General features: G+C 41.6%; 15 protein-coding genes and 1 pseudogene across 20 annotated transcripts; 9 read left to right on the forward strand and 7 right to left on the reverse strand.

The window, feature by feature from the left end:
• The first annotated feature begins 3,571 nt into the window (after positions 1-3,571).
• LOC107303429 lies at positions 3,572-4,647 on the forward strand (annotated as a pseudogene).
• A 1,964-nt stretch (positions 4,648-6,611) lies between these two features.
• On the forward strand, positions 6,612-8,431 carry LOC102701133 (gallate 1-beta-glucosyltransferase-like). Its single transcript, XM_040526630.1, has 2 exons — positions 6,612-6,622; positions 6,696-8,431. Exons 1-2 carry the CDS (start codon positions 6,612-6,614, stop codon positions 8,260-8,262), a joined length of 1,578 nt encoding a protein of 525 aa, XP_040382564.1. The 3' UTR covers positions 8,263-8,431.
• A 3,586-nt stretch (positions 8,432-12,017) lies between these two features.
• On the forward strand, positions 12,018-17,680 carry LOC102701409 (EEF1A lysine methyltransferase 2). Its single transcript, XM_006646154.3, has 7 exons — positions 12,018-12,534; positions 13,668-13,796; positions 14,408-14,599; positions 15,099-15,195; positions 16,014-16,117; positions 16,577-16,628; positions 17,170-17,680. The coding sequence occupies exons 1-7, from the start codon at positions 12,224-12,226 to the stop codon at positions 17,380-17,382; spliced, it is 1,098 nt and encodes a 365-aa protein (XP_006646217.2). The 5' UTR covers positions 12,018-12,223; the 3' UTR covers positions 17,383-17,680.
• Positions 17,681-17,962: 282 nt separating this feature from the next.
• LOC102701686 (pre-mRNA-splicing factor SYF1-like) lies at positions 17,963-20,291 on the forward strand. Its single transcript, XM_040526682.1, has 2 exons — positions 17,963-18,310; positions 18,399-20,291. Exons 1-2 carry the CDS (start codon positions 17,963-17,965, stop codon positions 20,289-20,291), a joined length of 2,241 nt encoding a protein of 746 aa, XP_040382616.1.
• A 1,342-nt stretch (positions 20,292-21,633) lies between these two features.
• On the reverse strand, positions 21,634-24,186 carry LOC102701967. Of its 2 annotated transcripts, none has more exons than XM_015840710.1 (7): positions 23,932-24,186; positions 23,150-23,221; positions 22,763-22,830; positions 22,537-22,684; positions 22,365-22,445; positions 22,168-22,260; positions 21,634-22,076 (listed from the first exon to the last, which is right to left on the reverse strand). In XM_015840710.1, the coding sequence occupies exons 1-7, from the start codon at positions 24,184-24,186 to the stop codon at positions 21,987-21,989; spliced, it is 807 nt and encodes a 268-aa protein (XP_015696196.1). In that variant the 3' UTR covers positions 21,634-21,986. The 2 variants fall into 2 exon arrangements, with proteins under 2 accessions (XP_015696196.1, XP_006646219.1); XM_006646156.2 differs by having other exon boundaries at positions 22,537-22,687.
• A 4,247-nt stretch (positions 24,187-28,433) lies between these two features.
• LOC102720091 (guanine nucleotide-binding protein subunit beta-like protein A) lies at positions 28,434-30,934 on the forward strand. The gene is made up of 2 exons (XM_006644498.3): positions 28,434-29,415; positions 30,586-30,934. The coding sequence occupies exons 1-2, from the start codon at positions 28,525-28,527 to the stop codon at positions 30,697-30,699; spliced, it is 1,005 nt and encodes a 334-aa protein (XP_006644561.2). The 5' UTR covers positions 28,434-28,524; the 3' UTR covers positions 30,700-30,934.
• Positions 30,935-36,882: 5,948 nt separating this feature from the next.
• On the forward strand, positions 36,883-42,606 carry LOC102719812. 2 transcript variants are annotated; one of them, XR_001551832.2, is made up of 5 exons: positions 36,883-37,602; positions 38,927-40,480; positions 40,708-40,733; positions 41,228-42,021; positions 42,105-42,606. XR_001551832.2 is itself a non-coding variant. In XM_006644497.3 (4 exons), exons 2-4 carry the CDS (start codon positions 38,956-38,958, stop codon positions 41,957-41,959), a joined length of 2,283 nt encoding a protein of 760 aa, XP_006644560.1. In that variant the 5' UTR covers positions 36,884-37,602; positions 38,927-38,955; the 3' UTR covers positions 41,960-42,606. The 2 variants fall into 2 exon arrangements, 1 of the variants encoding a protein (XP_006644560.1); XM_006644497.3 differs by having other exon boundaries at positions 36,884-37,602; positions 41,228-42,606.
• Positions 42,607-43,854: 1,248 nt separating this feature from the next.
• On the reverse strand, positions 43,855-45,169 carry LOC102719531 (acidic endochitinase-like). Its single transcript, XM_006644496.3, has one exon. The coding sequence runs from the start codon at positions 45,085-45,087 to the stop codon at positions 44,179-44,181; it is 909 nt and encodes a 302-aa protein (XP_006644559.1). The 5' UTR covers positions 45,088-45,169; the 3' UTR covers positions 43,855-44,178.
• A 3,776-nt stretch (positions 45,170-48,945) lies between these two features.
• LOC102719247 (methionyl-tRNA formyltransferase) lies at positions 48,946-52,827 on the forward strand. 3 transcript variants are annotated; one of them, XM_006644495.3, is made up of 10 exons: positions 48,946-49,070; positions 49,177-49,374; positions 49,458-49,560; positions 50,021-50,091; positions 50,181-50,285; positions 50,733-50,766; positions 51,002-51,102; positions 51,789-51,848; positions 51,905-52,102; positions 52,186-52,827. In XM_006644495.3, exons 1-10 carry the CDS (start codon positions 48,957-48,959, stop codon positions 52,276-52,278), a joined length of 1,077 nt encoding a protein of 358 aa, XP_006644558.2. In that variant the 5' UTR covers positions 48,946-48,956; the 3' UTR covers positions 52,279-52,827. The 3 variants fall into 3 exon arrangements, with proteins under 3 accessions (XP_006644558.2, XP_040381705.1, XP_040381707.1); XM_040525771.1 differs by having other exon boundaries at positions 48,953-49,070; positions 51,905-52,058; XM_040525773.1 differs by having other exon boundaries at positions 48,953-49,070; positions 51,992-52,102.
• A 4,374-nt stretch (positions 52,828-57,201) lies between these two features.
• LOC102718966 (arginine/serine-rich coiled-coil protein 2) lies at positions 57,202-61,101 on the reverse strand. 2 transcript variants are annotated; one of them, XM_015837507.2, is made up of 6 exons: positions 60,345-61,101; positions 60,201-60,252; positions 59,375-59,473; positions 57,983-58,047; positions 57,701-57,871; positions 57,202-57,620 (listed from the first exon to the last, which is right to left on the reverse strand). In XM_015837507.2, the coding sequence occupies exons 1-6, from the start codon at positions 61,086-61,088 to the stop codon at positions 57,516-57,518; spliced, it is 1,236 nt and encodes a 411-aa protein (XP_015692993.1). In that variant the 5' UTR covers positions 61,089-61,101; the 3' UTR covers positions 57,202-57,515. The 2 variants fall into 2 exon arrangements, with proteins under 2 accessions (XP_015692993.1, XP_006644557.3); XM_006644494.3 differs by having other exon boundaries at positions 57,202-57,627; positions 60,345-61,075.
• Positions 61,102-61,735: 634 nt separating this feature from the next.
• LOC102718689 (IST1-like protein) lies at positions 61,736-64,966 on the reverse strand. The gene is made up of 6 exons (XM_006644493.3): positions 64,837-64,966; positions 63,996-64,128; positions 63,807-63,910; positions 63,508-63,679; positions 63,240-63,380; positions 61,736-62,329 (listed from the first exon to the last, which is right to left on the reverse strand). The coding sequence occupies exons 1-6, from the start codon at positions 64,884-64,886 to the stop codon at positions 61,976-61,978; spliced, it is 954 nt and encodes a 317-aa protein (XP_006644556.1). The 5' UTR covers positions 64,887-64,966; the 3' UTR covers positions 61,736-61,975.
• Positions 64,967-66,829: 1,863 nt separating this feature from the next.
• On the reverse strand, positions 66,830-70,791 carry LOC102718404 (caffeoylshikimate esterase). The gene is made up of 8 exons (XM_006644492.3): positions 70,465-70,791; positions 69,906-69,935; positions 69,444-69,573; positions 69,203-69,349; positions 68,978-69,108; positions 67,899-68,036; positions 67,527-67,625; positions 66,830-67,393 (listed from the first exon to the last, which is right to left on the reverse strand). The coding sequence occupies exons 1-8, from the start codon at positions 70,711-70,713 to the stop codon at positions 67,184-67,186; spliced, it is 1,134 nt and encodes a 377-aa protein (XP_006644555.2). The 5' UTR covers positions 70,714-70,791; the 3' UTR covers positions 66,830-67,183.
• A 15,291-nt stretch (positions 70,792-86,082) lies between these two features.
• LOC107303714 (adenylate isopentenyltransferase-like) lies at positions 86,083-87,458 on the forward strand. Its single transcript, XM_040528650.1, has one exon. The coding sequence runs from the start codon at positions 86,157-86,159 to the stop codon at positions 87,282-87,284; it is 1,128 nt and encodes a 375-aa protein (XP_040384584.1). The 5' UTR covers positions 86,083-86,156; the 3' UTR covers positions 87,285-87,458.
• Positions 87,459-104,638: 17,180 nt separating this feature from the next.
• Positions 104,639-105,993, reverse strand: LOC102702242 (scavenger receptor class F member 2-like). The gene is made up of 3 exons (XM_040530022.1): positions 105,273-105,993; positions 105,113-105,172; positions 104,639-105,032 (listed from the first exon to the last, which is right to left on the reverse strand). The coding sequence occupies exons 1-3, from the start codon at positions 105,819-105,821 to the stop codon at positions 105,027-105,029; spliced, it is 615 nt and encodes a 204-aa protein (XP_040385956.1). The 5' UTR covers positions 105,822-105,993; the 3' UTR covers positions 104,639-105,026.
• A 3,730-nt stretch (positions 105,994-109,723) lies between these two features.
• On the reverse strand, positions 109,724-111,780 carry LOC107303377 (heat shock cognate 70 kDa protein-like). The gene is made up of 2 exons (XM_015840592.1): positions 111,555-111,780; positions 109,724-111,471 (listed from the first exon to the last, which is right to left on the reverse strand). The coding sequence occupies exons 1-2, from the start codon at positions 111,778-111,780 to the stop codon at positions 109,895-109,897; spliced, it is 1,803 nt and encodes a 600-aa protein (XP_015696078.1). The 3' UTR covers positions 109,724-109,894.
• A 2,480-nt stretch (positions 111,781-114,260) lies between these two features.
• Positions 114,261-115,705, forward strand: LOC121056016 (ubiquitin carboxyl-terminal hydrolase 51-like). Its single transcript, XM_040529667.1, has 2 exons — positions 114,261-115,144; positions 115,358-115,705. The coding sequence occupies exons 1-2, from the start codon at positions 114,482-114,484 to the stop codon at positions 115,421-115,423; spliced, it is 729 nt and encodes a 242-aa protein (XP_040385601.1). The 5' UTR covers positions 114,261-114,481; the 3' UTR covers positions 115,424-115,705.
• The last annotated feature ends 17,249 nt before the right edge of the window (positions 115,706-132,954 follow it).

A 132,954-nucleotide genomic window follows, 5' to 3' on the forward strand; every position in this document is an offset into this window, starting at 1 on the left:
GAAAATATTTTCTCCGGAGGTTTAGTAATAAAATTATTTATTAAAAAAGTTTAAAAAATAAAAAATTTTCCATTGACCACGATGAGGTGGAAACGACTCGTGAAGTAGTATCACACACGCTTGCCGTGCTCTAAGACATACTATGAACCACTGAATTGTCTCGTCAGATCAAGTAGATCAGAATACAAATGATGATATATGATCAATTCGCATCGTCTTTTTTTCTCTCCTGAACAACCAAACCAATTGCTGCGTTCGAGAAACCGAAGAAGCTGGTGGGTGATCCTTTCAGGAAAAAGTGGACAACAGTGTTATTGGTCGTGCTCCGGTCTACCATATATTTCCAACCAGTTATCTGAAAAGGCGTTTTCATAAGTTGTAGATGTCAAGTGCGAAAACAAGAAGAAGAAATGTCTCGCTCCATTTTATTTATGTGATGCCCATACGTTGCTTCCAAGCTTTATCAAACAGCGACAGCAGAGGCACGTACGACATCTACGCAGCAGCTAATGAAATTATTGGCTACGAGTATCACTCACAGCAGTGTCACTTCTCCACTCATTATATTTTTTTAGTGAATAGATCAATCAACCAACCGTGCAACCAAAGTGGGTTAATTACGCTGTTGTTTTCGAAACCATATTTCTTCCCCCCAAGTCTTCAGAAGAAAGCAAAGCTGCAGACAACATGAGAGACGAGAAGAAAGAAAGGGAAAAAAAAAAAGAAAGAAAGAAAGGTGACAGAGATTAATTGATGAAATGCAGCGGCTAGTAGCTAGCAAACAAGATTAAGGGCTTGTTTGGGGAGTTTTAGATTCTGAGAAGCAGCTACTTGTTAGCCAGCTTCTGAGAATCTAGAAAAGCTCCTAAACCCAGCTTCTCCAGCTTCTGGATTCTTAATTCATTTTCCAGAATCTGTAACTACAGATTCTCAAAAGCTATGGACCGTTTAGAACAGTCTATGGCAGAAGCAGCTTTTGGGAGAAGCTGCAGCTACGAAAAGTTCCTCCAAACATGCCCTAAAGCTAATGTAAAGATGATTTGGAATAATGCCACGACGCAACCCGCACACTACGTAGTGCTGTGCTAGCTAAGCCTAGCTTGACGGTGCTGATCCGGACCAGCGAAGCCACAACGCCCTCCCTCCACTATCTTATGCAACTGCAAGAGAGAGAGAGAGACCGTGATATCAAATCATGGCCTGCGAATGATTGCTTGGGGTTCGCTTGCATGCAGAGCAAGTTGCAGTTGCAGAGGAGGATGAGGGGTTTTATTTCTGGAAGTCAGCGAGCCATCTGCTGCTGATTAGCTTGTGGAGATCTCATTGCATGTAGCACCTAGCAGTAATGAGAAATAAAAACGGTTTATTAATATGGGTGGATGTACTCCCTTTGTATTCTAACAGTGATGGATGCCGCTATTTACTTATGAGCAAACATTTGACATTCGTATTTTCAAAAAACTTATTTAATTATTATTATTTGTTATATTGAATTTGTTACTAGATGTATTTTAAGTATAACTTATGCTAATCGCACAACTTTTTAAATAAGCGATTAAACGTGTGCTTAAAGTCAAGAACATTATCTATTAAAATTCGAATCTGAGTATGTCACTTCTCCATCAACCATTCTATTTGATTTGCTGTGAAACCTAAAAGCCAACAACATATTTATAAATAAAAAATAATTTATGAGTAAAATAATTTGTATTGTCTTAGTTGAGTCCGATCTTCTAGATCTGGTATGAGCATATATACAGTTAATTGTTATTGTTTCATATTAGTAATGGATGTAGTGTTCCAGTTTATATTGAATTCCATATTTAGGCACCTATCGGCTGTCGATTTTACGTGCAATAAGTGTTAGATCAGTCCAATCGGCTGGTTAATCTTAAAATTGTCTTGGTTGAGTCCGATTTTTTAAGATTAATTGGTTGGTTAGCCTGGTTGGCATTTATCCTGCTTCTGATTCAGCCGATTGAGCATATTTGCACTTATCATCGTGAAATTCCTGTAAAGTCAATCATCTAGCTTATCGGCTAGGGTCCTGGGACGATATCGGCTATTCGGTCGATAGCGATTTCCGGATTAACTGTTTTCCATGTTATATCTTGTCAGTTACAGGATCAAACTGACTGACACGCCTAGCGATTCTAAGAATTAGGTCCTGCACTAGAGTGGTCTAAGATTTACTTCCAGGTCTACGTGTGTGGCCGTTGTTATTTTCAGCGTCAACACCGGGACTTTTTTACAATGACTCCAATTTGATTGTGTTGCCATGAGTTGGCTCTTGAGTAAGCCTCCCATGGGTGGACCCGATCCAAGTGTGTTGTGACAAGTTGACTCTCTCGCGGGCCTCTCGACCACCCCTAGCTAGTTGTATTTTCACCTAGACTTGGGCTATGCGTGTTTGAGTGGACCGTGACATGATGGGCCCATGTCTCGCCTCTCGATAAGGTTCGAGGGCATGATGATAACACAATCATTTCTAATTTAAATTTCTCCGTGTATTTTCTCATATCAATAAACCATAACCATCACTTATTTCATTTGACCTCTTTTAATCCGTGATAAATATTATGAAAGTCTTTATATTTTAGAATGGAGTACACAAAACCAATATGCGACCGATTTTTTTTTGAAAGAGAATTTTGTCATAATTGTGACGGCAAATAAACAATTGTCAAGTTAGTTATACTCATCTAACTTTGTAAACTGACAAAAGTGTACTTCCTTCATCCCCAAAGGTTTTACTTTTAGACTCTCTCATATATACCAATACAAAACTAAAAAAAAAACTAAAACACCCTCTACCTTCTCAAACTTCAATCCTGTTATTCCATACCTTTTCAAACCTCAAGACGTTTGTCTCATATTTTTACCCAGCTCTAATACATCAATTGCTCAAAAAATAAAGTCTTTATGGGACAAACAAGACTGATAAAAAAAATAATGTTTGTACGAGACGGGGGCGTTAGCAACCAAACATCTCTATAATTATGTCCATCCACGTGTGTTGTATCCTGGGCTATAAACATGGATGGGCCAGGATTGTGGCCCCGTCCCATTCAAGTGAGGTCTGACCCCGATCAGAAATAGTGGCGATTCTCTCCCGAGGCGAGAAAGGACAGGGCCAATGGGCCACATGAAATACCTGGCCCTGACACCTAACCACGCGCACCATGCCGGCAGTGGCCCGTAGCCATTCCGGCCTCGTTTAGTTTCCAAATTTTTTTTTAAAAAAACATTATATCGAATTTTTGATACCTAAATAAAGCATTAAATATAGATGAATAAAAAAAACTAATTACATAGTTATAGAAGAAATATTAAGACGAATCTTTTGAGCCTAATTAGTCCATGATTAGTCATAAGTGCTACAGTAACCAACATGTGCTAATGATGGATTAATTAGGCTCAAAAGATTCGTCTCGCGGTTTCTAGGCTAGCCGTGAAATTCGTTTTTTCATTCGTGTCCGAAAACCTTTTTCGACATCCGATCAAATGACGTGACACTTCTTTTAAAAATTTTCTGAATCTAAACACCACCTCAGTTCAAGAAATCCCAGTGATGGGCCACGAGACGCCGGCGTCGCGCTCGCCGCCACACGTCCTCCTCGTCTCCGCCCCGCTGCAGGGCCACGTCAACCCACTCCCCTGCCTCGGCCGGCGCCTCGCGTCCAGGGGCGGCCTCCTCGTCACCTTCACCACCGCGCCGACGACGGCGCGCTCCGCTTCGAGCCCCTGCGCGGGGGCCGCCTGTGGGCGCCCGACGACCCTCGTCCCCGATGACATGCAGCGCCACCTCCAGGACGCTGGGCCGGCGGCGCTCGAGGGGCCCATCCTCCGCCAGGCAGACGCCGGGCGGCCGGTGTCGTTCGTCGTGGTGAACGCCTTCGCGCCGTGGGCGGCCGGCGTCGCCAGGGACATGGGCGTCCCGCGCGCCATGCTGTGGACGCAGTCCTGGCGCCGTCTTGTCGCTGTACTACCACCACCTGTACTCGCTCGTGGCGTTTCCCCCGGCCGGAGCGCAGCCGGATATGCCGGTCACCGTCCCTGGTCTCCCGGTGCTTACCGTCAGCGAGCTCCCTGCCTTGGTGTACGCACCTGACGAGTACGTATGGCGTCAACCGCTTGTTGAAGACCTTCCCGTTCTCCATGAGACGCTGCCCTGGGTTCTCGTCAACACCTTCGACGAGCTCGAGCACGAAGCCATCGAGGCGCTCCGCGCTCATCTGCCGACGGTGGTGCCAGTCGGGCCCCTCCTCGAGACCGGCAGCGGCGCGGCCGAAGATGATGGCTGCATGGAGTGGCTGGACGCACAGCCGCCGCGATCGGTGGTGTTCGTCGCGTTCGGGAGCCTCGTCGTCATCGACCGCGACGAGTCGGCGGAGGTGGCGCGGGGCCTCGCGAGCACTGGCCGGCCGTTCCTGTGGGTGGTGCGGGACGACAACCGCGGGCTTCTCCCCGACGACTTCCTCGCCTTCCCCGCGAGCGGCGGCAACAACGGCGCCAAGGTGGCAGCGTGGTGCGAGCAGCGGCGCGTGCTCGCGCACCCCGCCATCGACCACGGAGGCGCTCGCGGCGGGCGTGCCGGTCATCGCCTACCCGGCGTGGTCCGACCAGATCACCAACGCCACTAAATGATATATATTTTATAAAATGTTTCTTAAAAAAAATCATCATCTCCTCTTATAAATTAGTTTTTAATTTTCTTAATTAATTTTTTCGTTATCTCTATCTTCATTTTTAAAAAGACACTTCCGAGAGAGCACCATTATGTCCATTTACGTGAGACGGTTACGTACTACGGGCACTCCTGATGTAGACATGTATACGAGCGATTGCGCCATTGTACCTAGAGCACGTGGTTTGAGTTGTTTACTTGGAGAAAAAATGAAATGATATATTTATAAATAAAAAAAGAATTTATAAATAAAGTATTTATATAATCATTTTAATTATTTAAAAAGACTTCAAAATTAGCACTTAATTTAAAGTTAAAAATTTAAATTTTATGTTATAACGTATAAGCCTAAATCAAAACGGAAAGATTGGCTTCACTGCACCGACGCTTGATAGCTTCCCATGGCCTTATTACTGGTACCGGCCTTTCTATGAAAGACAAGTGCACTGAAGGTTGCACTTCATACGAAATCTCCAGTGCTAATTGTTTGGTTTTTATAGACAACACGCCAAAAAAACATATTTATAAATAAAAATAATTTATGAATTTTGATATACATATTCTTAGCGATAAAAAAACAATGTTGAAAAATAAACTATGATAAAACTCTCAAAATTTATTCCAAATTTAAGGTTAAAAATTCAAATTTTAGTTTATAAGCATAAGCATAAGCAAAAAGACAAGACCGGTAGTAACAACGTGAAAATCTTTCAAAACTCTTTTATGTCACGTAAATAGTTACAAAAATTAAAAGAATTACTAGATTAATATATGATATATTACTACAAACATGCAATATCTAATTTGACTTCTATAAATAAATAAATAAAGCTATAAATATGTGTATATTAAGAAGAACTTAATTTGAACTTATAGATATCGAATTTGAACATATATGTTTGTTGAGTGATATGTCACACATTTATTTATCTTATTTTCTAAAAGAAAATCATAACTATTTAGTCCCTCATAAACGATATATTTATAAACAAAAAATAAAACATGAATAAACCTTTTATATATATGTTGTTAACGATTTAAAGCAAAGATTAAAAATAAAATACGATGAAAACCTAAAATCAACTCTAAATTTAAGCTTCAAAATTTAAATTTTAGTTTATAAGTATAAAAATGAGTGAAAAGACATGGTGTTAATTTATATATAAACAAGGAGACGTGGATTAGAATAGTCTTCCTAACAACTCTGTTTAATTTTGGCTGGTTAGCCAAACATAAAATGAGAAATATGATTAGTATATTGAGTATTGAGTATTGATTATTAAAAATTTATAAATAAATTTATTTGATTATTAAAGTAATTTATGTAAAAAAATCGCAAGAAACATGTGAATTAGTTGTTTGAAAACAGAAGAAACTACTCCATGTCCTTCCGTCAGGACGGGACAAATAAAAAACCAGTTGCACGTATTTTTCTCCCTTCTCCATATTTCTTCCTCGTGTTGACCGGTAGCTGCATGCGCTTTTCTATATCTCTCTAGCGTGACCAACAGCTACCTGCGTTGCAAAACGGTGTCGTCGCATTGCGCCCCTACAGCACCACCCATCCTGCCACTGCCTGCGGCCTACCACCGCCCTGTTACCGCCGACGCGGCCTCCTATCGACATTGCATCGCATCGGCGTCAGACATCCTCTCTGTGATTTCTTGCGTTCTTTTCTCTTCGTACCGGCAACTCGGTTAAAGAATCATATGGTACCGCCCGGTACTACTTGATATCATGTGATATATGTATCTTTTTAAGCTTTGTTTGTCACGTGACGCTATGATACCCAGACGATAATATCGTGTAACCAATTAAGCTGAACGAGGCCTCAATGACCAGACTGGTTGGCCGTCGCGCTCTCGTGCTCCACACGCCGAAACGGTGGTTGTTTCCGAGGATTTCGTACAAGAAAGGCATCGTGATGTCTCCACCGTGAATCCGTAATACTGTACGCTGATATGGGCAGTTCCAGGCCGCAGGGGCAGCGACGCTGAGCTGGAGTAAGAGTTTGTTGGTTTTTGTTCTCATCTAGGAGTAAAGCGGCCTCCTTTATCCGAAACGTTGGAGTTGTTCATAGCCACACTAGCGCTCGTTCAGTTCCACTGCAGTGCGGTTGCGCCGCCACGGCCAGCGGAATGAGCCCGGAATCAGCAGCCGCGGCGGCGGCCACGGCCGTGGCGCAGCCGCAAGTTCTACTCGTCTCCAGCCCTTTCCAGAGCCACGTCAACCCCCTCCTGCGCCTCGGCCGCCGCCTCGCCGCCAAGGGCCTTCGCGTCACCTTCACTACGGCGCTCCGCGACGGCATCCGTTTGTCGTTGGACGATGGCGACGGCGTCGGCGTCGGGGGTGGGGTGCTCCGTGTCGAGCGCCTCCGCGGTGGTGGGATGTGGGAGCCCGACGATCCACGGCTCCGCGTCCCTGGGGACACGGCGCGCCACGTCGAGGCCACCGGGCCAGCGGCGCTTAAGGAGCTCATCCGCCGGGAGGCCGAGGCCGGGCGGCCGGTCGCGTGCGTCGTGGCCAACGCCTTCGTCTCCTGGGCGATCCGCGTCGCCGGCGACATGGGGCTCCCGTGCGCCATACTGTGGATACAGTCGTGCGCCGTGCTGTCCGTGTACTACCACTACGTCTACTCTCTCGCGGCCTTCCCGTCCGGCGACGAGGCGGACTCTTCCTGTGCCGTGGTCATCCCCGGGCTCCCGGAGCTGGCCATGGACGAGCTACGGCCACTCCTGATTTACGCTTCTGGCCAGGATATGTGGCGCCAGATGCTCGTCGGGGATCTCGGCAGCATGACAGAGAAGGCGCCATGGGTTTTCGTGAACACGTTCGACGAGCTCGAGCACGAGGCCATCGCGGGGCTCTGCAAGCATATACCGCTTGTACTGGTCGGTCCACTCATCGATCCAGACGATGGCAATGTCGAGGGCTCATCCACGGCCGACGTCGACGTCGACGACGGTTGCACCGCTTGGCTGGATGCTCAGCCGCGGAGGTCAGTGGTGTTCGTGGCTTTCGGGAGCCTCGTGGACATCGGCCACGACGAGGTGGTCGAGATAGCGGAGGGGCTGGCCAGCACCGGCCGCCCGTTCCTGTGGGTGCTGCGCGACGGCAACCGCGCGCTCCTCCCCGAGGACGCCCTCGACGGCGTCCTGCAGGCTGCCGCCTGCGGCGACCGGGGCAAGGTGGTGCCGTGGTGCGCGCAGGGGCGCGTGCTCGCGCACGGCGCGGTGGGCTGCTTCGTGACGCACTGCGGGTGGAACTCCGCCGCCGAGGCGCTCGCTGCGGGCGTGCCGATGGTCGCCTCACCGAGGTGGTCCGACCAGCGCATCAACACGCGGTTCGTCGTGGACGTCTACCGGGTGGGCGTCCGCGCCCCGACGCCGCTGACGAGGGAGGCGCTCCGCGTGTTCATCGAGGAGGTCACGTCGGGCCCGGAGGCGGAGGCGATGGCGGCGCGCGCGGCGACCCTGGGGGATAAGGCGCGCGCCGCCGTGGCTCATGGCGGCTCGTCGGACCGCGGAGTCCAGGCGTTCGTTGACCGGATAGCGTCCGGCGGAGCCGAGCCGTGACTTGCTCGGATCACGTCGCCTTGCGCGGTTCGGGCGCGTAGCAGCGGGGCGGCGCTGCATAATTTTACTTCAGCCTGGTCAACTCGCAAGTTCAATGGGTCACTTGATTCCCTCTTAAATAAGCGTGTAATGAAACTATATAAAAAAACGAATTCTTCGTTTTCCGTATCCAACATTTAACCATCCGTCTTATTTAAAATTTTTTTAGAAAATTAGAAAAAAATTAGTCATACATAAAATACTATTTATAATTTATCATCTAATAAAAGTAAAAATATCAATCACAAAAAATTTTTGAATAAAACAAATAATCAAAAATTAAAGGTAAAAAATGAAAATTGGTTTATTTTAGAACGGACCGACTAGGTTGCAGACATTGCATGTGCAGTGAACGCTGCTGCTACCTGCACCGTCCTCTCTACTGCTTGATGTCCAGCCTTGCAGGAAATCAGAGGTTTGTGGCCATGTGAGTGATACGTTGTGATCACCTCATTAATTTTGGCCTTTTATTTTAATCCGGCACCTCATTAATTTATCGTGACCAAATAAGTAAAGTACTATTGCAGTAATCACCTTTTCTTGCTAATCGTGCATGCATGCATATTGTGAAAATAATAGTAACATCAAGCACATCAACGGCAATTTAGCAAAATAATAATAATAATAATCATAGTGGAAGACAGGAAGCTCCCATTCTCCAAAGGATTCAAACTTAACACAAAATTTATTAAAAAATGCTTTTTTTATTTGAAGCCAAATAGATATGAATGAATTTGGATATTAGATTCTATTGAATCAAAAATAAAATAAAATTAGCAATTTGAAAATTATTTGTCCATATATGTATCCTAATTACTCTCTTCGGTCAAAAATATTTGTTATTTAGGACAATATTTGGTAAAAACTAATAAACTTATAACCAACAATTTTATGTTAAATGAAATTTATAGAACTTAATATGTTTATGATATTATGATAGTATTTTTCAAGAAGAATCTATGTATATTATTTGTTTTGTATTTAAACTAAGCATTTAAGAAATAATTGCTAGTCGGAATGTTAGAAGTTTGACCAAATCTGGTCGTAAACGATAAATATTTTTGATTGGAAGGAGTATTATGAACATAATTTATAAATTGAAAGTACAAATATACTGAGAGTATTGCATATTTGTAATTTTAATTTTGCATATTTTTGCACCATATTTCCGGTCCTCTTCCTCGTCGTTATCACCACATCACCTCTCCATGTCATCCTTTTGTGTCCCTTTTTATTGCGAAGATGACATATTTACGTATAGTCCAATACCACATCATCACTTTCATCATCAAGATTGCAAGGATGGTTCTTTCCTAGTCTTATCCTAATCTCGACCGCATATTTATGCCATGTTTAGTTGGGAAAAAAATTTGGGTTTGGTTGTAACGTCGGATATACAGACACACATTTGAAGTATTAAACTTAGCCTAATAACAAAACAAATTACATATTATACCAGAAAACTACGAGATGAATTTATTAAGCATAGTTAATCCATCATTAGCAAAAAATTACTGTAACACCACATTATCAAATCATGGCACAATTAGGCTTGAAAAATTTGTCTTGCAATTTACACATAATCTGTGTAATTGTTTTTTCTACATTTAATACTTAATGCATATGTCCTTTCTACATTTAATACTTAATACATATGTCCGAATATTCGAGGTGACACCATAACAAATTTTGTTTTGGGAACTAAACAAGCCTTAGGTAGTGCCAAAGAATTTGATACCGATTTATGCACCACTATCTTGTCACAGCGAAAACATTGTAACTTGTTTAAGATTCGTGTGTATCGGTGTATATGATTTTATTAAATATTACCTTCGTTTCCCGTTATAAGAAGGTTTGGTTTTCACTAAATTCACATGAATCATAATGGTTGGACATATGTATAAAATATATACATTGGTTCTAGATGAATCTAGGGAAACTAAAATATCTTATAACTTGAAATGTAAAGGGTGTGTGAAGAAATGTTGTGTTTACTATTGTATCGTTGTTGTGACATAACTTTATGTTGTTTTTCTTTCAAAGGAGATTCACAACGTTGGTACAATAAGTTCAATGAGCAATGGAAAGCTAATCTGTGATAAACATGATATGAAAGGCGAATAGGTAAGAATGAGATGATAGCTGGCTAGTGCTGATGAATTGTTACGGGGATTATCACGAGAAGAAAGAGTGAGAAAAACATAGAGAGGATGTAAATGCATTATAGTCCTAGTACTATTTCAACTATATACTGAGCACAAAAATTGCTCCAAAGGTTTTTAATATATGACAGTTTTGGATTCATGCCAAAGCATTGTGTACCAACTATTTAGTAGATAGTATAGTAAATACCCTACCTGTTCCAAAATATAAATTTTTTGTGCGTCTCTCGAAATGAATTTGGATACATGGATGCTCATATTCATTTTGAGAAATACACATAAATGCTTATATTTTGGAACTAAAGTAGTATAATGGTTTGGTTTTAAGCCAAAGAAATGTTTATGCATGTTGCATTAGACATAAATATGTGTTCATTTGTTGATGAAAGCTGATAAATGAAAAATTATTTGATTTTATAAGAGCCATTTAATAGTAGAACGGATAAAATTAATCACTACAAGTTTCTGCAGCCAAAATGATAAGCGGAACCCTATCTGTTTGAGCTATGGCATTGTCAATTTCATTAGTAATAGACGTCAACATCTATAAAATTAGTAAATTACTGGAAAACGCTATTAGTCATCCATACTCGTTACCACTGGCTCCACCACTAAAGTAAGGACTAAGGAGTATCATGTTTTCCTTTCCATGATTATTGTACCTCCCGTGCATATATATTTTACCTCTATTGCATTGTAATACATGCACCCCTTTCTTTTCGCTTTTATTTATCTTATAAGCTAAAATTTAAATTTTTAATTTTAAATTAAGAGTTAATTTAGAGATTTTTTAATCAAAATTTATTTTTCAGTCTTGGATTTAGATCGCCAATAATACGTATATAAATATTTTATTGACAAATTATTTTTCATTTATAAATATGTTGTTCGTCCAATGATTGCTAGGCAGTTTTTAGAGTTGTGTTCGAGTTAGTTGACATACATTTTATATCATAAGACTTTCTGGATTTATCTAGATCACATCTATATATCAATATATATTTTGTATATATGTCTAGATTTATTAGCATCTAAATAAATCAAAGAAAACGCCATAAAGTCTTTAATAACTCTGTAAAGTAGAATACATGTGCGTTGTTTTCGCTAAAACTATATAAATTTTTAGAACCGAGTACAAAAGAAATAAGAATAACATATTCGTCCACTTTGACTTGTTCGTGTCACGCTCCTTGGTCGACCAACAATATAATACTTTTGTCCATCTTTTGCTGCTCTAAAGAATCATCGACTGTGTTACTGCGAGATGGCAAGTTGGCAACACGTGTTTGTCCATCTTCTATCTCTAGTTTAAAAACAGACTGACCCGATGAATCCAAATCTAAGCAAAATTACACATTACCAAAAAAATGAAAAAGGGGCGAGGTTACACGTGCCACGGACGGCCGATCCAGACTTTACTGCTGAATGCTGATGCACCGATGGCACGGTGCCGAGATGGAGATTGCACGTCACGAACCCTTTTCTCCTGGATGCAGCAACACCACCACCGAGCGATCAGGTGCGCACGAGCACAGCCCGTTCGAAGGAACCCCATCCCCATCTCCGTTCGTCGCAGTCAGCCATTCCGACGAACGCGGAATTACCATCCCACCACCGCAAACCTGACCCAAATTCGAAACGCGTCCCCGTCCGGCCGGTCCAAAAGCCCCCTCCCTTCGCAATCGCCGCCGTGTCTCTGTCCAGTCCAGCCCTCCCCTAGGCGCCGCGATCTCCCCCTTCCCCTTCCCCGATCCCCCCGCATGGCCGGGATAAGGCTCACGCCGGAGGAGCCCGAGCTGCCGCAGGGCACCCCGCCCCGCCCCCAGCTGCCGCCCGCCTTCGCCGGCGCTGGCGGCGGCACCGCGGCCACCGCCCTGGCTGGCGCTGGCAGCGGCAGCGGCGGCCTCGAGATGGCGTCGGACGACGAGCGGTCGGTGGCGGCGGACTCGTGGTCCGTGCGGAGCGAGTACGGGAGCACGCTCGACGACGACCAGCGGTACGCCGACGCCGCAGAGGTGCTCGCGGCGGCCGCGGCCACCGCCAACTTCCCCTCCGGTGCCTCCGATTGCTGGTATTTTTGGCTCCTACCAACTCGCTTGGAATTTGTCTGTCTCGTATGCGAACTGTGACACTCGCGGCTCTGGAATGTGGATCTGGTGAATTTTGCTGGAAACAATAATGCTTCATCTCATGACGCCTATGCTTTTGTAGCTACCGTACAGTATTATGGGCTTATGGTCTTATAGACTTATATGCTCATGTGGTTGCTGTCCGTACCTTATTCTTTGTGCACTTTCTGATTACGTCTAGCTTGGTGATTATGTTGAATCAATATGTGGAAAGAGGAAATGCGAAAGATGTCTCTACCAGCTTCGTGATTACGCCACTTAGCATCGGAAGTCAGATGCACGTCCAACTTGGCTGTTGTTAATCATCCGTGAGATTAGGACTGTTTGCTGCTTTATTGTGGAAAGGCAAAGGTAGCGTAAATAATCCATTTTGCTGAAAATGTGATAAATTACACACGATGATTTTTGTAAAAGACCCTTTCTGCTTAGTTAGTGATACTTGAGTATCATGTGGTCCCATCACCTTTAAAATAAATTGAATATGTGCTTGATTGCCTTGCCAATAGCAGTGGATTTTGTTTATCTACGCTGCTAGATTGGTTAGGTTATGGTAGGTGTCCTCTAACCAATGGCAGGAAATACATTAGGTATATAACTGCCCAGACTGCCTGTCCACTACAGCACTAGAAAGCCAGTAAACCAAAAGGGAGTTCCTTCTAAAAGACAAAGTCCATTCTGATGTCAGGGTGAAGGATGATACCTGGAGGCTGAGATCGTATGATTGTATCATTCCACCTGAGTGTTTGAAGGTGGCCTATCTACACACTCTTTAATGTATAACATGTATCCATCTCCTGGAATGATGTAGTGAGCTTATGTCATGCTCCAGACTGTATAATCGGAATCTATACATTATATTGTAGTTTGTAGACAATTGGTGCATGCTACTGTTTGAGGACGGATGAACTAGATCTTTTTCAGTAGGTTGCATATGAGCATAAATGGCGAGAGGGGGAACATGTCTGTTGCCTGCTTATTCCTTTGCTTTGGATTTCTTCTGATTAGTTTGTATACTTGGTCAATTACTATTAACATTTTTCTTTTAATACTCTAAAATATTGTTGTGCTGGCACAGTTCTGACAAGGATGAGCAAGATCCTAGTGAGATTGAAGGCTCACTACTGGGGCTCCAAAGTTACTGGGATGCATCTTATTCAGAAGATCTTGCAAATTTTCAAGAACATGGGCATGCTGGAGAAATATGGTGACCACATCCCATAATTTTTTATAGCAAATTATTTGGTCATTCAGATTAAGTAAATCGAAAATTGAACTGGTGCTATACCAATTGATGCTGCAAAGCCCAAGGCATTGACACTAATTAGTTATACTTTTACCTGTTGACAGTTGATATTTCTTAAACTTGAAAATGCAAGTATGACACGTAGAGTCTTTTTACAGTAGATACCTCGCAAGGAAATATAAAGAAACTTGGCAGTGTAGGAGGCTATCATTCTTTTGTTGGTGTCTTCACTACCTGCTGAAAATTCCATCCAGTACTTTCCTTTATTATGTATTTGATGTTTAGGTCTTTTGATTTTTTTTCTCAATAGTACATATGGACAGGTATATGCATTAGGAAAGGACATATTAATCATAAGCTGTTCATAACTTGTTGTCAGAGCTTTAATGCTTCAAACTCAGAATGTGGATATCAGAAGATCACATTAGCTTGTTATTTACTTAATTTAACTCTCAAGTGGCAGTTTTTATTTATAGGGAATTACTATGACTCATTGGTATTTCTTTAATTTTTTTTGAATGTTTCAAGAAATTTCCCTGTGGGATTGTAAGCAAAAACTTCTCTGTTTCCAGGTTTGGTGCAGATGTAATGGATACTGTAGCTGTTTGGACAAAAAAACTCTGTGCAGACATTATTCAAGGTGGGACTCCACCTGGTAATGACACCATCAATTGTGAAGTCGATGAGAAGCAATTCTCCAACTACCCTGTGCTGGATGTTGGAACTGGGAATGGCCTTCTTTTGCAAGCTCTTGCCAAGCAGGGGTATGAACTAATTGGTCTTCTTAAAGATATTTAATTACCCTCCCCTGCAATAACATAATGTTCTGTACATTGCACACATTTTTTTGGACTTGTCTTTTGAATGTTAACTCCCCCTGTGTTTTGTTTTGTTTGTGAGCTGGGATGTTTTTACACAGTTCAAGGTTTAACAGTGAGGTCATGCCTTATTAATTATCGCAAAAAAATAACATATGCTCTTTTGGAGGATAATATAATATATCAGATAATAACACATAAGTTTTCTTTCTGACTTTCTTAGAACCAACCAGACTCTTTTCAAACCTTTGTCTTTGTGCTATCCTGTAAAATCTTGTTAGGCATGTGCTTACTGCTTATGTTATCATATTTTATCCTAGCTAAAATTTTCTGACAGACTTTAAACTATATGTTTGATTAGTTAGTATATCCAAAATGATAAAATGACAGTTCTTGACTGCATTATTAATTCCAAGTAGAGTAAATTGAATTTCTTGTTTTTCAGGTTTTCAAATTTAACAGGGACTGATTACAGTGAAGGAGCCATTGAACTTGCAAAACACCTTGCTTCACGTGATGGATTTACTTCTATAAATTTTTTGGTTAGTGTACTATATTCAAATTGAAGTTCCTTCTTCCTTAAGTGGTACAAATGCTTTATATGTGAATAGAACGTGTCCATGTACATTTTGCTACGAATTTTATGCAAAGTTCTGAACAGTGTTGACTTACTATTGTCAGATGCACTGCAGCTCAGTGAGCGATGGTCTATGCCCACAATAGCTACTCTTTACTAGTTTTAACTTTAAAACATATTTTTGGATCACTGTAAAAAAATAACTAAAGGTTGATGATAAACACTTTATTTGTTTGTCCAAAGCAGTTTTCCCTTTTTTTTCATGTCTCTTTAAGTAAAAGTAGGGAATATCTTTACATTAACTACATACTATATATATACATAATCAGAACATGTATGAAACCTAGCGGTTGTGATGATTGTTAAAACAACAAATTACGTGACTCCTTTGAATGGTAACAGGAAATATCAACCAAAAGTTTGGTTCCTCAGTATGAACTAAGAAACCATGTTCAACCCAAAAGTACCATTGCATAGTGACAATTGGCATGTGCGTCAAAACTTTACCTTGTTATGAATTTTCTTGTTTTGATTAATTTAGAAGTGTTCATCATATTTCCCCAACTAACCAAGTACAAATGAATACTAATTCTTCAGGATGGCTACAATATCCCATTATTTTTTGTTTATCTTTGATATTGTTTTATTATACCTCACATATTGGGTTTGATGGTTTCTAACCATCGCAGCATATATGGGAAACTTACCGATGCCTTCTGCTTTGAGTATTTACATCTGTGGTGCTTTCATGACTGTGATCACTTATATTCACGTCTGTAATAGGTTGATGACATTATTGAGACAAAGTTAGATAGAAAATTCAAAATCGTTACAGACAAAGGGACACTGGATGCCATTGGATTGCACCCTGATGGCCGTGTAAAGAGGTACAGCGACATGACCTTCTTGGTCAATGTTTGCTTATTTGATTTCTTTTGCATTCCCAAATTATTTCAAGTTTCGAAGACAGAATTGATGGTGCATGTAGCTGAGTAGGTTTTGATAACTATGGTGAAGATATGACCATCAAGATATACTATCCAAGCATAGCATGCTAGCATTGGAATAATTTGGAGCATCAGTTGTCCTGACTCACTGGTAGCTTGTCTTGTCATCCTGCAACATTTGAACAGCTTCAGCATCTAGGTTGTATCAATCTGATTATCAACAAGATTTGTAGGTTCGGGTCTACAAACACTTGATTGTACAGACTAACAGTAGATAGATGAATGCTTCCATGCACATTGTGGAGACATGATTTGAGATTAGTTTTATCGTAAAATTACAAAGTTCAATAGTCAGTATCCACTTTGTGTTTGACCTCTTTCTCATTATCAATTTTCCAGAGTAATGTATTGGGAATCTGTGTCAAACTTGGTTGAACCTGGTGGCATCGTGGTGAGTACTTTATCGGTTTATCCTGCATACTCTATGAAATTCTAGCTTATACCCCTGTTCTCCCTACTTGCAGCGTTAGCTATTTTGCAGTCCTAGGAGGGACTAAGAGATACCAATACTCCTTTTGTTAACCTGCTGCTAATATCTAGCGTAAATTTCACAAACCACACTGATTATAGTAAGTTGCACAAAACCACGTCACATAACCCAATATAGCTATAATTTGTATGTGATGTGTGAGAGTTTATAAATCTAATATAAATGTAAATAATTGATTAATAGTGTGGTTTTATATAACTTTAGGACTATAATGCCTGCGGTACATGCCACGTACCAAAAAACCTGTGGTTTTGTGAAACTTGATCCATAATACATGTGGTTTAGTGAAATTTACTCTATTATCTATTCCATTTGGTATCTCATGTTTTTAACTATCACATTACTTGTACTTACCTACGATTGACGTTTCTATCTAGAGTAAATTTCACAGAACTTTTTTTTGGTGTGTGCGTGTGTAACATTCTGTTGGATATCTCCTCAGGTTATAACATCATGCAATCACACAAAGGATGAGCTTGTGCAAGAAGTAGAGGATTTCAGTAAAAGAAAATCTGGAAAGGAGCATTTGGATGAAGGTGCAGGCAATGTTCCCCAGATCTTCCGGTACATCGATCATGTCCGGACATATCCTACTATTATGTTTGGAGGGGTTGAGGGCTCCCAAGTGTGCACCGTAGCCTTCCAACGGTTGTGAGAACTAAGAACCACTCATTCTTGGCCTGGCAATTATGTTGTCACCCGAAGAACATCATCTCTGAGATTATCATCACTCTACTTCCTAGTTAAGCCCCTTTTCTACGGTGTAGCTCAATGTATCCTCGGCTATATAACTTATATATACTAGATTGGAGCACGGACAGTTCCTTTTCAGTTGCCAGGATAGAGTACTAGGACTCCTAAACAAATTTTGTGTACTGCAAGTGCAAACGAATCAGACGTGCTGCATACCTGCGCTATTAATTCGACATGGGCCTTTTCACCGTATTTTTCGTTTGGACATTATACCTTTCCAGGGTAACAAGGAACAGGGGTGCTCGCACGAGAGGAGGGTTTCATGCAATTCCGAGTCGGAATCCCATTCGCGATCTGGATCGCAGGTCTCGCCGACGCATGATGACGGTACCGAATCGGTTTGCGTACTGCCGTTTCCTGCCACTATAAAAGCATGGGCAGTCGAAATGTTCACCACCACGACTCCACGAGCCTCCGAATTCGCGACCCTGCAGAGAGTGAGCGGGAAACGCGCAACACTCGGGCGGTGCGGGTCGTTATTCATGGCCGCCGCCGTCGCGATGCCGGCGGCGCTGGCCCTGCCTTCGGAGGCCGACCTGCCGTACGAGGAGGCCGTCCTGCGCGACCCGCTCAGCCTCCGCCCGTGGCGGAGCTACCTCGCGGCCCGCGCCGCGGCGCCCCTCCAGGTGCGCGCCGTCATCTACGAGCGCGCGGTGCGCGCCCTCCCGGGCAGCTACAAGCTCTGGCACGCCTACCTCGTCGAGCGCGCCGCCGCCGCGGCGGCGCGCGCGCACCCGCCGTGCGGCGGCCACCCGGCGCACGAGGCCCTCAACCGCGCCTTCGAGCGCGCGCTCGCCACGCTGCACCGCATGCCGCGGATATGGGGAGATGTACCTCGCCGTGCTCCTCGACCAGCGCCTCGTCACGCGCGCCCGCCGCGCCTTCGACCGCGCGCTGCGCGCGCTGCCCGTCACGCAGCACCACCGCGTATGGCCGCTCTACCTCCGCCTCGCCGCGCTCCCGTCCTGCCCCGCCGACACCGCCATCCGCATCTACCGCCGGTTCCTCCAGTTCGACCCCTCCCGCGCCGGCGAGCTCGTCGAGCTCCTCGTCTCCGCGGGGCGGTGGCAGGAGGCCGCCGACCACATCGTCTCGGTTCTCAACGGCGGAGGCGAGGTGGGTGACAACGACCGTTCTCTCCTGCTCAAGCTATGTGACCTTCTCGCCAAGCACGCCGACGAGGTTGCCGGGCTCAAGGTGGAGGCCGTGCTCCGCGGCGCCATGCGCAAGTTTCCCGACGAGGCCGGCAGGCTGCGGGCGCTGCTCGCCGAGTGCTACGCACGTATAGGGCTTTACGACAAAGCCAGAGACGTCCTCGAGGAAGGCGTGACCACGGCGGCCACCGTAGCCGAGTTCGGGCTGGTGTTCGAGGCGTACGCGCAACTCGAGCAGAGCTTGGTCGCGGCAAAGATGGAGAAGGCGGCGGAAGAGGAAGGCGACAGGCTTGTGGCTGGTTGCTGGTTGGCCGACAGCGACGACGGCGACATGTGCCTTGCGAGACTGGAGCGGCTGCTCGACCGCCGTCCGGAGCTTCTCAACGGCGTCCTCCTACGGCAGAATCCGCACGATGTCGGGCAGTGGCACAGGAGGGTGAAGCTCTTCGACAAGGACCCCGCTCGGCAGGCGGCGACCTACGTCGAGGCCGTCAGGACCGTCGACCCCGCGACGGCGACGGGCAAGCCACACACGCTGTGGGTGGCGTTCGCGAAGATGTACGAGGCGCACGGCCGCCTGGACAGCGCCGACGAGGTGTTCTCGAAGGCCACGCAGGCGAGCCACAAGTCAGCCGACGACCTGGCCGCCGTGTGGTGCGAGTGGGCGGAGATGCAGCTACAGCACAGGCGCTTCGACAAGGCCGTAGCTCTGATGCGACAAGCCACCGCGGAACCCTCGGCCGAGGTGAAGAGGCGAACCGCCGCCGACGAGCCTTCCCAGCTGAAGCTTCACAAGTCCGCGAAGCTGTGGAGCTTCTACGTCGACCTGGAGGAGAGCCTCGGCACGCTGGCGTCGACGCGCGCCGCCTACGAGGGCGCCATGGCGGCGCGCGCCGCGACGCCGCAGATGGTGATCAACTACGCCTCGCTCCTCGAGGAGCACAGTTACTTCGAGGACGCGTTCGCGGCGTACGAGATGGGCGCCAAGCTGTTCGCCTACCCGCACAGCAAGCCAATCTGGGAAGCCTACCTCGAGAGGTTCGTGGCGAGGTACGGAGGGAGCAAGCCGGAGCGCGCGCGGGAGCTCTTCGCCGAGGCCATCCGCCAGGCCCCGCCCCACGAGTGGGCGCGCCTCTTCCTGCGGCACGCCAGGTACGAGGAGGAGTTCGGCTCCGCCGCGCGCGTCATGGCCGTCTACGACGAGGCGGCGCGGTCCGTGCCGGCGGGCGACAGGATGAGCGTCCACGAGGCCTACGCGGCGAGCGCGGTCGAGCTCTGCGGCGTGCCGAAGGTGAGGCAGGTCTACGAGCAGGCGATCGAGTCCGGCGGCCTCCAGCGCCGCGACGCTCTGGCGCTGTGCCTCAGGCTCGCCGTGCTCGAGGAAGGCCTGGGTGAGGTCGGCCGCGCTCGCGCCGTGTTCGTGCACGCGTCGGGCTACGCCGATCCCGACGGCGACGAGGAGTTCTGGACCAAGTGGAGCGGCTTCGAAGTCTGGCACGGCGACGAGCACACCTTCATGGACATGCTCCGGACAAAGCGCACGCAGAAGCTCGCTGGTCCACCAGGAATTCGGGCGCGTGGTGAACAGAAAGATGAGAAGGCTCGTCGTCGTACTGATCGGCTTGACGCACCATACAGCAAGAGGCAGCGAGTGTGATTTGGCAAATTTTTATTTCCTCTTGTCTTTTGAGGAAAAACTTTTGTGCTTCCTCTTCAAATAAAATGCTGTGGAGACTGGAGAACATTTTTCTTTGTTTCCTCTTCAAATAGAATGCTGTGACATGGAGTATAATTGTATAAATGCTGTGGAGTGGAGTAAAACACTTCCAGAGCTGCTCCGCCGCATTCCGGCTATAGCGTTGCCCTGCTACTGCAATTTTCTATTGTGATTATGGGAAAAAAATGATACAGGGAGATAGTGACTTTGACTAAACCTGTCCTTGTTAACTATTATGTTTGTTCTTAAATGTAAGAGATTTTAAAGATGAATCTAAACAAGTGTTTATTCAAATTCATCGTCACAATCTTTTATATTTTAGGATGGAGGGAGCATTTTCAGAAGGTTGAGAACTACTTCGTATTTGGTTTTGGTCTTAGGGATGAAAATGGATTTGAAATAGACAAAAATCATCTCTATTGTTTCTATTTTCATATCTTTTTTCAGAATCGGGAGCCTCAGATATGAAAATGGAACGTAATATTATCGAATACAAACATGAGATGATCGAATATGAATCGAGACAAATGCGATAACAAAAATTTATCACATTATAAAAACCCTCAAACTGATCTTTCATTTTTTCTAAAACAATATATCAAAAATTTTAAATTTTAGCAACTAGCAATATCACTTTATATCATAAGGGTTACAACCAACTTCATAAATTACTTTGTCAATGATTGTCTTCGTCTGAAGTAATATCACAGTTAATAGATTATTATAAATTAAAGTGTGCATATAATAGATTATTATAAAGTTCACATTTCACATTACAAAGTAAAGTGCATATCTTATAAGTCATTACAAAGTAAAATATTTGAGCAATTTTACGGTCCAACAAAAAGTACCTCACGGTACCAAATCGTTTTTGATCGTTGGATCTAACAGCGCACATCCTACTCAACTAAATCCAATGGTGAGAAAAGTATCGGTACCTCGAGATACTTTTTGTTGGACCGCAACAAATCTCAAAATATTTATGTATGTCTTGATTAGTCAAGGATTTAAGGTTAACCTGGTGAAGTGGGCTGGGCTATTTGGGTTATTATTGTGGATTTATGACATATGGGTATGTAGACATTCCGAGAAAATTTATAGAAAGTTTTTAACTTATTCCGATTTTCAATGGATAGTGTTTAATGTACCTGTTTCGGTTTACGAGAAAAAAATTCTAAATCTATTTCCATTTCTGATAATTTATCAAAATATTCCGACCGACGATTTCCGTTTCCGAAAAGAATGCCACTGCCAGAGGTAAGGTAAATCAACTCTCTTCTAATTGTATCGTGTTACTTTGCTTTTTCTGTGCTTCAACTGAAAGAAAAATGCTTGATCTTTGACATTAATGTAAACCTGTGCATTTCACTCCAATTTCCATCTTGTCTTGTAATACACACACCAAGCCCACTTAATCTTCACTTCGCATCTTCATGGTCGGTGAAGTTGAGTGTCTATCTAAATTCATATGTACAAGATACTATCAAATCGCCGTACAACCAATAAATTTTGTAGTTTTTTTTCTCGTATCACATCCATCCTCAATCTCAAGCTTCATTCAACGACTCTAAATGATGGCTGCTACCTCAGATATTTACAGAGCGAGCCTGACTACTACTCTCCTCGAGCAGATCGCTACTGGATGCTGATGACATGCTGTGGAGGTGGCATCGGCTGCACGCCCTCTCCACCTCCAGGTTCTGAAACCGGGGCCTCATGCACAGCCTGCATTCTCACACAAACCCAAATTATGAATGAATAAAACTGAATTATTTGAGGTTTTTACGGTATGTGAGCGAGGGACTGACAAATCAACCTGGTGTTGCCTGTACCGATGGAGCAATGTGGTAACTGATACCAAGATGATGTAGATTGGAATGACGATCCCAGCTGTTCTAATCATCAAAAGCTAGCCAGGTGATTTGTGTCAGCCAGGTAATCAGGTCGCCCATGCATCGTCATATCAGGACTTAGAAAGATGCTAATCAGGTTGTCAGAAAATCAGTGCCTTACAGTGAACAGTGCCATCGAGTAGACCTCAGGATCGCCGAGTACAAGTGAGATCGCATCACGGAGCACCAACAAGACCATCAGCTGAAGGTGCAGTTTTAATTTCCAGAAACCTTAAATGGCACAGCTGAGAGTACTAATGTTGAAATGGAGGGTTCTGCTCTGCAACACTTACAGATATGGCAACTGCACGGCAATAGAAAACGCCTTTTCGGCTGGAATTCTGTGAGTCAAAACTTGATGCACCGGAAGCTTGATCTGAGGTTTGTACAACATGTTCTTCACTATGATCAGCACTGATATTGTCTGATCTTTCTCCAGCTCTCCTACAGCGAGAGAGTGATTATATGTGTTAAGTGGCCCTTTTTCTGATCATATATGTGCAGAGCATCAACTGGTACCTGAAGCTAATTGGGTTCCTTCCGTACCGAAATAGCTTTAAGGGGGTAGTGTAGTTTGGTGTAAATTGCTGTGGTATCAAGAGCAGAAACGTCATTTGAGTGAACAGCATGCAATGTTTTGTCTTCTTCTATTGAATACTAAAACTGGACTCAAAATTCTTAGAGAAATCTGTTTAGTATAAGAACCGAATGTCTACTTCATGCATGAAGCTTTTTTTTCCATCCTTGAGGATACCAAGAGGTACCAAATTTTACATAGAAAATAGTGATATCTCTTGGTACCTCCTTAAGGATGATAAAATTGCTCTTATGCATGATGCATCTGCTTATTTACAAATTTTATTGGGAATGGATGATGAATTGGTGGACAGTTTCAGAAAGGTTCACCTGTAAGCATATCTCGCATATCGTGTCTCCCTTCTCATTGCACCACCTCTGGATGCATGCACGGTGAGCGTACTGCAGCCAGCAAAAAAAAAAATAATTCACAAATCTTGCCTTGGTGGAAAACAGGGAAATCTGTTGGACAAGAAAGGAATAAATAGATTTTGAATGGTAGTAATTTATGTAATGGAAACCGGGTGTTTTATGTTTCAAAAAAGCCTGAATTAGAGTGAATTTGATGTACTACATGTTATCTTTAAGTATCATTAATTGGGAGACTGGAGCTATCATCATGAGGGATAAAACGCAATTTTGGAAACTGAAAGTTTGATAAAACAAAAGAAAACTTGTATGAAATTAAACAGTGTCGTGTGATTGAAATTTGAAAATTTGGCAATGGATAAATCATAGATGGACTCTGAACTCATACCAAAAGGATAAAAATGGAAAAAACTTCTGAACTTGTGGTTCCCGTTTACTGATCAATCCTATCAATCCTACAAGCTCTTCTATAGACAATACTTATTAAAATGACAAGACCTTATGAATCATAATCATGTAACGAGGCATATTGAGTTTTACTCCCATCTTTTCTTTTATACCTCGAGGTACCGGTACCTCGAGATACTAAAATCGTTTCTCACCGTTTACATCTAAGCGATTTGGTACCGCAAGCTACCGGTACCTCGAGGTACAAAAGGAAGGATGTGAATAAAACTCCGGCATATTTCATAGGATAATTAAACCAAGTATCATTTAGCATGGGACGAACAGAAAAACCTTGCCTTCAGGCTGCCCTTGCAGGAGCAAGGGGTCTCCATGTACGACTCGTCACCTTCTTCCTGGCAGATCCTGCATTCAACCATGACACCACTCTTTGGTCTTCCATCTTGAGCATCTTCATGATCAACAGAAACGTCAGGCTGATCATGAACTATCTTCACGGAAGCGACAGCAACAGCAAGAGCCTCGTCCACGGCTGACTGCAGCGTCGACTCCGTAAGCAACCGACCAGCCATCAGCGCGAAGTGATCCGCCATCCCCTCGAACGCGGATCAAAACAATGCTTCGTGCAACATGCAGCTAGCCTCGATCGAACAATGAGTTTACAATCTCTGACAAGATTCAGGACAAAACATTTAGCGCAACACGAACATCACACGAGGAACGGCAGAAAGTTTCTCCTTTTCCAACCATCTTTGTACCAAAAAAATCCCTCTCATCATCAAAAGAGAACCAAAAGAGGAGCCGGTGAAAAAGGCTAAGCTAGTTACGCACCTGGACGAAGGAGGGAGGGAGGAGGAGGATAACGCCGTGCTGCCTGCAGAGCCAGCCTAGGTCGGCAAGATAAAAAGGCGCGAGCTTTTTTTCACGACATGAGGTTGCGATTGAGATATAGCACGCCTATACTGAAAAAAGATCCAGGCTTTCTCCACGGACGAAGGAAGAAGAAGCAAGGATACGATGCAAAGGCGACGGCGCGGGCAAGGGAGCAGGGGAAAGAAAGGGAGCAGGAGAAGAAGCAGCAGCAGCAGCGGCAACAAGGCAAGGAGGCTTGCAAGGCGGGACTAGGATATCCGAAACATCCAGGGTGATATAGAGAGAGAAGCAACTAATCAAGAGAGATAGAGAGAGAGACAGTGGGTTAGGTGGCGATCTGCTACTGGTCCTCCTCGTCTCCTTGCCCATTTTTCTTGGCTTCTCAAACGCCTGATTGGTCTGGCGTGTGCCTCGTGATTCGTGCTGCGTGATCGTTACACCGTGTCCCAGCGATAAGCTGATAACTGACAGTAACTGATTAATGTGGTCAAAATGGAATTTTGATTGGGCTACTGCTACCCAGAGGACCAGAAGAAACCTGGGCGAATGATTGGCTGTTGGTATTGATTGTTGGAAACTGATTCTGGTTTTGCTGCCAAGCCTCTCCTTTCTCATTGGCCTGGAGCTAGCTAGCTACCTTCTTGTACACTAGATCAAAAGTTGTAGTAGTATACATTTTTTTTCTGAATGATTTTTAACTGTATAAACTTATCTGGTTACCTGGTGCAATGATTCATGGAATGACCGGCCATTGCTCCAGTCACTGTCCTTGGCTTCACCCCGTGGCATGATTCGAGCGGGGAAGGTGACAATTGGAGCGGTTAGGGTGGTGGATTTAGGGCTCCGTCGCTGTACTAATCACACGTATCATCTCGAGCCCCTGACCTCTCATCCCTGCACACCCTGATGCTGGAAGCTTGGACGGGAGGAACACCTGGTGGCTGTGGTCTCTCTCGCGGCGCCTGCGCTGAATCTGCTGATGCCGTGTGGTCGAATCCAATCCTATTAATTCATTGATAAAACTTTAATATATATCTTCACTGCTCACGCTTATCAGCGTAGAAGACAACTGAGAAATAGATCCTAAATCAATTTTATGTTTCAAAATTTAAATTTTGGCTGCGATTATTAGGCCGACTATTGTCACGGAGGCGTGGATTATTGCTGTGGATCATCAATTTGATTAGGACATAAATTACATCTTTCTAAAAACTAAAATAAAAAATATGGTCTAAACAATGAAATGGAAGATCTATGGGAAAACGCATTTTTCAGCGTGTACAACAATAGCTTTGTGAAGAAGCTGAAAAGAACAGAGCCATAAACTGATAAACAAACAAAGAGATTCTTAGCTTCGAAGTCCTGAAATTTTGGTTGTGGCTGTTAGCCTGTAAGCCAATAATCACACGATGAAAACCTTCCCCTCGTAGCCTTGATCAGCACACGTGGCCACTCTTGTAATCTCGCGTCCGGTGAAATGATTCCTAAATTCATGGAGCTCCTCGATGGCTCGGCTAAACTTGGCTACCTATAGATTGCTTTCCGTTTCTTCGCATTTTTCAGGCTTTACCTTCCGGTATTTAGGCTGCATTTAGATGGCAAAACAAAATTTTTTCTAATCACATCGAACGTTTGACCTGACCCGATTTCAGAAGTGGTTTCTAGGAACGAATGAAAACACGGCTCACATAGAAACCGCGAGATGAATCTTTTGAGCCTAATTAATCTACTATTAGCGCATGTGGGTTACTATAGCACTTATGAGTAATTATGGACTAATTAGGGTCAAAAGATTCGTCTCACGATTTCTCACATAACTGTACAATTAGTTTTTCGTTTCATCTAATTTTAATGCTCTATTTAGATGTGCAAAGATTCGATGTGATATTTTTGGGAGAAAATTTTTAGGAGCCAGCGGTGATGGAGCCAGTTCAGAGAGAACGTATTTCCCATTTCTTGGCACCGTTTGATCGATCTGGTGTTTGTTGACTGATTGCCAGTAATGGTCCTCGTAAGTTAGTAACATTTTCTTAAGGTTTTGGGGCAAATGGATTTGGTTTATCACTTTCTCTCCTTTATCATTGAGCCTTTTGGAATATTGATCCCGAGGCATAGTGCCAAAGTATCGATAGCATGGTGCGGTTAGCAATAATGAAATTCTTTGGGTTATATAAAAAAAACCTGTGCCTTTCAGTTATCACTAGCCAGAATCCCCCAATACCGGATCCGACCATCCATCGCCTCGAGCCGCCGCAGCGGTGGCTGGCGGCGTGCGACCGTGGTGGCGGCGTCCCAACCGTGGTGCCGTTCTGCTCCGCGTCAGAGGTGGCGACGACGGACGTTCTGCTTCTCCGCGTCAGAGGCGTCGACGGCTGGCGTTCTGCCGAGCGGCGCCGTCCTAGGCGTGGAGGCTGCTAGGCGATGTGCGGCTGTCGTGGCGGCGGTGTGTGTAGCCAAGTGGCACGGCGGCGGCGTTCCGGGCGCGCGGCCGTGGCTAGCCGGTGCGGCGGGCGAGAGTGACCAGGCCTCAACAGCTGGGCAACCGGGGTGCCGCCGTGGTGGCCAAGTAGGGAGCGGCAGCGGGTGGCGTCGGAGCCAGAGTAGCAACGTGCCTGGTGTCGGTGCAGGTCTGGTTGTGCTAAGGGAGTCAGCGGCGGTGGATCGTCTTTCTTGTTACCGGTCAGCACCCTCACCTTTTCTGGAGCTCCTCCCTTTCTCTATGGAAAGTTTTTAGGCTGCATTAAGGCGACAACTTGTTAGCGGTGTAAGCTCATGCTGCTGAAACAATGCAATCCAATCACGGATTCTCCTTTGGTCAGATCTGGTGAGGAGGTTAACGGGTGGTGGAATGGAGAGGTCATGGGCTACCTCTCAGGGATGGTAGTTTGATGAAGCCAACCGACGTCCCAACGTCAGTCGGGTGTGGTGGAAACCATGTGCCGTCAATGTTCAGATGATGGTTTCGGATTGGGAACATACCACGGTGGTAGGGGATTTCAGGCGAAAGCTTAGCCCAATTGTTTGAGCCAATAGTGACTTCGCCTTCGGACGTAGTAATCCTCATGAGGGCACTGTTGAGGTATTTCTCCTCCCTCGGTAAGGAGCTCTGGATGAAAATCTTGTCTAATCTTTAGATGGATAGCGATGACGTCTTTTGGCATTGCAACCCTCTTGATGGCGTCGTTTTAAAGCCTTCGTGTCGTAGTGGTGTCGTTAGCTGTCATCTCTACGGTGTGTGTTTGGACAGTTGACACATGGTTCAGGGCGTATGCTTTGGTACACATCCTTTTTTGATAACTAGCTGTCGATGTAAACTTTTTTATAACTTTTTCTTCATATCTTAATTACTGAATGACAGTCTTCGGTCATTCCAGAAAAAAAAATCATGATATATCCGAACGGAAATATTTGACGTCCCCAATCAACGAAATGGCTTGAGGCTATGCTCTCCATTCCGGAGAAAAGAGTCAAATTCCAAGACTATGTCGGGATTCGTCCCTATAAATTATTATTATTTTGATGAGATGAGTATGTTTTAGCTGTCAAAAGCGACATATAAAATTAACCCGAGGGAGTGTACATAAACTAAACCATTTTTCCTCGCCCATGGTACGGTTGAAGTTCTTAATAACAGTACTATCTTCAAAAGCAGAAGATTCTCTGCATTCTGAATTAAGCAAAGCAAAGAATTTCTTGCAATGTTGCAATTGTTTCTAACCTACAGTAGGTAGGCCCATGGCTCATGGACCTGAATAATTTGACTGGCTTGCTCTGCACATTGTCATTCTGATACATCTTGGTCTCTAGGATGGGCTTGGTAATTCAGCCCATTGGACTGGACGGCCCAAAAATAGCCTGATCCCTGGAATCTAACGGCTAGGATCTTTCCACCACCACACTCCAAAGTCCTTCTAGCCCAACCAAAACCCTAGCGCCCGCGCCGCCGCGGTATAAAAGGGCACGCCTCTCTACTCACCCGGTTCGCTTCGCATCTCTCCCCAGCGCCGCCGCCGCGTCCACCCGAGCCCTAAGCCCTCCCCTACCACCGCCTCACCACCATGGCCGGCGCGCAGGAGTCTCTGGTGTTGGCCGGCGTGATGCACGGCCACAACGACGTAGTGACGGCCATCGCGACGCCCATCGACAACTCGCCGTTCATCGTGTCGTCCTCCCGCGACAAGTCGCTGCTGGTGTGGGACCTCACCAACCCCGTCCCGGTCGTCGGCGAGACCGCCAGCGCCACCGAGTATGGCGTGCCCTTCCGCCGCCTCACCGGCCACTCCCACTTCGTCCAGGACGTCGTCCTCAGCTCCGACGGCCAGTTCGCGCTCTCCGGGTCCTGGGACGGCGAGCTCCGCCTCTGGGACCTCTCCACCGGGGCCACCACCCGCCGCTTCGTCGGCCACGACAAGGACGTCCTCTCCGTGGCGTTCTCCGTCGACAACCGCCAGATCGTGTCCGCCTCCCGCGACCGCACCATTAAGCTGTGGAACACCCTCGGCGAGTGCAAGTACACTATCGGCGGCGACCTCGGCGGCGGGGAAGGCCACAACGGCTGGGTGTCATGCGTCCGCTTCTCCCCCAACACCTTCCAGCCAACCATCGTCTCTGGTTCATGGGACCGCACCGTCAAGGTGTGGAACCTCACGAACTGCAAGCTCCGCTGCAACCTCGAGGGCCACGGCGGCTACGTCAACGCCGTTGCGGTGAGCCCCGACGGCTCCCTGTGCGCATCCGGTGGCAAGGACGGCGTTACCCTGCTCTGGGACTTGGCCGAGGGCAAGAGGCTGTACTCGCTTGACGCGGGTTCCATCATTCATTCGCTCTGCTTCTCGCCCAACCGCTACTGGCTCTGCGCTGCGACCCAGGACTCTATCAAGATCTGGGATCTTGAATCAAAGCACATTGTGCAGGACCTTAAGCCCGAGATCCCCGTCTCCAAGAACCAGGTTTGTTACCCCCACCGTATACTTCTTATTGGTCATCTTTTTATTTATAAAGATATAGAAGTAGCTATTGTTACTTTCAGTCTTCAGCCTTTGATTTTATTTGCGGTAGCTATTGTGATATCGGTTCTAGATGTGGTATAATTTAGTTTGATGTATTTATACATTACTGTCACTTATTCATATGATTACTCATTTACTTGTGCTATAAGGTGATCAGAGATATTTTATTTCCTTGCAAGGTAGATAAACCCTATAAACTATGGATGTGAACTCAATAGTGAGCACTTGTTTCTAGCTGAGCATTATTAGAATTCATACTTGCATGCGTGTACTTTGAAGTTTGTATTTAGTGTGGCTTTACTCTTTGCTCTATATTTTCATTTTCTTTAGTTTAGGCCTAATTTTTACATAGCTTGCTGGCCAGTTTCAAAAACAAGTACAAAGTTCTATCTGTGGTCATTGAGCACTGTTCAATTATTAAAGTCATTGTTAGTAAGTTGATACGAGTACCACTTTAGATGTTTATGTTTAACTAACTGTCATTTGCATATGATTTTTAGGCCCAGTTTGTTTCCACTTAGGATTATTGTAATCTAGATTGTTGAGGCATATTACTATAAGTTGGATTATTATGAGCTGAAGTAGATAATGCATGGTAATATGGATAATAATTAATTTAAAGTACCTAAGGGTAGTGGGTCTTTTGCCAATCAATAATCTGGAAAAGCATCCTTGGAGGAGCTTATCAGATTATGGTAATGCTCTAGATTATAATAAGCTAACAGAATAATCTAATTGTTTGTTTCAGATTATTTTCTATAATCTAGATTACAATAATCCTAAGCTGAAACAAACATGGCCTTAATTATCTATGCACTTTTGGGGCATTTCACTTTGTTTATGGAAGAATTATGTTTAGTTTAAGTGGTTATATTTTATTTATTTTTTCTTGGATCTTTCACCGTTTCTTTTTACCTCCTCTCTGTGCTTGTAGTGGAATGTCTATATTTGTAGTTATTTGAGACATTGAACTGAATTTCATTTTAGAACTGGTTAGTGTAACTTTCTTGTATGTGTTCTTCTGTTTGTAATCATATACATGTGGAGCTACATTCATATTTGCTAGAAAATGCTGTACGTTTTGTTGACATATTTGTTGCTCTCATGCAGATGCTGTACTGCACAAGCTTGAACTGGAGCGCAGATGGAAGCACCCTTTACGCTGGTTATACAGATGGAACCATCCGGATCTACAAGATCTCAGGGTTCAGCTACGCCGGCTAGAGATGGCGAGTCTTGTATTAGTTGTCATGTTCTGGTAAACGACTTGTGGTATCACCGTAGCGTTCTTTTTGGCTGTTTGAAGGCATAATATCTGCCTGAGTACTTCTGCTTGATTTACCCATCTATGTAGTAGCTCCAGTATGAGCTCATGGATACTGTGGAATAGGGATCTGTTTTGCACCATGTTTTGTTTTGACTGCCTTTTCAATATATTGTCTGATGAATCCATGGTGCTGGTGCATTGCTGCTTCACATTTTTCTTTAGTTGCAGCTACACTTTACTTTATCTTTTTCAATCTGCTTTACTGTAGAGTGGACACGTCGGTTGATTGGCAGCTGTTCTCGTCTAATCTCGGCGAGGTGAGGTGGTGTTTAGATGCCAAAAACTTTTGGTAAAAATGTTAGAAGAGGTTTTTGAATACGAATGAAAAAATAAATTTCAGATATTTCAGATTTCAGCTGAGAAATATTTCAGCTGGAAACCGCGAGATGATTTTTTTAGTCTAATTAATTATGTTATTAGTATATGATGGTTACTGTAGTACTTATGACTAAATCATGTTATGATTAGGCTTAAAAAATTTGTCTCATGATTTTTTCTATAACTATGTAATTAGTTTTAATGTTCATGTATATTTAATGCTTTATTTAAATGTTTAAAGATTTGATGGGATCGTTTTTAGAAAAAGTTTTTGGAACTAAACGGACCTCAATAGGTGATGCCCTGGCGCTCACATGCTGTGGGCAGTGGCGCCCTTCGCAGGCTAATCAATTGAGGAGCAGCCGCCCTTCATTCAGACATATGCTCGTCACTGGAACATACTTCATGATTGGCAGTTGTGATGTTCACAGCATCTACGTAGTTCACCAGTAAACCATTCCTTCATAGTTCATACTCGTCTCTTGCCCGGCAGCTTCGTTGGTCTCGTTGCAATGAGACCGAGAGGCGAACTGTAGATCAATCCTTATTCCTTAAGTACAAATTTTAAAAAAATGAAATCGACTAAATTTCCATGAACTTTGAACTTGTTGCTAGGGTAATTGTGTTGAGTTCCAACTTTTGGGTGTCAACGGATCCTGATTCGGTGACATTGAGTTATTGATGTGTGGGATCCACATGAGTCTAGTCACATGTGGATCCAACCCGTTAGTGACTTAATGTCATCGAGAATGTCACGAATATCACCAAATCTGTGTCTGGTGTCAACCCCAACCGGTATTGATGGACAATATCACTAAATCTGCGTCTGGTGTCAACCCCAACCGGTATTGATGTGGAGGAGGATCAGTGCCAAATAAATTATTTTATAAATAAACCCTCAAAAAGAAAATCAAAAAGAAAATCAAAAAGAAAATAAAAAAGTAATAAATTATCTTACAGATAGGTCCTCTGTAACAGTATCTTTGGTGCTAAGAGCCTATTTGTATTGTAAGTTATTTACAAATAGACCCATTATGCCAGTAATCCTGACGCTGATAAAAAAAATCTCTATTTCTAGAATAAGATATCAGAAAGTGATAAAATGTAAAAAATTATGCCATCCTTGACTGCTAGTATAACTCGGATTGCATTGTCCTGTCAAATGGAATTTGCCACTTCTTTCATGCCATCAACTCATTGTTGGGCTAACTTAATGCATGAGTATCATGTGCTATCAATATAGTCACTGCAATTTTACCAATAGCATGTTGTTATCATCGTTGGATTAAAGTAACTACTCCCTTCATACTTTAATGAACAATGTCTTTGACTTTTTGACATATTTTTAATCATTCATCTTATTCAAATATTTTGTGTAAATATATGAAATGTAAGTTATAATGAAAATATATTTCTCTTACTACTTAAAGCGGAACCGTCCATCTCTCTCCCCATCTCACGTTATGCAAAAATCGTCGCTTCAAAAAACCTAAAAAATCAAGTGGGTTCTTTAAGAAAGTCGTTCTTTCCTTCGTGGGCACATGCAATCTATTATTGGTTATATGGACCATTTATTTTCTCTATATGACTGTGCAGTCTATTATCGTACCAATTGTAATGTACGAGTATATTATTAGTAGTAATAAATTCAATCACAACAAATAAATGGAAATTGTGTATGTTTTTTTTAAATAAAATAATAGTCAAACATGTGTTGAAAAGTAAGTGGCATTATCTATTAAAATATGGGAGGGGGTAATTGCTAAGATCTACTCCCTAGCACTATTGCACTACGTCTCTGCGACATTCTGCCTTTGCATTTTGATAGAACAATGGTAATATTATTGTTGCAGTTGTTTATACAATTGCACCTGATCCCAATTGCAATCTAGTGCACCTTCATGCCATTGGCTCCTTGTGTGACTATATGTCTATCTCAACCACAACATGGGTGGCTTGTACTCGAATATTGCGGGTACACTTCTAAAACGGTTAAAGAATTTATTTTCTATTATTTCTCATAATAATATTCTAAATAGTAAGATATATATCAAGATAAGTTATGTTTACATTCATTATTCATAAATTCCTAAAATGTTGATCTATTATCGGTTAAGGTCCTAAAATACTATCGGTCAATAAGCCGATATGATGTTTTAGGCTTAACTTCGTTTCCTTTGTCTGATATCTTGTCAGTCGTATGATCAAACTAACTGGCACATCTATTTTCAGTCAAGACTAATAATTTAGGTCTTGTACTGAAACAGCACAAAGACTTTCAGACCTTCGTATGTGACACGTCAAAATTTAGTTTTAGCGTCAATAGATGTTGACTCAATTAGAGGAGTACGCATATGCTAATTGTCATCATTCCAATGTTTTTTTTTATTTTTTTCCTCATAATTGGATTGATGAAATGCTCCGTACCATGTGGTTGATTCCATCCTAGAGTAGTCGATACGTCGATTAATCGCAAAGAAAGTTGTGGCTTAAAAAAGGTTCAGGGCCTCTTCGATTCGGAGGAATTTGGCGAAAATTTTGTGAGAATTGAATTGTTTCCTCTGAAATTCCTATAAAATTCCTGTGATCCGAAGAAACCCTCAGAGGCTAAATCATCAAGGAGGAATAGTATGTTTGCTTGCTGTCCTAAGGAGGATTTGCCTGGCCTGACACATGCTGGAGAAGAATTGTGGATTGTTTGATTGGTAGTTTGGTACCCTGGAATATTTTTAGTTGTCTGATCTGAGCCATTTGTAACCGTTAAATTCATGCACGAGAGTATGATCAAATGTGCTATACAAATTGCTATATGAGAGTAAAATAGGAGGTGGACCCTGCACGGGATCTGGATGAAAGAAATGTTTGATCTCAATGTACTTTTATTTGGTTTTTGTTTGTTTGGAAACAACGCCATGAGCTTTTCACTGGGATGAAAAGGTTCTCTTCTTTTTCTTGATTAAATTTTTGTCATGTCAAAAAAAATTGATATGACACATAATTAATATCAAATGAAAGGGTAATGACCTTAGGGAACATATTTAGCACGTAGCTTTGAATGACACGTGGAAAAGAAAGTCATGCTAGCGTCGACAAGTGATATAGTTTGAGCAAGTTTAATAGTAGAATCGATTACTAGCTATAAGTTTATATTAGAGCTAACATGTATGCTATAGTAGCTACGAGGTTGACTCAAATATTTCTCTCCAATGTTTTCTCCAATATATATTTAATGTATTTATCTTAGAGCACATGTAGATCTTAGTTTTTGCATGAGAGCCAATACCTTTTCTTTTTTTTATTCTCTCCTCTACGTAAGCTTATAGTTAACTTATAGTCTGCTATTGTACATGCTCATATATAAATACACACATAACTGCATATGATGGAGTTAATATAAGTGGATTAACTATAATATAATAATTAGTAAAGTGTTAAATAGCTATTAATCACACCTTTGTTCGGTCTGTTTTTCCTAGGCGCAGAACTACAACCAAACAAGAAAAGCACATGCATGCCTGGTCGGGTAAGACCATTCCATAATTTCTTACCTCATAGGCATGTTTTATGTAAGATCATATTCATGATTAATATTTTATAATGAATATTGAGTTGTAAATTGATTTATTAATATAAATTAGTTTAGAAATATTTATGATATTCGTATGAGTGTGTGTGATTAATATGAGTCAGGTTGTGATATACATACCATGAAACGGTGTGTTTATCTCGATGTGTGCAAGTGACTTGAGGTCAACGTTGATCAATGACAAGGACCAGAACTAGTTTCAGGGAGGAACCGAGATCTGGACGGTTGAGATACCATGTGGCATGGTTGGGCTAGAGCCAAGATTCTTGAAGGTCAACATCGATCAACGGTGAGACCGGGATTAGTCTCAGAGAGAAGTTGAGGTCCAGACAGCTGAGGATGACGGTGATGATGTTGAATATGAGTTGGCACGTGGTGGAGAAACACCGTGTGGAAATATATTTATAACGTGCTTCACAAGTTGTGTATGTAAGCATCAGAGAAATTGCGAATAAATATGGATGGAAGGCCGAGAAAGAAAAATATGAAAAGTTGAGAAATTTGAAAAGACATAATTTAATTTGGTAAAGTAAATACGGTTCTGGACAAGAAGTCCTACTCCTACTAGAGGAAAGAGTACTACTCTTAGTTGGTGATGGAATTTGTGGTATAAATAGATAGGAGTTGTGTCCCTAGATGCATAACTTGTGTGTAACTTTTGTAAAAAAGAAAATTAGAGTTTTAGAGGAGTGCTTTATATGCACTCTATAAATACAACTTGATGCAATAAAGTTGATCTATATCTAGCGCATCTTTGAATTGTGTCTTTGGTGGCGACGCGACTTCATCAGGTCAGAGTATATTTTTATTTCCGCTAAAAAAATTTAGTTGATTGGTTTTTCCTATCATTCAACTTCATCTAGTAGGCTTGGTTCTTGTGTTTTTATCCCTCAGTTTTTTCTTAGACATATCAGCCAGGACAATAAGGGTATTCACAATGCATTGACTAGAATATTATTCATAAAATCAAATAAATTGTCACGTAGGATAGAAGGTGATGCGACACGTGAGTAAATAAAGAAATAAAAATATATAGTTTTTATACAATACCCAAGACACAATGAGATATGAGTATCATTAACTTTAAGAGCTTTACTCCCAACCTTTCTTTTATACCGCGAGGTACTAGTACCGTGAGGTACTAAAATTGTCACTCGTGCTATCCACTCCACGATCAAGTTGGTACTAAAATCCCGATTATTGGTGATGATAGATCGAACGTTCACGATTCAAGGTACCGGCTTAATCGTGGGGTGGATAGCACGAGTGAGGATATTAGTACCACACGGTACTAGTACCTCGCGATATAAAAGGAATGATGTGAGTAAAACTCTAAATTTAAATATAAATAAGTAGCATTTATTTTTAAAAGAGTCGTATTTAATACTCATACCGTTACATATTATAATGTATATGTTTTCTATATATATGTCTAGATTTATTAGCACATAAATGAATCTAAACAAAACTAGAAAATCTTATAATATGAAATAGAGAATACTATTTTCCTTAGGTCATGAATGATCTAATAATCACGATTATAAAGGGCATGTACAACTACTGTCTTTAAGTTGTCTGTATGTTACGAAATTTAAAAAAAAATCCCGCCTCATCTAAGAGACAACCACCGCGTCTCTTCGTGAAGAGACGACATGGGTATATGCACCAATGTCAAACTGACACCGCTAGCACTGTTGTACGCTGCGTCTCGTCTCTTCGCTAGCACCATTAATTATCGTGATTTATGTTAAATGTTTACAGACAAATAAATAAATAAGATAAATAAATAAATAAGTCATTATACAAGTTGTCTATTTATATTAAATAGATAATAACCGTTACTTGTCTTACGGTCTTCGCTGGGAGCGAAGGCGGCGAGGTACCAATACGGAACCTTGAACAGCGTTGCTGAGAACAGCGAACCTTATCCACATTATCCTAGTCGTGTTTAGCTGTTGCGCCCCAACGCAACTCGCACGATTTTAAAACCTCCGCAACAACACGCAATTTGGCGGGTAGCTGAGTAGATTGAGCCTCCAACGTGGGGATCCTTAAATATCAAGCCCAGCGGGGGCGGAGGCCACCGAAAAGCGCAAAAGTTCCCCGAGATATTTTCATTGACATGTCAACCCGCGAAATAAAATATTAAAAAAAAGCCGAGTAACGCGCGCTAATTACATGGCTGGGACGCCCGCGACGTCACCCCTCGTCGTCCTCCTCCTCCGGTCTCATCCACCCTTTAATGGCGGCTTTTATCCCCCCGCGACCGCGACCGCGACGACGGACGCGGCCGTGTTTGCGCCAGCGCGCCAAGCGTAGCGTTCCTCCACCTGCATGCGGACGGAGCGAGCGAGCGAATGGCTGGGTAGCGACGAGCCGAGGAATCGGAATCGCTCCCCCTCCCCCGACCTAGCGTTGCTCAATTCCGCTCCCGCGGCAGCTTGCGCTTGCGCCCACACGTTTCTCTTGTCTTCTCCGCTCCTCCTTTTTATTCCGCGCGGGGGAGAGGGGGGGAATAGGGGATAGATTCAGCCGCTGGTTGGTGATTGGGACGGCGCCGGTGTGGTCTCGCGGCGCGAAAAAAGGAGTGGGGACTGAGCGCTCCGATCCGCTCTTGGCTGTGGAGCGAGCAGCTGCGCTGGGCGGACAGGGCAGGTGCCGCGGCCGCCGGTTACTTGCTTCGGGGGAGCTTCCTTTTATTTTTCCTCTGCTGCTGTGCGTTTCTCGTTCTGGGACCAGGAGGAGGTGCTAGCGGCGAGCGAAAGGCCTTGCTTGTTTTTTTTTTTTTTTTTTGCCGGAGGAGCGTGCCTCTTTTCGTGGTTGGTGGTTGCATAGCTCGCGGTGGAGACGATCGGATCTGAATTTTGGCGGAGGAAGAAGGGGAGAGATTTCTCAGGTAATTGAAATGTCCTTTGTTGTTGGTCGTGTGCTCATGTGCTGATTAGGTTATCCTACTTTGTGATAAACTGGTGAAGTCGCCTGCTTGGGGTGTGTGTGGGTTATCCATAAGCTTGACGGATCCTCTTAAGATGGCACGGAAAATATCTTCTTTTTGTTGTGACCTCCATGCTTTACGGAGCAAGGAAAGATTTCGGTTTCTCCTGTTGAAGATTTCTGGTTGAGCGTGAAGAAAGTGTTAACCATTTCTGCCATTTTGGCCCCGCGAAAAAAAAAAACATTTCTGTCGGTTTGTTCATGGAGCAATTATGGACATATCACGTCAGAAGGAAGTATCAAGGTGAAGATTAGATACCCTAAAGATAAAATCTGTAGCTAGTTGTACAGTTTACTGTTGACTGTGTGGCGGGCTGGTGGCATAACAAAAGTTAGGCAATAAGTTGGTCATCGCTGCATGCTGCCTCACAAGTAATAGCAAGCGCCTCTTTATCGGATCTCATCTATATTCTTTTGAAGCATGGGGAAAAGTTCTATCATCTTGCTGGTCACACAAGTCTTTGGTGGAAGTAGGCAAGTAGGAATAGTTGATTGTACTATGCATGATTTAGCTACTATACGTAGTTATTTTGGTTATGATTTTTTTTTACTTAAGCTGGTAACAAACCTTTCAGCAGTTTATATATTTTGAGAGTACGTTATTTTTTCTCATATTTTGGTAATAAAATCTTTGACCTTGCATTTTCTGTTTTAGTTAGTGTTAACTTCTATCAACCATTTGTTTAGAACATAGTGTTGTTTGTCATCTTTTTGGAGGGGGATTGGAGTTTAGAGGAGGGAGTTGATGGAGAGATTGGTTATGGACTTATGGGAGTTTCAATGTTTCATTTGTGCCCCCAATCCTTTGTTTGGAACTAAGATGAGAATAATGTGGAGTTCTAGTGGGAATTGGATTTTAAGTGATGATCTCTGGCTCAGATTTACTCTATCATAGTTAAAGGAGTAATTCCTTCCCAATTAGCACCCCTCCCCAAGTATGGTAATGGTGGGAATTTGCCCATGAACTCCCCTCCCAATCCCTCCCAAAACTTTCACATCCATCATCCCAAACAGCAGAATTAACAACCCCTACTCCTGAAACTCCCATTCCCTTTTAACAATTCCCCCCAACCTTTCACGAGCTTATATCTATATCTTCACAGTATGTACTGTTGGAATACTCCTCCACTTCCGATTTACTGATTTCCTGGCGAATAAATATTGATTTTCATTGCACTCCATAAATTAAATTCCATTTATATCTAACTATTCTTTTCCTTTTGCAGAATCTTAAGGTAAATCTTTGAAGCTGATCATGCCAGACTCTTCTGCCAACAGATTTGGCAAGAAAGTAGAGTTAGAAGTTCTTTCGAGCAAAGGCGACATTGGAGAATCATCTTACCACAAGCATTCCCTATGGATGGCACACTGGGCCAGATCAAGCATCAGTGCAGAACCTCAGAATGACCAGAGCTGTACTCAACTCAAGGAAATTGATGATGTTGGCTATTCAAAGGACTGTGGGGCTTTACCTTTTGAGCTGTTGAAAGCTAGAGTAGCTGAAAGGTTGATGGTGGGAGTGAGCCATGGAGGTGCCTCTGCAGGAAATACTCGGGAATTCAGCTCTAATATGTGGGGCGTACAACATGATGTTTGCCAAGAAGTTCAATGCAAGAATGTTGATCAGATGGGTAGCTCCATTGAAAGTTCTGTGATGCAGAAAAATGTGAACTTATATGCTGCTAAGACAGTGGTATCAGAAAGATATTCTCTTCATAAGATTTCAGATATATCGGCGGACTCTTATAAATTTTGTGGCACTGAAAATCTGAGTTCTGAGTGGAGTCATTTTCCTATGTTTGAGATCAACAAGAAAATTGATAGCATTCTTAACCCAAGGCGGTCCGCGTTCGTCACATCATCTGAAAAGATTTTTGTACCACAAAAATCTGTGAAGATAAATTTGTCTACCTCTAATGTGATGGCATTTTCATCAAAGAAATATCAGTTTCACACACGTCAGGTAACTGATGAGAATGGGCAATGCAAATCTGCAAGAGGCATGCTATCTCGTCTTAATGATTATACCAGTCTCAATTCTGACCGTGCAAGGGAAAAGCTGAAAGGCCATTTATCGACTGAAGAATCATGCTCTTGTAGCAAGGATGGAACTGACTCATCATGTTCGTTAGCAGACGAGCATCATGCAAGCCGTTATATCCCAAATTCAAATAAGTCACCTCATTGGTCTTGCAAGATTTCAGCAAGCAAAATTGAAAATCAAACTGTTGAAGGTTCTTCATTAGAACATAAATTAGGAGGTTATGGAGCATACAAAAAACATCAGCAATTAGAGGGAGTTTCATTCCGCGAGCCTTCACTGCATAGAGAGCATGATATCAAACCAGTTAAAACTACTGCCATTACCAACGAGGATGATGTGGACACGAATGGCCATCATGTTGTCTTTGCTAATATGTCACAAGGTGATCAACACTATATGAAAGAACACACACTAGATTCTGCAGTGAATTTGACAGAATCCTGTAAGATACCTGATATAATTGATAGTGGAATGATAAGTAAGAGCAAGGATGAATCACTAGCTCAAGGAAAGCAAGCAGAGAACAGATTGATCGATAACAAAAGAAAGGGTCCCTGCTTATTTGAAATGTTTACACAAACTACTAAATCAAATGCCAAATGTTCAAAAGATCCAACATCTTCATGGAAATCTTGTGGTAGCATGCCCAGTTGTTTACTGGGAGCACAGAAGCAATTTTCAGCTAAAACCGGTTCTTTGTACAGTGAAGCTCACCATGCATCAAAATCTACAGCAGGTGAGACCTACTATTATACAATCTAGTCTTGGTTAAGATTTTTTGAGCTTGCGCTGCTGGCACACCTGGATAGCAAAAGGCCAAAAACTTGCCTTATTTTCTCCAGGTTATTCGTGTCAGAAAGTGCTACTTGTTAATGTCAAGATGCAGTCTGATTCAAATGACAAATATATTACGATGCTTTAATTAAATATTAAGTGATGTGTTTTTTTCTGGTTTCTTTGTAGGATTTGCTTCATCATCAATGCAAAAGGTATTAGCACTCCACATTACATTTCATATCAGATTATTCTATGCAAATAAAATCAAATTCAGCTGATAAAATAACACGCGAGGCATTTCCATGCTCCCGGAATCATCAACACTATTTAAGTTTCTAACATGGAAACATGCAATGACATGCGGGATAACAGACAGATCCTTTTCCCATTTTGTTCTTCTATCTATTTGCAGTGAAAAACATCATGCCATGGGGAAGCATGGAATATTTTTAACATCCATTGAGAAAATTTGTTGTACTTTGCATCTGCCTGCAACATAAATCAACATTCAATGTCTACCTTCAAGAATACAACTCAATCTGCTTAATCACGAGTTGCTTCACTTATTCTGTTGCGAAGTTTAAAACATCACGGATTCATAAGGGTGTTGTCTTTATGCATTCTGCAGTTTTATCAGAAATCTGAGCATGTTGATTTCCGAATCTATTTTTCATATGTCATCAACAGCTAACTATTTTATTCGCAGGACCCTTGTTACCCATCCTCTGCAAAGAATGAACAGTTGGTGACTTCATCAATTAAAGGAGTATCAAGCTGTAGTAAAAGAAATAAAGCAGCCAATGCGAGTGCAGAATACCACGACTCCTATCCAAAAGAAACTTGTGCCAATAATCAAGAATGTAGCATGTCAAAAACATCAAGCATGAACTTAGATTTAGTTCTTTTTCAAATAAGCAGACTGAGAAATCCAATTCCCAATGCTTTGAATGAGTCACCAGTATGTCCAGATCCAAGTGAAAAGTGGCTCAAACGCCTGCAACATGATACCTCAGACTCTCATGCTCCTCGTTCTAAGAAACCAAAGGTTGGAGATGGTCCATTGGAGGGAGGAACAGCTACCTTGTTTAGTCAAGTGTTTGACTGTGATAGCGACAGTACTACCATGATCAGTCATGTGAAAAACAAACTAATGTGTAAAGGATTTATTGATCAACAAAGCCAAGAAGGTTCTCCCATGTCAGCAAAGAGTTTCAATCATTGGATAGGAAGATGGTGCCGAGGAGGTACTCCTGTTTTTCATGGAACTTCAGATCTGGAAAGACAAGAAGCGAAGTCTGACATGCCACCTAATGATCTTGAAGGTCAGTTCCCAAGTATCGCAGCAATGGCAATGATGGGGCGTGTAATGAACAAGCTCCGGCCATGTGAACTTCAGAAGAGGGGTCCCTCTGTAGTCTGGAGAACAGAGGGGCTGTGAACTCTGCATAGTGCCTGTTTTAGTGGCCATCAGCTATCAGCTGAAAACTTCAAATTCTGCAGGTAGGAGATAATTAAGTAAACGCATTGTGTGATTATCGTTTTTCGAAAGGAAAATATGTGTGATTTTTATCTTTTTTTTATAGGATTGTAGATTACTTGTTCAGTGATTCTCCTTTGCCCTGTCCTGACTCCTAAGGAGCACCATATTTTTGTATCCGAGAATTCGATGAACTGGCATCGCACATGAGATGCGACCTTGCTTTTGTTGATTTTTGCAATCTATTATATATATAAAGTAATAGAAAAAGGAGACATCATGTTATCTCTCATGGCCAGACATTTTAAGATTAATCGAAGGGAAGCAAGAGAAAAAAAATCAATCGGAAAAGGAAAATACACGTCAAAGAGCAGGTCTTTTGGAATAAAGAAAAGATCAATCGGAACAGAGCCTGTTGGATAAAGTGCTCGTTCGGAAGCTTACGGTTGTGGGTTCGACTTCTGGGGGAATATGTCTAAATTATTTTAGTAATAGGAAAAGGAGTCTTTTAAGAGTAATCAAGGACAAATAAGAGGAAAAAAAAAAGAAAGATCAATCCTTCGGAAGCTTGTGTTGGGGGTTCAACTCCTGGGGAAACATGTCTAAATTATTTTTTTTGGCAACCCCCCCCCCCAGAAGTCTATCTATAAATACGATTTGGAAACATCTAAATTCCGGTTAAAAATAAGTAAATTTAAGAGAAAGGATCAACATATAAATAGAATTTAGAAGTATCTAAAATTAAATTACAAATTTAGTATTATGCATAAAAGATTTTATGTACCAGTACAATCTAGAATATAGGTAAATAAGGTTCCATGTAAAAATAAATTTAGAAAAAAATAATTTCGAATTACCAATAACAATTAATTATTATCAAGATAAAAGAACATATACAAAACTAGCCACGTAATATGTGCGGGCCACCATGCTTGTTCTTTATGATTGGAACAGAAATTCAGATACAATTGGTATTGCTTGTCGTCAATGTCTTTACATGTAGAAATATTAGAAAAAAAATTCAAAGGCTCTGCCACAATTAGATTGATATTGTCAGTTTTCTTATATAAATATTGATTTTTGATATACTTTAAATATTCATCGGTAATACTAGATATATAAAAAGATTATTACTTATATGTTATATTTAGAGCCCGTTTTTGGTTTCGTCCTGGGCCACCAAAATCTCAGGACCGCCCTGCGCCAGGCTAACGACGGAGGTGGCAGGTCGCCGTCGCTAGCTCGCGAACTGCGTCTGGAGCAGGGTTTTAGCTAGCTGGGGGGGGGGGGGGGGGGGGGTGGCACCGCCCATGCATGTACTTCGCAGAGTTCATGGTCTGGTTGGAACTGGAAGAGGGGAGGAGGTGCAGGCTTCCATTGTTATTTGCTCCGTCGACGACGACGAGCACCATCGCACAAGGGCTCTGATGTGTTAATCTTACCATGTTAGTGCTTACATGAAACTAGGAATAAATGACTAGCTCATTATAAGGCCATATATACTCATCTTTTAGCTTATATTAAACATAAGCGAAAGATGATTAAAAAATTATTTATGGATAAAATTTTCTGTATATATTCTTATTGATCTAAAAACATTTATTAAAAATTTACGGTGAAAAACAGCAAAATGAACTTCAAATTTAAGTTTTAAAATTTAAATTTGAACTTATAAATATAAACATAAGCGAAAAAAGTTTTAACTTTGTGGTGGTGGACTAGTGGTTAAGGGTGCGTTTAGATTCTAAATTTTTTTTGAAACAAATCTCACGTCAGACGTTTGACCAGATGTTGAAAAGATGCGTTTAGATTCCAATTATTGCTCAACAAGAAAAATGGTCCACCTAGTGATCAAATGTTTGAAAATTTTAATTTCACCGATCAACTCTGGTTACTACTGTTGGGTGATAATTTGAAGGCGTGCACTCAAGTCAAAAATGTCCCATTTCCCTATACATTGCGCACGTGTTTAATAGAAAAAAAAATCAATAGCAAAAGTGTAAGAAAAATAGTACTACACGGTGAGTCCGATCATTGAAGTCTTCAAAATATTATTGCTCATCTGTTTGCTGAAAATGTACCACATGGCTTATTTCACAATTCGTAAAGGAGTATGGTTCATAGGTTGAGAGCTCAGTTCAAACGCCTGCGAATATGGTTCGCGCGCGCGTAGCTTCGGTTCAGACGTTCCCCTGCAACTTCTCGCCATAACGAGCGGTCGTGTCTCTCCAGCGATCCCACAGCATGACGCCGCCGTAGTTGGCCGCGCCCTTCACCGTCGGCAGCACCTGCGACAGCAGCGTGTCCGCGTCGATGTAGCCGCCGTTCGTCGCAGCGGTACGCTCCGCCGGCAGCCCCATGAAGACGTCCGCGGGCGCCGGCACGGCGCTCGTCCACCGCGCCCACGCGTCCAGCAGCTTGCTCGTGTCGCCGTCGACGTACTGGCACTGCGCCTCCTTGTTGTTGTAGAACTGCACCCACACGTGGTTGAACACCCCGGTCCTGATCGCCGCGCCGAGGCGCGCGTCCGGGTACGGGCACTGCGGCGCCGCGGTGAGCAGGCACGCGCCGTTGCATCTCGACGCGAGGGCCATCGCCAGCTCGTCGTAGTGGTCGCCGCCGCCCGTCTCTATGTCGAAGTCGATGCCGTCGAGCAGCGCGTCGCCGAAGGGGCGGGACGTCGAGCTGCCGCCGAGGAAGTTGTCCCACAGGTAGCCAGCGACGCCACGCGCGTCGTCGGCCGAGGAGAGGGAGTACTGGCCGGCGGCGCCGCCGAGGGAGAGGAGCACCTTCACGCCGCTCTGCTGGCAGGAGCTGATCTCGGAGCTGAGCGACGTGCAAGTCCCCGTAGCCTGCTCGCAGTGGCCGGCGAGGTTGAGGCCCGGGGCGCGGTTCTCCCCGAAGACGTTGAGGAAGGCGATGTTGACGAACCCGTACCAGCCGGAGGCGCACGTCTCGGTGAGGGTGCCATCCCCGTTGTTTTGGCCCCAGTAGACGGCCACCTGGCCGGCGTTGGAGACGGCGGCGAAGGCGGCCAAGTGGAGCACGGCGAACAAGAACGGAGAAGTGGAGCAGAGCCTTGGAGCCATTCCTAGCTATGTCCTTGCACGTACGTTACGTTTGTGTGTTGATTTGCGATCGATGCCGTGTGTGGAGTGTGGGTGTGGCCGGGCCGTGTGGCGTTTCATAAAGGCAGCAAGAGAGCGTAGGGTAGGGTGTGAACCAGTGAAATTAAGGCCTTGTGTAGTTTCTAATTTTTTTTAAAAAACATCACATCAAATCTTTAAATATCTAAATGAAGCATTAAACATAGATAAATAAAAAAACTAATTACATAGTTACGGAAGAAATCTTAAGACGAATCTTTTGAGTCTAATTAGAAAATGATTAGCCATAAGTGCTACAGTAACCAACATGTGCTAATGACAGATTAATTAGGCTCAAAAAATTCGTCTCGCAATTTTCAACCGGAATCTAAAATTTGTTTTGTTATTAGACTATGTTTAATATATCCGAAAACTTGATGTGATGTTTTAACAAAAAAATTTACAAACTAAACACATGGAAAATGTTTCTGGACGCGGCTAAGGAAATCTGTGACGAAGACTTGACTACACTTGGAAGTTGGGAAACCAAGTCAAGAGTCGTCGATCTGACGTATTAGGAGACTTGCAAGAGTGACTCGCGGTTGCACGTTACTGTCCTTCTTAATTATGATCATAAAAAAGTCTCTAAATTGACGTGAGTGATGTGCGTGCATAAGGGTATACACGTGTATCTGACATGTAAAAAAAGTAAAATAAATGACTGGTATATAAACTTATAAAATACAAATCTGGTTCACACTTTCTGTTACTTTTTGTTTAACCAATTATAAAGGGTATAAAGAAAACGAGTTTCAAATGACCCCGACTATCTATGGGGGCAAGAATTTTGTATTTAACTCCCATCATTCCCAGAGAGGAGGGATAAGAAATGGAGGCGATTGTTTGGATTTTCTAGAGAAAAGAAATAATATATTTATAAATAAAAAATAATTTATGAGTTATATATATATTTAAAGAGAAATACTATAGGACGGGGTCTTGCTTCAACAGGATCCACTGCAGCTGAATTCTGACTCGTTGAATGGACGCGGTCTCGGGCGACGGTTTTTCTGAGAGGAACACGGAGCACTTTGTGCTTGTGCAAGGCGCCGTCCACGGTGCTGGTTCAAGCTCCTCTGCCAGCTCCAGAACTTCGGCACCACATCTCCGCCGTCGACCTCGCTGGCGCGGCCAACCCCGATGACGTCCGCTCGGCGACGGCGGTCAGGAGCGGCTAGCGGCTGTCAACGACAGCGGCGGCAGCGGCGGCGACGGCCACGATGACGATGGTGGTGACGACGACGAGGATTCGTTACTGATGATATGATACTGTTCATGATACCACTAGTACCAGATATGTTATTTTTTAGGTATTATATATGATACATGTTAGGTATCATGTTACTTGAAAGGTATCATGTTACTTGAGCATGTTACATTGAAGTATCATACATGACACATGTGAGGTGCCATATTACCTGGATATGATACCATGACTGATATATTTGAGGTATCATGTTATCTAAAAAGTACCATGTTACCTACATAAAGTAACGCTATACCGTTCCGAACGACATACCGTACAGTAGCATGGCCTTTAAATTTTATCAATCTAAAAGTCGGGCCTAAAAAATAAACTACGATAAAAAACATAAAATCTACTCTAAATTTAAAATTAAAAATTTATCTTATAAGCACAAGAAAAACAAAAATATGAGGTTGATAGTGATTAGGGTGACAACAATCATAAGTGGTAAGAGTGCAACCAAGATATACAGTGCGATATGAAGTGATTGATCACATTAGTCCAATGCGGTTTGATTATCATGGTGAAGACATGCAATGGATCTCACTCCGTGGGAACATTGGAAGTTGATTTGGGGAGTAATATAAAAGATGACATAAATGCAAGATTTCTTGTCACATGGAGGGAAACATCAATATTGGAGCTAGATCATTTGTATTTGGGATCTCGGGTGATACATTATACCAATATGAGGATTTGAATGTACCTAAACGACACCTCGATACAAGCTTAAGAACCACCCGCTTATTTTACTCTAAAAAATAATAGGGACGAATCTCGGGTCATGCTTGAGGGATGAATGAACTAGCACCATGTCTAGTATCCGTCGATATTTTACCTGTATTAGATCAATAACCATTGGTACTAGATCGATATCCATTTGTACCATCTATGATACCTAAGCGCTAATCAGATACCTATAGGATATCAAGCCTGCTTTTGTGGTTAAGCAGGATCTAATCATGATGGATAGGGGTGCTAAAGGAGAAGTAGTAGACTGTGGTGCAAAGAGATTTTCAGCACGTTGGAGTCATGAGTCGTCGATGCTCAACACGAAGGCATCCTGTGGGGTGTTGTGGCTATGCATATGGAGGAGGGATCTAGATAAATGTTGCTATGGTTAGAAGTGTTTGAGTTCCTCATCTTTAGGAGATTTGCATTGGCCGAGGGCGAGAACAATGCGGCAGACTAAATATGGTCACTCCCCTGTCCCTGCCACACAACAGCTTTGTAACTTATGATATCTTTTCGGCCATTATAGTCTCACCACAATACACGCCACAACCTTTGAGTAGAGCCTGGGTTTCTCTGGACATAAGAGTCTTGGCATACATATCTCCTCTTGTGTTGGTGCCTCAACCACAGTTGGCCAAGAAAAGTAAGTGCCGACCAAGCTCCTGCAACACCCCTCGCCTTCACGTCCCTTATTGTTGTGTACACAATCACTCCTTCTCCCTTGGTGCCCCCTATTGGAGTATGTCGACCTTGCCTCGTCACTCCACCTTATCATGGTTTGCTATGCTAACTTTTCTTAGAGTGTGTCGTGGAGCAGATGAGAGGAGGCGCCAACAGCAGGTGCTCATTGATCGGGCCAAGTGGTGGTACGTCGTATGCCTCGCAGGGTAGGAGTTAGACGCATCACATCCTTTGCCTTGGGACATGATGACATTGCCTAACAACTCTCTACACACCCCCAAATCCCTATAACCCGATACTTCGTTCTAAACAAGACATGCTAACCCCATTAGTTGAACTCCCTAAAAAATTCTATATTTTTTATATACCAAATTTCGTTATATTGGACTAAAGTTCACCATTTTGTATGGGGTTGTCGAGAGCTAACTAATGGTTAAGCGATGATGACAAAAAAAAGGGAGCGGAGGCTTATGGGACAACATTTCACATAACTTACTTTCACTTATGATAATTTATAGAACCAATACTTATCAATGATAAAACAAAGAATTTCTCAAATCAAAACTGTATAACCAAATAACTTCTACATTACATTCATAGGATCCACCACTAGACCCACACCCCAAAAGTCTATTAAGGCCATAAAAAGAATCTAGATCGTACATAACTTCGTGGATGAGGAAAGCAACAATAATGTAACGGTGGAGTCGTGGGTATACGATTATAACCCACTAAGGGTTTTAAATCCTTGTATCCATGAATATTATGCACATACCGTGAGATCACTAATCTGTGTTGTTTGTTTTCCTATTTAAATGTTTTAGTCGTGTTTTCATAGGTGCATATGTGCACTATTACTCGTGCATCTACCATGTAATTGGAAAAAAAACATGATAATTTCTAAACCTCAAAAAGCTAATGTTGTTGGATACTTGGATGCACGTTACATTGCTGATCACTTTGGTCTCGTTAACACAACCTACGTATATTTTTCTAAGAAAAAGAAAACACCTCCTCGATAAAAGGAAAAGAGAAAACGCGAAATCTAGGCCGCCGTTTGGTTTCTGAAAGTAATCCCGGCCGTCCGATGGTACCATGAATGAATAGTAAGGCGTCGTCCTCCCCAATCCCAACCCAACCAAGAGGAGAGATGGCGCGCTTCTCCCCGCCGCTGCTGCGCCGGTGCCTCTGCTCCGCCGCCAAATCCGCCTCCGCCGCCGGAGGCACCAATAAGAGGAATATCGTCTTCTTGGGATCCCCCCAGGTACGACCACCACCACCCACAAGCTCTTCACTTCTCGGTTCGCGAACTCCCGTGCTCCCTCCGGTCTGGTGTCTGATCCACAAGAGCTCGGCGGGTCGAGCCCCAGGTGGCCGCGTCGGTCCTGGAAACGTTGCTCGTGGCGTCGGACTCCCCGGACTCCGCATTCCAGGTTGCCGCCGTCGTGACGCAGCCGCCGGCCGCCAAGAACCGGGGGAGGAAGCTGATGCCGTCGGCCGTCGCGCAGCTTGCGCTCGACCGCGGGTTCCCCGGCGACCTCATCTTCACGCCGGAGCGCGCTGGGGAGGTAGTCTCTCTTCTGAGTCTTTCTCTCAGTAACCCTTCACACTGAGGCTACAATAGTGTTGAGTTACACTAGGATTCATGCAGGAGGCGTTTCTGTCAGGCCTGAAGGAATTGAGACCAGAGCTCTGCATCACTGCTGCCTATGGAAACATTCTGCCTCAGAGGTTTCTTGATATTCCGCCATATGGTACGTCTCGTAGCTAAACTTCAGCTTAGCCAATTTCAGCTTGTTCTGGCTCATGCTCAAGCAGAAATAACTCTGTAGGATAACATCTAGTAGGACCAATGTTAACCGGATAGTCTTATGTTTCCAGTATAAATTGTAAAAAGTAAAACTTGATAACTTCTAGGAGAACCAATGGTAACTGGACAGCCTTACAGCCCCATTCTTGATAGAAAAGTAAAAATTGCAGAAGCCAAAACTTGATAGCTTCTAGGAAAACCAATGGTATAAGAACTGGATAGTCTTATCTTTTTATTCTAAATTGCGAAACCCCAAATTTGATAGCTTCAAGTCAGTTCATAAGCAGCCTTACCACAATCTGTATTTAAAGCCCCTATTTTGCCTCAAACCAATCTGGGACATGTTGAATTTCGTATATTGGGTCCTGAACCTTGATTATTTGTTATTTCTACTTAAATACCAGGAACTGTTAACATACACCCGAGTTTGCTGCCTCTATATCGTGGTGCAGCACCTGTGCAGAGGGCATTGCAGGTTTTATGCTCTATGTGTTCGCTGTTACAACTCTGAGCCAGTGAGGCTATGGAACAGGTTTTATGCTCTATTTATCAATTTAACTGCAGGACGGTGTTGAAGAAACAGGTGTTTCCCTTGCATATACTGTCCGTGCATTGGATGCAGGTCCAGTGATTTCTTGTGAAAAATTTTCTGTTGATGAATGTATTAAGGTAGGTGGTTTTTATCGTCTAGCTGTATTGCTGGTTTTATTATCATCCTGAAAGTTAAAAGTTATAGAACAGACGACAGACATTTCTTGAAAAAATATATACAAGGCAATTTTGGGCCTCAAATGTTTTCCTATTCAATCACATGACATAACCATGATTGCATATGGTTGCACTTGAATTTTAAATTTCCAGTTAATGAAGATGCATGATAATGTTGATAATTTTAGTCCATTATAGACTATCACTTTGCATTCATACATCCGGAGTGGGTGTAAAAGTGTTCAGTAATAATGAATATGAACAAATTTTCACTCAGACTACACTGATAGATTGACAATTTCAACACAATATTACTAAAAAAACTAGTTTACTTCAAATTACAAACTGAAGATAATTAAAGTTTCATAAATTGTACTGATCATTCTCAGTAACTTTCTTTGTTTGCAGGCACCAGAGTTGCTTGCTATATTGTTCAACATAGGTAAAGACTACAGACTAATCATGTGTATTTTTCATGGAGTGGAGTTTGTCCTTGTGTAGATCTAGTTTACTTGTCCTAGTGGCAACACTCCTTATCCTTAACTATTATCTGGTATTGTTAGTTGATTATACTTAACAAGGAACAGACGTTATTTAAATTTTTAAATGTCTTTTTCTAAGGATTATTTTGAGTATGTAATGGCAGACTTGGTAATTGGGATTCTTGCATTAAATAGGATCCAAGTTGTTGCTTCGTGAACTACCATCTATTCTTGATGGATCGGCTAAAGAAAAGGCAAAACCACAGGATGATTCCAAAGCAACTCATGCACCGAAGGTACACATGGGATGGAACAGCTCAAATAATGCTGTCTTATTCATTTGGTACAACTTTATTCACATGCAGAATTCATTTGCACTAGTCCCTCCTAGCATTTTCTGGGGAAGAAAAAAGATCACTGATATAGTGCTCAGTCAAGTGAACATGCACCAAAAATAAAAAAAAAAAATCTTGGGCATAGCTACATGATCTTTTGTTTAGCTTTTATTTTATATTTGATGCTCAATTTCAAATTGCTTTAGTTTACAATAAAAATAATTTTATTTTCAAATATTTGTATAAAGAGATAACAGTGGGTTTTGAAGACTATTTTTTTGTTACATTTATTTGTTTTCCCTCTTCTCTTATAGTTTGTATACCATCATTTTTTGAACAATATCATGTGTTTCTAATGTTGATATACAGTGATACACGTTGTAGAACTATACTGTAGTACAGTACTGCAGTTTATATTTCCTTGTATGTTTGGATTTATATGTTTAGGAAATCTAAATCATTTTATTGAACCATCTACTCAGACTTGTCCTGAATTCGGAATGTACAAGTACTCTGCAGCTAGACAGATAGTTTATAGCCCAGCTGTGGCCTCTGTTTTCCTTCTGAATTTTAGGAATCTTGCATATTTGTGATGCTGTACAGTTTAGATGTTCCAATGTATTTATCATTTCAGTTCTGCTTTCCAGCTAAATTCTGACGAGTCATGGTTGTCATTCGACCAAGAAGCTAAAGTGCTCCATAACAAGGTGAGTTTCTTATTTTTAGCATACACATTCATGCTATTGCCAACCAACTCTGGTAGGTACGAGCCTTTGCAGGCTGGCCAGGAACTCGTGCAAAATTGCAGCTCATGAACCAAAATGGGGAACCTGATGTGCTTGAGATTAAGGTTATCAGCACGAAGGTTTGCGCATCCTGTGACAAAACTGGAGATGGAAATGAGGTACTCTTCTCAGGTAGCTCATTGCTGATTCCTTGCAGTGGTTCATCTTGTCTCGAGGTTCGTATTCTAGCTTACAGGCTACGAACATGATTTTTCTTTCCTTGTGGCCTACTCGAATTTTTCTGATGTTGTATGGCTAGGTCATGGAGCTTCAACTCCCTGGAAAGAAAGTAACGACAGCAAGGGACTTCTGGAATGGTTTGCGTGGTCAAAAGCTGTTGAAATCACCATAAATGAGTCACCATAATCTCATCACAGCGTGTACCACTGCATGCACAAGATGATCGTATGTCATGCTCGGATGCTACAAGTTTTTCTAGGCAATGGTGTTATGGATCATGCACGAATTTTCAGGAGAATGCTATCACAGCCAGATTGTGAAGATATGATTTCTTTGCTACACCATACATTTCGGTACCTCCCAGAGCACACAGTTAGCTGTCTACAAAAATTCTGGAAAACACAGTTGTTAGCTACCCAGAGTTGTTAGTCCCATTTTGTTTGAAATATTTTTACCGAATGATGGCTGCACTAGACTGCTTGTGACCACTTCACCATTTGTGAAATATGAGTAATTGACATGCAGTGCTCGCTATTTCAGTTCAGTATTCAGTCTGTAAACTTCAGTCGGAGCAATCACTCTATTGGCTGCCTGTGCCTGTGTGGTAACTTTCCATCTGAACATTTTTATTGGATGTAGTGGCACTAAACTGTTTGTGATCACTTCTTTACTTGAGAATCGACTACCTCGTGTTAGTTCGGAAGCGCAATACTAAATCAAATCATATCCTTTATTGCTCCCGTCTTGAGGACATCATATAATTGCTCTTGTCACGTCTGTATGTGACACGAAGTTTCTTGTTTGCCTTCCGGTGTTAATTGATTAATGCAAGAAAAGATCTTGCTTGGCAATAGCAGACAGAGACGAAATGAATCAAATGATCCATCCACGACTTTCGGTTAGAGGTACACTAAATTATAAATGAATGAAAGTGATCGGATCGGCGAGGAAATGCACTGCGAACGTAACTCTTTTTCTCAGGCTGGTGATGACCTAGTAGAACAGAGGAGTCCTAGGCTCGAGATGACGCATAATTAATCATATCCATGCAGTTCGATAAGCTACGGGGTAAGCAGATTCGACACAAACAAACGGAAGAGAACATACAACAAGGTTCAGTCAGGAACACACCCGCTCGATCCGTTCGTGGCTCCAAATGGCATTGTGTGGTAACCCTTCGTATATTGTAATCTCCAAATCATACAGAGTCGTGAGTCCATGGACTGTGTTATTTGTGTGATTTTGTAACATGATAGTTACGGTTGGTTGTCTGCTTGATCTGATACCAAGGTCGCTGTTGTGTTGCTGTCGCCGCCACGGCATAAATTTCATCGTATTTGCTTGGCTCACTGACGAAAATTGCGGGTAGATCTTGGCTAATTTTGATTACCTTTCATCAATACCAACTTTGTTGGCCACTGCTTGGTCTTCTAGATGCAAACCTTACTGTACGGCCTCGATCGCATGTATATCCTTAAAAAAGATGCCCAAAAGTTATAGTTTGTATTTGATGCTATAGATGACTTTAAATAATGAAGTCAACAACTGTAACGATCCGTTAGCGGCTAATGGGTTACGGAAATTGTTTTCCACCTACCAAAGAATATCTTTACACCTCATTTCATCATAACCCTCCATTATTTCCATTTCCCAACCTCATCATTCATAACACATTACCCAAACATGCCCTAAAATTATGTATCTCATCGTAATATGGAATTTTAACATAGGGATTGTCTATGTGACTATATCTAAAGTCATTTGATTTTTTAATATTTTTTCCAAATACAAGTTATCTTGGTTCATATTACCTACATTTCAAGATGTTTTGATCTTTCATAGATTAATATCGATGCTAATAAATCTAAACACATATATGAAACATATACATTGATCTATGGATAAATCTAGATATGTTAAAATATCTTATATTATAATATGAAACAAAGCGAGAATAACAGATATTCAAGCATACAAATATAGATGGTCGTTTTGGATTTTCGAGGAAGAAAGTGAAACACGAAAAATATACTATGAATAAATTTTTTATATACATGTTCTTAGCGATTTCAATGTAAATGTTGAAAAATAAACTACGATGAAATTAAAACCCCTAATTAACTTTAAATTTAAGGTTCAAAATTTAAATTTTGACTTATAAACATAAGCAGAAATGAAAAGATGAGGTTGACAATCTCAAATAGAAATGTTTAGATATCATCATACTCTACAATTCTAGTATAAAGTTCATCTAACTTAATATGAGTGTATATATAAAACTTATATAGACTGAACTTACCCATGCGGTTTTGTGGAGTGGCACATCAGTGTTAATATATCGTCATTTTTTCTAGAGCTTTTTTATCATTATTAAAAAAATTCTTAAAATACCAGTAAAAATTTAGCATCTCGAGATACAATATACTTCCTCCGTTTTTTTGTTTGATGCTGTTGACTTTTTTATTTACGTTTGATCATTCGTCTTATTAATTTTTTTTTGTCCAAATATACATAATTATAAATCATACTTAAAGTTACTTCAGTAATAAACCAAATCATAATAAAATAGTCAATAATTATATAACTCTTTTGAATAAGACGAAGAGTCAAACGTAGATCGAAAAGTCAACGGCGTCAAACGAAAAAAAACGGAGTACTTAAGATATCAAAATTTTATACAAAATTTTTTTATCACAAGGTGCTTCTCAAGGATGATAATAATTTTCTAAATTATTTTGTAACTATTTATCTGACATGCAAAAACGAGAGGATATCCTAATTCTCAGTTTCTCGGGGGATTAGAACCCACTTTCTCTCTTATGTACGGGGAATTTAACTTTTTGCCACTTTATGCACTATAGGCTGCCACATGTGCATGCCAACATGAAATGGACGTGTAAAATTACCAATCTATCTCTGATTGAAATACTATGTAAGCTCGGTTTAGTGGAGATAAAATAGAAAATAAATTGAAATATAGAAAGTAATTGGTAAGACAACTAATAATATCATCTAATTATTTAATTTTAACACTATCATATTATTATTTAATTTTGACACTATCATATTTTTATTTAATATTATTTAATTTTAACACTATCATATTATCATCTAATTATTTAATTTTAACACTATCATATTATTATTTATCTTACCAATTACTTTCTATATTTTAATTTATTTTTTAATTTTATCTCCACTAAACCAAGCTTATATAGTATTTCAATCAGGGGTAGATTGGTAATTTTGCACGTTCATTCCATGTTGACATGCACATGTGATAGCCTATAGTGCACAAAGTGGCAAAAAAAATAGAAAAGTGACAAAATAATAAGTGCAATTCTAACAAGGGTATTTGGCTAATTGCCAAACCTAAAGGTGGCAAAAAGTTAAATTCTCCCAATGTACCATGCTCTTATAAACAGGCAAGCAGGTTAATTTCCCAGTTCTCAGGTTAGCACAGCGACGCAGTGGGAAGCACACGCCATACGCGCGCTCCAACCCCAATCGATTCGTTAGGTTTGCGAATTGCGAACTTGAACTCTCCATCGATCATCGATCGAAGCTTTCAACCAAATTTACACATGGCTCGCCGACGTGAAGGGCAGCGCCCCGTGGCCCCACCGCCCGCGGGGGCGGGGCTAATGCTGATGATGGTCCCGCGCCGCGGCCGCCGTGAGCGCGCCGCCGAACTCGACGCGTTCCTCATGCTGGCCGGCGCGTCGGCCGTGGTGCGCGCTCCCGCCGGCGGCGATCGGCTCGCGCTCGCGGGCTTCCTCCTCTGGCTTCTCGGCCTCGCGCTGCTCCACTCCCACCGCCGCCAGCTGCGACGACCCCGCCCGGAAGGACGACCGAGAGCCGGCGCGGTCCTGTCCGCCGTGGCGAGCATGAGGCGCTTCTTCCTCCTCTTCTTCGTCCTCTTCGCCGTCCGCGCGCGCAGTGCCGAGCCGCGCTTCTTCTAGCTAGGCGGGAAGATTTTCTACTCGTAAGTCGTATCGTATGTAACATAGCTTACCAATGCAACAACCACTTTCGCTTCTGCGCTTTTAGCTGCTTGGTAACGTACTACACAGCGTCTCGATCAGCGAAAGTGTGTGCGCTTTTTAGCCACTCCACCACCTTGATCCATCATCCATGCACGCGTCTATATATACAGTCAGCTACTTGCAAGTTTTAGTACGTACATGTGTTCTTTGTGTCCTGTTGTTTTGATCATTTGTAAAGAGATATATATTATATAGACGTTTGTATTTTTCTCCAACAGCCAGCTTTCTGCTTGCAATTTTTCTACGGGCTAGTTGATTGGGTCTATAACTTGAGTTTGCTGCATCAAATACAGACCTTAACTAGTTAATTCCATGGAAATGCATGACCTGGAAAGCATGGCAAAATTCATGTGGTATATGGTGTGATATCCTGCGCTTGCCGAAGAGGAAATTAAGATGGTTGAAGGCGGTGGTGTGGTGGCGGCAGATCCGGCAAAACAAAGGCAGACAGACTGTGGCAAGGCAACCGACGGCGTTGCCGCAGGAACGGAGGCTATCAAGCTATATATTTAAAGGAAGACGTGAGGTCCGATGATTTCGCAATCTTTGGCCACCTCGGATAGAATTTCAACGTAGTAATAAATAGTGATAGCATGTGCTAATAGAGATGGCATCAACATAGTAATAAATAATAAATAGATTAAATACAAAGAAAATACTGTAACTTCCAAGTCAACCTAGTCTCCTCTTCTCTCCTGTACCCTATATATTTCTAACTACACTGTTACATGATGTCACATTAACAAAAAAGAAAAAAAAACATCATGAGTTGAAAGAGAGATAAAAAAAAAAGTGAATGGTTTTAAGAGTCGAGAAACCAAACATAAATGGTTTTATAGTTAAAGGGATCAAAACCGAACTTATATAGTTGAGAGACCAAATGTATTTTTTTTCTCAAAATAGTAAGATACAAATATTTTCAACATAATATATATATACACACACATATATGGAAACGCATTATATAAAATGAATTTGATGAATTAATTTGGTGTTAGACGCTACTATGTTTTCTATATATATTTAATTAAATTTGAAGATGTATGACTTAGGATAAACTTGGAGAGAGTATAAAATTGCTGATGACCAACAGGGGCCAAATGGAAAACATATTGACAAATCTATACATTACTTTGAAGAAATAAAACACAGGCAAATTTTACATTAGTTTAGTGCACCTGGTGCTATCCAATCACCAGAACTAAGCTATTGGCGTCATAGAACTACAAAGGGACGGCATGTCACAGATAATATTACATACAAGAAATAGTTCAGCTTCGAAGTATCATTGTCAACTGAGTATTTCAGGCTTCCTTCTTAACGATCTGCACATCATGGACTCATCGTTATACAACTTCGCAAGTCAAAATTCAGGAGAACAGCATATATGGAACATAGATAAAACTTCACGCATTTGGATGCTGCCGTAATTTCTGTGCCCTTTCTCTCCATGACCCTCTTTGCATTGCTAGAACCTAAGAAATTATTTCATGAGTAGATGTGGAACAAGAAATAAACATGCAATACAGGAAAAGGAGGTTAGTTTACTTTATCACTAATGAGGGAACTGCTAGGTTCGGTTTCAACATCTTCAGCTTTCTCGCTCTCGTCATTGGTTTTAAGCTCCACCCCAGTAGTTTCAGTATCAACAATTGAATATGTAGGCACTCCAAATATAGCATTGTCATGTGCATCTCTGACCATATCTTCATGCTTTGACTACAATATGTAAATAACAACATGGGTAAAATAACACTGCTCAGGAAAAAAAAACAGACAATTACAGAATATGACAACAAAATGCAATAGCTCACATAAGTCATGTCATACCTCTACGGCAGATAGTCGGAAGCTCTTTCCTATGTGCTTCACCAGTGAAGCATCATCATTAGCAACTGCAGAGGAATATGGTGAGACAAAGTTTGGGTGGTCAAACAGAAAACACAGATAAATGGCTGATTTTAGGCCTTGCAATCCTGCAAATAATGCAGTAATGCACCCTAGTTTCAATGGTTGCAGAGCTTGACAAAGTGTATCAGCCAAACAGTCAAGTAGGTGTCAGTGTGTGCGTGCAACAATGTTATTTCAAAGTTGGCACATAGTACAGACACCACAAAGAGAATACTTCTGGCTCCCTAGAACTGAACAGTAATTGTGGTGGCATGAATTTTATGACTAGATGCCCTTGGATGGAGATATTCACGAGAACATCAAGTTTTTCTGACTGTGCTTATCTACATGACACTCGCTTATCTTTTCCAAGAACTACATACTGGTGTTCAGTCATTAACAATATTAAGACACTAAACTTTAATATTCACAATAAAAACATAATTCATCTCCGGATGCATCACCAAGGAAAGACAGCAAATTTTGAAAAGAATGCGTAGCATACAGGTTGCCACTCCTTGTATATAGCCATCAGATAATTCCTGGTTTGACAGAAGGTGCCAAGCTTAACCTTAATGATTGACATAAAAATGTATTTATGCATCTCTGGATACATCCTTGGGAGAGAGAACAAATTTTAATAAGAATATGTGTGACATGAAGGTTACGTAAGGCACCAAGCTGCTTATAATTCTATCTACACAGTCCGTACTCCATACAAAGCTGTAACCCTGCTACACAATGTAAGATGCATCCCCCCCCCCCCCCCCCCCCCCCCCCCCCCCCCGCATAGAGCCTATGCTGTCAATCACTCTAGTAATGGCTTAAACAGGTGCAGCAAGTGTTCACTGGACATACGAAATCTGTCTCATACAATCCTCTTACATGCACATTAACGAAACCATGACTATCCTTTCTAATGATCAAACAAGACTATGATGTAATGCAACTAAACATACAGCATATAGTTCATTGTACATTCCAACGATAGTATAAGATGCTAACAAACTTACAAACACATATCAGGTTGTAATTTTTACAATCTGCAACCATCAGACATATTGACTTCCGAGAGTGAATCTTGCAACTCAACAAAAAATGGTATTTTGAAAGGAACTTGCACAAGGATCAATGATGAAAACTCTAATATAGTCGATACAGAAACGATTCTTGGCCTGAATAGCTCATTAAAGTGTTCCACACACCTTAAAGAACTATGATTGAACCTGTATGTTGTTGTGGAGTTGTTGTGGACTTGCAGGAAATTGAGGGAAACACTAGATTGAGAGTTATAATTCAAAGCACAAAAGGAGAAATATAATCAAGACTGACCTTCAACACCATTGTCATCTTCATCAAGTGGAGCATCCTTATTGAATTGAAACCTTTCCCACCCCACAGTGGCATTTCCAAGAGTGGAATCTTTTGAAGCTGTTGAACATTGATAATAAAGGACACAATACATAATGGTGAAAAAGGCACAAAAGAAATGAAGATGGCATGTGTGAGCATTTTACTAGAAGTCATCAAGACAGAACTAGATTTCCCATGAATTCAAGAGTTGGTTTTGAGCATAGAGCTCAACATGGTTAATTGATTATACATATAAACAGAAATACAAAAAACTGATACATTGCACTTCCTACAGCCTAGAGGTATGTATAATCAATTGATCAAGGCAGTGTAACCAAGTGATAAAATCATAAAAATAACTGGTTGAATCACTGCCTGGAGAAAAAAAAACACTAGTTGAATAACTAAACTTGTCTATTATGCAAAACCACGTTACTAAATTTAACTCAGAGCATCTCCAAAAGAATGCTAATATTTTGTTATCTAAACTCGTATTGGGTTCATCTAAAAAAATATTGGGCATAAAAATTACACACTTCTCCAACAGAAATCTAAAAATAAATAACTTGTATTAGGAACCCATATTTTTGTCCCAAATTTAGGATACAATTTTGGTAAATTTAGGCATGAGTAAATATTAGAAATGTATTTGGTAACCTGTTCCAAATACATTTTCTAGTCCAATTCCCAAAATTTAGTTTTAGAGATCAATTTTAGACATCTCTTGGAGATGCTCTGACTTCAATCAGTTAACAAAACGGAATGGAATAGGTATAAAACAACAAAGGAAAACAGTGGGACAAACCTGTCTCTGAAAGCTGAAGCTTCATCTTTGCTTTCACTTTCTCAGCTGGGGTCTGCAAGAAAATCGAAACACCATCACTACGAAAACCAATAATCTAGCATCACAATTGTATAATTGGAGCAGTAAAGGTATGGCGCAACTAACCATTCTATCATAGCCTTCTATGAGCCGTGAGTAATCCACTTTACCTCCCTGCCCGCCACCGCGCCCCTTCGAGCTCTCACGGCGGCCGCCACCATCGTCTCGCCGCCGGTCTCCATGCCGGTCCCGCCGGTCTTCGTAGTACGGGCTTCTTCCGGTTCGGTGAGAAGGCGGCCGTGATCGAGAACGAGACCGGGAACGGCGGCGAGAGGCCCTGCGATCCTCCCTCTCCCTGGACCTGGACCGGCGCCTCCGCTCCCTCGACCTAGACCGGTGCCGCCGCGAGCGAGACGGGGACCTGGACCGGGTCCGATGCCGCCGCGACGGGGACGGGGAGCGAGAGTGACGGCCTGTGCGAGGCGGCTCGGGAGGCGGCGGTTTGGGGGGTTGCGCCGAGGAGGGGGCGGCGCCGGCGCGGACGAAGCCGGAGAGGAAGGAGGAGGTGGTGGTGGTGGGCTTGGAGGGGAAGGAAGCGGTTTGGGGGTCGGAGGAGGAGAAGCCAAGGCCCTGCTTGAAGCGGCGGGCGCCCTCGCCCTTGCGGTTGAGCTCGTCGTAGTACGCCGCCGCCTTCGCTTCCTCCATGGCTTCCCGGCTCGGTGCGCGACGCCGGCGAGTCTGGAGGCTGTGGGCTGGGTCAGGAAGCACGCGATGCACGAGATTGCTAAGGCCCAGCCCAAGATATTTTGCAGCGAGTAGCACAAGCACAGAGCCTGAAGGAACGTGCAGTACATGAGAGAGGATCAACATCTTACCATTTGCATGAAGCTTTTTTACCCTTCTTGATTCAGCACACAAAACACTTCAATGTCTACGACTAGGACACATATGAACACTTCATTTAAATGAATCTGTTTAAACTTGGTTTAGTCATTTAACAGATAAAAAAATCTGAAGAGAATGAAGCTTTGAACCGTTGTTAGGTTCATTTTTTTTGCAGCATTTAATATGGTTCCGAGTTACCCAAGACATTGTGAGTTCGGATATATGTCAAATGTAGATTACATATATCGTCACTTTTTTCAGTTGACAAGGCAATTCATGCAGTGGTACATTCATTGTGTTTTTGTACATGCATGATGCGAACAGAAAGCCACATTTCAGTTGAAATGCAAGGGAGTGGTATACAGTAATACACTTTCTCTTTTGTTTAAATCACAACTCATTTGAATGAAGCAAGTGTTACATTGAGTAACAATCACAACTCATTTGAATGAAGCCTTAGAAAGTGTTTGGATTCAGGGACTTTTTTTATCACTTGTCACATCGAATGTTTGAACGTTAATTAGGAGTATTAAATATAAACTAATAATAAAACTAATTGCATAAATAAATGCTATTTCATTAGACAAATTTTTTAAGCCTAATTAAGCCACGATTAGCAAACGTTTACTGTAGCATCACATTCGCTAATCATGGACTAATTAGGTTTGATAGATTCGTCTCGCGGAATAATCCATAGTATAAGGTTGGTTTTATTAATAGTCTATATTTAATACTTCTAATTAGTGTCCAAACATTCGATATGACAGGAACTTAAAAAAAGTTTGAAGTAACCAAGCACCCCCTAGTCGCCACAATCTCTCAAACGGTCAAATCACGCAGCATGCCTTGATTTGCCTCAACAGAAGGAATCACTAGCTTGTAATTTTGACCTTCACAAGATCCACGGCTGCACGGGCAGCAGCGGAGGCACGGTTGGCTGCAGCAATGGCAGCTCGGGCCTTGTCAAGAACGTCTGACGGTCTTGGGCTTGCGCAGGATATCTCATCAGCAGGGGAGCGATGATGCTCTTGGCTCACCGTATTACTTGTGGTGGCATGCGTTACTGCAGGCCCAGCAGGTGAGCTTGGGGACTGGGGTGCTTGGTATTTTCGAGTGTCCTCGACAGGTGAAATAGACAATGATGGCTTATCCCTGGAAATGGAAGTAACTGGAGAGCTCTCAATTATAGGTAACTGGCCCTGATGGACTGAGGATCCTGAGCCATCCTGTAAACCAGTACAGAACAAATGAAGTGAATTTCCTGTGTTCTTATAATCAAAAAACAGAAATAACCATTTAGTTATTGCACGACAGAGCTAACGGGAAGGTTTGAAATAAGTTGTGTTCCTGGTTGTTCTTGTAGTCTAGCATTAAAACATCACGTTTATAACCGACTATGTAAGATTCAGTATCAACCCGTAGACTTTCGTATAATCATTGGAGATTGGGAGCAAGAGATAAGGATGGAAGTCAAAGCTGAAGCCATGAATGAGGTGGGAGGGGAATAATCTTACAAACAGTACCATGCAGATAGGCATATGAAATGGCGCCCCAAAATTTACAGAAATCACAAACAAAACTAATCAAGCGTGCAGTTGATAGCACTAGATTACTAGCCAAAAATTAGATGGAAAAGAGGGTGCCTCATGTGGATTCGATTAACATGTAAATGCACATTTATGTATTCTCGGTATTTACCAAACCAAGAAACAGACCAACATTAAGATTCAATCAAACTAATCTGAACGAAATAAGTGAGCCAGGTGCCCTAAAACCGTAGAGTTTCCATATGATTCCACAGAGTTGCATATGGGCAGGGCTCTTTCAGACTTTCACTGTGTTAGTACATTTTGCAAACAATAGAATACTCCCTCCGTATTTTAATAGATGTCACCATTGACTTTTTGACACATGTTTGACCATTCGTCTTATTCAAAAAATTACGTAATTATCAATTATTTTGTTGTGATTGGATTTGTTACTATGTATATTTTAATTATAACTTACATTTTTATATATTTGCACAAATATAAGACGAATGATCTAAGCGTATGTCAAAAAGTCAATGGCGTCATCTATTAAAATACGGAGGGAGTACTATCTACTAATAATTAGGAAAAATAGAACAAATGTTACCAGCAGATCTTCATATTTCTTGTTGAGCTCTGCTTCAGTATTAGATGAATCCCATTCAAGGCCATACTCTTGAGCAATAGCTTTCAGGACCTTCAGCTTTGATTCAGCTGATGGAGCCTTTACTGAGAGCTTCTCAATTATCTGCATAAAATATGGTCATTTTTATTCCTCCTTTTTTTTCAAAAAAAAAAAGGCGCAGGAGCTCAACTTGCAAGCACCAACATAAATTGGTTATCTGAAAAGAACAAGTGGTGTTGTTTCTTCTTACTGTACGATTAACACCACTGTCAGGGCGCAATTCCATAGCTGCAGCAACAAATTCCTTGCCATATTTGGTGGTAAACAAAGTACGGAGATGCATTAGCTCAGGCAAGTCTGAACATCTCCCTGATGCAAATATTATACTAGCTATTGCTTCCCGTAGTTCTAAGGGGCATTCCCTGTTCCATGAAAAAGCCAGTAAACAGTTATAAGACTGTATCAAGTGAGAGAAACAAAGAATTATGATGTAGGCATGAATGAGAAACAATCACTTAATGAGAAGACGCTTGATAAAACTGGACATACTTTTGGACCTCAACAATAGGGACTCGTGCCAGAACAAATTCGCAGAAAAGCTCTACAATCTCATATGCAGCCAATATATTCTGCTCTCGAATAATGTGCTCCACCTATGAATAAAAATGATAGATTTGTCAAATGCAGAAAGATGAGAAACAGAAAAACAAGGATTAAATAGCAGCAAGGGTAATTTACCCGAATCCTTGCAATCGATTCCTGGCCTGTCTGAAGGTATTGAACCATCTCTTTGCGCATATTTATTAGCTGCAACTCCCTCCTGTTGCGCAGCAGCTTGATCCTCGAAATGACTAAATTCAAACATGTTTTGCTAAACAAAGCATGAAACCACAGTTAATTGAGGTCACGGTTTCTCTATATATGCATATGCAATGCAATTAAAGATCGAAGCATGAACGACATGAAACACAAACTAGTAATGGCATTTACTAGCAGCTGGATAGGCAACGACTTCCTCACAAACTCTAATATAGTAACTGTAATGAACCCATCGACTTCCTTGATCTATTACGCTAACGCACGATCATTTTTACAGTTTTACACTAGTTGAACTCTGCTGGTTTAATCCAGTTAAGGTGAAACTTACAATCAAATGTCTCGAACGGATTAGGTAACCTTCGTCCAAAAATTCTAGGCTGCCATCCAACCTTCAAAACACTCAAGACTGTGTTGGGATCACCTAAGATGCGCGAATTTACACCACCCATAAAAAGAGCAATAAGCACGACTGCACGAGGCATTCAGCAATCGCAGTTCACCACGGGAAAAAGGTGAAGACGGGTGGGTCTCTCCCTCTCTCTCTCTCTCTCTCTCTCTCTCTCTCGGATCTAGATGGAAGGCTAATGTTTCTCCCCCGCCTCCTTACAAAACTATGTGTCAATACTTTGGAACCTAAATCTAGAACAAGCATGAAAGACGCCGCCGATCACCGACCCAACTTGAGAAAAAAATTGCAGCGGGGGGAGGGGATAGTAGATTGAAATTGGATCCGGGAGGAAGAAGGCGTGGGGAGGCGAACCATTTGGTGCCGAAGGTGGAGCGGTTGAAGAGCGAGTTGAGAGACGACATCGCTACCTACCGGCCTCCGCCGCTGATCCAACCGGCGAGGTCAAAGCGCACAAGGGGGAACCAGGCACCAGTAGGGGAAGAAGGGCTTGCTGTGTGGCTATTTGCAGTTATACCCCTATTCTTCTTTTCTTCTCTAATAGCAACTTTTGTTTTCTTCGTCCCAAAATATAACTACCAAAATTGTATATTAGAATATTTTATATTCTATGTTAAAGCTAGTGATAAAATATGTGTGTATCTTTTATGATATTTAAATAATCATGTTAGTGTATTGCAAAGAAGAAATCTATATTAATTTTTTAATGGATGGTTTAAACATTTTATCCATCAGACAAAATTAACTCGTCGTTATTGTATAAATATTCATTTCCTTATTCAGACATCCATATCTCATATGAATAGAGGATGGTGATCTGACATGTCAAAATTTGGGGACTTAGTGACGGGATAGTACTAAATTCACCATTTAACATAGTCACTTAAAGAGAATGTATAAGCATTCGTTTGAAGGCGAGTGAACAAAAAAAGATGAGGATTATCATCAAAAGGAGGAGGCTAATAGAGAATGATCCATTAACTATTAGCAATTATAAACTTAAAATGGACTAATATGTTCTAAACAACTTTTAGATACATATTTTTGTAAAAAAAACATCGTTTAACCAAACATACTAATAGAAAACGAGTGAAGTTTTCAGCTCAAACCGCAGTGCCGAACAGAGCTACGACACTGTCCTCGTCTCTGTATTTGTGCTTATGTTTATAAGCTAAACTTTAAATTTAAAAAAAGTTAAATTTGAGAGTTTTTATCATAGTTTATTTTTAGCTTTTGCTTTTATATTACTAAGAACATATATATATAAATTTTATCAATAAATTAATTATTAATCGATAATAAGTTGTTTCAGTTATGCTTACCTTTAAGCTAAATTTGTGTTTTGCGGCCTGAAAACCAACTTCGTCAAATTAAAGTAGCTTAATTAGCCATCTATGTTGCGGCTTAATATAATTTCATGAAAATCTTTAAAGTTCCACCGTTCCAAACAAAGCTTAATTAGATGTTCCCACAGATCATAAAATACGGATGCTATGATTAATTAAGATGGGAAGATATCTATGTATGGATGAGATAAGAAGTAAATGGAGAAGTTGCTATATGTTTTTGGAGAATATTTTATTTTTTTGAACATTTCTAATTTTAAATTTTAAAATTAAAATTTCCCAAAACTTATGTCAAAATATAAACCTTTTAGCCACGCCATATAACCTGTAGTGGCAAAATAATTTTGTCACACCATTGAGGGTATGCCAACGTTATTTTGCCAAGCCAAACAACACAGATGCAAATGAAAAGTATTTTGAGAACAAAATTTTTATGTAAGTGTTCTTAGTGATATAAATGTTAATGCTGAAAAATAAACTACAATAAAAAACCTCAAAATCAACTTTAAATTTAAAGTTAAAAATTCAAAATTTTGCTTATAAGCAAAAGTAGAAGCGAAAAGATAAGGATGATTATTTGACAACATTAGCGAGATTGACATGACAGCTAAATTTGACATGACAGCTAAATACTCATATTTTACTATGGAGAAATATAAATTATACATGTGCTATTGTTTGGAATAATTTGTACTTCAAAGATAAAAAATAATATAAGACTATCGTACTTCAAAGATAAAAAATAATATAAGACTATTTTGTAGTATTTTATACATAACGGAGTGATTAGTGAATGGCAGATTTACTAGCACCAGCATTACCCTCATTTAGAATATTATAGAGTAGATACTGTCACACCAACTTCTTATGCATGAACGTGTTTTTGGTCACCTGACATGGCCAAAAAAATCAGATATAAAAATAAAATTTAGGAGAGATTAGTTTTGAAATTAGAAAAACAAAAAGGTTCATAAAAATTCAAAAATTCATATTTTGGGATAGTGTGAGTTCCTTGTAATACTTGGTAAAATGAACCGTAGTAAAAGATATACTAAAAGGACGGTCTACTTTACAACCTCAACCACATCATTTGAGTCCTTGGTTTTCAATCCCAATTTTTAAACTGTTACAGGACACAATTTTCACAATTGGCAAGGACCAAATACATGCTGTTGCTAACAGCATCTCGATACCAGCTATCAACTGGAGAAAATGGCTCAAGACGCTATGTTCCCAAAATTTATGCATGGAATTTTACTCGCCTAAAGAAGAGAGGACTCCAATTTATTATGCAATTTATTCCCCACTTAAGTTCAGACAATAGAGCCAATCACCAAAACAATGTATTCTGGTATTCAACAGTGGGAATCCAGCCATGAAATGATGTCGTTAATAGCAGTTGAAATCCGGTCATCAGGTTCACCCTCTAAGATACAATGATATCCATCTTCGTAGAGCTTGAGAGTCTTGTCTTTTGTGCTAGCCTTCTGGTACAGGAATTCGCTAACATGGGGGTCCGTAACCATGTCTGATGCTCCGTGAAGAATCAGCAACGGGGAACAAATCTGTCAAGTAAAGAGGGTTTCGGATTTGTAGCTATCTTTCAAAATAAGTGGTGGCAATGGTTGCTTCTGGGTCACTGAACAATTTAGAAAAGGGAATTCAAACGCATAAAAGATAGGTATAGGCGGCACTGACCTTCTCTAACTGGGATTCTATGTCCTTTGTAGCCTTCAAAAGTTCAACTGCTGTCCTCAACCTCATTTGTTGGGTATATGAAATGGCGTTGTACTCAGCCTGGAAGGTGAAAAGAGAGGATTTATAGCATTTAAATGTTTCAACCAGCTTTTTTGTACGGATGCTTTTTCCCCCAAAAAAGGTGTTATGATTCTTGCTATTAACTTCAGAAAAATAAGTATTTTGTCAAAAAAGAAGTTCAGCCGTGTATAGTATTTAATCAACTACGAAGAAAAGAGGTGACTATTTTAGTTGCATAATGTGCTACTATTACATTAGATTCAGACGAAGCAAGTAGAACATAATAACATGAAATCAGTCCAAGAAACTTACTACTTTTCTTTTACTTGGATCTCTAAATGCCAAATCTCCAATATCTTTTTGTGGAAATAACTTTGCTTCTGGAAGAAGGCATGACAATATGCTCAATGCCTTCAACACTGGCGCTGGTGGTGTAACATCTTCTGCAATCTTGCCAAATTGAAGTCAGAATCATATAGATATTGTCAATGCAACCAAATATAAATCAACTATACCAATTGGTTTAAATTCTTGTGCCATAGCAGCATAACCCAAGATTGTTGTTATGATAAGATCATCAGATGTTGGTAACTTGTTCATGCATGCAGCGTAGTTGCCAGTATTATTGCACACTGCAGTAAAAAAAATTAAAAATGGGACACCTAGCAGGCAGAGGTTGATATTATCCATATCTAGTAAATTTAATGGTGGTATTGAGTTATTACTGCCAATTCAATAAAACATTTGGTCATAGAGTAATCGATGAGCAATCATTTACAGTCCTTGTATTTCCACTGACTTGAAAGTGAACATTGGAGAATCACAATATACAGCTAACACCCTAAATAAGCAAAATGTTACAATGTTATCTGATTGTTCGTTAATCGCGATCAATTGTCCTGATCAGTCCCTTGACTCTGATTAGGTGAAATCAACTCAGTCAGTTGATCAGAAATCTGATCATCCAATTAGTCATCAGTTAATCAGGATTAATTCTCCGACTAGAGAGGGGATAGGGTTAATATTGATGCTTGTTTTGCTTTACACTTACGCTAAATACTATAAGAAGGTGTTTTGAATGAAAGCATTACAGTAATCTAGATTGTCTTATATGCACAAGGTAAGCATACAAAAAAGAGCAGATATGTAACAGACTAATGACACTAAAAGATTGATAAATCATTATTTCATTAATTTAATATTACAGAAACATAGGACTCAATATGACAAAAACATAGGACCCACTAGGGTCGATTAATTGGTCTGATGGACAGTTAATCGTCTGATCATGACATGGCGATTAGGGTTGATTAGATGATTTGAAAACATTGAAATGTTATAGATAACTAGATTTAGTGAATCTCATCTACATTCTAGAGTTCTAGCCTTACCTTGCACATAGGGGCAACAAGAAGCACCCCATCCCATTCTTTTGGTTGCTTCAGGTGGACTTTCAAAGCAACTGCGCCTCCCATTGATTGCCCCAAGAGAAAGTGTGGGAGCCCACGAACTTCCTTCCTGCCTTAGACATTACAAAGCATTGTATTATGATGTACAGACTAAATGATTGTGAAGCATATTGATTCTTTTGTATACTAGAGATATCTATCAAAAACCTTTTATCCGTGAGTATTGTTCAATGACATGGTCCACCATTCCATCAAAGCTTGCAATGTAGCCATGAAGACCATATGATAAACCAAAACAAGGATAATCCATAGCATATACAGCATATCCAGCTGCTGCAATCCTCTTTGCAATCCCTGATAATTCAAAAATAGTAATATATGCATAAATAAGTAGGCAACAAAAAGAGAACTCAAAAGAACATAACAGTAGCAGTAGCAGAATAATCACCTTCAAAAAAGAAAGTACAGGTATCACCATACCCATGGCAGAAGAAAAGTGCTGCTTTGGTGGCAGTGCCCTCCCTAGGCAACCAACTCTTCCAGAAAATCTCGACCCCCTTTGAATTGGTTTCAAAATTCTACATGGAAAGCAATATAACTTATCAAAAGAGAAAATGGTGCGATTAAACAGTTCGTTCAAGGTCGAAAGTGCCTACTGCACTTAAAGTTGTCTTTTGATGTCAACTGCAAATTCAATTTGCAAGTAAACATCATGCTAGTATGCCACTCCCTGTAAAAAGTTTACTTACTTTCCTGAATACAACACTTTTATATCTTTAATAGATGCCGACATGCCATCTTTTCTAACAGAGAAAGATGCCTGTGTCACAAGTAGATTGCATTTCTGCAAGGGAACTACTTGAACCAAATACAAGGGAAGGTCAATTCAAGATCTCCAACATGATCTTACCTCTTCCATCTGGATTCCGTTGGGAGCCATCTACAGAATGAGAATTAAAAGATAGATCATTAGAAAGTAGGACCAACTAACATCGCAAGCAACAACATTACTGGATAACAACGAGAGATTATAGACATAGTGTGCTATGCTCTGCTCTCAAAAGCGATGAACTTTCAGTTTTATCAGCATTGATCGGAACCCTGCACACCACCAAATATATTTCTGATTGCATAAACTACAGAATCAATGGGTCTGACATTCTGACTGAATAGCTCAAGCAACACAAAGTAACTGCATAGACTGCCGCATTCGAGCATAGAGTTCGCTGTTTCTCTGTCATGATTAGAACCATTCTAATGAGCTCGTTACTAACATACTATGCTAAATCGGACATGTCTAAGCACACGCGGCAGTAGAACTAATAGTATAACTGATCCAACAATAACCTCAGCTCATCTGACTGTTTACGCTACTGCTAATCTAGACCATTTCGATGCTTTGAGCATCTCCAGGCCAGCCACTCCTAGGCGTTAGCCAGCTTGCAAAAGCAGCCAGCAGCAATACGGACCTTGAACAGGCAGTGGTCGAGGGTGGGGAGCACGGGCGCGAAGGCGCCGCGCACGCGCCGGCGCGCGGGGGCCCAGTCGAGGCACTGCGCCGCGGCGGCCCTCAGCTCCTCGCTCGCGCCCTCCAGCCTCGGCGGCTTGCTCGCCGCGCCGCCGGCCGCCGCCACCCTCCCCTTCCCCTTCCCCGGCCTCGCCGCCACCCGCCTCGGCGCCGCCACGGCGTGGAGCTGCGGCTGCGAGATCGCCGCCATGTGATTCGGACGGCTGCGCTCTCCAACTTGGAGCGAAAAAAAAAAAAAACTTCTTTTTCCTCCTTTGTGTGGGTTGACACTGTTGAGAGTTTTGGTTTTGGTCGGCGTTGTCTCCTCGGTGTCTGGTTTGATTGACGGCTTCCGCCGTCTCACGCGGGTGTGGGCCCGAGCAGGATGGGCCCAGTCGCTAGCCACGCGTGGGCTTCGGCCCACAACCATATGGGCCTAAGTAGGCTATTGGGCTTCAGAAAGTCCACGAAACATGTCTCGCCTGATCTATCCATGACCTGGATGGACTTCGGATGAAACTAAGCAGAGGTCCGAAACAACTGATGTTGAAGAGTCAACGGATGAGTTGTAAAATATCACTCGAACCTAGCAGTTGACTGAACCTAGAGCCCAGCTGGTCCTCCTTGTCATATTCTGCATGGGACTCCTATTTTTCAGAGCTTTGAGTAGCGCACTATAACACTATCCTGAATTCCTGATAGATACATGACATGGATCTACTGACGCCTAAGCAACTAGTGCCAATAAGAACCACACTTATAATATATATGCATAAATACATGGAGCCACACATTGACCCTGAATTTAACTAGTAATTTGCGCGTACGTAATGCCCACAACCTGACATGAGTTTTTCTGACGAGAGCCGGCGGCTCGTTTCGTTGTACAGCTCGCACTGCTGCTAGCTTAAGCTTACCTCAACTCGACATGCCCTGCACCTCTCACAGCTGCTGCTTTCGCAGATCTGCTCGTTTCATTTAGCCAGCGCTCGATCCGTGCCTAAACAATCAGCAGCTCTCGACAGCGATTGATGCCGACGTTTTTGTGGCTCGATGCTGTCAGTTAGTTTATGATGTTCTTCTCCCCAACTCGACAAAATGGGCACTGCATCCGGCGGCCAACTAACTAGCCAGCAGGTGTAAAGGAGATCCAATCTGTGTATAATTATCAATTAATGGGCGATGTCAACCTCGCTTAGTTTATACGGCCACTCATACTTGCTCCAACTGTACATATATACTAGTAGTCAGATGTGGGAGAAGAAGAGACTATATTTTCTACTTCCATCTCACTCCAGCCTAATTGGTTTATTTATCAATTAATTTAGAAAGCACAAAAGGACAAGAAAAGATAGCGGTGTAAAAAATGTACGGTCAGCATGCTCTACAATGGTAAATAAATGTAAGGGTACCGTCCTCACTATTGGGGTGGTATCATCTCGTATATGCATGCACAAACATAGTTAATTAGTAGTACGCACAGTAATTAACTTATATTTTAAAGTGTCGTCTTAATACCAATTAAGTATTTTCGGTACCATATTGATATCATTTGTTACCGATAGGGTATCAAATGATGCCACGTACTACCGGTTGTTATTGGTGCGATATCTGATTTGATACCGGTAAGGTATTATGTTTGATACCCCATAGAAATTATCCGTTTCAAAATAGGATACTGTATAGTAGTAGCCCCTAAGCGTAAATTTCTGCAGAAATATAGACAAGGGCGAAAATGGCAACAATGGAGGCACCTCCAGTGCGAACTCCAGCGTACGTCCTTGTCACCATCATCGTCAACCTAGCTAGCGATAGCGTTGCAATCCTCAAACTAACCTTGCAGTATTATATGTGTTTCGTTATACATATACTATTATCGTAGCTGAGCCGGGGAGACTCGGTTTGGGTGACAGACTGATAGCTGACCCTTGTCGTCCCAGCAGCAGTCTGTATGTCTGCATCGATCCTTTGGTAGTTTGGTGTATATGACAATATTATGACTGCTAATTTGTATATTCATTGATAAGTTTGCTCCTCTTCTTTATAGTTTTCTCCACTTCTGATGTGACAATCTCTGCATGATAGTAATGATTTAGTTCTGAAAGTCTCGGTTAGATTATTGTTGTGTATCACGTGATTGTGGTGGGACAACACCCAAATTACCATCCAGTTAACCCCGAACTAGGTAGAAAAACCAGGGACTCCGGTTAGCCCTAGAAGTCTAAAACTGGATGAGTACGGTGTACTTTTTTATAGCTAAATGTTTTTGTTGGATATTGTAGGGTATTTGCAAGTTGTCTCCTGTTATTTTCAGTTTTCTAATACTGTTAGTCCACTAACATAAAGATCAGCATCCATGCTCAAATTGTGTCAGCTCTCAAGTACCTTGAGACTTCTAGTTATGTACGCAATGCCTATATGAGCTCATACCATCCTAAACAATCACCACGCTGATAGCAAGATGACAGCACTACACACCAAGCTAACATTTGTAGTCTCTCGTATTTATGCTCAATTGTCCCTTTGTTGAATCTGACATTCTGAAGCTCTGAACTAGAATCTAGCGATGTAGAACTGCCATGTGCTTCACTCTGTTAGTAACGATCTCCGAGATCGGAGTCTGATCCCCTCGCCAAATTTGTGCCTTGATCAGGGGCGCCAACCAACCTTATTGGTTGCGGGCCCCTCCTGTATAGCGCTATAAAAAGAAGGGGAGGTGGCAGCACGAGATGACTGACGAGTTTTACTGCATACATGCACTCTCCAAAATCTAAGAAAAACCATTAATTAGGACGTGCGCTAAAACAGGGGGAATGACCCCGCACCGCCGCTGTCGTCCACAACTTCGTCACCTTCATTGACATACGTCTCAGCCACCGCCGTCATCCCCATGGCAAGTTCATCATCAAAAGAAGCAGGTATGTGTCTCTCGTACACTCGTGAAAGAACCAAATCATATTTTTTAACGGTGTGTTCAATAACCCTAGATTTGCACCTAGAGATCCTAGAAATTTAACACACTCCACCCTCGTTCTGTGTTTGCTTACGTTGGATCAGAGAGGATTGAAGCTAGGGTACTCAGTTGAAAGTGGATCAATCAAATGCATGTCAGTATATGGCCATTGATAGATCACACAAGTACATAGTAAAAAAAAACCGGACTAGAGGTTGACCCGCTTTGACTCTAATCATCGGTTCACTGGTTGAACCGTTGTTTTTTATTTATTAATATAATACTATACTTAATTTATATTATTTTTGATATACTGCCCTCATAAATTAGTAAAAATATGTATAAATAAACCAATATATATCTATTATTATATGGCTACAACATAAAAAATAATTATAGCTTGGTAACCTAATAAATTTATAATGTAATATTGTCATAGGACAAATTTAAAAAAAAACTGATCCGATTAAAAAAACCGGTTTGATTCTAAAAACCCGGTCTAATTCTAAAAACCGGTCGATTTATCGGTTTTTTACCGGGTCAATTGCAGGGGTGATCTTTGAGCAGAACCGAGCCGCCAAGGATGTTGGTTCCAGTTCAACGTTAGTCCGATCAGGTTTTTTTACTATGCACGAGAGACGTTTACTCTGCTCAGCATCCTGATTTTCAGAGCATATTTGAGATAATTGCAGGCCCATTCCAGGCGGTAGCATCATCTTGATTTTATCTGGATACTAGCTGAATGCATATGCTTTACAAAGATAAAAACATATTATGCTATTCTTAGAATAAATAGAAAAATATCCATATCAATTTGATTTTATATGGATATCCATCTAAATTTGATTGTTTTTTAATATTACGAAGGCAAGAGGGTAAATTATAAAAATACAGTAAGAGTAGGTATAGATAAATAACTTACTGCACCTGTCACTGCTCTATCATTCCGTCTTGCTGAAAGCTACAACTAGCAATTGACTCCACCATGAATCCTTATGTCTGATCTATCCGTTCTTTGATGGTTATCAGTTCATAATTGAGACCTGTCCATTCAATAAACTAGGCAGCTTGTAGCCGTCATAACTCATCAGTATAGTTCTCTCAACCCTTTTATGGATGCATGCCCATAGAATAGACACTTGGTGGTATTCAATCCGTTCACCATGACAATGAGTGGCGTCATTTGTTTAATTTAGGGCTTGTGCTAAATGATGAACCGAAAAAACCTTTTTCTTTGCACATTTTTCTGTATTTCGATCTTTCCAATGATTGACATGGTACTATCCTGTTCAAATTTTGACCAATAATAGTATCTATTTATTATGTTTTAAGGTTAACAATCACATTAAATCATTATTTTATTTTCCAACACATAACAGGGTTATGGACATATTCTTGAGAAAATAGTGGTCAAACCGTATATAATCTTGTCAAACGCTGCCAATCATTTTAAAACCAAGTACTATTGACTATTGAGCATCTAATCCCATGTATCGCAAACACGTTTGTAACACAGTGATAAAGTACCCGGTTGAGGGGTTTCTGACCGATGCTTGAACCCGGGTAAAAAAAAAAACGCTCCTTGCAGGTTCTATGAGAAGCATACTTCCTATGTGAAGCTGAATACGCTCAGTCACAGACCCTTATTTTGGCGGTGCGAAGAGTATGGGTAAAGGTATTCCAAATAAGATAATAGTAGATGTAATAAAATTCAGAAAAGGAAAGTCTTGTATCCATAGCTAACTATACAAAATATAGTCGGGTGCTAACATGCATTATTTAAAGGAGACCAAAGTCATACGTGACTTGATATCTGACCCTCGTAACGTTGCATTCTAATATATAAGGGGAGACAGAGGATTTATTGAGAACGCCAGATTATTACATACACAATACATATGGTTGGATAATATTATTTCGTATTTGAGGGTATGAACATGTATACATCTTTTTGTCTTCTGCGTAACATCTATCTTTTGACTTATGTGTTACCCTAAATATTATTACTGATATCAAACATTGATACATGGATTATTCTTAACATAGTTAAATGATATGGGCCTTGTTAACATGTTGATCAATTTTTTTATCCTTCTTGGTTTGTATAGCAGTTTAGAGCTCTGTAGTGATTAAAAAAAAGACATATTTGCTTTGCTACCGATCAGTCGGCTATAGAAATATCTTAATCAGTTGATAAAAACCATCCATGGTTGATCTAAGTGCCATCAAGTCATCTTCTACCGGGAGGAATGAGAGAGAAAGAGAGCCACATATAGGATCATATTTTCCTTCTATTTATGCTTATAAGCCAAAATTTAAATTTTCAAACTAAAATTTAGAGTTGATTTTAGAGTATTTTATTGTTTTTATTTTTCAGTCGTTACTTTTAGATTACTAAAACACACATCTATAAATATTTTATTAAGTTATTTTTTGTTTATAATTATGACGTTTACCTTTTTTTTCTAAAAAGCCATACGATCACCTCCTACGGTAGAGGAGGACTCACCGGATACATTAACTTTAGCTTCCATGGTGAGTTCTCGGTATAATGACTTTGGAACTCTGGCAAGGGCTGTGATATAAGGTTTTTGGGTTGAGGTGGTTATGAGAGGATGATAAGGAGCCATGCGGACAAATTTAGATAGAATGTTGGGCTGATAATAGACAAATAGACAATGCCAAAAGGAGCTTTCCTTTCTAAAATCTCACCTAGGCTTGTTATGCATATTTTTAAGAAGCATGTATTTAACTATTTACCCACAAAGTTGAAGCTTTTGTTGAAGCTACGTGGAAGGATGTGCAATATGTCTATATGGTATCTACTACTCCCCCGTTTCATAATGTAAGATTTTCTAGCCTTGCCTAGATTCATATTGATAATAATGAATCTAGACATATATATATAAATTATATACATTCATCAATTGATGAATTTAGACAAGGCTAGAAAGTCTTACAATATAAAATGGAGGTTGTACGTACATATATTTACTGTACACTGTTTTCAATTAGATCCACTTTTGATATATGATGTTATCACAAGAACAATAGGATACTGTGCAAAATGGAGCTACAGACTTGTATTTGGTAAGCAATGACCTTTTATCCCACTTTAGAACTCAACGTGATTTGAGAATTGTTATATCATCTTTCTTCTATTAGAGAGAGTTGGGGCTTTGTCCCATTATCTTAATTCTCTTTCTAGTCCTAAGACAATTGGTTGTGTGCCTAACAATAGAGGATAGAGATATAACATATTTCCATTACAAAAATATATTTACTAGGGGTCATAAGGAAAATTCCTATTTTAACTAGGTCTCGTATTAAATTGAACCGATATTTAGGACTTGAGTTCAAGACATTCTGATGCTAACAACATATTAAGTTTTTGAAAAAGAAAAGAAACTAGAAAAATATCAGCATTCATGACTTTACCAAAATTCTTAGTATTGACTAGTGAGGAAAGAACACTAGGCCAGATCCTCTTAACCAAGATAGGTTATCTATGACTAGGCCTAGTGCTCCGTTATAGATAGTCTTATCACTGACAGGTTGTATACCTCCGACAACTTTAAAATAAAGCCTGTCACAAGTAACCTTATCCATGCCGCTGAGGTTGTGGGCAAAGATGTTGAGCCTCATCCTATAGTGCTTGACAATGAGCGAGGTAAAGGACAACATTAGGCTAAGGAGGCTGGAGTTGAAGATGAGCACACCGACATCTGTCGGGACGATGACGGACTTACAGAGCACCTCATTGATGACACCAAAGATTACAGCATGGGACTCCTCCCTTTCCATGCGAAGAGGGTGATCAGCGATACATGGGAAAATTTTGCTGTGGATGTGAATTTTGTGGGAATCTTTTACCGGGGAGCTAGGGTTTCTAGATTTTTTTCTATTATTTTTATTTTTATTAGCTGGATTATTTGCAACATTGACAAACTAAAACTACAAACCCGATGGTGAGATTGCTAGCAGTGATAGGCTAAAAGTATAAACCTGTTTGTGAAATCGTTAGAAGTGATGAGCCTCCACCTGTTAGAGGTGAGATGAAGTTATCATTGACCAACACATTACCCGTCACAAATAACTTTTAATTGGGGGCCATCAATGGTGACCTGCGCCAATGCAGTGGAGGTACAATTGGTTCGCTATTATGCTTTGACAAGGTTCTTTTACTAAGGATTGATGTTCAATTGGCTCCTCGAGATTTGCTCATATATAATCTTCCCACCACTTTTCTGGTTTCCCAAGTTCTAACCAGAGCTTTCAGTAGCTAGCGTATGTGAGAGGAAAAATGTTGCTCCAGCAGGTACTTTATCACATCATCCAAATATAAAGCATCATCCATATTGGAAAGAGAAACTCAAAAAATAAATATTCTCTCTCTTTCTTTTATATTTCAACACCCGATCGCAAGAGGTAGAACAATACTAACATAAGAGAAATGATGACGGGTATGAATAGAAAATCTATTTTAGATGGTTATCTAAATGACAATATGGATGATGCAATTTGAATAAGCTGCTGAGAATGCTCGAGAACACCCAGTGGAGGCGGCACTAATGCTAGCTACGCGCTAGCATATATTCATCAGCATGCACGGATCTTATATATGTGTGTGCGCTTTTCGCTTAATCAACTGGCCATTGCTATCAAGCTCCTGGGCGAGCAGGCAGAGATCAGCTGCATCGATCCATGAAAGGCCGGCGCCGTCGCATCGATCAGCTGTGGACGATGGAGCGAGCGATATTGAGGGTGGAAACGCTGGGGCCGGCCGGCCGGCGCGCCCGGAGTACTAGAAAGCGCCGTCGCGCGTGGTGGTGGGGGCGGCTACGTTGGTACGTCGATCGTATCGATCTATCCATCGATCGATCGGAAAAAAAAAGAAGACGGCGATCAGATTATTCGTTGTGCACCACCACGGCGAAGGACGGCGTGAGAGGGATATATAGGGATCGGAATACCAGCTGCTGCGCGCTATCTAGCTAGCTAGGTAGCTACCCGGCCATGAGTGAGACTCGCTTGCAGTGCCGGGAATCGGTGGAAAGGTATAATGTGTTGTGGGTGGGTTCAGATCCTCTATAGCAGAGAATCACTGTTTATGTGAGTGGAACAGTTAAAAAGTCTGTAAACAATGACGCCAATATTGCAGCTATAATATTTTTATACTTTCGTCGTAGGCTCTACTGTGCACTCTTCTTTGGCTTCCCCTAAGTCATGCAAATGAATTTCCTCATATTTTGCCCGAGATCCAGCGGCGCCTAGCATTCTCCTAAGCCATGCAAATGCATTATTTCTCCTAAGCTATAGTGTCAATGCATGCATGCGTTTGACAAAATAGTTTTCTACCAAAACACACGATAAACGTAGGTGCTCATAACGTCTACTCGCACGTACGTACTAACCATTATGAAAACGCACATGCATGTCATATTCGGTATCCCCGTGATTAACTGATTACATCGAGTCCCAGCTGCTGAGAGGCACAATCCGCCTCGATACACTATTCGTTTAGCTAGGGGTTCTCTTTTATGCAGGGACGGGAGCGCATTGATGCACCACTGTAAGATGAATCTTCCATTTAGATAGAAAGTTGACATAGACATGGAATAAACATCACCTATGCGGTTGATTAAGAGAGTGGCCAAACTGTATAGTTTTATTACTCTCTGTTCCAAAATATAAACATTCTTAAAATTTATTTTTTACCATAATATAAGTTTTTATGTATTGATTTATATGATTTTAATCATTTCAATGATTCTAGAGCCAATCAAATGCTTAGAAAGGGAATTTAATCAATTCAAAATTTAACCATTGAAATGACTAAAAGGATATTTTTGACATATTTTAAGTCTATACTAAATAACCTAGAAATACTTATATTTTAAAAGCTACTCCTTCTATTCTATGGTATAAAATTTTTTAGCTTTAGCTAGATTTATATAAAAGCTAATGAATTTAGACATATATACATATTATATATGTGCATCAATGCATGAATCTAGTTAAGGCTAAAATGTCTTATAATATAAAACAAAGAGTTTAGGTTTTGTTCTAAAGATGATACGGTACAAATTATGTTAGTTTCTAGAAGAGATATATACCACAATGCAACATAGTATTTAATTTCATAAATATTGTTCTTAACGAAATATCCATGATAACAATATTCGGTACTCTTGTTTGCGAAATTGCTAGTGCAATCCCCGTTACTAAGCATAGGCAACGAGGTGAATATTTTTCAGGCTCATATTTTCACTTATGTTCATACTTATAAGCTAAAAAAAATAAATTTTCAACCATAAATTTGAAGTTAATTTCGACGTTTTTTATCATAGTTTATTTTTCAGCCTTTACTTTTAGATCAATAAGAATACATATTTATAGAAAAGTTATATTCGTAAATTAATTTTTATTTATAAATATATTTTGTTTTTTCACTCAGAAAACCACCTTCCTCTAATAGAGTAGATGGATACCCCATTATGTGAAACCAGCGGAAACAACCAGAAGAAGTACATGCTGATAATACATTCGTTTAAAGTGGGTAGATACTCCAGGCACCAATTGGCATTAGCCAAAAAAAAAGGGTTATTTCTTTGTGCAAATGGACTGGTACTTTCTCCCCGAATTGTGAGAATTAACAGAAGTGCTAAGTATAAGAAAAGTACAAGCAAGGCACTCCTCATCATGTTGAAACCCGTGAAAATCTCTAAAAACAATATAGTTCAGTAATTTCGGCAAAGTTGGACAAAAAAATTCCATGCTCCAAATAAAGCATTAATGTATGAACAAGAAGACAAATCATGGCTATCAACTTCAGTTATTTGAATATGGTAAGCCGAAGTCACAGGGTTACATTTCGTCATGCAAATTTTCCATAAAATTGCATGATGTTCTCATCTATTTTGATGGATAAGTCTCAAATATTAACATAGCAACATGGTTCAAGGTATGCACCAATTAACTAATGTTGGTTAAAAGTGCTCCTCAACTGAGCACAAAAATTCTGGGTTCTAGAAAATACTTTTGTTACACTTCCATACTTGCAACTATTTTCATATTGCCACTAATTAATTACCCACCCCATCAAATGAGATTTTTATCATTGGCGAGAGACCCTTTATGTCATTGTGTTTTATCCTCTTGAATCTTTGACATACACTTGCATACTCCTTCAATTTATTTTAAACAGCACTGCAGACTCTTTTGTGTGTGTGTGTCTATATGTATGTGTGTGTGTGTCTATATATATATATATATATATATATATATATATATATATATATATATATATATATATATATATATTATCGTACCGTGCATTCCATGACAATTTCAATACAAATTTGTCCACTCTGTCGCTAAGAGGGTATAAACATATGTTTCACAATGTTTGTCTATTTACTCATAATTTTACTTTCATAATATTTTTCCATGTAGTGAGTAGGGAGAACTTTCCATAACATTATTCACATTTCACCCCTTTTTTTCTGTTGCAAAAGATGTATTTACAGTTTGCATGTTTTGCAGCTAGTTTGTCTTGGAAGTATTATAGGTTGGGCATGGAGAAATATTATGATAAGAAGGAAGTATTAGGGCTTATGATCAAATTGCAGAGAAAAAGTGACTTCCAAGCTTTTCACCTTTCGCTTTCAGGCATTTCCACTTGCATAATTGCATTTGATTGACCTACCTTTTAGGCTCCACTCTTTCTTTACTTCCCTAATTTTGTTTTGTTTTTGTGTTTTACCCTATTAGTTGAAGTCAACTATACTAGTGAGCATAGTGTACATATTCTATTATTCCCCAATTTGCAAGAAATGCATGTGAGATGACAAAAAGTAATAATGGGTTACAGATGTGTGCACGACGAGGTATCCTTTCTCTCCTTAGTAGCTGTTTAGATTCAGGGATTCTTTTATAGTCACTTATCACATCGGATGTTTAGACGTTAATTAGGAGTATTAAATATAAACTGATAACAAAACTAATTACATAAATAAAGGCTATTTCATTAAACAAATTTTTAAGCCTAATTAAGCTACGATTAGCAAATGTTTACTGTAGCATGATATTCGCTAATCATGGACTAGTTAGGCTCAATAGATTCCTCTCATAAAATAGTCCAAAGTATGTGGTGGGTTTTATTAATAATCTATATTTAATACTTAGGGCATTCCCAACCCAATGACTAGGATGGTGTTCATAGCATTAAATAAGTTGCCACATAGGATAAAAAATGATGTGGCAATTGAATAAATGAGGAAAGAGAATGAAACTATGTCTTGCATGAGACATGATTTTTACACAACATCCAAGATATCATGTGATATAAGTAGCATTAAATTTAAGTGTGGAATAGTAGTGTTTGTATTGAAAAAGTAGTGTCTAGTACTAGTTTCTTGATGATGGGAAGTTTATAGAAATCATATCTAGTGTCATGGGTTGAGAATGCCCTAAATGGTCCCAATGTACATCAAGCCCCTCGTATTCCCCGCATATAGGCCGATAGATATGCATATCTAGCTTCTTTAATGGATGTAAAATGTTCTTGCCATAATTCTTTTTAAAAAGGAGGTATACTTTGGTAGCCCAGTCCAATTGCGTAGAGTTGATTCTTTCACACTGACCATTCTCTAGATTCCCACTTGTCTCTTCTACACATATGAGAAAAAAAAATGGAATGCACAGACTTACAGCTAACTATTGGGCATTTCATTAGAAAAAAATATATTGCTACACCAAAAATATCCTTTAGCCTTTACATTTGACAGAGTTTTTATTATACCTACTAGAAACGCACTCAATTGTACTTGATGGTGTTCGTCATACAATAATAAGTACAGACCGTTGTCAACGTCCCTACAATTATTCTTTCATCAATACAAGCCTCCATAGCTGAAATGATATAATTGAGTATTTCTTACATATAACATTTGTCTTTTCAATTATGGGCTACAGACTATTTATATGTTGAATCAAAATTAAAGGCAACTATATAAAATTAGAAACAAGTTATGAACTCACAAGATACATTTCTTTGCTTCTTTTTTATTTTATGTATATGTATTTGTTAGTATACAATAAATCAAATTAAGTTTGATTATTTGTGTCATGAGTTGACATACTACTAGCATTTGACATGATGCCTTGCCATATATAGTCTCACTTATATATATATATATATATATATATATATATATATATATATATATATATATATACATACATATATATATATATATATATATATATATACATACATATATATATATAAGTCACAAGTATTTCATAGGAAAACGGTGACTTTTCTAGGATTGTTTTTTTAAAATATATCTCCATCCAGGCTCACATCCAAAGTCAGGTACACAAGATAAAATATTATCTAATTTTATGACAGCTATTTAGGCCGTGTTCGGGAGCCCCGGTAAATTATCTTACCCCTCTCGTTTTCCGTGCGCATGCTTCCCAAACTGCTAAACGGTGTATTTTTTACGAAATTTTTTTATAGGAAAGTTGTTTTAAAAAATCATATTAATCTATTTTATATTTTTTAATAATTAATTAATTATATACTAATCTATTACTACGTTTTTCGCTCCAGATAACTTATCTACCCCTGCCTCCTACCGAACAGGCCCTTAATGGTATAAAGAATGAAATTAACTAATATAAAGTTGAAAATCTATTTTAGAAAATATGTGAGATTATGAATTTGTGTATAAAAAACTTTTCAAAAAACACATCATTTAACGGTTTGGAAAGTACGTAAAAGTCAAAGAAAATGCTAAGAATAATTTGTGTAGAAGAACATGACCTTACACTTCACTCACAACCATTCAAATTTAGACAACACTAAGGAGTAAGAGCTGGTTTGGTTTAAGGCTACCTTTGTCAAGATGTAGCAAGCAGACATGTAAATTGTGGCTGTAGTTGTGATACATTTCGCTAAAAATAGGCCTATGACATATGGAACAGTGAATTAATCAAGTTCATCTTACCACAATCATAGCAACTAACTAAATACTTATCTAACAAATTATGACACATCTAACTTTAGCGTGGTAAACCGTGGCTATGAACCAAATACAGTAGGTCGTGTGTGAAGTTTAGCTAACTCAGAACCACCAGGTGCTATTCTGTTCTTGCCTCAAGGCTTCAATCCGAGTTCGATCTTTAAAAGGCCATTGAGACTGGAGAAACTGTTACTACCTCTTCCATTTCTCTCCTGCTACAGCCAAGGTCTTGCATGGGTGATGATCAACCTATCATCCTCAATCTTGTTGCTGTCCCTACCCCTGACTAATCCTCTTCTATAAACTACTACTTCCGTTCCATATTATAAGACTTTTTGGGTCACCTAAATTTATCTATATATTAATGTATATGTTTTGTATATATGCCTAGATTCATTAGCATATAAATAAATCTAGACAAGTTCAGAAAATCTTATAATGTAGAATGGAGGGAATATTAACCTGGTCGTACTTGTTTCGGACACATCAGTGGCCCAGATCAAGGTCGATGAAGTTATATCAAATTTTCCAGTTTTTTTTTTCCAAAAGCCCTGAATTGTTTAGCTTCCATTATAGAAAGCTATAGATTATCTTAGTTGTTGAAGAGCCAAGTCGAAAATGTCTTAGTCAACCATTTAGAACCTTTGTATTGTCTCATTTATAGGTTATAAATGTGGTGTTTTTACACCAAATGGTTTCGATATAATCGATATGATTTTCTGAACTTGAGCTTGAATGAGCAATATCATTCTTGGATTATTTTTTTTCATCTTTATTATATTTAAATTGTTTTGTCATAAATTTTGATCATACAAAAGTTGTTTCCACAAAATTTTATCACCAGATTGATCTACAAGTCTATTTGTATCACCAGAATTTTTTGTGTTTTTTCACTTTTTTTTTTTGCATTTGATCAAACTTTGTTCGAATCAAACTGCCACGGCGGTTTGACTGGTTACCGCGGTATAAGTTAAGTAAACCATGTCCCAGATGCTAGACGCTGCCGTATACTGCCATCAAGTGGGTTTTAACTGCCGGGAGTGACAGTGAGAAGAAGCGGGCAGGGGAAGGAGGCAAGGACCAGCAAGTCAGCAGCAAGTGGATGGCGACGGACCGATCGACCGGAGCCAACAATTCTTTTCTTTTTTTAAGCTAGAAAGGAGCAAGGCCCTCCCCCATTTCCATTACTAGAAACGTAACAGTACTTAACACGGCCGGGACCAACTTGGGAAGCAGTTTCTGCAAATGCTCCCACACTTGCATCTGTGCGACGTACGTTTTGCAACCAGAACCAAGAAACCATGATGCATATTGGTCAGGCACACATTGGCGTGGTCGAGTCCCCAACGCTCGGCATTGCCTCATCGGTTCACAGGTGACAGGGGCGTGCTTTCTTTTCAGCGCACACGCCTGCGCTGCGTGCTCCCTTCGATCGGGCACAAGTTGGCGCGTGTCATGGCATGGCAGCGACCGGTCGACGACGCCGCGGAGGCCGCACGACGGACACGCCGCTCGGTCCGCGCGCCCACGGTGGCGTGGACGGCTTGTCTTCCACGAGCGATGTGGCTCCGGTTATTTTTTTCTCTCCTCGCGACGGAGGGGGAGGAGGAGGGGGTGGGGGGCAAAAGGCTGCTGCTTCTTATTCTTATTCCCCTGAGCGATCGGCCAGCCTTTCTTTCTCTTTCTCCCGGTGAGATGAAAACAAAGCAGCGAATGGAACTGCAGCAGGAGCGTGCCTTCGCACTCATGGCGAGTACCTTGTCCCTTTGCCTGAGGCCCTGGGTTATATATAAGTCCTTGTTTAGTTGGTAAAAACTTTGGTGAAAGGATCACGTCGAACGTTTGACTGAATATCGTAAGGGGTTTTCGGATACGAATGAAAAAACAAATTTTAACTCACATTAGAAACCGCGAGACTAATCTTTTGAGCCTAATTAATCCATTATTAGCACATCTTGGTTACTGTAGCACTTATGGCTAAGACTTAAAAGATTCGTCTCATGATTTCCCCTATGATTATACAATTAGTTTTTATTTCCATCTATATTTAATGCTATATTTAAATATTCAAATATTTGATTTGATATTTTTAAGAAAAACTTTTAGAAACTAAATAGACCCTAAACCAAGCGTTCTTGACTGCATGCCACAACCACGGGGCATTTAACCTTTTGCCACTTTTAGAAATGGCACATAATATATTTATCACCTGCTGTTTATGATGGGCCTCCATATATCTATGACATAAGGACCCAGTGATAAAAATGTTAGCGTCAGCTCAACAAGCAGCGTCCGGCCGATGTTTATTATATCAGACATTCTCCCTCTCTCCTCCATATTTAAATGTTTATCGCCGCTAACTTTTTTTTAATACACGTTTGATCATTTGTCTTATTTAATCTTTTTAAAATATATAAAGTTATATATATATACATAAAAGTATACTTAACAATAAATAAAAAAATATAAAAAAATAGTAATTATGTAAATTTTTTAAATAAAATAAATAGTTAAACGTGTATTAAAAAGTAACAGCGTCTAAATATATTTAGGGACGGAAGCCAGTACACGAGTAGAGCGATCAAGCCTATATAAGCGAGCCTCCTGCTGCGCGCTAGTGTGCTGAGGCGACTGGGGTTCGCTCGGTGAGTGATTGGGTGGGCCGGCTATATGAGCAGTCTCGTCGCGAGGATCGGCACCGTCGTGCGGTCATCTATGGCGGCCACGGCCGTCGCTGGCGTCGGGAGGGAAGCTAGCTCCCAGAAGCGGCCACGTCGGGTCAGTGTGAGAATGGAGCGGAGCAGAGCCGGGGTCGGGGACGGTTGCTGCTGCTCCTGCTCTGGGCGCACCGGGGTGGCAACCACGGCGTTCTCGGGGCGCGCGGGGATGGTGGTGATCGTCGGCGCCACGGGCACGGGAAAGACCAAGCTTTCCATCGACGCGGCGCAGGAGCTCGGCGGCGAGGTGGTGAACGCCGACAAGATCCAGCTCTATGCAGGCCTCGACGTCACCACCAACAAGGTGCCGCTGGCCGACCGTCGGGGCGTCCCGCACCACCTCCTCGGGGCCGTCCGCGCCGACGCAGGGGAGCTGCCGGCGGCGTCGTTCCGCTCGCTCGCCGCCGCCACTGCGGCCAGCATCGCGTCGCGCGGCCTCGTGCCCGTCGTGGCCGGCGGGTCCAACTCGCTCATCCACGCCCTCCTCGCTGACAGCCTCGACGCCGCGCCGCGTGACCCGTTCGCGGACTTGGATGTCGGGTACCGGCCGGCGCTCCGGTTCCCGTGCTGCCTCCTCTGGGTCGACGTCGACGACGCGGTTCTCGACGAATACCTCGACCGGCGCGTGGACGACATGGTGGGCGAGGGCATGGTCGAGGAGCTCCAGGAATACTTCGCGACGACGTCGGCCTCGGAGCGGGCGTCGCACGCCGGCCTGGGCAAGGCCATCGGCGTGCCGGAGCTCGGCGACTACTTCGCCGGGCGCAAGAGCCTCGACGCGGCGATAGACGAGATCAAGGCCAACACGCGTGTCCTCGCGGCCGTCCAGGTCGGCAAGATCCGACGCATGGCTGACGTTTGGGGCTGGCCCGTCCGCCGCCTCGACGCCACGGCCACCATACGCGCGCGGCTCTCCGGCGCAGGACGCGCCGCCGAGGCCGCCACGTGGGAGCGCGACGTGCGTGGTCCAGCCCTCGCCGCGATGCGGCGGTTCCTCGGCCGCCCCGAATTCGACTTCCCAGCGGAGGGTCACCTAGCCGCCCGGAGACAATGCCATCGCGGTGGCATGGTGGTCGGCTAAGCCCGAGAGGAAAGAAGGAGAAAAAGAGAGCTTTTGGGTTCAAAAATTTTCGGTAAGCCGCCGATTTTGCAGGGGTTCGGTGGCTCATCTGACACAGGCTGGTGGGGCCACAGGGCGTGCTACAGCGAAAGACAGAGGGCAATACAAAGCAAGCAGGAACAGAAAAAAAAAAAAGAGAGAAAAGCAGAGAGCTGTGAGGTTTTGCAGAGACGCCTGTGAATTCTTTCTCCCTGGAGGCTGCTTAATCTTCTTTTGGATTCATCTACCCTTGACTTTTCTAGCTAGCCAACTGTATACAGTGTCATCTACTGCTCCCCCTTGTTCGAATTTTGAAATAGATTTTCATTTTCAACCTCACCTTTCGGCTCAGGAGGATATTACAGGATTTCATGACCACGGATGCTCTTGGTTTTCTGCTCAGGCTTTTTTTTTCTTCTTGCCGGTTATTTGTCTCCATGTGTATCAGTGGCATGCCCTTGCATCTCTGAACCCTCACCCTTTTTGACCATTGCATTTGTTATCTCATGTTCATCGCTTGGAACTCGATTCTTTAATTCGATCTGCAGAGAGTCTAGCTAGTTGGGGTTTAGTTGCTTCCCTTGTTGAGATGTGTTGGTTGATTCTCTGAAACATTCCAGCTGGTTGCGTGCAGTGGACGGGCTGATTAAGTGTATGTAATCTCATGCTTGGTGTGTGATTAAGGAGAGGGGGTTTGTGCTGGCCGCGTGAGTTGGTGTCTTTGTTGTGCCAGCTACCAAAAGACAGTTCGAGCCTAGACGTGTGCTGCATTCTCATGCTTGTTTTCTTCTTTCTTCTTTCTTCTATCTCTGTCTCTCCCTTGCACATTTCTTCAGTGTGACTGTTCGATTCGCGCGCACCGACATCGCCGCTTTTTGGCTGCCGGCACTTGGCGTTGCCGTGGCCTCATTCCGTCATTCGTTCGCTGATCCTGGCTACTGATCAAATCCGGTCAACCGTTCCTCCACATCTGCAAGCACCTGCATGAGTAGTATTGTTTTGTCTCTTTTTACAATCACCAAGACACCAACCCTTTTACACGACTGATCACTTGTGGCTGGTCGCTGACACTGACGGCTGACGTGGCTGCGTGTGATCTCGTTATTCTATTCGGCACCCACAACCTGGCTCTGGGTTGAAGGCAGAGACTGGCAATCCTCTGTCACACGAGCATGCGCTTTGCGATCGTGTAGTGTGGACTGCAGCTAAGCCTGCTGCCTGCCGTTCGTCGTCTCCTCCTCCCGTTGTCATGTGCGGCTTGCTGATGGTGTCGCTCGCCTGCGCTCGATTAGGATGTGGCACCACACTGCTAGTAGCACCACCCCAGTAGTATTATTCCCTCGAGTAGCCAAGCTGTTTCTCTCATGTGTTTACTTAATGCAAACAACCAACCTCCTGCGTGCTGCAGATATAATACTACTGCTTCGGCTGCTGGATGATGCCATCTCAGATGCCCCTGCCTGAGCAGGAATTCAGCAGAAGCTTGCGAAGCCGGCCGCCACGCCATTGGCATCCCGAACAAACTTCTCGAATGGAAAGCTCCTTTCGGACGAACCGATGACAGTAGAAGCTAGTCTAGTGTATAGTGTACTATGTACTAGAGTGTACTACCCCTCCTACAATATTCCTACGGCGAGTGCCTACACCGTGCATGCAAGTTCAATAGTATAGCCAACTACCGATTCTAATTCATCTATAGTCAATCTAATAGTTAATTCATATAATAGTTGCCTATAAAATATATACTAACATGTTCACATGTCATACATACATTATGTCTTAGAGTTTGTTCTGCAGCTGGCTGCTCTTCTCTTCTCTATAGCCAACTACTAACTTCAATTCATCTATAGCCAATCTAATAGCCAATTCATACAATAGTTACCTTAAAACATTAGTACGTGGTCTCACGTGTCATACACACGGTGTCTTGAAGTCCATATGCAGCTGGCTATAAATTAGTAGCACACCCTTCTTCTCTCTTTAAAATATCCTTACAGCTGCCTTATAGCCTGCTATCTCAACAGTCGGGTCTCATGAGGCACGCAAAAGGATCCACCCCCACCGCGCGTGTACTGCCGCAGCAGCAGCAGCAGAGACGACGAGGTCCTCGTCGTCGCTGGACGCCGGCAGCTGCTGCGTGCGTCGCGTGCGGCGAGCTGCACGCATGCGGTCCGGCCCCCGCCCCCTTCCGGTGGCGAGGAGCTAGCTGCACCTGCATGCATGCATGCACTTGCAAATGCACTCGCCTTGCCTTGGTAGTTGTTGCGGTTGCTGGTCTCTAGGGCCCTTGAGACGGCAAAGGCCATCATTGAGACGGGGAACCCTGCCTTGTTTTTGGCGCTCGAGGGGGAGGCTTCTCCAGCTGCGCGTGTCTGTGCATGTACTAGGCCACGGCCAGCATCGTAACAATATACAAGTGCTGGCCTCTGCTTCGCCTGTCCTCCCAGAGCTCAACCATGGCCCCCAGCCACTGTCTAACTGTCGCTAATCCCCTTGGTGTTAGCACCCCGTTTACTAGTACTAATTAAGTACAGCGCTTCCTTGCCAAAAAACCAGCTCCTTCTCGTTGCCTTCTTAGGATCACGTCTTTCTGGCTAGATTCGAGCTGAATTGGCCCCTTCTCGTGTCGTCTGTCTTTCGCGTACGCAGCATCATGTTTTATTCGCGAGTCAAACCGGAAGAAACCACAAAGCGTTGGGTCGCTCCTAATCTTTAATTTGGCATGTTCTTGCTCATGCCAACACATTCCTCCATTTTTGTTTCCATGTACCATAAACAAAAGCCTTACTCAACATGCCCGGTTGTGCTGTACGAAAAAGGTGTGCTTAGAACATGATCATCGACTGATGATTCTTCTCTCCTCCCTCCCTCCATGGCTGCACTAGATTTATTTCCACTTGGGCTCGTGTGCTTCCCTGAGGTGCATGAACGCAGCGAATCGAAGCAAGCAGCGTAACGATTTAAAAACCTCGCGCCTCTTCTCCTGGGCAGACCCCTGCAGCCATGCGCCCCCAAATGCCTCCCCAGATCCATTTTCTGCTGGACAGGAATTTAGCTTTGCTTCCATGTGTTGTGTACGCATTACGACAGGGTAGATGGTTAGCTGCCCCCACTTGCTTGCATGGTCAGTGGCCTGGATGCTTCTTCGCAAAAAAGACCCAATGATGTGTTTAGTGCACTCTTTTCTCTCTAAACAAGTAATGATCCAGCCTGGTCTTTCACTGTATGCATAGATAATAGTCGGCCTCAGAAAACTCCTCGCTAAAAGAGATCGTCTAATTTTGATACATTCGATCGGTTCTCTCTATTGCTTCTCTGAGTTATTCCATCCAACCTCGTGTCATAAGCTGACTATCAATTCGTCAGATTCAGACACGTTTTTATCCTTTGAGTAAATATCTATCCACAGACCACAGATCTCATCGCTCCTCTTATTTCCTATTTAGACAGTTCCATCGTTTCCTTGGTCAGAAGGTCAAACCATTACAAATACTGCACTATATACAAAGGTAGAATTAGTTCAAACATACCCCCCCCCCCAAGTAGTAATATACATAAACAAAAATGTATATTGTGGGGGTGATATCCAAACTTCAACAAATAATGCAATATATTTCTTAATCCGTTTGTAAGAAAGCGTGAAAGAGCCAAGACACTTGAATTTTGGGCTTCAACAATTATAATTATACGGATTGTATATACGAATTCAAATTAACCAATAAATTGGCTATTGTCTTTTCCATATGAATTATTGCAATATCAATGAATTGCAAAATTTAACTATAAAAAGGAAGATACATATTTACAAATTAAAAATAGTTTGTGAATAAAGAATGAGTGAATTGCATACTGGGCTATGTTCTTTTACCATAGTTTCACATTGGATCATCCTCAACTCAATGTTTTCACTTTAGACCATATTTCATTACTTAAAGTTTGCACTTTGGACCAACTGCCCGCCTGTCAGTTAGTCTGGGGATAAAAGAATTAAGCACGCCGATGGGAGGCTGAGAGTAAAGGGCAACCTTCTCTTCTGCCATTCTGGCGAGCTCATCTTATGATCTTAGGGCCTGCGGGAATTTAAGCCTGATTACTGACAAATGGTCCAAAGTGCAACATTTTACTAACAAAATCTGGTCCAAAGTGAAAACATTGGGTTAATGGTGGTCCAATCTGAAACCATGGTTAGAAAACATGGCCAATATGGAATTCTCTCATAAACAATTTATACGTGTTTCTTAGCGAGTTAAAGTCAAGACTGAAAAATAAACTATGATTAAAAAACTCCAAAACCAACTTTAAATTTAATGTTGTAAATTCAAATTTTGGCTTATAAACGTGAGCAAACATATGGTTAGGTACGCGTCGCTACATTTTTTGGCTTAGCAATGTGCAATCATACGCGACTAATAAAATGCTTTTGTTATGGGCTAAAAGTTAGAGAACCCATAATAAAACCAACAGTGTTTAGATCTTCTGTTTGATGCATTATGTACGCTACAACAAAGAAAGTAGAAGCAGCCCGCAACGTATACATGCTAGCAAACGTGCGGTAGGACATCTGCAGGGGAGACATGGACGACTCTGGCGCTAACCGAAACACGGTTTGGACCCTCAACGAAAAGGGGGTTTTGGTTATGCATTGGATGCAGCCTAGAGCATGCTACCACCTACACAGTTGGAGAAACCGGGACATTTCCCAACTCCCATCCACACGACGGTCGCAGCCCAATCGAGTCGAGTCACCGGTATCCCTGAGTTTGCCAGTCGCGCGCGGCAGACACCCACACGACACAGCGACGGGGGCCGGCCGGGCCATTGCCCGCAGAAGCTCGACACGCGGGGGGGAAGCGGCACGCCGCACGGTGCACGCTTGCCGTCCTTGGCGCGCGCGCACGCACGCACGCACGTACTACGCACCCCAGGTCGTTCCCCTGTTTTAGCCTCGTCCGCACGCGCGCGCGGGCGTCGTCACGGTGCGTTTTCGGATCCCCGTCACGCGTTGCGTTGCTGCCGCCCCGCCCCGCCCCGCGCGCATGCGAAAGCGTGACACGACGCGCGCCCGACAGAGGCGAGCATCTACGACGTCGTCGTTCCTTTTGGTGCAGTGTGGGTTTCGCTCGCTCGCTCGCTCGCGCTGCCGACCACGACGTCGGCATCAACGTGCGGATCCAAGGCCGTGCTCATGCATGGCTAGTGTTTTTCTTACCTTGCAAGTCCAGTAAAACTGCGGGCCGGCCAGGATCTGATGATCCGGCTCAGGCCAGCCGGCGCGGTGAATTCCTAGCGATGTGACCGCGGGGCGGGTGAAGCATGGTGGGTGGCAAACTGGCATCGGTGGTTGGCCGTTGGATTTTTTTAAAAGAGTACAACTGTCCACTAGAGACGCACACGAACACACACCACAAATCACGTGCGCGTCCGTATCACACACTTAGAATTTTTGGGTGTGCACGCGTGTGAGGGAAAAAATTCCCAAGTAAGACGCGCGAGTTGCGATCCGAGGGATCGAACTCGCGCGCCCGCGCGGCTAACCAACCGAGCATCGCTCGGTCCTTAATTGGCCGTTGGACTTGCTGAAGCCATGACGAGCACGACGGGGGTGAGGGGGTGAGACGAGGGTGAGGAGAGAAGTACAGTCGTAACGTTTGACCATTCGTTTTATTTAAAAAATTTAATACAAATATAAAAAATGACAAGTCATGCTTAAAGTTTTTTTGATAATAAAGAAAATCATAAGCAAAATAAATGAAATTTTTATAATTTTTGAATAAAACAAATGGTCAAACATTATAAGTGAATTTTTTATAATATCTTATATATTATGAAACGAAAGAAATAATACTTAGGCCGGGCTCGCGCGCGTTCTCTGGCGCGATGGCAACCGCTTGATGGGGGTTAATGAAAAAAACCGCTTTCTTGCTCCTGGTCTTTACAGAACCGTGACCCCTCGCCCCTCGATGATGTGGGAGCGCGTCGCCGACCTCCCTGCTGTGCGTGCATCGGTGATTCCTGTGATGTTCATAGTCTTGAGGTATAAGACCAAAGGAACTTAAGGTGGATATGAGTCATCTCTGCTCCCTCCATATATTATTTTAGAAAAAAATTATGTTCATGTGAAATTATCCATAGGTATAATTTTTTATGTAAAATTTTGGTATCTTTAGAAGGTATTAAGTTTTTACACTAGAAGCATCTAGTTTTTTTTTTCAAAGATGATATTGGGTTGATTGTTTGGTCTTTCCACGGAAAAAGTCAAACGATATATTTGTAAACAAAAAATAATTTATGAATAAAAATTTTATATATGTGTTTTTAACGATATAAAAACCAAGGATGAAAATAAACTAAGATAAAAAACTCCAAAATTAAGATTAAAAAAACAAATTTTGGCTTAAGCAAAAAACATGTGGGTAATTATTTTCAGGTAGAGGAGAAAAACAGTTCTCAAAACTTTCGTTTGTAGTCCATACCAGCGGTGGCTCCAGGATTTTTTTTTTTTTGGTTAGGTACTCCATGGTCTAAAATTTCATAATGCCATCAGTTCCAATACACAAGTAAAATTTCTCAAAGTGATACAAATATAAAAAATATCACATAACATTATATTAGAGTAAAAATGAGTCATCTCCAATATAACAATTCTAACCCAGATTCCTAGAAAATTGGAATAATTGGGCTTGTTTGGATTGAGGTTTAAATTAACCTTACCAAAAATATATCCATATCAAAAGTTTTCATTATCAATATTAGGTAATGTAAAGTAATATTTGGTTTGAGACTAACATGAGCCAAACCGAAATTTGATAGTCTTATTTGGTAGCCAAGGCCCAAAGGTATTGTTAAAATTTGACACCAAACCAAACAGATGAAAAACACTATAATTCATTTCACAATGTAAAACTTTCCAATATTTGCTAAATTCATATATATGCTAATAAATTTAGACATATATATAAATTATATACATTTACCAATGGTTGAATATAGATAAAACTAGAAAGTCTTACAGTTAAATCTATAATAGAGGTAGTATAAAGGAGGCTAAATTTCTGTATGAACTTTGGACTATAACCAAATTGGCCCTAAATAAAAGCATTAGCAACTGAATTCGAAAGCAGCCAGTTTATACCCTTCCTTCGTGTAGGCATTCCGTGCAATTTACATGCTGTCGCAGCAAGTCGATATGGCATTCGCGTACAAAGAATAGGGAAAAGTATGCAGTTGATCGATCTCCTCTTAAAAGTAGGCGTGCGGAGTCATCGAAGCAATGGCCGGCAACAAGGAGATATCTATCCCCGCTTTCAGGTTTGTACGTGAATTTGATTGTTATGTGGTATTTTTCATCCAAAAGAAACACTTCCATAAAATATGCAGTCAAGCATTTAAATTTCAGATAATAATATAAGCATTATCGTCACTATTCACATAACCACGTGTCTGACAATCAATTTCTATTCAAATTTCTTCCTATTTTATGCTTACATATATTCTCATCCACATTCATTAAGAAACACTATCAACATAGTTCTTTTTTCAAACTTTAATCGTTGTTAAACAATCTATAAATGTTTACGTTTGGAACGAAGGAGGTATAAAATTTAGATGCCAACCGATGTTGGCTCTTTATATTTGAAATAATTATGAAAATGCCATATGCAAATCTGTCTTAAATATCTATTATATACATAAAGTAATTGGAAAAGAAGCCACAACTTCCATTCTTATGAGTAGAAAATCCCACGTAATCAAAAAACAAAAAAGAATGACTCCGAATAGAAATACAATTTTGGAATTAAAAATAAAAAAATAAAAAAAGAGTGATGTGTAAATAAAGTTTAGAAAAATCTAAATCTCGGATTAAAAATTTGATAATAATTGATATTGAGGGAAGAGTCCATTTATAAATATAATTTGAAAATGTCTAAAACTTCGGTTAAAAATAAGTAAAATTAAGAGAAAGAGCCAACATATAAATACAATTTGAAAGTATCTAAAATTATTATGAATAAAAGATACCCTATATAGATACAATTTATAAGGACGCTAGCCACGTAATATATGTGGGCCACCTGGTTACTATTATATTTGAGAAGAATTTATCTGCCAATTTTATGTTTTGGAGGGTGTATTCCTTCTGTTCCCTCTAGCATGTGAGAGTATCGATTTTGCCAACACCATTTTGTGGCGCATACCGTGCTTTCTCCGATTATCTTTCACAATTTTTAGGACCAGTCTCAATATATGTTTTATGAGGGTTTCATACACATTAAATAAGATATCACATCAAAAAAATTGCTGACTTGATAGGGTCATTAAATAAAGGAGGTTTGATAAGACGATGGAGGGAGATGAAACTCATCTGGCTCGATTACGTAGTTTACCGTCTTGACAACTATGCTACGAAACTATGCATTGAGATTATCCTAACAATCGGTTTATTCTATTTTACGTACAACTGGATGCATTGCCGCACACCACACTTAAGGACACGCAGGGATGATTGATTGACTTTTTTTTCAAAAAAGAACAAACGACATATTTGAAAAGAAAAATAATTTATAAATAAAACTTTTATACACATATTTTTAATAAATCTACGAGGCAAGGCTCGAGAATAAAGTACAGTGAAAAAACCTTAAAATTAACTCTATATTTAAGATAAAAATTTAAATTTTAGTTTATAACTATAGACAAAAGTAAAAAGATGGACGACACACGTACGGCAGGTGCATCCTAGCACACGTGTGACATGTGTAATAAGCTCCCCACATCAAATCTTGTACGTTCTTTATTTCACCACAAGAACTCTATCCAACTATACTTATTTTTTTGAGTGAATATCCAATTATACTTATTAGTTTCCTAATTTATCTACTTGCTCCATTCCAAATATAGCGTTGTACATTGGATACTACATTTTACTACAAATCTAGATAGCTGGTGTCTAAGGGCACGCTCAAAGGTTGAGTTCATTATCGACTCTTATTTGATCCACGTTAGCTATAAAAACTTATTTTATAATGATATATATAAAGGCAGAGTAAAGTATATAATTTTTTCATTAATGTAATAGAATATTTTTTTATTATGTTAGTTTCCTTTTTATCCACACTCATGCAAAATATTTTCCTTTAATAAATGCTAAGAGTCGACTCTACGCCGTTGTCATACATGACAACAATTTTTTCTCTCTCCATCCATCTCTTTCCTTCACGTCACCAAATTTGTTTACGTGGCGATTGAGAGAGATAGCTAATAAACGTATTTATACATGCCCTAATCCTACTAATATATTACTATATATTTTTGGAACGGTGTATATTTTGGAAAGGTGAGGGTACATGACAATAAAAGTAAAAGAATATTTTATGCGCTCAATATGAGGATATTTTACATTCTATGTTATATTGGTCAATATTTAAACATAATCGACATATTTGGAAATATAAAAGTATTAGATAGATTTGACAACTCTAGTTTATTAGTTTATTTATTTTAGGGGGTAGACATTCTTATATTAATCATAGAAAGAGAAAAAATGGATAGTTAAATCATAATGGGTCCAAAATATATCTTTGTAGATTAATCGATATAGTTTTATTTTAAGGGAACATATTATGTACAATTCTTTATATTGTAGCCATAAAAAACTAAGAATATTAAGAGTAGAAATACGTCAGAATCTTACCTTTTTTTTTGTCTTTCTATGTATAACGAATTTGAAGATAAGTCTTTATACATAACTATAATACTACTTTAAGGTATGCAGATTTTTTTCTGAATTTTTTGACAATATTTGTTACTTGGTGGACACGATGTTCTCATGAAAGCTTTATGCATAGAATAAGTTCTCATATATAAAATACAGCTGCATATAACAACAGAAGCTAAAGTTGTACAGCTGCATATAACTTTATGATAATTAAGACTTATTTTTGAGAGCTCAACACTTGAGAAGTTATCGATAGTTAATTTTTTACAAGTTTATCTTATCTTATACTACCTCCGTTTCATAATGTAAGACTTTCTAGTCTTGCCTAAATTCATATGAATGCTAATGAATCGAGACATATATGTAAATTACATATACTCATCAATCGATGAATTTAGACAATGTTAAAAAATCTTACGATATGAAACGGAGGTAGGACTAAATATAAAATGTTTATAACCGAGGAAGTACTATTGTTTTTTGTTGTGATGGGGGTATCGATCGATACCGTCTCTATATCCGAACAAACACGAAAAACAAAGACAGTAAAGCCGTTCCCATTCGTATTTATGCCTTTTTCACCCTGAGGTCGCACAAAACGGTTACTTTAGAAATTAAACAGGGCCTAAGAGCACAAATTCTGCGTGGTGAAGCTACTTTATTTAGCCTGCAAGCAAAAGATTGACGATAAACCTGCGATCGACGAACCAGGCAGATCGACGACACAGTTTTCCGTTTTTCGCGAGAGACCAAAAAAAATTCAAGCTAGGACAGGACACACGGCTTGAATGATCGTGAATTCGTGAGGTCGAGACAGGAGATGCGCGTCGTCTTGCGTTGTATCTCGCTCTCGCCCATCTGTACTTGTGCAAGCAGTACAATTAATCTCCATCACCAACCCACGAGCCGACGTAGGTGATCCCGAAGGTTAATCACCCATTTTTTTTCTTTCCTACTTATGTTTATAAATTAGAATTAAAATTTTTGATTTTAAATTTAGAGTTGATTTTAGAATTTTTTATCATAAATTATTTTTCCTTTAACTTTTAGTTTGCTAAAAGTACTTATTTAAAAATTTTATTTATAAATTATTTTTAATTTATAAATATATCGTTTGGCCATCCAGTCACCTCCTAATTAAGCTAATTAGTACATCTGTTTTATAATGTAAGATGTTTGACTTTTTGGTTGCAACGTTTGACCGTTTGTCTTATTCAAAAATTTATAGTATAAATATAAAAAATGACAAGTCATGTTTAAAGTTTTTTTTAATAATAAAGTAAGTCACAAGCAAAATAAATAATATTTTAATAATTTTTTAAATAAAATAAATAATTAAACATTATAAAAAAAAATCAAACATCATCGAGTACGAGGGAGTAGGACAGCACGAGGGCAAAGCTCGGAGCACGCCGAGGCGACCGGCGACGCATCTGACCGACAGTGGGCGGATCGTATCAAAAGCGGCCCGCGGCGGTAGCCTCTCGTCGTCACGTGGCAACGCGGAGGATCGATCGATCGATCAGTCAGGCGCGCCGTCTCTTCCCCCACACCTATGACATGACATCCTGCGCGTCTCGCCCGTCTCAACGTCACGACCGTCCCCCCCGGGCGGCACGCGCGCGGACTTGCGCGGCCGTGCCGACCTCTCTGGCTTTCTCGATGCCGCCGGCCGGCCGGCCTGGCCGGGCGCCCCTGCCGTACGGCAAAGATATGCTGCATGCATGCATGCACGCAGCTGCGCCTGTCTGGACATGGCAAGCGGACGGTGTGGCGAGACGAAGCGGTCACCCATGACCGGAATACGGCCCCGCTCGTTCCAACGCCGTCGGTCCACGGCCACCCACCCCCTGTCCGGGCATCCACCGAGAATGGCAGTGCATGGATTCACGAGTAATTTAAAATCAATGAACTAAATAAATTGCTCCTCTATTTTATTTATTCGTTGTCATTGACTTTTTTAAAGGTTTTTTATTATCTTTGAGAAGTACCTTACGATATAAAAGTTAGGTTTTTTTATCATCCTTAAAAAGTATCTCAAGTTACTAAGAATTTTAACATAAATTTTTGGTACCTCAAGATACCACACATTTTACATTAAAAGAGTTCTTTTACCGTCTTTGAAAAAGTATCTCAAGGTATCACATTTTTTGAGATTTGTTTTAGTAAAAAAAATACCTCGAGATATCGATATCTCACGGTATCAAATTGTTTCTGATCGTTGGACCTAACAATGTCCATCCTGCTCGGCTAGATCTAATGGTGGAAAAAGATTCGGTACCATGAGGTGTTTTTTGTTGTACCGGAACAAATCTCATACTTTTTAGTGTAAAAAGTGTGGTATCTTGAGATACAAAAATTCGTACTAAAATTCTTAATACCTTAAGGTATTTTTTAAAGATAATAAAAAAATCACATTAAAAAGTATGGTATCTTGATATACTTTTTTAAGGATAATGAGAAAACACAAAATTTTACACTAAAAGTATGGTACCTTAAGCTATGTTTAACGGTTCTTTTTTTCAAAAAATTATATAATTATTAACAATTTAATTATGATTTGATTTATTAATATTACTTTTTAAGTATGACTAATAATTTTATATATTTATAATATTTTAATAAGACGAACCAAACATCAACAATGTAAAAAACGTTGAGATTAAGTTTTACTAGATTCAACTCTAAGGGACCCTTTGAATTACGTGAATGAGAAAATGAAGGAAGAGAAAAAATATAAGATTATGATAGAATATAATAATAAAACAGATGATTGCAGAACACATGAAAAATGTAGGAATGACTGTAGGACCACATGAAAAACACGGGAATTTGAGAAGAGATAAAGACTCAAAAGATTTTTCCCATGAGGTTTTACCTTTTTTAAATTTTCTCCAAAACTTGTAACTATTTTTAAATTTCCTCCAAAACTTATATGGGAAGAGACGTTCCATAGAAATTTTATAGGATTTCATAGGATTTATTCCTTTTGATTCAAAGGGTTTTGTAGAAAAATTCTTAGAAGAATAAAATCCTCTAAAATTTTTATTAATTTTCAATGAATCAAACGGGCCTAAATTATCAGTGGATCAACCTCGGAGCTCGACGGAATGTGCTGCGACGTTCATCCGTTGGAGATTATCTAGAACGAGAGGCGTGTGATTCCGTGGACGACAGGTCTCGGTAACTTTGATGTCCAATCACGCGGTAAGACCGGGACCATGGCTGGCGGTGAAGCAATGTTTTTTGGCGGTACTATTTTTCACCGCGAGGTAGTCGTTTGTTTGCACGACGAGTACACGAGGTTAACCGCCGGAGGCAGTAGCAGTAGCAGTTGATGACACCGCACAAACAGAGATTGGTGATTTGAGCATGTTAGGTCTGTAAGTGAGAAGCACAAGACCACGATGGGAGCAGCCTTGACAGGCCGTAGTCCGGTAGGCTCAAATGGGCCTAAACAGAAGGCAAAAATTAGCGCGGTAGGAAAAAAAATCAGATCAGAACTTAGGTGGCACCTAGCCCGCCCACGATCAGGGTTCACCTTACCATCTGTGCCCCGCCCATGCCGCGGCACCGTGGACGCCTGGTTACCGTGCGGTAACCGTGGAAGCTACAAAAACACAACGAATTTAAAAACCAAAAGATTGAATTCAAAATCGCATGGTAACCAGGGTCCTTCACTCTGAAGATGTTGAGCGAGTCGACCGTCTCGAAAGATTTAGAGTGAGGATGGCACGGTGGAGGAGGCACAACTAGCCACCGGCGCCACCTCCAATCTCCCTTGCCACGCCACCCTCACCTGCCGGTTACACCCTAGCCCAGCTGCCGCTGCCCCTAGGAGAGAGATAGTAGCAGAGAAGAGACAAAGAAGAGTGTTAAGTTGCTAACATATGGAGCCCACCATAAATCATATCAATAAAATTGGATAAAAATAGTTGATACTGTCATTGGACTCCCTTTGATCGGTTTACATGAATTTAGAAATATATGTTTTTAGCTTTGAGTAAAAATCTTAGACAAACACAACTTTAACTTAAAGACCTCGGTTTATTCCTTTTGCATTCTCGTGGTGGCACGACCAGCTGCCAGGCCACCGAACACCGCTGCGCTGCTCTCCTACCTTGCGCGCGCCGAACTACACCCATGAAACGCGTGACCCACTGGCCCGTATGTTGTGCGCCTGTTCCGGCATGGCTTTCTGGGCTTGGCCCGTGAGGACACAGTGGCAGGCGGATGCATGCGTCGGTTCTGCCGGGGCCCGGGAGCCGGCCAGACGGGGAGGAGCGGGCCGGTTTTGCCGCTTGGGCCGAGGGCGAATCCCAGTTTTGCGGAGCCGGTGGCCACCGTGTCTCTTCTTCACGAGAGAACGGCAAGTCGGCGAGGTTTCTCTCACTTCGTCACGTCACCGCACACGCGTTTGTGTTAGGCCTTGTTCAGTTACCTAAATTTTTTTTTAACAAAAAGGTCACATCAAACATTTAATCGGACGTGGGACAGATTTTCGAACATGAATAAAAAAAATAAATTTCAGGTTTCGCCTAGAAGACGATTAGTACTAGCACCTATGGCAAATTATGTCCTAATTAGACTCAAAAATTTCGTCTCATCTCACGATTTCCCTAAAACCGTGTATTTAGTTTTAATGTTTAGGTATATTTAATGATTTATTTAGTTGTCTAAAGATTCGATATGATGTTTTTGGAACTAAACATGGGCAAAACTATATAATTAGTTTTAATATTCATGTATATTTAATATTTATTTAATTATCTAAAGATTTTTGGAACTAAACATGGCCGTAGTCTCGGTGTATTGTAGAGTTCCGGTGGATATTTACGTTTTGTTTGACTCGCTGACGCATAGTTTGATTTGCTCTTCTCTTCGCCTCCACCCTCCTCTGTCCTTCCCGACTTCTGTGACAAATCGATGACCGATGACTCGGTTCGCTAGCGTGGACTACGTGCTAATGGAATAGGGCCAATATACGGTGGTATTCAGCAAATGGAGCATTAGCAAGGTATGTATGCCTGTATGGAATAGTGGATAAAGTAAAGGAATAGCCAGTTAGCAAGTGAGTATGCTGCACGAGATATAAGTTTTTAATAGTTTTTTAAACCATGACTTTAGAGGAGATGTGCTGGCTCAGTTGAACCCTGGGAGAGAAGGATGAACGATTTATTTGCATGAGACTGTTGGCAGTTCTTCTTTGTTCGGAGTTAAGCAGCTAAGCTCAAGCCGTTGCTTTTACGCAAACATTAAGGGAAAGCAGATGTATCACGTTTACCGTACCAAAGCATATGGTGTTTTTTTTATAAAATTAGATTCATGCCATTATAAATTTGTCAGTTATAAAATATACTATTACAATTCGACTAATGGTAAGGATGTCACTATAATTTTAGAACTATTTTAAATATATCATTTTTGGATCAAATTGCTCTTTGCACATGCTAAGGGCATAACAAACAACAGATGTGTAATATGGTTGAAAGTTTTTTTTAAAAATACACCAAAAGGATATGGAGTGGCATATTTCTAATAGTTCTGAAATTATAATAGCATCCTTACAATTAGTCGAATTGTAATGGTATATTTCAAAAGTAGCAAATTTATAATGGCATGGATATAATTAAACTTTTTTTTCAAGCGAATGAGTTTGGATTGCGGCGAGTATGGATTGCGAAAAGGAACACCACTAGAATACCAATTAAAGTATATTTGACCACGGGGTAAATGTCTTGATGAGGTCTGCTTCATTCTGCACTATGCGATATCAGAGTCCAGAGACTCAGCAGAGCTGGTCATTCTTACCTGAAAATGATTCCTAAACCAGTCACACTTCAGTTCTCAAAGATAAGCATGAATGCATGATGACCAGCGCTCAAATCAGTAGACCACAACTACCTTGCAAAGTGCAAAGTACTAGTAATAATAGTACATGAAAAAGGTTTTATTTATACAAATATCACGATTGTCTGTTTTGAGCGAGAAAACGAAGAATAATACATAGAGAAGGACCAATCAATTACAATACAATCCTGACGTCACATCATGCTTAAAAACACAAATCACGGCTTGCAAAACTGCAGACAATCCACACATACCAGGCTGGACCCTAGCAGGCTGCATAACAGGTCACTAGTCAGGATAACATACAACAGTATATAAGAGATACTTGACCTGGCCGGTTTAGCTCAACATTTTTTTCCTTTCGAGGAAGTTGACACTGGAACTTGAATAACAGGGATAACAGAGGACAGCCTGAAAACACAACGCAACACCAGCAACAAAATTTCCAAAGCCAGTCATAAAAATTCAAGCAGTTCAGATAGCTCTAGCGGCTGATAATTGAAGGATCGATGGATTATCTGATTTTTTTATAGCTACTTGAGGGTATAAACAAATTATTTAACTACTATAAAGTTAAAAAAATTGCTCAAGATTAGATGGTGAGCTTATATACAGTTATTTTTGCATAAAACATATCATTTAGAAGCTTGGAAATACAAAATCCATCATACGAAACAAACGGTTCCAAAATTAAAAGAACAGAATTATACATAGAAAACGACAGGTCAACCCAACAGAGATATGTAAAACCATGGAAATATATGTATCTCTATTTCCTATTAGTTAAGTCTGGCAATGGTTACCAACTTACCATTTCAGCCTTCCAGGAAGTAGTAAAGATATTGTAAACAAAATTGCTGTACATGAACCATAACGTAACTACAGGAACTCATTATCTAAAAAACATAACTACAGAAACAAGGATATTAGGATTATGAATTCATCATCCAATAAAATGTTTTGGAACCTTTTGTTTTACAATTTTGAGCTTGGTTGGCAGAACATGCCAAGATAACAAGCATTTTATAAAATATGATTCAACATAGAGTTTATGTAGTTATATATAAAGAATTGAAGCCCATACATATGCTTACGCACTAGAACTTTTGAACTGAAACAATACACAACACCTATAAGAATCAAGCTTCAAAACAACGGAAGATAATTCCAAACGAACAAGCACCAAATATTTATAGCAATATGCTCTCAATTTCTTAGATAACCGATAACAATGTCCTCTTAATATTAGAACGTAAAAGGAAATGAAATCGACAGTGGCCAGGAAAATTCCGTGATAACGATATTAAAAAGCAAGACTTAAGGAGTTTTCCGCTTTCATAACTAACCAAAATAATTTGGCTTACCAAATCCAAATTATGCATGATCTTCCATTACAACCTTCGTCCCTAAACGTTCGACGCTGTTGATTTTTTTTATACACGTCTAACCATTCGTTTTATTCAATTTTTAAAAAAATATGTAAAGTTATATATATATATGCATAAAAGTATACTTAATAATAAATAAAATGATATAAAAATAGTTAGTAATTATGTAACTTTTTTGAATAAGACGAATGGTCAAACGTGCGTTAAAAAGTCAACGGCGTCAAACATTTAGGGACGGAGGGGGTACCTGTTACCAAGTTTTCCTCCTTATAACCGTTAACTGAAAACAACAAAGCACAAATTATTTCATTGAAGCTAAAGCAGCTTCTTTTAATGCATACAATGAAAACAATAATATCACGCTTATTAGGAAAAATTATCGAGCAAGCAACCGTCAAGAATGAGAGGAAAATGTACAGAAACACTATAACACCTACGGTTACATGCTACTAGCCTACAACAAAATGCAACGTTAAATATTAAATAACCTTCTCATAGTTTCGTAATAACGAAAATTCATCATAGATTAAGACAATGTACAGGTGATTACACTTTATACAATTAACAACCTACAAGCCCAATAATCAAAGTTCATAACCTAAACTCCTCAACGACCACATCCAATACATAATTAGAGGAGATTCCCAACTAAACTTCCCCTAACCCATCCAGAACATTACGGCTATTAACTTGTTAGCTCATCACATGAGGACAGGAAAACGATCAGAACATCTCAAAATCCCCTCCCAATTGAAGCACTCACAACACCAATCACCTCTGCAAGAACAAAAACACGCATTCAGAATTCAGAAATGAGAGCCAACCAAAGAAAAGAACCGAATGTACAGACCAATTACCTCTTCAATCTTGTATGTCTCCGGCGTTACGTCTGCTAGGCAGAATCCAGGGTAAAGCAACTGCAATTCCAAAACCAAAAAAAGAAAGCCAACTTGAATCAAACACCAAAATCGGATACCAAAAATTTCGCAATTTTACAAACCCAGTTTCAATCCTTACGTCGAGCTGGCGCTGTACGGTACGGGGGCGCTTCTTGGGCCGGCGAGGGGGGCGAGTCCCGCGGATCGCCTTGAAGTCTTCGGCGATCTCTTCCTTTGACAGCAGGATGGAGAAAGCCCGCTTCCTCGCAGCCGCAGCTGGCGGCGGCGCACGCTCCGGCGCCGTATCCGCCGCGTCGTCCGATCCCTCCGGCCGCGGCGCGGCGGTGGCGGAGCGGCGAGTGCGGAGGTTCCACGGCCGCTGCGGGGTCCGCTGAGGCGAACCGCCGCCGACGCCATCCACCGAACGGTGGCCCGCCTTCTCCTTGTCCGGGGACGGGGTGTCCGGAGCCGCGGGCGGGGGCGACGAGGCCGGGTTCTTGGAGCAGCGGAGGAGGCGGTGGGTGCCCCAGCTGAGGGTGGGGAAGGAGAAGCTGTGGAGCCGCGTGCGCGACGGCGGCGGCGGCGGGGGAGCGGCAGCGGGAGCGGGAGGCGGGGAATCCTCCGACGGAGACGAGGAATCGGGGGTGCGGTGGTGGTCGTGGCCCTCCACGGCGGCCATGAGGACCATGGGATGGGAGGGAGCGGCCGCGCGAGGAAGGAGGCCAGAAGCGAAAGCGAGAAACAGAGAGTCAGAGAGAAGAGAGAAGGATGAGGAAGAAGAGGAGAGAGGGGTCAGTTTTGAATAAAAACGGGGAAAGGTGAGGCTCTTTTTCCATCGGCCCACCCGGGAGATTCATATATTATGGCGTTTCGGGGATTCTTGGCCTCGCCTATGGTTCGTGAGTCCTTTATCCATATGTCATTAAAAAAAAGTTAATGGTTACCTATATCCTATAAAAAGAATTATAGACACCGTCCAATGACACAAATTTTATTTTACCTGTATACCATTCCATCCTACGTCTGTTAAAAAGTGAGCTCTGACATATGACCCACCTAGGAAAATGACTAACACTGTCCAGCTACTCCTCTCTCCCTCTCTCGAATCCTCCTCCCATGCGCCGTCTCCCCCAGCAACCGCCGCCGCCACCGGACCGCCCAGATCCAGCGGACCCCTACCTCGCCGGACCCCGCACGCCCAGCCCAGCGCACTCTCCCCCGAATCCTCCTCCTCCCGTGCGCTACCCGATGGGCCCACACGCGCGTGCGGCTAGCCGGCGCACAAGCCAGCGTGCCCGTGCGGCCACCCGGCAGGCCGGCCCCCGCACGGCAATGTCGCGCACGGCAATGTCACGGCGATGGTGTGGGTGAGGCAGAGAAGCAGGTATTCGATCCAGCCGAGGTCGTCGGCGCTGCCGATCCGCTTGCCGACGTACCCGAGCGGCATCCCGGCGGGCCTCCGCGGCGCGCGCCAGCTTCGGCGGCACGCCGTGGCTAGTCACCCTGAAGAAACCTGCTCCTCGCACGCCTCCACCAGCTCGCGCACCGCCGCCGCGCGGGCGGGGCCCGTGGCGGAAAGGTCGATCACGCGAACGTCGGCGGGCAGCGTCTACGCCGGCGGGAGTGCTATCTGCTCGAGCTCAGCCTGCAAGTTGCCGTCGTTGAGTCGAGCCGCCGCCATCACGTGCGTCGCCCACGGTTCGGTGCGGCTTCTTTGCGGGAGTGGGAGGAGGGGTTTTGGCCATCTGGGTGGATAGCAACAGTTCAAGCCTGGCGGAAGCGGTAGCTATCGGGTTATCAGAATCTTTTCGCTCATTTTTTTATAAAAATAAAATCGAATAGTATATTTATAAATATAAAATTTATGAATAAGATTTATATATATAAAGGTAAAAAAATACGATGACAAACCGACTCTTAAATTTAAGATTAAAAATTTAATTTTTTTAATCATTAAAAAACTAAAATTAGGCCTATAAACAGCCCAAGCGAAAAGACTCGCCTTCCCAACGGAACTATTGGAACGCTTCGAGGCTGGTAAGTTGATCTGCTAGTTTGCACTGTGTTTGAATATTTTATTTCGTGACCTTATTTGGGTCAATTTTATTTGACAATGTTTTTTTTGGGCAGGAATTCTGTTTGACAGGTTACCTCAACCGTTGAATAATACTAACGACTAACCTTCTCGTTTTTTCCGCTAGTAATTGATTTATCGAGACTTGTCAAACGATAATATAGGAAACATGATGTTTGGTAATGAACTTATAACCGCAAAGTGTATCACTAAGACACTTAGGATCTGACCATGGGTACTTGTTTTCAATTGACGTAGCTCATCGGTTTTATGAGCTTTTATCTGTTTTTCGGTGTATCGCCAGAATACATCACATTTTTCTTCCCATAAACAATCTTTATTGCTGCATCTGTGCACATTAGCTTATTTTTGCTTTTGTGTGAGGATGATTCCGTGATTTTATATTTAGACTTGAATAAACCTTCGGCTGTTAACTAATAGGACGAGTAGATTTATCCACAAATTTATTTCTCAGGGCTAGATTTAAATGTTGAACTGAATTTAGTAATCCCTCTGTTTTTATAGATAATATCATTGGTTTTTAACATGATGTTTTATCATTCATCTTAATTAAAAAATCAAGTATAATTTAATTTGGTGTGACTTGGTTTAGAGCATAACCTTTTTTTTTTCATATTTGCACTAAAAAATATAATAGGATGATTGGTCAAATGCCATGAAAAAGTTAAGACAATATCACCATCTATATATAAAAATGGAGGGAGTACAATTCTAAGCTCTTGTTTAAATAAATATAAATATATTTTATGTATAAAAGATTCTATAAGTACAAGTGGTATTTTGTATACAGGATGTGCTAGATATCATCTTATAAAACTCTTTGTTTCTAATTCAATATGCAATAGCATTTTGTATACAGGATGTGCTAGATATCAAGCACCCAAAATTTTGTAATTTTCAAATCACATATTTGTTATTTATATGGTTTTACTTTAACGGCATTAACCTTTACTAAAATTAACATGGTAGGGGACCTTTTCATCGTCTTTTACTCCTACCTACTAAAAATCATTATATATGTTCTAAAATGTAAGCATCTCTAGATATAGTTATAAGAAAGCATATAGAAATGATTGAAAGAATTATATGATTGGTTAAAGAGAACGTGGATGGAAAATAATTGTGATTGAGATAAGCGGTAGGCAAAATAGGTTTATTTTAGAACGGATGGAGTAATAAGTAGATTCAGACACTTCTGAAATTAAAAGTTGTTACCGTTTCATCCCAACAAAGCCGATGACATAATTTCAACTACTCGCTACGAGATCTCACGGGAATAAAATGTCTTGTTTTAATCGTTTACTGATAAACAATAATAGGTACGACATAAATACTTGCTACTTGTCATAGTTAACTAGTTGAATTTTCTTTTAGCCTATGGGGTGATTGTTTTGACTTTTTCTGACATATTTGGAAATCAAAAATAATTTATAAATAAGACTTTTATATATATATTCATAGCGATTAAAAAGTCAATGCTGGAAAATAAAATTTAGTGAAAAAACCGTAAAAATCAATTCCTTACTTAAACTTAAAATTTAAATTTTAGTTTATAAACACAAGCAGAAGCAAAAGGATAAAGCGTATATCTTATATTCGTCTTCAGAACAATCTTTTATGTGGAGAGAACATGCATCTAAATTTTTGAGTGCAAATACTTAGTATTCATACCTATATTACTCAAAAAGAAACCAGCAACAAAGGTGAGCAGTGAGTCCGACACACTCTGGGCGCGCTCCCAAGCTCTAATACGAGCTGATTTTAGTTTTTTTTCATGTTCACACGCCTGTCGAACTTTTATATCGTAGTGTTCTTTAAAAAATATATATCAAAATTGCTTAAAAAATCAAATTAACTTAATTTATTAAATTTATAATAACTAATATTCAATTAATCATGTGCTAATAATTTTTCTCGTTTTGTCTGCACAATCAAACAACATTCCCTGTTGCGAACACGCCTATCATCACCAACTTCATACTTTTGTGAAGGAAAAAATAAGGAAAAGGGGCTCACCTGTCAGGTGTAAAATATATAAAAAAATTAATAGATGAAAAGTAAAAGTTCATGGTAAAAATGGGTTAATGACGATTTGTTTCTTTTCGTTGGAACGCACGGAGAAGATTTAAAGCTGCATCTGCAATTCTAGCGTGATTTTAACAAGGTACTGTCCTCTTGTTTTTTAAGTTAATTGTGAGCTGCTGATCTGACGGTTAAAAAGTGATAATAAACATATTTTTGGGGTGTTTGTTTCTATGGGCTAAACACATCGGATGTTTGGATATTTAATATAAATAGTAAACGTTGTAAATAAAACCTATGCATAATCTTGGACTAATTTACGAGACAAATCTAATGAGCCTAATTAATCCATGATTAGCATATGTGATGCTACAGTAAACATTTGCTAATTATGAATTAATTAGGCTCAAAAATTTCATCTCGCGGATTAGCTCTTATTTATGAAATTAATTTTTTGATTAGTCTATATTTAATACTTCAAATTATTGTCAAACATCCGATATAACATAGGGCTAAACTTTTTAGTCTCATCTAAACACCACCCCCTTTGTATTACCGGTTTCCGTCGGTTAACCTACAGGCGGTTCCAAAAGTTAATTGAACGTTAGGCATCATCCTGCTTTCCCAGCAATGGTGGAGCTAGATCATTCTATCATGAGCTTCTTCAGAGCGTCGCTGAGCTCTCCTGCGCTGGAAACCTGATCGCCGGGCACCTTCTGAATCATCTCTTCGACGGCGCAAAGTGCGTCGTCTACCTTCCTCTTCTCGTCCTCGATGGCACGGCGCTTCTTGTACAAGAATTCCTCTAGCGAATTCTTTGCCTTGATCCTCTCCTTGTTGCCCTCATCCTCTGCCATGTACTTTGCCTCCTTAGCCATCCTCTCGATCTCCTTCTTCCTCAGCTGACTCTGCTCCATGAACCTCATCTGCTTCTTGTGCCCGTTCACCTTGTCGCTCGCAGAGACCGTCAGGACGCCGTCGGCATCGACGCTGAAGCACACTGAGACAGGGAGCTTGGCTCCGGGCTTCGCCCCGCGGTGAGCACCCGGAAGCTCGAGCTCGCAGAAGAGAGTGTTATCCCTTGCTCGTGGCTTCTCTCCTTCGAAAACAGAGACGACGACACCTTTCTTGTGATGGGGCTGGACGGAGATAGTCCTCTTCGTCTCCCTGACGGGGATGGCGGTGTTCTCTGGTATGACCACCGCCATGGCGCCGCCGGCCTCCTCCACGCCGATCGAGCGCGGTGTGGCGTCGGGCAGGAACAGGTCCAGCAAGCTATCGCCGCCCCCGCGACTGGCTATGGTGGCTGCGCCGCGCGCCGCCGCCTCGTCGGGATTGATGTCCTTCCGGAGCTCCTTCCCGTCGAACAGGTCCTGGATCAGACGCCGCACGCGAGGGATTCTGGTTGATCCGCCCACGAGGACGATGTCATCCACGCTGCGTCTGTCCATCTTGGCGTCCATGAGGCACTTCTTGATGGGCTCCATGCACTTGCAGAACAGGTCCAGGTTGAGATCTTCGAACTGGTCGCGCGTAATGGTCGAGTAGAAGTCTGTGCCCTCGTGAAAACATTCGAGCTCAATGGCTGCCCAGCTCGCCGACGAGAGCGTCCTCTTCGCCTGCTCGCAGGCAGCCCTAAGCCTCACCATAGCCCTCGCGTTGCGACTGACGTCTTTCCTATGCCCAGCCTTGAACTTTGCGATGAAGTGCTCGACCATGCGGCCGTTGAAATCCTCGCCGCCAAGGCAGGGGTCGCCGGCGGTCGCCATGACGGCGATCTTGCCGGACGCAACAGCGAGGAGTGACACGCTGGCGTGACTGCCTCCAAGATCGAAGACGAGCACATTCTTGTCGTTAGCGCTTTCGTGGAGGCCATAGGCGACGGCCGCGGCCGTAGGCTCGTGGATGACGCCGAGGACGTCGAGCCCCGCGATGGCGCACGCGTCCTTGGTGGCCCGGCGCTGGACGACGTCGAACGACGCGGGCACTGTGATCACGGCGTTCTTGACTGGGCAGCCGAGGTAGGCCTCGGCCTCTGCCTTCATCTTCGAGAGCAGCATGGACGCGACCTCCTCGGCGGCGAGCAGTTTCTGCTTGCCCTTGTAGTTCGCTGCGACCATCGGCTTGTCGCCACGGCCCGCCACGACCTTGAACGGCCACAGCTTCAAGCCGGCCTGCACGGACGCGTCACAGAATCTCCTTCCCATCAATCGCTTCGTACCTTATCAGAGTATAGACGCAGCAGTCGAAGGTCAGGGTCGATCAAGACATTTAAGAGACGGCACGAGTGCACGACGGACTCACCAAACACGGTGTTCGTGGGGTTCCGGGACGCCTGGCTCTTGGCCGCGTCGCCGACGACGAGCCCCTCCGTGTCGGTGAACGCGACGTACGACGGCGTGGCCCGCCCGCCATGTCCGTTGGTCACGACCTCCGCGCGGCCGTTCTGCCGCACGGCCACGCCCGAGCACGCCGTGCCGAGGTCGATGCCGATCAATACTGGGCCGTGCTGCTCGCCCGTCTCTGCCATCCTGGGGAATTCAGGGGAGCCGAAGCGACGAACTGCCTGGCGATCAGTGGTGACCGCGACACCAAACCACCAGAGCTAGCGACTATTAAAGCAATATTTGAGGAGATTTAATTAGCAGTGGAACCAAAGAGCTGCTGGGTCAGGGTACGACGCTTCGGCCTCAACACAGCCACACAGGCAACAACGCATTCGTTCGCGTTTCGCAATCAGAGGTCCCCTCCCCCATGCATTTCCACAGTCGCCAGCTCCGATGTTAAATCATTTTGTCATATACAATTTGAAATTCAAGTGCCACATAATTTGAAATTGCGTCAAGTTTAATCATTAGCATGTTAACTCGATCTGTTTTCGATCACAAAGTCGCGGCATGCCGGCATGTCGACCGTGGCCGTCACCGTGCAGCTCCAAGTCCAACCCTCCAAGACTACTACATGTTGTCGCCGGCATGTTGGTGGTCTCGACGTTCACGTACGCAAATCTGACGCTGACGGCCGGAGAGGAGGTACACGGGGAAAAAAAAATTTAAGAAAGGACGTACGTGCGACCATTCCTCGGCCCGGGATTAGGTCTTGTTTGGCGTTTAATTCGTGGCAATGCGACGTTGATGGGAGGCTATTGATTATAATCTGCACAGGTAGTAAGGATTATCCTCCAGTTGTGCTAGGCTGACTGAAAGGGAGATGGCCCCCGAACCCGATGGAGTAGTTGCTATTAGCTTGCTGCGGATGTGTTGATGCTGTTGACGTTGATGGTTATGATATCACTCTTTGATGATTCCTTTTATAGTTTTACTATTGAAGCATATGGAATCGCTCTCCTGTCTTATCAAGTTCATTCAGAACATGTCCAGATCTGGGTTTTGCTTGCTCCCGGCTTAATTAGACGCACGACGAAATCAACAAATATTAGGCATGCTCATAGGATGCAGTGAAATATAGTACTACTTCCATATTCTTTTACATGGTGGCGTTAACTATTTGTATTATTTAAAAAATTATTCAAACAAATAAAATTATAAAGTTCTATAATAATAAAACAAATAATAATTATACATTTTTTTAAAAAGATAAATGATCAAATATAAATATAAAAATTAACTACATCGCATAAAAAAATATAGAGGTATAAAATCTTTGAGTGAAGTCGTTGTTTTTAAACTTGTGCAATCGTCATATATGTCTGGTCCTACTCGCTGCTAGCGGTGTAGGTATAGAACGAAAAAAACATGCAAGCTACTGGATTGTAAACTTTATGGTTTTATAACCAAGAAGCACATACTCATTCTGTCAAAAAAAAAAAACCAATTATTCGGTTTCCGTATCCAACGCTTGACCATCCGTCTTATTTGAAAAATTTTCAGGAAATTAGAAAAAAATAGTCACACGTAAAATATTATTCATGATTTATCATTCAATAAAAACAAAAATATCAATCGCAAAAAAATTTAAATAAAACGAATAGTCAAAAATTATAGACAAAAAGTGAAAAATTGATTTATTTTGGAACGGAAGGGAGTAAATAAGATGATAAGATCGATACCACCCGCATATATAATTTTCCTTTTAGCCCCCAACAAATACCACACTTGGGCGCCATCACACTCCGTATTCGATCCACTGTTGGTCATCAGACAAGCAAGCTTTTTTGCAGAGTGCTTTCCTGGTTAGTTGAGGCTTTACACCAACGTGACAGCGCTGTTTTTCCGTACTCTGTGTCGTTGTTAACCTGCCGGCGTAACTCGCACACGGCAAAATCCGCGAGATCAGAAATCTATCCGTACCCGTTGCCAGCGCCTCGCCCCCCATCTACGTACACAGTACATAGCACCTAGCACATGCTCGAACGGAGTAGTACTCTACTACCACTCCTACTAGGGTAAACATACTACTCGTGTCCTAGGAGCCGCAGTAGTAGTGTCCATCTAGCTGGAGAGTGGAGTGCTAGGCCACTGCACAAAGTTGGGTGGTGCAGTGACTTACGAGGTGGTTACGTGTTGCCGTGCAACCAACCACGCAGACGGGGCAGGGCGGGGGGGGGGGGGGGGGGGGGGGGGGGGGGGGAAAGGGTGCTTTTTTCACCGTGGGCCACACACGGAGGCGCCACTGTTGGGGGGGGGGGGGGCGTGAGACGGGGGCAGTGTGCCGCACGGCGCACATCCACCACCCGCCGCACCGCCGGAAATTCCAGGTCCCCGTGTTTCCGTGCGCTGACACCCGGGACCCGCACGGAAAATTCCAAAACGAAATCCACCGGCTTTTTTGGCTACTGCGGCTCTACTCCAACCCCCACGCCGCCGCTCTCGCTGCAGGGAGGGACCCGCGCGATTCGCCGGCCTCCACCCAAAGGACTCCGACGCGCGTGTCGTGTCGTGTCGTACCCCCCGGCGAGGAATGGATTACCCGAACTGCCCCCGCGCTCTCTCGCTCGCACCACCCCCCTCCTCGCGACGCATTCCTTCACAAAACGCGACGAGACGCGGACCCGACCCGTCTCTCGTTCTCTCTCTCTCCCTCTCTCGTGCGTTGGTCTACCACGGTCTCAACCCACGCCTCGCCTGGCTCTCCCTTGCTTGTCTACGCCGCCGCTGCCGTCGCCGTCGTATCGCCGGCGACACGGCTGAGCACCGCTGTTACGAAGGCTGCGGCTCTGCGGCGCGGACGCGCCGCGCTGGGCGGCCGCCGACCGTGGGGTTGTGTGGACCATGGCGGCGACCGCGGATCCGAGGGCGAAGCCGTCGACGGCACACCACCTGAAGCCGTGGGTGCCTACCCCGACGCCTCGTGCCCATCGCGTGCCGTCCCTGCCGGCAGTCTCCGGAGGAGGCGGTGGTGCTAGGCCCGCACGCGATCGGCGCCGCTCGTCGTCGTCGTCGTCCCACCGACGGGGCGGCACCGCCACCGACACCGGCGCCGTAGATGAGGAGGAGGAGAAGGAGGCTTACGACGGCGGGCTAGAGGATCTCCGAGCGAAGCTCATGGGCCACATCAAGGACGTCGCTGACCGCCTCCACCTGCCTCAACCCAAGCCGCAGCCGCAGCCTCGGTCACCGGAGCCCGAGCTTCCGGCAGCGCCGCTTCCAACGCCTCCGCCTCCGCCGCAGGATGCCTCTCCAGCTGCGGCAGCCAGGCCGTGGAACCTCAGAGAGCGGAAGCGCCGTTCCTCCGCCCGCGGTAGCACCGGGGCATCGCCCACGACGTCGTGGGCCGCGAGACGAGCGGAGGCTGCCCGAGGCGGCGGCGAGCGCGCCCCGTTCGCCGTGGCCCTCTCGTCGGAGGAGATCGAGGAGGACATCTACGCCCTGACCGGCGGCCGGCCGCGGCGGCGGCCTCGGAAACGGCCTCGCGTCGTCCAACGGCAGCTCGATGTAAGGCCAAATTCCCCATATTACCCCTCACCCTTCCCTAATCTGCTAATCCACCCTCTCATTAGACAAAAGAACCCCTATTTTATTGCTCTCCTCGATATGCTTTTAGCATCCGCTTAATACTCTAATCAATTCTTGTTCGCGAGGCGGGCGAGAATAATACTACCACTAATGAATCCAGCTAATAATAACACTAGCAACTGTCTCGTGCAGTCGCTGTTCCCGGGGCTGTGGCTGACCGAGATCACCGCCGACGCCTACAAGGTCCCCGACGACTAGCAACAAAGCACCAGCTCCGGCCGGCCGGGCAGCCGGCCAGCTCCACCATTCTACCCATCATAGCTTTATGAGGAGTCACCAAGAAAAAAAAAATGTAACTAGGTTTTTAGTGCGTGCGTCGAGTTGATGATAGGTGCCTGCCTGCTGTGCTTGCCATGTCCCATCTTTTGAACTTTCTTTCCCCACGAAAAAAAGAAAAAAGATCTGATCAGTGCTTCGATCCCCAGCTGATGTATTTATCACACAGTAGAGTGCTTGTGTTCTTGTAATCTAGTTCTAATCCATCAAAAGGCTGCCTGACATGCCATGCCTTGCAGTGTACTCTCTCTAGCTTCCATCTCCCGGAGTTTCATTGTTTGGTGATCATCCGCTCAATGCAGCGCAGCACGAGCTGTGCCTTTTGCCGGTTCTTCGCCTCCTTTAGCGCTTTATTTCCCATATATAGTGTTCGATCTGGCTGAAATTTGATCCGTGCATATGTGTGATCGGTGTGTGCGTGCGTGTTGTTCGTGGGGTGGTAGTACCCGGCGGCCCGTAGTTATAGCCGTGGTTGGGTTCGGCTTTTGGGTACTTGTGGAAATTGGTGGTTGGGTCGTTTCGGGATTCTTTGGACCCCGCCACCTCTCGGTCTTGGGGTTAACGTGGGACAACCATGACGCGACGCTATCATCGTTGGAAGCTCGAAAAGGCCACTCCAACTGTAGATTTTTCTAACCAGGCTCGAGTCGATCGCAAATCGGATGATGAAGCCGGCGAAAAGATCTGTGTGAGATGGGGGCCTATTCACCCATGCTCGTGATTGCCTTGCATCTGTTCATCACAAGATCGAGCGAGCTGTACTGGTACTGCTGCTAATACACGACTCCGAGGGGGATGTGTGCGTCCACTGTCCAAGCACCCAGCATCAAATTCAAACAACGCGTCACATTGAGGGAGAGGCAGGGTGCCAGTACAACCGCCATCGAAGCACGGGCCCACATGATTGGTCAGCCTCACACGACGTCCTTGGGCTTTAAATGAAAAAAAGAAATGGGATGAAATGTGCCGGTGCCCGGACTGGTCGATCGAGTAGCAGTACGCTGGTTGTGCTGCTCCTGCCATTTCGTGCCCTCGGAGGCTCGGATACTAGAGATGTGCCACGCCTCGACTGGAGTCTGGAGGCTAAGGGCACGCTCAGTACGAGCACGTGGCGAGGAGCTCTACGTCGCCACCTCGGATTCGCTCCTCCAGCTCGGCCTCACGGGTAGCTCTGCAGAACCACTCGTCTTTCTTTGCAAGGTTCGGGAGCCCTGTTAGAGCCAAGGAGCTTCGAGCACGGTCCTCCCTCCTTCCTTGCACAGAGATTTGAGAGTGGATGATGGAGCAGCTCGTCGACCGAAGGACGTAACAGGAGAATCAGGATGACCTCGCCGGCCACCACGTCGTGGATCTGCGCCGTCACGACCGTCGCCGGCCGCTGCGTCGTCGATCTGCTCCAGCCCGACCGTCGCTAGCCGCCGCCTCGTCACGGCACGCCGCCCCGACCGGCCCCGGCTGCCGCGTCGTCGACTCGCCTTGCCTCGACCGGATTGAAGACGACGTTACCGGGCTCCATCCGCTGTCGGCCGCCACGTCGTGGATCTGGGCCGTCCCGACCGTCGCCGGCTGCCGCGTCATGGATTTGCGGCGTCCCGACTGTCGCCGGCCGCCGCCTCGACGCGCCGCGCCACCCCGACTGTCACCGGCCGCTGCCCCGACAAGCCCTGGCCGCTGAGTTGTCGGCCCGCCTTGCTCCGACCGGACTGAAGCCGCCGTTGCTTCGCCCCATCTGCCACCGTTGCGACGCCGTGCCCGCCGCCGCCTTCGGCGCTAGATCTGGTGTGAGCGTCGGAGGAGAGGGGAAGAGGGCAATATTGTTATAACATGAGATTTTTGAAGCCTTCTTTTGCATATACGTTGCTATAGTCCTATTTACAATAAAATAAAGGGTGTACTTATAAATAAAAGGGACTAAAATATAAAATGATGATGATCCTACCATCAAGTGATCTGCACCGTGAGCTAAGTATCTTCGTCCTACGTAGGACCCGAAGCTACTCCTAATGAGTGGCTTTTATTGTGTATGCTCTAAGGGTTGTGAAACCACGTCGTTACCGCTTGGATGATAACGACACTTTCATACATACATAATTTTTTACCATGTTTATATTATGAAACTGTATGATTGAAACAGAGTTAAACAGACCTACCAGAGGGGGTGAATGGTACAGAAAACCAAAACACAACAATCTCTCGTGGAATAAAAGATTACCTCTGTCAAAGAATATCTTGATCGCCTCGCTCCTATGCCACCGCTACCTTGATCGCGCCGCTCCTGTGCCGCCGATCAGATCGTCGGATCGCGTCACTCCTGTGCCACCGATCAGATCGTCGAAATCCAGAAAGTCACTAGCGCCGATCAGATCCTCAGAATACTGAAAATCACTAGTAGATGAAAGCCGAAGACGTAGATCGAATGAACTTGACTTTATTGTATCAACTAGAATTTACAAAGCGCACCAACAACGCTCCTCTCAAAATTGTTGATCTAGAATCAACAACTACTCAACTCAAATTTTCTAATTCTAAATCTCACAAAAAACATAGCGGGAACATATCCCTCGGTACCTATTTATATCAAAATAAATTATCAATTAGACTCGGACTCAGCCGCGGGCGCTCGTAGCCGCACGGTCGGCCGCACCAAATCTCCCGGCCGATCCAAACTCCTAGGCACGTATGGCTCGGACTGCTTATGCATGCATACGTACAGCCACCAGACAACAATGTATGTACGTGCAAGTATATATCTCGTCTTGCTATAGTAACCGAAACTACTATAGCAGCAACCGTCGAATTAATCTAATTCCATACGTATACGTGAACAAATCTGACTACGAAGTCCAGCCATGCTACACCTGACATCCATGCTACAGTACACCGTGACCATGATCTTACAATCTCCCCTTGAGGAACACATTGGCAAACACTTTAAAATTTGTTTATTATTTTTGGAAAGCAACTCCAAAAAGCATTTAAAAAGAAACATCTTTCAATTTTGAAAAGAAAGAAATTTCCAAATTTCCAAAAACTTTCCAAAATTCTTTTCCCCTTTTGACAATGATTTCATCAAGCGTAGAATCTATGTTCTTTAACGTCCAAGAGCTTAGCATACACATAGCATGTGTTGCAATAAAATATAGCTATCATATATTAAAGTATAATCATGAACCAAAGATTTTACAATTAAGTTCAAATCAACAATCAAAATTCATGATTTCAAATGAGTTATAATACAACACTGTGACACACATATAGATTGAAGAATAAATACTAGACATATATACCTATTGCATTTATCACTCTTTAGCCTTGTCACAAAATTATCAAGAGAATTTTAACCTTTTTTCCTCTCAATTATTCCGGGTACGTCCTTGTCGTCAAGACTGTTTCCAAGGATTTGGCACCTATTTTTTTCTCACATCGAATACGTCCTTGTCATCAAGACTGTCCAAGGATTCAGTATTTATTTTTTTTCTCTCATATATTTTTTATTCTCTTGCACAATGAGCAATTTAAAAGCTATTTGAGAAACAACAAAGCAATAAAGCATATATACAAGCATTTATTGATCAACCCATATGCTAGCATCAATATTGCATAATTTCTTAATTCAAGTATAGAATTTAAGTGTCATGCATTATATCCCTTAAAAGCAATATCTAAGCTTCATTAAAAAAAATACTAGAATACATACAAGCTATGCTAGAGACAAATAAACCTTCATAGTATTGCTAGCATGCTCATGACATCCCATATGTATAAAACAAAGCTCTCTGTGTCAATTATTGTCATATTTTGCTTGATAAAACCACAAAGTACAAAACTCCCCCTCAAACCATGCCAAAAGGATGAATTATTCCCAATTCTCCACGAACAAAGGCAAAGCGAGAAGAATCCAGTGGTTTAGTGAAAATATCAGCAAGTTGCAATTTTGTATCCAAAAATGTTAATTCAACATCTCCCTTCTCAACATGATCCCACAAAAAGTGAAAGCGAATATCAATGTGTTTGGTGCGAGAGTGTTGAACAGGATTCTTAGCAATGTTGATAGCACTAGCATTATCACAAAAGAGAGATACTTTCTCAAAAGTAAGACCACAATCTTTCAAAGTTAATATTAGCCAAAGAATCTGTGAACAATAACTAGCAACAGCAACATATTCTGATTCAGCAGTAGATTGAGCAACACTAGATTATTTCCTAGAAGACCATGCAATTAATGAAGTACCAAGAAAATAACATGTTCCACTAGTACTTTTTCTATCAATTCTACACCCAGCAAAATCAGCATCGGAATATCCACTCAAGCAAATAGAAGATGAGGTAGAATACCTAATGCCAAATTCAAGTGTATGTTGCAAATACCTCATTATTCGCTTGACTGCTTGACGATGTGAAGCACGAGGAGACGCTTGAAAGCGAGCACACAAACACACAGCAAATTGTATGTCTGGTCTAGAAGCAGTTAGATACAGCAAAGATACAATCATACTTCCATACTCCTTTTGATCAACTATTTCACCATCTTCATCAGGATCCAGCACAGTTGTAGTACCAATTGGTGTTAAAATTGGTTTGCAATTCTCCATCTTGAATCGTCTCAAGAGATCCTTTGTATACTTCGTTTGATGCACAAACGTACTATGAGGTGTTTGTTTGATTTGCAACCTCAAAAAGTACGATAACTTACCCATCATGCTCATCTCAAATTCCCTGCGCATAGTCTCAGCAAACTCCACAACCAAAGCGTGAGATGAACAACCAAAGATGATATCATCAACATAAATCTGAACGAAAAGTTGATTATCACCATGCTTAAGAACAAAAAGCGTTTTGTCAACCTTTCCCATTCGAAAACCTTTCGCAAGCAAAAAGTTCTTAAGCCTATCATACCATGCTCTAGGTGTTTGCTTCAAGCCATACAAAGCTTTAGACAATTTAAGAACATGGTTAGGAAAATCAGGATTTTCAAAACCTGATGGTTGTTTGACATAGACCTCCTCCTGTATAAAACTATTTAGAAAGGCACTTTTCACATCCATTTGATAAAATTTAAAACTTTTTGAAGCACCAAAAGCTAACAAAAGTCTAATTGCCTCAATTCTAGCAACATGAGCAAAAGTTTCATCAAAATCCAAACCCTCCACCTGGGTAAAACCTTGAGCAACAAGTCTAGCTTTGTTTCTCACAATCAAACCATCCTCATTTTGTTTATTTTTGAAAACCCATTTGGTTCCAATAATATTATGTCCAGAAGGTGGTTCAACCAAAATCCAAACTTTGTTCCTTTCAAAATTTTCAAGTTCTTCATGCATGGCGTTAATCCACGATTCATTAGTTAATGCATGAGTAATATCTTTGGGTTCAAAAGAAGCAACAAACACAGAATTTGCACAAACATCATGAGTTGTTACCTTAGACCTTGTAGTCCGCTCACCTAAGTTACCAATGATTTGTTCTGGCGGATGTTGTCGTTGAATATGCAAAGGAGCAGCGATTTCTCAAGTTGTTTCACGTTCTGTTTTCTCACTGATCGAGGTAGATGTCTCTGGAGGACCATTGTGATTAGCATCAACAGAACCAGAAGCCGACGACCCTGGCCGGTCTGACCGCACCTCCTGTGTCGATCTGACCGGAGGTGTGTCGGCGGTCCGACCGGCTTGTCGCCCGGTTTGACCGACCGAGCCCACCTCGTCGTCGTCGTCGCTCTCGTCTTCAAAAATAGGACCATCCTCCCCCTGGGCCTGTGACAATGTACCTTCAATTTCTGGTCTAGTACCTGGACTAGCCTCATCAAAAATAACTTCACAAGTTTGAATGATTGTGTTAGTTTTCAAAACAAGTACACGATAGCCACGTGAATGTGTGGGGTAACCAAGAAACAATCCATCGGTAGAGCGTGCTTCAAATTTATCCAAATTTTCAGATTTCAAGACGAAATATTTGCAACCAAAAACACGCAAATGAGAAACTTTGGGTTGACGACCAAATCGAAGTTCATAAAGAGTTTTTCCAAGTTTAGATCTCAAGAAAACCCGATTTGAAATATAACATGCAGTGTTAACTGCTTCTGCCCAAAATTTCCTTGGAGTGTGATACTCATCAAGCATTGTTCTAGCCATCTCAACCAAAGAACGATTTTTTCTTTCAACAACACCATTTTGTTGAGGGACACGAGGAGAAGAAAATTCATGTTCAAGACCTTTTTCATTGCAAAATTGTTCAAAAGAGGCATTTTTAAATTCGCCACCATTATCACTTCGAATTCTATTCAAAGAACCAGGAAGTTCAAGATTCAGTCAAATATACAAACTACGAAAGTGTTGAAAAGCCTCATCCTTAGTTACCATAAAGTAAACCCAAGAATATCGAGAAAAATCGTCAACTATACTAACACATACCACTTTCCTCCAACTAATTGCACTCTAGCTGGACGGAACAGTGTCCATGTGTAAAAGCTGTCCTGGTGCATCAGTCATCACAGAAACAATTGGGACATGTGAAGAAGCAACCATCTTAGCATGACGACATGGTGTACAAACCAATTCAGGATCCTTCTTAAGTTTAGGCAAACCACGAACAAGATCCAAACCACTTATCCTCGTGAGATGATCAAAACCAACATGTCCAAGTCTACGATGCCAGAACATCACATCTTTACTAAACTTAGTAACCAGACATGTTATCACAGGTGAAACAGGATTATCAAAGTCAGCTTTAAAAACTTTTCCGTATCGAGAAATATTCAGCTCAGAATCACCACAAGAATCAAATATTTTACTTCCAGTTTTCTTAAAATGAACCTCAAAACTCTCATCAACAATTTGTGAAACTGAAAACAAATTATACTTTAAATCCTTAACCAAAGCTACATTCTTCAATTCAAGCTTGTCATTACCTTGACCATACCTGTAGCAAGAACGACACTAGTAGAAGCATCACCAAAGATAATCGATTCAGTCTTGGATGCCTGTTTCAGGGAGGAGAAACAATTTTTATCACCGATCATGTGCTGCGAACAACCGGAATCCACGATCCACACGTTCTCCTTCCTCGTCCCCAAAGCCTACACAAGAGAGGATGTCGAAGCCTCAGTACTGGGGTTAGATAAAAGAAATTTAGGAATCCAGTACTGAGACACACGACTAGTCAATCCAATAGGCATATAACGACGTGCAAAAGTAGTTTGAAAATTTTTTCAACATCTTTTTAGTTAAAAACAACTCATCACAAGTGCGGGTTAGCAAAGCAAAACCAAGAGCAAGAGAAGATTTTGTTTTCAGATCATGTGAAATATTGACATCTCTAATTTTTGAAATTTCATGCATCAAAACCTCACAATTTTTGCAATCATCATCATTAGGAATAAGAGATTTTAATCTAGCAATTTCAGCATTAAGAGATTCAATTATAAACTCTTGTTTTATATACATCTTCTCACATTTCTTATTTTTTGCACTTAAGACATGGATGGCTTCCTCAAGAGAACTTACCTCATTGTCCTCACACTCTGAATCTGATTCACCACGTGACATGAGACAAACACCGGAGATGTTCTTTCCTTTATTTTCATCTTCGTCACTCTCTCCATCTACATCGCTCAGTGGCTCAAAGGCGGCGTAGACTTGATCCAACATCTTCTTGAGGTCGTCCTTAGTTTTCCTTCCCTTGAATGTGTTCTTGAACTTAGGCTTGTCATCCTTAGTCTTGTCTCCGCCATTGTCTTCTTTCTTGTCTCTCCCAAGCTTAGGACAGCGCCAACGAATATGATCAAGTGCTCCACACTCGAAGCAACGAGTTGGACCTCCTCTTTTCCTGTATCTAACATTATTCATAGCTTGAGAAATTTTGTTAGCAGCCAAAGCCAAGTCCTCCTCCTCGAATTGTTCGAGTTGCTCATCGGACATGGCATTAATCAAAGCAAGAGCGGTAGAATTCGATGGTGAAACACCAACATCAAAAGAGGTCGAGGGAGAAACCAAGGCACTAGATTTAGAATCAATTTTACGAGAGAGGATATTCATCTCGTGTATTTTGAGTTTTGTGTAAAGAGAATCCAAAGTCAAAATAGACATATCAGCAGATTCTTGAATAGTTGTAACTTTCATCTCCCAAACAGATATGTCAAGACCATTCAAAAAGTGGCGAGAGATCTTAGATTGAGAATAATTAACATCATAAGCAGAATCAACAGATCTAAGATTACTCAAAATTTTATTAAACCTAGCCAGATAATCATCCAAAGTTTCTCCAGGTTTCATCTCAAATTTGATATAATCCTTTTTGAAAAGATCTCGACGAAGTTCTTTTATATTAGTTGTTCCTTGATGAAAGTTTTTGGAAGCATTCCAGATCTCATTAGCAGTTTTAAGATGCGAAACACGATCAAAATCTTAACGAGAAATCCCACTCAATAAAATATTTCGAGCTTTGCAATTGTTGCTAAACTCAGTTTTCAAAGCAGGAGTGTTAATCTGTTCAGGAATCACATATGGCTGTGCAAACTTTTTGCCAAACGTCATAATCTTCAGCCATAATGTAAGATTGCATCTTATCACACCAATAAGGAAAATCCAATCCATAAAAAACATGAGGCTTCATTGTAAATTTGTTAGTCATGGCAAAAAAAAACTCTAGATCGGTTAAAATCCAAAGCAAATGTCTAGATCGGTTAAAATCCAAAGAAGAAAACAAGGCTCTGATACCAATTGTAGGATCGAAACAGAGTTAAACAGACCTACCAGAGAGAGGGTGAATGGTAGAGAAAACCAAAACACAAAAATCTTTTGCGGAATAAAAGATTACCTCTGTTAAAGAATATCTTGATCGCCTCGCTCCTATGCCACCGCTACCTTGATCGCGCCGCTCCTGTACCGCCGATCACATCGTCGGATCGCGCCACTCCTGTGCCGCTGATCAGATCGTTGAAATCCAGAAAGTCACCAGCGCCGATCAGATCATCAGAATGCAGAAAATCACTAGAAGATAAAAGCCGAAGGCGTAGATCGAATGAACTTGACTTTATTGCATCAACTAGAATTTACAAAGCGCACCAACAACGCTCCTCTCAAAATTGTTGATCTAGAATCAACAACTACTCAACTCAAATTTTCTAATTCTAAATCTCACAAAAAGCATACCGGGGACATATCACTTGGTATCTATTTATATCAAAATAAATCTATCAATTAGACTCGGACTCAGCCGCCGGCGCTCGTAGCCGCACGGCCGGCCGCACCAAATCTCTCGGCCGATCCAAACTCCTAGGCACGTACTGCTCGGACTGCTTATGCATGCATATGTACAGCCACCAGCCAACAATGTATGTACGTGCAAGTATATTTCTCCTCTTGCTATAGTAACCGAAACTACTATAGCAGCAACCGTCGAATTAATCTAATTCCATACGTATACGTGAACAAATCCGACTACGAAATCCAGCCATGCTACACCTAACATCCATGCTACAGTACACCACGCTACATTAACAATTCGGATTACTGTAGCAAACGAGGTATCTCCTTTGCGTCTCCTTTTCCAACTCCAATTTTATTCCGATTTTCTTCACGATTTTTCCGGCGCTTACACGTACAACATGTGAAGCCCGTTACGGTTCTATCCCACACAGTATCCATCTACCATGTGCCATCTCATATTCAACATCGTCACCCGGCATACTCGGTCGTCCGGACCTCAGCTCCTCGCTGAGCCTAGTCACGATCCCACCACCATTGACCGATATTGACCTCCGAGAATCATGACTTTAGTCTAACCATGTCACATGACATCCCGACCATCCAGACCTCGGTTCCTCCCTGAACCTAGTCATGGTCCTCGCCATTGACTACAGTTGACCTCAAGTCACCTGCACACATAGAGACAAACCAACTGTTTCCGAGCACAGATATTGCAACCTGACTCACATTAGTTATACACACTGACATCAATTTATAAGCCAATTGTTCATCACAAAACATTGATCATGACATGATCTTACAGAAACGAGTTTCTCTTTAAGTGGGCTTTAGAGCCAAAAATACAGCTATGTTTCTCCCGTGTCGTTCCCGTCTCTGCAGTTGATCGTACCTAGATCAAAATAAAAGATTGTATGCATAGCATTTTTTGGACAACGGTTGGTAACTGCGTACTTTGGTTTCAGTGGCGGATCTAGCTAACAAAATTAGGAAAAATTAGGAAGTCTGAACAAGTTAGACATAGTTTCAGCTCCCGTTTCTATTGATCTTTGCCATAAAATTTTAGAGGGTCTTCGTGGGAGCTCCAATAGCTTTAACGAGGGTAGCGGAGACTCGCCCCCACGTTAAATCCGCCTCTGTTTGGTTTGATTAATTTTAGAAAATGCTAACAGTTTAAATAAATCTGTATAAGTGGAAGTGCTTGATTTCTATTGTTATGTGGTGAACAAAGTTTATGGAAATAGTAAAGTTTACTTTATTCTAGGCTCTGAAAAAATTAGGGAAAACTTTTAAAATAACACATGCATTGGGAAATTATTTCCATAAAAATATACTAAAGGTTATGCCAACAAATTTATTTAATCTTACATTACTTTTAGATCTACACAAAATTTTCTGATAATTCCGCAATTGTCTAAGGTTTTACTAAATTTTGTTTTTAGTTTCAACGGTTCGCAGTTGCCATGTCAAACCACAAAGAGTTTAAAAATTTAAGGTGTGAATTTGTCACAGTTCTACCGCAGATCGGCAACGATATACCATACCAAAATGATTTTGTGAATTTTTTTAGAGGCTATGCTCTCGGTTTTAAAATACTCTATTAGTCCAAAAATATAACTACTTTTAGAATTCAAAACTTATCTTAGAATAAAAATAATTGTAGTACTATTTACATTACTACTTGCCACATCAGTAACATCAGTAGCTTTTTATTTAAGAATCTTTTCCCTTTATCCCCCACATACCCTAATACCCTTATTTATTTCTGGTTAAGTGACATTTTAGTTATTTCTTCTCAACTTTAATCTATATTAAATAACCTAAATATAATATATTATATTGCTACGAATTTATATATACTAAGTAGAATGTAGTACGTCGAGTACTAGTTTGTTTATGTTGGGTGGATGGCCTTTTTCTGTTTGGTATACCGGTATGCATAAAGCGACGGCGCGGCGCTGCCTGGTGTCGGGCCCAGGTGTCAGCCGTACATGCTGCTATTAAATGGCTAGAGCGACAGGCAAACCGCACGGGCGCCTGTGGAGCCAGGTTTAAAGGGGTGAGGCCCACATGTCAGCGTTGTGTTCCGTGGGTTTTTCTGCGGCCATGGATAGAAATGGAATCTCCCATATCTCGGGTGTATGTACGCACGTACTTGACGTGGATGGACGGATGGGCCATTTGTGTCGCTTCGCCACTTCGGCATGGAGATGTCCTCATGTCCCAACTCCTAACATTCTCTGCTTCTGAAAGGAGGAAATGCTCCTTCGTAGTATGTTGATCACTTCGTTTGAAATTGATCGCAGTTCTTGAACTAGCAGCAGCAAGTTTTAACATACTTCATCCGATGATAACTTTAACACACTCCCTGTGTTTAAGGGTGAGAAAAAAAAAACTCGAAACTCGTTGCTTAAATTGACCAGGAGATAACTCAGCTAGCATCGGCTCAAAATCATACTCTTCATAAATCAAGTCGGAATAAACTTTTTAGCTCGCAAGCTTAACAAGTCACCTCACGAGCGGCTCATTTAGCTCCCTAGTACAAAGATAATCAAGTTACATGTAAAAGATGATGGTGCCAGGACCAATTAAAACCCTGCAGTTCATGAGCTACTCTATAACCTTTGAAATTTCATGATTTTAACCAAATATCAATATTATATACCACTCTATGCAATTGTGATACTTATAACTGAGCACAAGCCATCAACTTCAAGGTAGAAAAACTAATTATAGTCACATGCGAACGGTCTACCATAAATAAAAGTACTAAAATATGTATTTCTAAAGTTACATTCAACGGGCCACTTGTTCACCAAAGGTGAACCCACTTGCACATATCTGTCCAAATGTCTAGTATTTGTATTTCTGAAAATACCAGTCACCATGGATAAAAAGCTAATCTCCCCAATTTAATTGTTTTTGTCGTTTTGAACAATGACATGGCATCTAAATTTATATTTGACTATGATTTTCTATAAAAGAATGTATGCAATAAATAAATAAATATTTGTAATATTAAACTACACTTTATTACTTATCTATGCATGTTGTCCAAGTAATTTCAAACTACATATTTTAAAAAGTTATTAATAATTTAAGTTTTAAAATTTTGACCATAGACTTATCCAAAATGATAAGAATTATGTAATTATAGGAAGTGAACAAATGAAGAGGCGCACATGTAAAACCCATACATACTGCTAGCTAGTAGGTCAAGTTACATAGGATGATCTGGTTGAGCCTCAAGAGCACCAAATTTTAGGATGATCTGGCTGAGCCTCAAGAGCACCAAATTTTAGCCAAGAAAAAGAGAAACGGTATGAGGCCTTGTTTAGTTTGTAAAACTTTTTTTTACAAAAACATCACATAACAAATTTTAGATTTCGTCTGTAAATCACGAGACGAATCTTTTGAGTCTAATTAATTCGTTATTAACATATATCGATCCGCTAGCTGAGATGACTGGGATCCGACGGCATGCTCGAACCCAAAACCGTCCATTCAGATTGGTCGACGCTTGGAACGTGCTATAGGTTCTAAAAACTTGGACTTTCCGTCGCCAGACGCCAGCACGTGCCACCCCTTCCTTGCAAATGGTTTCTGGCGCCACCACACGGCAATGGACAAGACGGCGGCAACGTGTCACTCCCTGACGTCACGTAGGCAAGGATCGCTCCGAGCTGCATATGTCACGGTCTCCGTTTGTTTGTGTGACGGGACCCATGTGGGACTCACGGTTCCACAGGGGAGATGCGCGCAACCTAGCGTACCGTACCGGGGATTATTTAAGCCTTTTTATTTTTTATTTTTTAAAAAATAAACACTTTCAGAAAATAATTTTAAGTCAGAACATTTTATACATGTAACCCCACGTAGCATATCCAAATAAAATTATAATGATGGCAGGTGTCGTGACATTTTTTTTTACTACATCAGTGCTTGGGTAACCTAATAAGGCCGCGTTCGGCTGGGAGGACGTTACTCGCGCGAAAAAGTAATAAAAGATTAATATATGATTAATTAATTATTTTCTCTTTTATAATGTAATATATTTGACTTTTTGCTTGTAATGTTTGTTCATTTGTCTTATTCAAAAAATTATAAAAATAATATTTATTTTGCTTATGACTTACTTTACTATCAAAAGAACTTTAAGCACGACTTGTCATTTTTTTATATTTGTACTAAATTTTTAAATAAGACGAATGGTCAAACGCTGCAACAAAAAAGTCAAACATCTTACATTATGAAACGGAGGTAGTATTAGTTATAAAAATAAAAAATATTAATATGATATTTTAAGCTAATTTTTCTATAGAAATTTTTTATAAAAGATACACCGTTTAACTGTTCAGGAAGTATGAACGTGAAAGCCAGAAAATCCGGATAAATTACATTACATGGGGTGCCAAACGGGGCCTAATACTGCTGGTGTTATTTGGTCCTGTTCTGGTCGCTGCTCGTGGATCACATAGCAAGGCACACACGAATAGCGAGCGACAACCATTTTCTGGTGGGAAACAACTATCATTTTACTGTGTTGAACATCAGAGGTAATTAGGCTAAGCTCTTTTAGTTAATAAAAGATAAAATATTATATGATTTTTTGATAGATATCTATTAGTACAAATGCTAAAACTAACTTAGTATAAAGTTAAAATCTACTCTATAAAGTTATACGTATAAAAATGCATCATTTAATATATTGAAAACATGCGTACAAAGACCAATGAATAATTTGGCAAAAAGAACGAGAACATACTGCTGCTGTTAGAGCAAAAGCATGCATACATCTGTGTATTTTCCCTCATACACTTTCTTTATCTTAATCAACCATAACCATTCTTTACCCCAACCTTAAACACTTTAAAAAGTTCACGGAGTAGCTTTCATGGTTGCACGGAGGAAGTATTATTGTACCGGTTTCCTGCTCAAACTGTCAACTCTACTCAAGAATCACGACAGGTTAGATTTTAGAATTAGTTTTGCCGTCCAAGTCAGTTCGGTGGCGAAGGCCAATGCGAAAGCTCAAGTCTTTCTGTGCTTTTTTAGAGATTATTCTGAGTTATTTATATATTCATCGTCTCATTCTTTTTAAAGCATACTTTTAATTTTATTGTTGTTAATTTCATTGCTTATACTATTCAATACTTCTTCCGTTTTATATTGTAATTTTTTAGTCTTGCTTAGATTCATTCATTAATCAGTACATATGGTTTATATATATATATATATATATATATATATATATATATGCATCCATATAAACCTAGACAATATTAAAAAGTTTTATATTATGAAATGAGAGTAGCTGTCAAAAAAATCATTTATACCTTCATCACCAACAGAACACAATGCCAAGCACTCGAGCAGCATTAGCTAGCTAGCTTTATCTAGTCACAGCCTGGGCACTACCTCCAGCATATGGCTTCTCACCTGAAAATAAGATCTTCTCACGTAAAATTAGAGGGACGTGGTTACTAACATATGACCCTAGCACGTGGGGACCATATTTCGGGACCATGTCACTATTTACGTCGTACAGGAGTGAGATAAAAACCCTCGTCGTGGAGAAATAAAACTACTGGACTGTGCACCAAAAACAGCCACAGTGCCATGATCCCAAAAATAAGTGCGGTTCCTTTTCCCAGTTTTAGTACGGGTCTCGGTCCGAGGCTCTCCTGCAGTCCGGCTGCTGCTACCACAACTCGCAAGTTGTCTGCTGGACCACAGCAAGCACCAATATAATGGCCAGTACACTCTGGGTTTATCGCCAGCAACTGCCGCCTTATCCTTAGCAGTTTGCTAACGTTATTACGTGTTAATTAATGGAGAATTAGAGGGCGAACAACATTGATCAGCACATTCGCATGACCAAACTGTACGTAGGGAATAGGGGTGCTTCAAACAGAGCTCCGATGCACTAGAATATTTCAGTTCAGGCCTGCGCTTCCATTCCATGCACGGGCGCAATTTCAAGTTTCTCCAAAGTTTGATCTCTTCAATACCTTCATCCAACAGTAGTAATTTAGGCACCGTTTAGAATGGCATGAAATTTTACAGCAATCTATTTGGCTCCTACAAGAATAAAAAAAAAGCTGGTGCAGACAGGCTCACTGGGTATATACCAAGAGCTAGGTATTCCAGTTTCATGATTTGTCATTGACTCTGCTCAGTTATATAATATGTCATTGACTTTTACATAACTCGTACGATTTACTACCACCGTGTTCTAATGCTCAAAAACTTATAATTTCAGATTTCAGATTTTTGTCAAAATTTTGAAAGTTTTTTACCCAACATATTTTGGTCATTATAATAAAAAAATATACCATACTAACGAAGGCTAACTAAACGACAATAATAAATCATAGAAATTAAGCAAAAGTTAATGATATATTGTGCAACTGAACAAAATCAATGGCAAGTTACAGAATTGGAGGAAAGTTAGTGCTACACAATGGATTCTTTTCATAACTAGTAATATACCCACGGACTGCAACGAATCCATATAATTGATAATAAACTGTAGAAGTACACATGCATATAGAGAAAAATGGTTTTATAAAGAAATCATTTGATTTTTTTTCTAGTTTTGTAGAAGCTGTGGTTTTTGTGTGACGTAGGATGGAGAGGAAGCTGTGATTTTTACGTAATGTGGGTTCAGAAAAAGTATGGATGACTTTCCATTTAAATAACTAGAAAAAACCCCGTGCATACCATAAATTGCGTATGTGGAGAAAGCATGCAAGACTGATATACTCCATATGTCATTAAATATTTAACGTCATTGACTTTTTTTATAAATGTTTGACTATTCGTCTTATTCAAATCTTTTTATCAAATATGTAAAATTATATATATGCATAAAATAATATTTAATAATAAATAAAATGGTATAAGATTAATTAATAATTATGTAAATTTTTTAAATAAGATAAATAGTCAAACGTGTAAAAAAAGTTAATGGTGTTAAACATAGGGAAGGAGGGAGTATCATGTAATTCTCAAATGATACACTGAAATCCGAGTGAAATTCACTTGCTATTGAGGTGAAACATCTGAAAATTTTAGTTGTATTTCTAATTAATTTTTATTACTGTAAATTACGTACATGTGGAAGAGACTTAGTTTACTATAAATTACGTACATGAAACGTTACGGAAAAACGTTAATTGCCTGTAAAACATATTTGGTAGGCTTGCTTTTTAACATTGGGCTACGACCTATGTTTTGGTCGAGAGCAAGTTTTATTAATTCATCACACGTGGTTCGGGCAGTAGATGGATGGCGGAAACACTTTTCGCCTTTATAATATACTCTCTTCATCCATAAATATTCGATGTCGTTGACTTTTTTATACACGTTTGACCATTCGTCTTATTTAATTTTTTTTGAAAATATGAAAAGCTATATATATGCATAAAAGTATATTTAACATTAAATGAAATGATATAAAAATAATTAGTAATTATGTAAATTTTTAATAAAACGAATGGTCAAACATATATTAAAAAGTCAACGGCGTTAAATATTTAGGGCCGGAGGTAGTAGTAGCGGATAGAGATATAAACATATAAGCCAAAATGCCAAGTGGTCTAGATTACTGAAGCTTTTCCAGGATGCACTAGGGATAAGTTTGTAGTCAGGCACCGCACCGGTCAAGATAAGCTACGTGCTGCTGCAATCTTTGCTTATTGCCGGGTCAACTTTAGACTGTACTAGAAAGCGGCTTTAGTTAATTTTCAGTCATCTCTAGCTACTTCAACTATTTGAGATAAAGCAATATTGCCTTCATTTAAAGGTGACACCGAGCGACATAACAGGTGAAACGCATACTCAGATGTTAATTAAGATTGGCTCATCTATTGGTACAATATTGTTCTCTGACAATTGTGAGATGCATCATATGCTAAGAGTCGAGTTGTCACCGCAGCATCAGTTAGGCTAATGACATGGTAATAGATTCACTAGAATCCTCCATCTTAGTATCTCTACTCATATCATATCTAATACAACCACTCATATGGCCCGTCCACACATATTTTCCACTCAAAACGAAGGGATTCATAGAATTCCAATATATACAAAAATAGTAGGAAGAACAAAGACTCACTTAATTTGTGGATCAATGATAAGTAAAGTGTAAAGTAGATTTATTTTGATATAAATAGTATATATCAAGCCATCGTTAGCCTGCAGGACTTCCTCCTACCCCAAGCATTGCAATCGATATGCACCTCTAACTAGATC

Source organism: Oryza brachyantha, chromosome 1 (genome assembly GCF_000231095.2).
Source record: "Oryza brachyantha chromosome 1, ObraRS2, whole genome shotgun sequence".
Lineage (NCBI taxonomy): Eukaryota > Viridiplantae > Streptophyta > Magnoliopsida > Poales > Poaceae > Oryza > Oryza brachyantha.

Excerpts from the sequence above, each read along its gene's own strand:
- LOC102701686 (XM_040526682.1), top strand. The coding sequence starts at position 17,963 with ATGGCCGCCGCCGTCGCGATGCCGGCGGCGCTGGCCCTGCCTTCGGAG. Across the intron at positions 18,311-18,398 it reads TGCCGCGGATATGGGGAGAT|CACCACCGCGTATGGCCGCT; the intron begins GTACCTCGCCGT and ends CCCGTCACGCAG.
- LOC102719247 (XM_006644495.3), top strand. The coding sequence starts at position 48,957 with ATGGCGCGCTTCTCCCCGCCGCTGCTGCGCCGGTGCCTCTGCTCCGCC. Across the intron at positions 50,767-51,001 it reads TGCTATATTGTTCAACATAG|GATCCAAGTTGTTGCTTCGT; the intron begins GTAAAGACTACA and ends TGCATTAAATAG. Across the intron at positions 52,103-52,185 it reads GTGGTTCATCTTGTCTCGAG|GTCATGGAGCTTCAACTCCC; the intron begins GTTCGTATTCTA and ends TTGTATGGCTAG.
- LOC102701409 (XM_006646154.3), top strand. The coding sequence starts at position 12,224 with ATGGCCGGGATAAGGCTCACGCCGGAGGAGCCCGAGCTGCCGCAGGGC. Across the intron at positions 15,196-16,013 it reads TTACTTCTATAAATTTTTTG|GTTGATGACATTATTGAGAC; the intron begins GTTAGTGTACTA and ends CGTCTGTAATAG. Across the intron at positions 16,118-16,576 it reads CCTGATGGCCGTGTAAAGAG|AGTAATGTATTGGGAATCTG; the intron begins GTACAGCGACAT and ends TCAATTTTCCAG.
- LOC102718404 (XM_006644492.3), bottom strand. The coding sequence starts at position 70,713 with ATGGCGGCGATCTCGCAGCCGCAGCTCCACGCCGTGGCGGCGCCGAGG. Across the intron at positions 69,109-69,202 it reads ACAATACTCACGGATAAAAG|GCAGGAAGGAAGTTCGTGGG; the intron begins GTTTTTGATAGA and ends GTAATGTCTAAG. Across the intron at positions 68,037-68,977 it reads TTGTTGCCCCTATGTGCAAG|ATTGCAGAAGATGTTACACC; the intron begins GTAAGGCTAGAA and ends CAATTTGGCAAG.
- LOC102701967 (XM_006646156.2), bottom strand. The coding sequence starts at position 24,186 with ATGGCGGATCACTTCGCGCTGATGGCTGGTCGGTTGCTTACGGAGTCG. Across the intron at positions 23,222-23,931 it reads CCTGCAAGGGCAGCCTGAAG|TACGCTCACCGTGCATGCAT; the intron begins GCAAGGTTTTTC and ends TGCTGGCTGCAG. Across the intron at positions 22,446-22,536 it reads GCCGTGCAGTTGCCATATCT|CTGATGGTCTTGTTGGTGCT; the intron begins GTAAGTGTTGCA and ends CTGCACCTTCAG.
- LOC102718689 (XM_006644493.3), bottom strand. The coding sequence starts at position 64,886 with ATGTCGTCTCTCAACTCGCTCTTCAACCGCTCCACCTTCGGCACCAAA. Across the intron at positions 64,129-64,836 it reads TCCACCTTCGGCACCAAATG|CAAAACATGTTTGAATTTAG; the intron begins GTTCGCCTCCCC and ends TGCTTTGTTTAG. Across the intron at positions 63,680-63,806 it reads CCTATTGTTGAGGTCCAAAA|GGAATGCCCCTTAGAACTAC; the intron begins GTATGTCCAGTT and ends TTCATGGAACAG.
- LOC102719531 (XM_006644496.3), bottom strand. The coding sequence starts at position 45,087 with ATGGCTCCAAGGCTCTGCTCCACTTCTCCGTTCTTGTTCGCCGTGCTC.
- LOC121056016 (XM_040529667.1), top strand. The coding sequence starts at position 114,482 with ATGGCGGCGACCGCGGATCCGAGGGCGAAGCCGTCGACGGCACACCAC. Across the intron at positions 115,145-115,357 it reads TCGTCCAACGGCAGCTCGAT|TCGCTGTTCCCGGGGCTGTG; the intron begins GTAAGGCCAAAT and ends TGTCTCGTGCAG.
- LOC107303714 (XM_040528650.1), top strand. The coding sequence starts at position 86,157 with ATGAGCAGTCTCGTCGCGAGGATCGGCACCGTCGTGCGGTCATCTATG.
- LOC102702242 (XM_040530022.1), bottom strand. The coding sequence starts at position 105,821 with ATGGTCCTCATGGCCGCCGTGGAGGGCCACGACCACCACCGCACCCCC. Across the intron at positions 105,173-105,272 it reads CCGTACAGCGCCAGCTCGAC|TTGCTTTACCCTGGATTCTG; the intron begins GTAAGGATTGAA and ends TTGGAATTGCAG.
- LOC102718966 (XM_015837507.2), bottom strand. The coding sequence starts at position 61,088 with ATGTTGATCCTCTCTCATGTACTGCACGTTCCTTCAGGCTCTGTGCTT. Across the intron at positions 58,048-59,374 it reads AGATGACAATGGTGTTGAAG|TTGCTAATGATGATGCTTCA; the intron begins GTCAGTCTTGAT and ends ATTCCTCTGCAG. Across the intron at positions 57,621-57,700 it reads GTTCCCTCATTAGTGATAAA|CAATGCAAAGAGGGTCATGG; the intron begins GTAAACTAACCT and ends CTTAGGTTCTAG.
- LOC107303377 (XM_015840592.1), bottom strand. The coding sequence starts at position 111,780 with ATGGCAGAGACGGGCGAGCAGCACGGCCCAGTATTGATCGGCATCGAC. Across the intron at positions 111,472-111,554 it reads CCCCACGAACACCGTGTTTG|GTACGAAGCGATTGATGGGA; the intron begins GTGAGTCCGTCG and ends TACTCTGATAAG.
- LOC102720091 (XM_006644498.3), top strand. The coding sequence starts at position 28,525 with ATGGCCGGCGCGCAGGAGTCTCTGGTGTTGGCCGGCGTGATGCACGGC. Across the intron at positions 29,416-30,585 it reads TCCCCGTCTCCAAGAACCAG|ATGCTGTACTGCACAAGCTT; the intron begins GTTTGTTACCCC and ends GCTCTCATGCAG.
- LOC102719812 (XM_006644497.3), top strand. The coding sequence starts at position 38,956 with ATGCCAGACTCTTCTGCCAACAGATTTGGCAAGAAAGTAGAGTTAGAA. Across the intron at positions 40,481-40,707 it reads TGCATCAAAATCTACAGCAG|GATTTGCTTCATCATCAATG; the intron begins GTGAGACCTACT and ends GTTTCTTTGTAG. Across the intron at positions 40,734-41,227 it reads CTTCATCATCAATGCAAAAG|GACCCTTGTTACCCATCCTC; the intron begins GTATTAGCACTC and ends TTTTATTCGCAG.